General features: G+C 36.2%; 5 protein-coding genes across 8 annotated transcripts in view; 1 reads left to right on the plus strand and 4 right to left on the minus strand.

Moving 5' to 3' along the window:
* Positions 1 to 2,160: 2,160 nt before the first annotated feature.
* On the minus strand, positions 2,161 to 29,662 carry LOC306866050 (protein FAM163B-like). Of its 2 annotated transcripts, none has more exons than XM_079411017.1 (3): positions 29,071 to 29,662; positions 4,987 to 5,102; positions 2,161 to 3,999 (listed from the first exon to the last, which is right to left on the minus strand). In XM_079411017.1, the coding sequence occupies exons 2-3, from the start codon at positions 5,077 to 5,079 to the stop codon at positions 3,547 to 3,549; spliced, it is 546 nt and encodes a 181-aa protein (XP_079267143.1). In that variant the 5' UTR covers positions 5,080 to 5,102; positions 29,071 to 29,662; the 3' UTR covers positions 2,161 to 3,546. The 2 variants fall into 2 exon arrangements, with proteins under 2 accessions (XP_079267143.1, XP_079267144.1); XM_079411018.1 differs by lacking the exon at positions 29,071 to 29,662 and adding an exon at positions 22,358 to 22,498 and having other exon boundaries at positions 3,038 to 3,999.
* A 7,538-nt stretch (positions 29,663 to 37,200) lies between these two features.
* Positions 37,201 to 51,239, plus strand: dbh (dopamine beta-hydroxylase (dopamine beta-monooxygenase); the record flags this gene model as incomplete). The annotated part of the gene is made up of 12 exons (XM_079410651.1): positions 37,201 to 37,527; positions 39,243 to 39,389; positions 39,760 to 40,017; positions 41,342 to 41,518; positions 42,753 to 42,855; positions 43,882 to 44,048; positions 44,432 to 44,575; positions 47,038 to 47,076; positions 47,359 to 47,418; positions 49,031 to 49,158; positions 49,673 to 49,832; positions 51,105 to 51,239. 12 exons carry the CDS (start codon positions 37,201 to 37,203, stop codon positions 51,237 to 51,239), a joined length of 1,845 nt encoding a protein of 614 aa, XP_079266777.1.
* A 1,065-nt stretch (positions 51,240 to 52,304) lies between these two features.
* Positions 52,305 to 103,385, minus strand: LOC306865500 (sarcosine dehydrogenase, mitochondrial-like). Of its 3 annotated transcripts, XM_079410131.1 has the most exons (22): positions 103,268 to 103,385; positions 102,543 to 102,588; positions 101,513 to 101,839; positions 100,988 to 101,166; positions 100,626 to 100,805; positions 100,359 to 100,482; positions 99,133 to 99,233; positions 96,752 to 96,856; positions 89,736 to 89,865; positions 86,555 to 86,641; positions 81,332 to 81,422; positions 80,427 to 80,568; positions 76,402 to 76,485; positions 76,091 to 76,204; positions 75,350 to 75,488; positions 75,042 to 75,155; positions 74,739 to 74,886; positions 66,235 to 66,328; positions 62,358 to 62,520; positions 59,066 to 59,234; positions 57,657 to 57,792; positions 52,305 to 53,226 (listed from the first exon to the last, which is right to left on the minus strand). In XM_079410131.1, exons 3-22 carry the CDS (start codon positions 101,832 to 101,834, stop codon positions 53,098 to 53,100), a joined length of 2,751 nt encoding a protein of 916 aa, XP_079266257.1. In that variant the 5' UTR covers positions 101,835 to 101,839; positions 102,543 to 102,588; positions 103,268 to 103,385; the 3' UTR covers positions 52,305 to 53,097. The 3 variants fall into 3 exon arrangements, with proteins under 3 accessions (XP_079266257.1, XP_079266256.1, XP_079266258.1); XM_079410130.1 differs by lacking the exon at positions 103,268 to 103,385 and having other exon boundaries at positions 102,543 to 102,689; XM_079410132.1 differs by lacking the exons at positions 52,305 to 53,226; positions 57,657 to 57,792; positions 103,268 to 103,385 and adding an exon at positions 58,016 to 58,769 and having other exon boundaries at positions 102,543 to 102,689.
* Positions 103,386 to 109,052: 5,667 nt separating this feature from the next.
* On the minus strand, positions 109,053 to 120,087 carry cercam (cerebral endothelial cell adhesion molecule). Its single transcript, XM_079410128.1, has 12 exons — positions 119,488 to 120,087; positions 118,046 to 118,156; positions 117,785 to 117,902; positions 117,354 to 117,488; positions 115,948 to 116,152; positions 115,624 to 115,743; positions 114,764 to 114,840; positions 114,581 to 114,687; positions 114,347 to 114,479; positions 112,969 to 113,096; positions 112,569 to 112,772; positions 109,053 to 110,733 (listed from the first exon to the last, which is right to left on the minus strand). The coding sequence occupies exons 1-12, from the start codon at positions 119,688 to 119,690 to the stop codon at positions 110,499 to 110,501; spliced, it is 1,776 nt and encodes a 591-aa protein (XP_079266254.1). The 5' UTR covers positions 119,691 to 120,087; the 3' UTR covers positions 109,053 to 110,498.
* Positions 120,088 to 134,808: 14,721 nt separating this feature from the next.
* LOC306865417 (ubiquitin-related modifier 1-like) overlaps positions 134,809 to 144,179 on the minus strand; it is a 10,648-nt gene continuing 1,277 nt past the window's right edge. The window contains exons 2-5 of the mRNA XM_079410001.1: positions 142,439 to 142,509; positions 136,720 to 136,801; positions 135,719 to 135,767; positions 134,809 to 135,335 (exon numbers count right to left, since the gene is read on the minus strand). Coding sequence (XP_079266127.1) covers positions 135,267 to 135,335; positions 135,719 to 135,767; positions 136,720 to 136,801; positions 142,439 to 142,509 — 271 coding nt within the window. The 3' untranslated portion in view covers positions 134,809 to 135,266. The remainder of the gene's footprint in view (positions 135,336 to 135,718; positions 135,768 to 136,719; positions 136,802 to 142,438; positions 142,510 to 144,179) is intronic.

Raw genomic sequence — 144,179 nt, forward strand, 5'->3', positions numbered from 1 at the left:
CTTTTACAACTGCTTCTAGGCTTTCTCAAGCCAACTTCAAAGTTCGTTTACAAATTTAACTCATCTAGTTAACTACTAATATAATATAATATAATTGTATATTTATAAATATTAATATTTATTTTATTAGTATTTATACATATAAAATATTATCTTTTGAATCTAAACAAATACTCAAATGAATCTGAATACTAACATGAAAATGAATAATGTAATATAAATATTCTAATAATTATATTCTTTTCAGTGTTAATATTCGACTCTTCACTACGACTCAGCAAAGGTTAGCTTCTTAACCTCTCCATTATCACTGAATTGTCTCTAGAATGGGATTAGAGTGTCAAATTTATTTGATTAGACATAATTTATAACTTCATACATCTGTCTAAACTGCGTCCTACAAGACAGATATTGCGGCGGTGACTTTGGCGTATGAAAGTCTTTGTGCTCCAGCCAGATCTGAAGCAAAAGACAGTGGATTGATGTTATCAGATACTCTTAATCCAATCTGACAGAGTGCTCATCCAAAACATACTCAACCACAGTTTCTACACTGGACTGCTATGCCGCAAAATGAAAGCAAACATGCATCACCTAAATAATTGTTGCATGGATATTAAGCAATAAAATAAAGAGAAACTTAAAACAGTCAGAAATAAATGTTCATAGTTTGTTTTGTCCATGTGCTATATGTTCATAGTTTGTTTCCTCGTCAGATTTGGAGAAGTTAAGCATTACATCACAAACTAACACGAGTTAACAATAGACAATACAAACTGATAACTATCATTTTTATATAGTTATAGATTTATAGTCTATAATGGATCCTCTGCAGTGAATGGGTGCCGTCAGAATGAGAATCCAAACATCTGATAAAAACATCACAATAATCCACAAGTAATCCACACCACTCCAGTCCCTCAGTTAATGTCTTGTGAAGTGAAAAGAAGCATGTTTGTAATAAACATTTCATTCATTCAAATGTTTTTAACTTCAAACTGTTGCTTGTGGCTAAAATACATAAAGTCGTCTATTCATAATATTGCTTCCTCCAGTGAAAAAGTCATCTCGTCTGAATCAAGAGAGAAATTTGCACTGATCAAGCACCGTTTACAAGTAAAAATAGTTCTGAAGAAATACGTGAGTGGATTTTGATGTGAGGACAACAAGGGATGGGCTTCACTTGGAAGAGTTATTATGGATTCTGGACTCATATTTTGATCAAAAGTGACAGTTTAAACTTAAAATATCTTAACAATGGATTTGTTTCTTACAAACACACACCTTTTCACTTCACAAGATGTTAACTGATGGACTGGAGTGGTGTGGATTATTGTTATGTTTTTATCAGCTGTTTGGACTCTCATTCTGACGGCACCCATTCACTGCAGAACCGGGTGAACTATTCCTTTAATCTACTTTAGTTTAGTTAACTTTATGTTAATTTTTACATTAACTAATACATTTAACAGTTCAAGTATATATTACATATACTTATATACATTGTAGTATATACATTGTACAAACTAACATGAACAATACAAACTGATAACTATCATTTTTTAGCATTAACCTAGACAAATAAATTATGTAAAACTAGTTCATGATATCCAAATAAATAAATAATACAAATAATATATAATGTTTACAAACTGAACCTTATTGTGAAGTGTTGGCACTAAAATTAATGTCAGATTTGCTAAAGATCAACTCAGTGTAGCATAAAGTTTGTGCTAATTCATGTTAATTAGTGTTCCTGTTGCTTACCTTAAGGTCTTCACGTGTGATGCTGATGGCAAATGTTACAAAAGACCTAGATTTTCAATTGCTCAGCCATCTAAAATGTGACTTATCCCATGATATACAATTTGTCAAGGAAAAACGTTTGAGGCAAGAGTTGAGGAAAGGTCAACCTCCCAACCAAAAATGTAATGGAAAATGTTGACATTCAAATTCACAATTAATCTCATTCTATTCATATAATGTGCTCAATGTTCTGAATGTATCATTAGATACAGACTAAAATCTAGATACAGATCTAAAATACTGAACCTGCTCGATTTGATACTGCGCTATATTACAAGTAGGCTAGACATATCTTGAAAAATTAACCAAAATGTTGATTCGTTGATGCCAAAAAGTTTTCAACCAATTTATTATCCACATTGTATTCTTAGTTTTATTATCAATTACAGGACTATTTCGGCATCATTAGAACATGAAACAATATTATTTATCTATGACTGAAACAAAAATACTGTGATGCAAAAACTATTCAGAAATAATAATAATAATAATAATACAGTTGGTATTAACAGGCACTGAAACGAGTATGAACGCACATGAGAGAGACAGCGTGAGATTTAAACGGGTTTTGATGAGAGAAAGAAGAGCTAGGAGAGAAATCTGAAATCACAACACAACCACATGGTGATCACAGAAGTCAAAATCAACTGCAGGACTAGTGTGCGGCTTCACACCCAGCGAGAGAAGGATATCACTGTCAAACAGGCCAGAAACAGAACAAATATTCTTGATAATCACTGTGTCATTATTAAAAAGAAGAAAGTTGGTGCAACGCCCCACTTGTTTTCACATCAACAACGCAGCAAATAGGCTAACTGACGCCTCTGTAAGCATGAACAGCAGAGAGAAAGAGCGAGATAGAAAAACCCTTCTGGCAGAAGAAGTTCTGTTCATTGTCCAACAAGCAGCGTTTAGAAAGAGCAAATGTAGCCCTTGAAATCAAGAATCCACGGCCTTATATCCATCTCACATCCAGGTTTATAAAATAAGATAATTTTTAATCTTTATGACGTTAATGCAGGTGAAACAAAAACCTGTACCTTTTTAGATAGGAGTACTGTGAATAAAGAAGAACAAATTGTTTAAACATCCAAAACAGAACAGTTCGCAAATTGTGAAAACATCTATTAATATTTAGAATCGCACACAGTAACTCAATAATATTTCAGTAAAAAATAATGCCTCTCATCCCATATCTTACCTCATAATCAAACGCTTACATCATGTTGTTGTCGTCACATTTTGACCAAACAGTTTTACTTAGGGCTTTTCATAAGTTGTACTATATGTGTTGTTTTTTCAAAAACAAAGTCGGTGGTTATATCAGTTATTATTCAGCTAAATGTCTCAAGCTACATGAACAATAGAAAAGTTTAAATTCAGACCGTATTTTGAAAAATTCAAGACGTCAGGGTTTCCGTGTATTGGTGTGTCTTTTGAGAAAAATGTAAGGAAAACATAAAAACTTTAGCTTTATTTTCTGAATCCTCTTTCCAATTACCGAAAACACAAAACAAGGGATTCAGGAGTAAAGTAGATGCGTTGAGGGAGGGAGAGGTTCTCCAAATGTTTGCTCTCACCCCATTTTTGTCTTTACAGTTTTTGACATTGTTGACATTGTTTTTAAGTAGGCAAGCACTACAGCTTGATGCTGAATTATGTCTTTCAGTGAGAACTGAGTCTGTTGCCTGTGTTGATGCAGTTAGCCATTAGCATTTAGCATTATATCATTCTGGCTGGCTACACATCAGTGCTAATGCTGCAGCTTCGCGTGAACATCTCCCTCATGGTGACCGAGCGGCTGAGGTTTAGTTTGTGGTAGTTGGGCAGTGGCGTCGGCAGCTGGGTAAGCAGCGGCGTGGGCAACGGGGCAGGCAGTGGAGCGGACAGCCCCAAATCTTGTTGATGCACGCTGCGGTAGCTAATGCGTTCGCCGCCATTTCGCAGGCCGTCTGGCTGCTGCAGGTAAAACGGCAGGTCGTAATGCGTACAGGACGGACAGTATGTCTGTGAACGCGTCAGTTTTCGTGTCGGTGGGGGCGTGAAGAGGCCAGGCCCATTGGGAGTGGTTGCCGTTGGGACAGTGGCCGCCAGGATGTTGTGGTTTGAATGCACCGGCGGCATACGAGACGTGACGGCGAAGTCAGGCTCCTCCTCCTCTGACTCCGACTCCTCCTTCTTACAGCAATAGTACTAGAGGGGTGTAGAGAGAGGGGTTGTCAGCTTAGCATTTTAAATATACATAATAACTGGACACACTTCAGTTTGAGGACCAGTTCTTACTATTAACTAACTACAACTTTTGCCTCAATAAACTCCTAATTTGCTGCTTATTAATAGTTAGTAAGGTAGTTGTTAAGTTTAGGTGTGGGGGTGGATTAAGGGATCTAAAATATGGTCATGCAGAGGAAGGCATTAACACATGCTTCATAAATACAAATAAACATCCAATATGCTAGAAGTGTGCGTGCTAATAAGCAACTAGTTAATAGTGAGAATTGGTCCTTAAAATAAAGTGTTACCAAGTAACTAAGTAAGGGCCAGATGTACTAACAGCTAGCAGTTATCATTGCACTGGGCAGGTGTTTTTGTTCGACGGTCCAAAAGACGTCAAATAAGATGTGCGCATTCATAATAAAAAGTGGCTCAAATGGCTCCAGGGGTGAATAAAGGCCTCCTGTAGCAAATCCATTCATTTTTGTAAGAAAAATATCCATATTTCAAAGTAATAAACACTTCTCTCTCACTTCATCTAAGCGGAAACGGATGACGTAGGACGTATGCGCACAGAATTCCATCTGAATTTCATTAATACATAAATTTGGTCATTATTTTCCACTATGAGATTATGTCTGAATATGCAACTTGGTCATCCGCTATGGCTATCAATTTTAGTGCCAACCAGCTGTTTCAGTGTCAAATCAAATGTGCAAAAATCAACAAACCATCTGAAAAACATGATGTGCCTTGTCTTTTCGATTCTGACGTGACATGTTCGTGTTTGTGACAAGCAGTCACTTCCTTTACAGAAAACATGAGATCTAACAGCAGCTACAGAAAAAGAAGAGCATGCCACTACTTCCGAAGGGAAGAGAAGGTACTAAAACACAGCATTATACCTGTAAGACAAATATGACAGTACTCCAAGAGAGAAAAAAGCACAGAAACAAAAGAGCTCACCTGCAGCCTACAGTAACACAGTATAGCGATAATGCACAGTAAGATTACTGTAGCTAGAATTCCACCTGTGATTACCACTGTCCCGGCTGTCATTCGAAAGGCTCTCCATCAACACCCTAAAAAACAAAAACAAAGAAAGAAAGGCATTAGGTTAACGAGAAACGTCTATATAATTGTTTATGATCAAACGTAAACCGCCATACGAGCACTGTGTGTGCGACGAAACTCCATTAGCTTCAATCAAATGTGCCGGAGGAATTTTATGGACATTTCAGCGTGATAAATGTTTCCCTGCACCTATGATTCGAATGCCAAAATCATCACCGCACAGGGATGAAAGTGAATGGGCAGAACAAATGGGAGGAAAAGAGAGACTAAACACACCCTAGGAGGGATAATGGTCAGAAGAAGAGGAAATGATGGAGAGATAACCTTGGACCAAGATGACTGATAAAAAAATGACAACAGTCAATATAGAAGGTCAATAAACAAAGATGTGATGATGAAGATGAAAACATTTTAAATAAATCTAGTCATCAGTTGGCACATTGTGAATACATTATGTTGTTGTATTTACAATAAATGGAATTAAATATGTTTAATCAAGACACGACAAGCAAAAACACTATTTTTCATGCACTGGGGTTTTAAGATTTTTGTTGGCAGTTGATACAAATAATTGTAATTAATCATAATTAATTGTAATTATTTATATAAATTTCCCTTTTGAGCTAATTTGGGTTACACTTTATTTCGACAGTCCACTTTAGACATTCTACTAACTATAAGTAACTTTGTAATTACATGTCAACTACATGTCAACTCATTCTCATTAATTTGCAACTAAATACATATAGTCCCCTCCATAAGTATTGGAACAGTAAAGACAAAATTTCTCTGTTGGCTGCTGTCACGAATCCTGGCCATGCTCTTCCGTTAACTCGCCACCAGATGTCACTCACTCACCACATGGACTCGTACAGCACACTGGACCACAGTTCCCACAATACATTGCACTGACGACACGCACAGCTGTTCTCTATCTCGCCCACACCTGATCATCATTTCAATCACCACCACACACCATATAAGCCTGGGACTTGCTTTTGCTCAGGGCCGAGTATTGATCTGCGTTTAGCGCTCACCTAGTGCTAGCTGCTTTACCGTGCCATTCCGTGTTTCTGTTTTGTTTCTGTAATTGTTTAGCATTTATCACTCCCCAAACGATAGCTACTTTACAGAGCCATAGTCTTAGTCTTGTCTTGCCTTGCCTTGTTTATCTTGCCGTGTCTGACCCTGCCCGTGTTTCCTGGATTAACCCTTCGTCTTGCCGTTTGGACTCTGTTTGCTCCCCGTTTGGATTATTGCTTTTGACTCTGGATTATCTCTCTGCCTTGCCCCTTTGGATACTGTTCGCCGATCATCGACCCACGCTTGCTCCACGGATTGCTCTGTCTTGCCCTTGCCATACCTGTTTGCCACTGTCTGACCCTGCCTGTTTCTGACCATGTTTAATAATAAAGCTTCGCAAATGGATCCGCACGTCTCACGTCTCGTCAGCCCCGTAACAGCTGCGGAGTCAAGACATTTGCAAATATGATTAAAAGATGAATATGAGACAAAACTACAGAATGTCACATTTTATTATTAGCCGTTTCAACACATACATGTTTTACCAAATAAAAAGAACAGCACTTTTAGAGTTCATCCCACTCATTGATGTGAGCATAAGTATTGGGACAGTTGAACATAAGACAGATATAAAAGATTAAAAGCTATTATTTAGTTGCAGATCCCTTGAGCACAATCACAGCAGTGAGTCTGTGACCCATAGACATCACCAGACTCTTGCTCTCATCCTTTGAAATACTTTTCCCAGCCTTTAATGCAGCCAATTCCAATTGTTGCCTTTACTCTCCTCTCCAGATGGTGAAATTCATGTTCAATCAGATTTAAATCTGGAGACTGACTTGAGCAATCTAAGACTTTCCATTTCTTTGCCCTTATAAATTCCTTGACTGAACTGGGAGGGTGTTTTGGGTCATTGTCCTGATGCAATATGAAGCACTCCCCAATGAATCTGGTGGCATTTTCTTGAATATTGGTAGGCAAGATGGTTTTGTACCCTTCCAAATTCATTCTGCTACTGTCATCATACATTAAGTCATCAGTAAAGTTGAGAGGGCCTGTTCCAGAGACAGCCATGCATGCCCATGCCATGACACCACCTCCACCATGCTTTACAGATGAGGCTGGATGCTTGGGATCATTGCAGTTCCCTTTTTTTTCTCCACATTTTTGCTTTCCCATCACTTAGATAAAGGTTCATCTTTGTCTCATCGGTCCATAAACACAGTTCCAAAACTCTTCTGGCTCACCTTTGTGCTTTTTTGCAAACTCTAATCTTGCCTTTCTATTTTTGGTGCTGGTCAGAGGTTTGCATCTTGCTGTGTAGCATCTGTAATTCTGTGTCAAAGTCTCCTGAGGACAGTAGATTGTCAGAGCATCACCCCAGCTTTCTGGAAGTTGTTGGTGATTTTACAGACACGTCTTTTAGGGTTAATTGTCACAGCTTTTATGATTTGTCTGTCATCAACTACTGTTGTTTTCTCAGTCGATCAGGTGGTTGTTGGTTGCTGGTGGTTTCCAAACTCTTGATTTCTCCATGCCCTTTGTTTTTGCTAGAGCTCTGATTGACTTCCTCTTTTCTTTTAGCATCAAAATTGCTTGCTTTTCTCTCAAAGTCAGCTCCCTCATCTTCATCCTGATTTGTGTGTGTCATCGTCGAATGCAAGATTCAGAATGCAGAAGTAATGGATATAACTGATACAACACATTCCCTGCTTTTAATATCTGAAGAATTAATGCAACAGGAGACAGCTGACCACTTAGAAAGACCCGTGAGGCAACTGTCCCAATACTTATGCTCACATCAGATAGAGGGATGAAACTCTAAAAGTGCTGAACTTCTTAGCTGGTACCAATACTTTTGGAGGGCACTGTATACTTGCAAAGATTCTAATAATCAGTATTGTTATGAAAGCAAGAGAAGGATTCCATAGCAGATACAACAGTTTATTTGAGAGACAAACAGAGTCACAAATTGGAATGGAGCTCGTGCACAGCGTGGATAGAAGACGGACGCAGGGACGCAATGGGCAGCCAGGTCAACTGTCGAATCCTCCGAAGTCAGGGCTGAGACTGGAGCACACCAGGAAACAGAACGAGAGGCAGAGCAGGAACACATAGAATCTCTAAGGATCTGACAATGAGAGTAACGTTAGCTGATCTTAAATAGCCCCAGTAATGAGTCACAGCTGGGGCAGATCAGCCGTAATCACGAGCTGGACACACCCACTCACGCCACACACCACAACAGACGAGCAAGGATGAGACAGTGATTCTATGAACCGTGACAAGTATGTTGTATGTTGTGGACCCATCAAAATAAAGTGTTAGCAGATATTATGCATACGGTCTACTAATACTATAATGACTGCTATTTGATATGTAGTTGCAAAGTTACTTACTGTTAGACTAAAGTGGACTATCGAATATAAAGTTTATACATATCGAATATAACACTATAAAGTGTTACTCTAATTTGCAACAAAGGGATGGGTCAACAGTGTAAATATATATGTAATTACATTCAGGTATTTGTATGTGCACAATAAGTGCATTGTATTACATAATTAATTTAAATAGTAGTTAAAGGCTACCTAATATAAAGTGTGTTTTTTTTCGGGCTGTTGACAGTATTTTCCGATTTATGAATGATATACAAAATTCCTTCTATAAAAACAATATTGAGATTTATATTATGGAAATGTATGCAAATTGCTGCATATTTAATTAGATAAAGCAAACTTTGCATATTTAAACATGACATTTCAGAAAGTCTTAATGTGCTGTAACTAATCAGCTGGGGAAGTATTGTTATATCTATTAGTTACAATTTCTACCATATTCACCTGGATCTTGACTTAATGGCACATTTACTCAATTTTACATAGCAATATTTTTATTCTATCCACAGTGTGATTTCTAAAGTGAAATCAGACTCACTATAACAGCAAACACATCAAACTCACATAAATCAGTTTGCCCATTCTACCGTAGGGTGAGAAAATCCTTCAGGAGAAACTCTTATTTAACATCTTGTTCAAAGAAATAGTGATGCAAGAGCAGCATTGTGATCACAATGACACTCATGCTACTTCAGATTCAATCTGTAATATCTGTTCTAGCAGCCTAGATCCCTAAATATTACTCTACCACCAACAATTAGAGACAGATCAGAGCACAAAGAGGCCGACATCCTCATTCAGAGCAAGCATGAGCACCATGAGTCTGTAGAGCCCCAGACCAGCAGGGGGCACATGTACTACAACTCTAGCTTCCTATACAATGATTGGTAACACTTTAATATGAGGTACCATTAATGAATATGAAACAGGCTTCTTGGCATCAAAGTTGACCCCATGCCATTTTGGAGATGCTCTGACCCATCACTATTTGATTCTTGCCAAAGTCACACAGATCTTTTTGCTCGCCCACTTTTCCTGCTTCCAACACATGAAATTCAAGAACTGACTGTTGACTTACTGCCTAATATATCCAACCCTTTGAAAGCCGCTGTTGTAACGATGCAATCAATACTATTCACTTCACATATTAGTGGGTTTAATGTTGGGGCTAATCAGTATATGGGACATTTAGCTCTACTTGACCTCAGGTCAACCACCCAGTTTGTTTAGACATGAAAGAGAATGAAAGGCAGCCTTTAGGAGAGATTGCTCAATGAATGACTGGAAACGGGCAAGGTTAGATGAGTATTAATAGGTAATGCCCTTTCAGTGGAGCTAGGCAAGGTCAACTGACCCAAAAGCCTTAGTCAAATGTCACTGAAATGATGCTTACTGAAGCATGCAAAACAACATGTGTGCATGTAACATGTGACTAATATAGTCTAACATAGTCTAATTGTGACTAATATTTAGACTAATATAGTCTAACAGACTATAATGAAATGTAAATGTTATCGTTGCATTAACTGAAACTGCACTGGCTGCTTTGTAGTTGTTAGCATGAATGAATCGGAAGAGTAAATGTTAAAATTAAGTGTCTTTTTAAAAATTACTTACTATTTTATTTATTATTTTTGAGTAAAGCCAAAAAAACACACTATTAAGATATCATGTAGTGTTTTATATATAGAATTGTAATACCGTTAATACCTTTTTAAAATACTATTTCAGTCTTCCTATGTTCAAATTTCATATTTAACTCTTGTGTTGCTTGCAGTTTCTTTGTAATTGTTTGTGAAATTTGCTTGCAATTTTTAAGACAAAATGGTTTCTACACAACTGTTTTTTGTTTAATCACTCAATGAATCAACAACAATGGTAACCGCAAAAACTTCAACATTTTAAAAGTCCCAAGTAACAGAATATTAAACATTAATAGGTTTTAATCACTTAAAACAAAAATCATGTTTTAGAGTGTAACTGGGCTAATTGTCTTGAACAATTGAGTAAAATTCTTAGCTAAATAAAAAACAAATTGAGTAAAAAAAAGTATGTACTTATTAAATAACATACGTGGATTTTACTTAATTCTATGCGTGAATAACTGAGTGTAACAACTTCCAAAAGTAGTTTTTTTTTTTTTCTTTGATTCAGACTGAAGGTTTTTAAAAATGATGCATAAGAAAACTCCTCTAACGCTTAAATAAGATTATCTGTAATGGCGTGTAATTCAGGTGTGAAGCGACAAAAGCAAAGCAATCTTGTGTAATGCCAATAAACTGTAATGAGCTGCATCTATCTTCTTTCCTCCACTGGGTACTCTTTAGACATGGACCTCCATCAAGCTCCTAGTTGAATTTAGCTTTAGGACCATTAAGAAAAGAACAGAACGGAAATATAACGTCCCTAATACTGAGGGGAGGAAATAAAACGTGGGTTCCTGCACTATTCTCTAATAATAGGGCCTTGTCGAGATGAGAAACACACACACACCGGTCTCATTTCCTCTTCAACTACCTTGATTTAAAGAATATGTGACTGTCTGTGGGATTCTAGTCTTTTTGTGTTTTATTTTGACAGGCATCTGTCTCAGCCAATCAGCTGAGCTGTCCTCGAGTAGTTCGTACCTGCTCTCAAAAATCAAATTAGGCCTTTGTAATCTGATTCGTCTAGTAGCCGAATGCAATCAATCGATCTGGGTTGGAAATGAAACAGGGCTGTTGGTTTTCATTTGATTGTGAAAAAGGCAGCTAGAAGAGAACGTCAATAATACGTCAGAGCTCATTGTTGAAATTAGGCTGAGGAGAAGCTAGAAATCAGTCTGCTGACCCCTGGGTCAATGACATGACGCTTGTTTTTTTTGTTTTTTCGTCAGCATACAGAATCAATATATTAAAAATGGAGTTCATACATACAATGACTTGAATATGCGTCCTTTGTTTCTGAATTAAAATGTATTTTGATATTTTATGGGGGCATAAATTAAATATTTCAGGGTATGCAACTATCCTGATATCAAAATAAAGAATATATCCATATAGAGAAGGAATTTCTTAAAAAAAAAAAAAATAAGTAGTTTGGCACACTCTTTAATTATTATGATTTTTAAAAAGTGCTTAATCACATAATATTTACATTTTTATAAATCATTGGTCATGTGGTGCAACCAACATGCAGAAAATAACAGGAAATGACCCTCATTACTGTATGTCAAGGACAATAAGTCCTTTAAATATTTTACTAATATATACTAAAAAAACAATAGAAAAAGTTATTTGAAATTGTATTAATATTTCATAATATTAGTGTTTTTCAAATAAATGCAAACTTTGAGACCAAATGAGACTTAAAACACTTAAAACACAAATCTTACCAGCCCCAATCAAACGCTTGAACTGTAGTATACCTAAAAATAATAAATACATAAATATAATTATAAGTATTTATAAATAATTATAAATATCAAATAATAATTAAGATTTGTACTCTCACATGTATTCAAGATGTTCAAAATGTTTTTTTTAATTGTGTAAAAGTAAAAAAAAAAAAATCAAGTTTTAAAATCAACTAGATGCTTATATATATATATATGCTCTAGATGCTTAATATATGATTAGTTAATATATATTATATTATAATATATATATTGTCAGGATTGTGGACTGTCTTGTGTGTGTTTTGCTCCCCTGTGACCCAGTTTTTCCCTCATGTTGATTGTGTTACTTTAATTCCAGGTGTGTCTCGTCGTCTTCCCCTATTATCCTATGTTTAAAAGCCCCAGTCCTTCTGTGAATGTTTGTCGGTTCTAAACGTCTATCCATGTGTTCCTGTGTCTCCTACGTTCCCTGTGTAACCTGTTGGACATTAAAGACTCTCGTTTTTGTGAATTGCTCGTCTCCTCGTTCCGTGTACACAATATATTATGTGTGTACTGTGTATATTTATCATGTACATATAAATACACATGCATGTATATATTTAAGAAAAATGTTGTTTATATATTAAATATATTTATAAATTATATTAATATAAATATATACATGTAAATATTTAAAAAATATATACTGTATGTGTGTGTCTTTATATATATACATAATAAACATACACAGTACACACACAAACAAAAACTTTTATTTTGGATGAGATTAATCGTGATATGATATACATGTATATATATATATTTCATATCACGATTAATCTCATTAAATATATATATATATATATATATTGTGACGAGTCGGCTGCCTCCCCCCTGTCCATCATCACCACCCCGTCCCGTATTCGCCGCCCTTCACCAGGCTCCCGACGGGAGTAGGTGTGTGAGAGAGGAGGGGCGCTGAACACCTAGGGCTGGCGGCGTGTGATGAGGTGCACCTGATGTGAATAGAGCCTCATCACCGCCGCTGTTTAAACGCCGAGCGCGCCTCTCCTCGGGAGACCGGTCTCTTCCCCGTGCACGCACGCTGGTGTCCTCGTGGGTCCAGGAAGGGAGCGTCGAGGAGGACTGCCGCACCCGTTAGGCGGCTGTCGGGCCAGGATGCCGGGCCGCCGAATCCCCCAGAAGCGCCGGGAACCCAGGAGATGGACGAAGCCGCGCAAGAGACGCCGCCGCCACTCGCTCCCGGCCCCCGGACTCCGCCCCTTCCCTGGACCCTTCCCTGACGAACACTACCCTCCTTCACTAGCCCCGCGGCACAGCGAGGACACCAGGTTCCCCATTCCTTTGGACACTTTATTTTCCCTGGACACTTTATTTTTCCCCTTTATTTGTTTAATAAAAACCTCTCCGAGGCTTGACGTCACACCCACTGTGTCTGTCGGTTGCTCCTCCCGCCACTATATATATATATATATATATATATATATATAAACCATCTAGCATTAAGTATCTAGACACTCTGTTTTGTCATTGGCCCTGCTACTGACTGCCATGTTCATGACATTTAACCTAAAATTATTAGTAATACTGGGACCCAGTGATTCGAAAGGTCAATTGAATAGTTAGTTTTGTACATGCGCAGAGACTCAAGCATGTAACCTATGCAAAAACCCAGCATTTACGCACAGCGCTCATGTGCACACATAGCTGTAATTCAATGAAGTCAAACATCCATTAGCGTGCTGCAGTCTACCTCACAAACCTCCCATGGGGATCACTAAATTAGATCACAGTATGAAGAATATGTTGCCATATCACAACATATTCATCACATGAAGCTTTAATTACAGGATGTGTGCAAACACACGCTCAGAACACAGATACACAAGTCACTCTGCCACTGCAGCATATCCTTGTAATGCAGTGGTCATAGTTTAAGCAGGTATAACTTAAAATACAAGTTTGAGATTTTTAATAAAAGACAGAGAAGCAGGTCAAAAAATATTGACTGCAGCCGCAGCTTTTTAGAAACCCTGACATGAAGAAGTGTGCACGTAAACATGCAGGTTTCATCATATTTAATGTCCTGTAAACACATCCGCTCTGGTATGATGAGATGCATCAATCTTGCAGAAGAATTTGCTAAATAAATCGCCTTCAAAAAAATTAAGTATGATTGCAAAATCAATGACACAATTCAGTGTGTGACAAATCATATGCTTAAAAATGTATTGCATATTTGCATGTGGTTTATCTTTGCTGATAATTTCTTGAACTTATCACAAACATACACCTGTCTGTCAGTGTTTGGTATATTGAGTTGGTTTTGTTCTGTTTCCTGCATATGTGACCCTGGACCACAAAACCAGTCTTAAGTGTCAATTTTTCGAATTTGACATGTATAAATCAGCTGAAAGCTGAATGAATAAGCTTTCCATTGATGTATGGTTTGTTAGGACAATATTTGGCTGAGATACAACTATTTGAAAATCTGGAATCTGAGGGTGCAAAAAAATCTAAATATTGATAAAATCACCTTTAAAGTTGTCCAAATGAAGTTCTTAGCAATGCATGCATTAACCTTTAGACCTATTTCAAAGACAAAAGACATATGGAAATATATGAAGTCTTATTTAAGTGAGTCAGAAAAAAGCACACTTAAATTGAAATAACTGCATTTAATATAAATTTAAACGATTATACATTTTCATTTCAGTGCAAATAGCATGCAGTTAGTCTCTGAAAACATGGCATTCAGTTCAGTCTTGATTATATTCTTTTAAAGTGCACTATTTTACATAATATGTACTCTTTTTAAAAGTATGCTGCAAGTGTACTGCTTTTCACAAGGATGCCCTTTTATTTCATTTATTTTCTTATAATTACCTTTTCATTTTATACTACTTGGAGGTGGAAACAGGCTTCTATGATAGTTATTCCAAAGATGTTTAAATAATTTTTTTTGGTTTTGACTCATTGGGTGCAAAACGTTAGGTTTCTGCTAATAATTTTCATTTTAATGTATTATTTACTAGATCTGGCACCATGCCATGACTGTCTGGTTGTATCTGTAGGTCTGCACATTGTCACAGGTGTGCACATGTAAATACATATGCATTTTACAATGACTTCAAACATGTCCAGACATATTCATAATGTATCACTCTTTCATGTATTACAGACTCTTTCATTTTAACTCTAGGGTTACATAACGTGAAGATGGTTTTGTACTGATGCCAGACTAATCATTCCCTTGTTATGAATAACCATATCTCTTGGTTTTCATCCAAAAAAAATATAAAATCCAAAGAAATGAAGTCCCATTTTTTTAGTCAGTAGATTACTGAAAAAACAGACACAAGATTGTGTTAACAGTTTGAGGTAGAATTTCCACCAAAAGGCATATTATGACATTCAATATTTTATTTTCACTGTATCAAAACAGTTTTTTCATGTTTTGTTCTGTTATAATCTAAAGATCATTTTACCTCTTTCATTTCCTTCTGAAAAAGAAGTACACTTCAGCTTACTTTTAAAAAGACTACTTTTTGCAAGAATAATATACTTTAATAGAATATTATGTAATTGTATGTTAATTAAAAATATAGTTTAAATTGATATTAAATGAAGTTATCTATTTTAAGTAGGACATATTTAATCGCAATTTCAATGTTATTACTTATATTGTCTTTGAAATATGGTTAAAGTTTATTACTGAATGTACTGAGGCATTTACGGTAAACTAAAATATACTTTAAAATCATGTCTATTGAAATGTATGTCATGCATTTACATAAGTTTGCAATTGCACATATGTAATGAAGTTGCAATTTAGTATACTTAAATATATGAACTTTAAATGCATTATCAAATAACACACTACAGTTAGACTTATAATCAAGTACTTCAAATGTGCTTTAGCATGTTCAACACATCAAAATAAGTGTACTTCAAAGGATTTTTAAAGCAAACGCAAAACTTTTAATTGACATTTTTACAGTGTACTTTTTCAAAGTGCACTAAAACAGTCATGGACACTCTTAAAAATAAAGGTGCTTCAAATGCCACAGAAGAACCATTTTTGGTTCCACAAAGAACATTTCAGTCAAAGGTTCTTTAAAGAACCATCTCTTTCTTACCCTTATATAATCTGAAGAACCTTCTTTCACCACAAAGAACCTTTTGTGAAACAGAAAGGTTCTTCAGATTTTAAAGGTTCTTTAGGAACCATTTAGACAAAAAGGTTCTTCTGTGGCATCGTGAAGCACCTTTATATTTACAGTTTTTCTCGACTGCTAAAACACTATAACCACACACCCTTTCAAAAATCACACCCATTTTGCTGAACTATAAACACTATTCCCTGCTTTAACACGTGAGTCAGATTTGGTGAACTGTTACTGCAAAACTCTACACACAAATCCCTACATTTCTCAGTGCTTACACCATGTGATCATTTACAAAGCACTAGCATTCAATATTGTTCACTCAAGTCTGCACAGTTTGAGCTCAATTAGCACACAATTACCCAAGTGGAAACACTAGGAGTCTAAATTTATCACACACCAATCAGAACCTTCGATGGATAAATAAAAGGGCCAAAGTCAGCTTACAGTTTTTCTCAGTGGCTTTGGTGCATTTCTCAGATCAGAAATGAAATTCTCAAAACTACTTGTTCAACCTCCACATCATCTAGTCACTTGTATACACCATAAAAAGTTTCTCATTCTTTTGAACAAGTTGGGATTGCATTGGTACATTCATGCAACTGATTATTTACATTTCTCTGTGGTTTCCTACATTATCAGTAGCTATTGTCATGTTGTTCAAGATGTATTATATAGTTCTCTGTGCTATAGTCTTACCCCTAAAACCTCAAGTCATTAGTTCATCGTATAAGTCATTAAATGCAAAATGGTTGATCTAGTTGTCATAAACCGTCAAACATATTTTCTACACATTTCTATTAGACTTTTTGTAAATTTGCCATGAATTGTGCAAGTGAATCTTGACTTTCACTAATGAAGAGAATATAGATCAACCAATTATACGTAAACCAGTTCTCTGAAATAGCTCAAAGGTGCATCTCATGATGCAGACAGAGGACAACACAAGAGTTACAAATTCTGACAGTGGATGAACATCCAGAAAACGATCAGGGTCAACAGCCGAGAGGAATGCATGGTGGAAGGGTCCATTCTGTACACTGAGAAATAAAACATTTGGGAAGTACCGCACTTATAACCGGTTTTTGTAGTATTGTTTTGAATTGATCTCATCGGTGTGTAAAACTGTTCTGCAGTGTGTGTGTGTTTTTGACTGTTTGCGTGTCATGTCTGAGAGCAAAGTTTGGTTTTTCAGCAAGATCGAGTTGTTTTGAGTGGAGAGCTTCATTTTGACCTGAATATAGGAAGTTTGGGGAATTGAGTTATAAGTTATGGATTCGTGTTTACTGTTTTGAGAATACGAGACATAATTTCAAGAAATGTGTTTAAGCAATCGAGAAAAACTGTAAGAGTGAAAGCAGTTTCTTTTCAAGTACATTTAAGTGGCATTTTAATTTGATTAAAATATTATCTGCAAATACAGAATTTTTGGTAACACTGGATAAGGTTTCATTTGTTAACATTAACTACATTAACATGAACTAACAATGAATTTTTTTTATTTGTTAACATTAGTTATGTACTAATATGAATATGCCATTTTTTATTAAGTATTTTATAGATTTGATTTGATTTGAAGTGCACTACAAATGCATGTTCAATACAATTAAGCACACTTATTTTTCACAAGGGTTTGCTTTAGTATTTTCCTTGCTTATTATCCTACTTTACTGCTAGCAACTTCATCAAATCACTCTTCAGTGACACTGTCTGCAATATTTTCGAGTGGAGGTCAAAGGTGCATTCAAGCCCTGGTGTGAAATGTGTGAAAGGGACTTAACAACTCCTGACACAGAAGTTTGCACATTTCTCTGTGGTGTGCCATGGGAAATAATAAGAAAGCATTTTCTTCTGAAGCATGGCAGAGCCCAAGTCCATTCATGTGACAGCATAATAACACAGCCTGACAGGGGACATGAATGTGGAAACATAAACCTGCAACAAAGGTCGTTCATTTCTGCACACGCGATAAGATTATGACTCCATCCATTGTGACTCGACGTGGCATCAAGTACACTTCCAGAAGAATACATCTGGACCGCATGCATAAAGAGCTTTGAATATGGATGTGCCACCCTGCTGACAAGACACCTTAGACCTGCATACATTTCCATGCTGGCTCAGGCTGGTTTATGCTAGTTAGTGCCTGTCTCATGCTGTGAAACAGTGAAAACGTAGCTGGTGAAGCTTGTCAAGCAGAATGATCGGTCTGACAAAGCTGGTTGGTAGTCTTGATGGTTAGGCTAGTTAAGAGGTGTGATGTGACACCAGCACCAGCATCCAAAATAAAAACAATCTGTAGGCCACATTATATGCTATAATACAACAACAAAATTGAGTAATGCAGGCAGACGATCACTTGATTCTACTTCAGATGTCCTTATACACATTGTTCAAATGAGAAATTGCTGCTTATTTGTGGACCACCATAACTTTAGTCGACTACAGCTCCTACTATTCAACACTGAAAACAATAGTCGATTACACGAGAGAAAAAACATGATCCTATCATTCAGTTTACCATCAATTTAATGTTACTTTTTAAATAGATTAAAATAAAATGTTTGAAAAATAATACATTATTTTTCAAAGTGTATCTGAGCGAAAACTACATTTTTACCTCAGACCTCGTATGCTTTTTCTTCGTGTCAGTTGCGGCGAGCTCAAAAGTGACCATGCGAAAGACGAGCAAGGTGTGGGATTATTTTGAATTAGAAATAAACAGAAAAGTTTTGTGTAAACTGTGTAATGTCAAATTGGCTTACAATAACTCTGGAGCGATGCGTAACCACTTAGGCGTTAGCTTAGAGGCTAGCCACAGCCAGCAAATGTCAATCACGTCATTCACTACAACCCGCTGCGATCCCATCCACACGGTCTATTCCTCTAAACGAAGACCCACTTCGGTGGTGGTGCGGGATGTCCAAGCACTTTTTGAAACTCTATCGGCTTGTTTGTCGTAATCTCTGCGGGCCAGTGACTTCAGTTCCTGCTGAGCGTGTTTTTTCAAGTGCAGGAATATAATTGTTAATCAGGTACTCAGGTCCCGTCTTTCACCAGACCACGCTGACATGTTAATTTCACTGAACTAAAACGCATGAGTAAGTCTGAGTAAGTCAAATGGGCATTGTTGCATTTTTTAGTTTTTAGACGATATTGTATGTTTTTAAAAGCCGTTTTAATGCTATTCCTTGATCAACTTTCCTATTGTTTTTGACTTGTGTTTAAATATGCTGACTAACGTTATATGACGATGAAGAATTCTGTAGTCTATTGATTGATTTTTCCATTGTTCTGCATTGCCCCAGCTGATTTGTATAAATAAGCCATGCATTGGCTACCATTGAGTGTATGCTCTTTTTTTTGTTTTTTTAACGACCACTTAAAATTAAATGATGATAACGTGAGGCAAGTGTACGGCATAATCGTGACCTATTTTTAGTGGAAGTCATTGAGGGATTTGACAGTGTGATTCATAGATTAAATATTTGAAATCTAGGGTATTAGAGTAGAGTACAGTAGAGTTTTTTTTTTCATCTCGGGGGTTTCTAGTCAAATAATCGGATACAAAACATCCGTTTAAACGACAGTCAAATTAGTCGTAGCGCACATCCCTAAACTTTGATATGACTTCGATAACCTTGTGTCAGATGTTTTCTAAAAACCTTGTTGTTGTATGTGATTTATAACCCAGTGGTTCCCAAACCTGTCCTGGAGGCCCCCCTGCCCTGCACATTTTTTATGTCTCCCTAATCAGACACACCCAATTTAGTTATTGCAGTCTCTACTAACGAGCTGATGAGTGGAATCAGGTGTGTTAGATGAGGGAGACATACAAAATGTGCAGGACAGGGGGCCTCCAGGACAGGTTTGAAAATAACCTACTGTATATTATTTGGATGTATACCATTATTAATTGTCTGTTGCTGTTAACGTTTGTTGCGTTGTATCCCATTTGTTATCTTTCTAACTCAGTGGCGGGCCGTGCATTTCATTAATCCACCTCTTAATACCATCATAATGATGCCACGGCTATAGAAACCATAATTAGTACACAGAAATGCAGTGTAACAGGGCATTGCATCACAGACAGGTATCTTATGCAGCGAGAATGAATGATATTACTAAAGCTAATTAACACAATTCATCAAGTTTCCACACCTGCGCAACGCATCATCTCTAGCTGAAGCATTAACCTGACAAAATGACACAAATATAATCAACCTGAAACTCAAACGTATTTATACCTTACAGAGAACATTGGTATAAAACAAATAAGGTGATTACATGTGTTTTAAAGTTGACCTAACAATTTAATGAACTCTAACTGCTTTTCGTCTTCATGAGTCTCCCCGCCGGTCTGCCCGCGCGCTGCGGGAGGAAAATACTAGTTAGCACAGGCTTACCGGGAAAGTGAGCAAGTAATTAAAATGATAAAACTCATACAAGACGATGAAGAAAAGCGTAATGTACCCTATGAATCTCATCTTCACGCCTCATACAGCTTTAGGTTCATAAAGCTGGACTCGGAAACTGAGATATTCTTACGGAAACTTAAACATGGCTTTATATTTTGCAAATAACATCGGAATACAACGCATAAAGCAATAAAAGTCAAAAATGAAACTTAACCTACCATACTCTAGTAGTTTTTCATCTTCACGAGTCTTTTACAGCACTCTTGCCGATAGGTGTCTGGTTGTTTTTCGCCGCGGTCATTTAGTACTTTAGTATTAAGATTTACAGAGGGCGAATATTTTACAGAATGCACTGTACACAGCATATACGGTGAGAAACAGTAATAACACTGTGAAAACACAAATATTTAAAGTGATGCTGTTTGCTAGCTTTGACTAGTGCGCTCTGAGCATCCAATCAAAGGACGAGAAAATGCTGATGTTATCGTAAGCCTGCTAGATGGCCCTGGAGCTGCCAACTCGAAATCTGATTGGTTAAAGCAACGATTTCTTTCTGATGTTAAGCTACAGACGCCTGCACTGCTGATTATGAAGGCCTTAGGTCTTAGGCCTAAGCTATGAAATGAAGAGAATAGACTATTGTAAATAATTTAATACACATTCAATGAAAAATATATTAAAACTAAGTCAGTGATTCTGATAGTGTTTAGGTCAGCAGAGAAGGCTTTGCTGGCCCTGACGGCCCACCACCCCCTATAACTGTGAATTGCATTGTATATGTTAACATATAAATTTTGTGCATTTTAGCATTATGCATGTCATCATGTTGTTACAGTATGTGTATGTTAGCATCATGTATGTTAGCATGTTGTTAGAGTATGTCAGCAGCACAGATGTTAAAAAAACAGTATATTAGCAGAATGCTAACCTAAATATTGTAACAACATGCCCAAGTGCAATAACAGTGTAACCTAGCTAAAAGTTTCACACACCCTGCAGTCAAAACTACATTTCTTTCATTTCAAAGAGATAAAAGGATGAAGAAACATTATAGGGTGATTTAATCATGTTCAGACAAGCACAACAGTAAAAAATAAATAGAGCCTGAAGGTCAATTTTATATGGGCCAAAAGAACGAAATAGCCTATAATGACTTAAAAGTAATAAGTCGTCTCATGTTACAGTGCTAATAGAGTCTTGAAACCGTCATACATCAACAAACAAACCAAAAAAAAAAAAAAACCGAATGCTGACAGTAAACAAACGCACTATGAAGGTTACCAGGCATATCAATATCACTTCCCGTTGAGGGACGTTTGGTTTAGTGACTAAATGTGGCAGATCATTTGTTCATACCACATTAATTCCATGACTAAGTCTTCATACACGACTATGAAGAATAAAAAGCCTATTCTTATTCTCAAGTCACACATCAAACTCAGTAAAAGCACTTCAAGATATGAAACATGGCAGTGCCATATGCACCCTGCATAATCTCTCTATTTGTGGTTCGTGACAAATAAAGCGTTACCCCTGGCAACCCCACGGCTACTGCACAGGCCTATTTGAGTGATCCATAGTGTGTGTGTGTTGAGGGATGAAGCATGCAGGTACGCCATTAGATAATGCATTCCCACACTAATGAAGGCCATGAACACATGCTACTTCCTCATGAGTTTATACAGGACTGACGTTAAACCCACATTGATCCAAATATATGACGGCAGGGAAATGTATTCCCTTACCAAAGTACACAAACACTGCTTTTTCCTAATGTGCAGAATATCTCTGGTATCACAAACACATGCATACAGGAAGTAAACTGATTGCAGTGGACAGCTTGGATTTGAATTCCATTGAATATGCAGAAATACATACCTCATATAAACAAACCCAAAGCGGGTGCGCTCGAATGCCAGTCTGGACTGATTTAATGCTTCATATGAGCCTGCTGGTTCGCTCGATCTGTCTGATACATTAGGATTATCTTTCATGATGCAAAGTTTGCAAAGGGAGAGTGTAAAATGTAAACAGGAAGTGCCAGAGGACAAAGAGCTGATTTTTTTTCTCCATTGCCTGTCCATAGGGATGTTTGAGATTGCATTTCATGATGTAAAATTAATTTTAATATATATCTATATATATTTTTTAAAATTTGTAAAAAAAAAAAACTTTTTTTATAACAATGTAATTAACTGGTAAATAATTCATTATTATTGTCTATGCGGTAACACTTTATTTTAAGGTGTCATAATACAGAGTAATTACTTAGTTAAGTACTTAGTAGTTGTACTTAAATGAAACTAAATGCACTTAGCATGTAACTAAGTTATGGAACAGCCTGTACTTACAATTTGTAATTATGTAAATGTAATAGGCAGCTACTGTTACACATATGTAACAGGCTGAATCTGTTACACAGCTACTTATGTATAAAGATTGTTACATATGTGTTGCAGACTTTAAACAACGTAATTATAAATGTCAGTACACAGGCATAAGTGTATCAAGATTGTACTTAAGTGTACTTCATGTACTGTACACCTTATCCAGCTGCACCTTAGTTCGATTTAACCCACCAGTACACATCTTAAAAACATGTAATAGCTTTCTAATTACATTCAAATTACAGCATATTACACAGGCATAAGCTACTTAAAATAAAGTCTATCAAGATTGTACTTAACTGTACAAATAGCTGTGTAACAGACTCGGTCTGTTACATATGTGTATCAGTAGCTGCCTATTGCATGTACATAATTACAAACTGTAAGTACAGGTTGATCTATAACTTAGTTACATGGTAAGTACATTTTGTTTCATGTAAGTACAACAGCTACTACTAAGTACTTAATTAGGTAACTACTCTGTATTATGACACCTTAAAATCAAGTGTTACCGCTATGGTACATACTATAGCATGCTTCGTGGTACTCTTGTGAACGGAAAGAGATGAGAAGAAATAGTTGAATAAAGTTGATATTTTAGTTTTCTTTGCACACAAAAAGTATTCTTGTAGCTTCATAATATTACAGTTGAAGCACTGATGTCATATGGATTATTTTAATGATGTCCTTCCTACGTTTCTGGGCCTTGAAAATGTTAGTGTCTATGCAGGGTCAGAAAGCGCTCAGATTTCATCGAAAATATCTTAATTTGTATTCTGAAGATGAACGAAGGTCTTACAGGTTTGGAACGACAAGAGGGTGTGTAATTAATGACAGAATTTTAATTTTTGGGTGAACTACCCCTTTAACCAGTTTGGTGTTTGCTATTTTTGAATCAAAATAATATTAGTAACCAAAGTTGCATTATTTCTCCTGCATAATAAAGCGCAGTATGGACCCGTTAAGATGTGTAATCTACATAAAGAATCTGACATGCAGAATTTTCTATTCATCACAAGGGATTTAATCGAAAATTATGTTTTTTGTCATAATCGTGCAGCTCTAATTCATGGTAGGTCTACATAGCATCACTTCGGCACAAATAACAGGTACCCTAATCTGTCCATCCAGGTTATTATGCCCTATACCATCTAAAGAGATGAAATCCTTCAAGGGCACTCAAAGTGGCATCTTGTCACCATGGAAACGGCAAACAGGTATGCTGCTTGAGCATGTCTCACCCACTCATACAGTGATTCATGCTCGTACAAATGAATGGTTAAAATTGCTCCTGTTGTAAACTGCAGGTGTTCTGCATTGGGGTTCATCCATTTGTGACCCATGTTCTTCAGGCATAATTGCTGTCTATATCATCAACTCAAGCTTTAAGTTACATTAATTAGATACTGTAAAGTATAAATTCCCTACGTAGCATAAAAATACATTTTTGCATTAGCTTTACTCATGGAACAGTGAATATCACAATGTCACGTCATATCATGCAGACACTGAGAGTTGTGCTGATTTACATGTGACTTTTTATGGATCTTTTTCTCTCTCTCTAAATCAAATCCTTTGTCTTTCAAAATGACAAAAAGATGTCATTCAGATTTCATTCAGGTCTGTGCAATCCAATCAAACTGATATTCTGAATATTATAGTGTTCTCATTGGGGGTAGTTCTTGACCAGAGTAAGTCAATATAATGGCAATTATAAGAAAATTATGCCAACAGATATCAAAATGTAATATAAACTGGCAAAAAAATATAAATACTATCAAATAATTAATTCCCATGCACAATACTTTACCAAATTTTAAATGACCCCACTCAGAATTGTGAGATATAAGCTGTCAGAAAAATGTCAGAATTGTAAGATAAGAAGTTGCAATGACCTTTTTTCTTTTTATTCGATGACGGAAATTAAACATGAACTCAGAATTTGGTGAAAAAAATTCAAAACTATGAAATGCAAACTCAGAATGTCCGATGACTGAACTGTAGGTTTTTTCTGTTACATTTTAACCGAAGCAGGGATCATATCAAAGGAACACAATATTATTTTAGACATGGAGCTGTGCTTTTAAAAAAGAACTTGTGCTAATAAGCAATTACAGAGCAACTACTTCAAACATCCACCCAGAACACTTTAGCATACATTTATCAGGCTTTTCATTGGTAATCAGCACTTCCTGAAGAAAATGTCAATATCCAGTTCATTTCAAACCATCAAATTCTATTTTGTAAGAGCTAAATGTGCAACAGACGATTCATTTGCACCTCAGGGTGTCTGAGTCATCTTCTAGCTGAGGAGCACTTCCCATCCCAATGTACTCATTGAAATCTCTATTTATAACTATATTACTTAATAGTTCAGGTGTTTGACTATAAATGATTCTCATATAATGTACACCAGTGATGATAAATGATTTCAAATGATGCACATGCAAATTTAATTCATTGTTGTTTTATGTAAAAAAGCAGATGAATGTCTTTGGCTTTTGCAGCACATCTTGCTGATTTTCTGCCTCTAACACCAGGTACACTTTTAAAGAGATAAAATACACTAATAACTTAAAATTCTGTCATTAATTTCTCACCCTCATGTCGTTCCAAACCCGTAAGACCTTTGTTCATCTTCGGAACACAAATTAAGATATTTTTGATGCATTCCGAGAGCTCTCTGATCCTGCATAGAGAGCAAGCATCCTAACACGATCAAGGCTCAGAAACGTAGCAAGGAGATCGTTAAAATAATCCATATGACATCAACCGTAATTTTACGAAGCTTCGAGAATACTTTTTGTGCTCAAAGAAAACAAAAATAACGACTTTAACAATTTGTCTCCTCTGCGTAACCCTAGAGTGCCATCTTGGAGAGTATCACATACATAAAATGGCGCTATGGGGTGATGCAGAGGAGACGAATAGTTGAATAAAGTCGTTGTTTTAGTTGTCTTTGTACACAAAAGTATTCTCGTAGCTTCGTAAAATTACAGTTAAACCACTGATGTCATATGGATTATTTTACCGATCTTGGTCTCAGCTTTTTGTTCAAGCTTTTTTTAATGAAACACATTCAAGTGTTGATAAAAAAAGAATGCATGATGTCAGAATAAAATGAGTTTTTGTTCTTTGTTTTGACATATTACATGTTCATGTATTCATACAACAAAGTATTCTATAGGGGCCATTAAATGTTTGTGGAAATGATCAAAAATGTTGACGGTGACCGGCAACTTTAAAAAAAAAATACTGGTTGGCAAAGAATTGAATTAAATTAAATTAAAAAAATATATAATAATAATGATATTTAAAAAAGTCATTTATTAAGTCATATTTAACTAACAGTCCTCTTTATTTCTAAAGGACTTGTCCTCAGTTTAACTGGAACAACAGGCGGTTCAACTCTCTCGGGCCTCAGGGGCCACTGACTGTGTCTGCATTAGAGGGCCGGAGTGAGCATATGACTGAGTCATTGTTTTGTAGCCGCTATGTACACAACCTCCAGCCTTCTTCCATCACCACGAAGAGGATAAAAGTTTTTACAGGACTTATATAAAAACACTCTTTTGTGAGATAACATAATGTGTGTGTTTAGAGTTATTTCTGCAGGGCGGCTGAGTACATCTCCAGCCTCTTTTCCACTTTGCTTCCTGCCCTAATCGTTTTATATCTTTGCCTGTCCAGTTGGCAAGAGGCCACTCCGTATCCAGAATCATTCCACCATTATGTGCTTCAAAAGTCATTCTGCTGCTGTCTCACACTGAACATCCCTATATGTTCATGGCCCCTCTTTGGAGAAGATCCTCCTGAGAAACCTCCTCCATACCAAACTATGTGAGAAATAATCCATTTTGTTATTGCTTTGGGACTTTTCCAATTCAGCTTAAGCAGGTTTGGGGGGATGTGAGAGCAAGCTTCCATCTTCTATTAAAAACAGTCTTTGTAACATGTTTATATTCTGCAAGGCATCTGCCGGCATGTTCTCCCTTGGGGCGGCAGGAGTGTTGTAAGCCCATGCTGGTGTCTGCGGTCGCAAGAAGTGACATGGCCTTGTGGCAGGAGACATAGCAACCGGCGTGGGGGGAGGGGATGAGGGAGGAGAGCAGGAACAATGAAGGACATAAATGAAAGAGTAGCGAGGAGATGTGGTGTGAAAGGCAGCCTGGAGGTTGTGGCAGAAAAGAGTTTCAAGAATGATGCTCCAAATATCCAAATCATTAAACGTCTCCGCTCACAGGCCGTATGGTCAGAATAAAATCTAGCCTGTTTAAATGCACTTTACAACTGGGTGCTTCATGAATTTAAAATATTGTGATACTTTTTAAGGTGATGCAATTTAAAGTCATTGTTACATTCTGTAATTATTCCTAAACCTTGCTGCATGCAGAATACAAATCATTTTAGTCTCTGAGAAGCGCGTTCATTATATTATGAAAACATTATTGAGAGGATAAATGAAAAATATATATTTTTTTCATCATTTAATCACCCTTATGTCTTTCCTAACCTGTACTGTATGACTCCTTTCATCTATGCAACATGAAGAAGATATTCAGAGGAATGTTTCAACTTCATACAATGGAAGTCAATGGGGTCCAAAAATACAAGCAACAACAACAGCAAAATTAAAATATATATATTTTTTGTTTCAGAGAAGAATGCCATATATGTATGTAAGTATAAGTATAAATAACAAAAAAAATAAATACTAAGCTTAAATTCTTCTTTTTTTTTTTTTTTTTTAAGTTATTAGCGTATGTTTTACAAGGATGGAAGTCAATGGGGTCCAAAAATCCAACAAATTTTTCTAAATATTTTCTTTTGTGTTCCATAGAAGAATATCATACACACTGTAAACATAAATAAATAAATAATTAAATACGTATTTAAATTTTTAAATAAAGTTTTAAATAAAACAGATTATTAATAATTATAATAAACTATAACAAGTCAGACTTTCTACTCTAAAATGCAATTTTAATTCAGTGTGTTCCTTGCTGTTTCTTTGTAATGATTTATGAAATTTAAACCTTACACCAATTTCACAATATTTGTTCAACAGGTTTATGATTTATGAGTTTTATGAGAAAATATAATTTTCTATGACGTAATGAACGTGACTACTGAAACGTGTTTTTACATGTCAGAGCAGGCTAAAATAATTCTTTGAGGTAACAACTCCACATGTCCACTGTTACAGCACAGAAACACTGTTCTGAAGATGATTTGGTTAAAATAAGGTCTGGATATGTGACACAGGCTTATTCCTCCTTTGAAGATGCCACTTTGGAATAGACATGCTATGTCTCTATGATTCACTGGAATGGGGGCATCTTGCAATTAATATGTGTTTGACAGAGAAACAGAGGGTCAAGGATGGAGGAACGGTCATGGCTGGGGGTGGAGAGAATACTTTAACATTATTATGCTGGAAAAGCCCATCCCCCTTTATGTCCCATCTCGTAAATGTCGTAGGGGAAAAAATCTCTTTGCACCTTTCAAGGGGTCATGGGAAATCACATCCACCAATCAGGAGGAGTGTAGATTGCCACATCAGCTTGACTGCACGTGACATGAAGGGTTCAATGGCTCTTAATATTTGAGTTATCATTAAAAGAGCACAGGTTGAGAAATATGGTCTTAGGTCACATGATTAAAACCATGATGCAGTTACAACTCATTGTAGATTGAACAACTAAGGGCTATCTCTTTGGGTGCATCTAAGTGGGAAAATCTAGCCTTCTTTTCAATGGTTTTTCCCTGGAGTTCAACCTCCTATAAATAGGCCTATACGTTGTATAGAGTTGATTTGGTTAAAAACATTAACTCAGACATGAATTAAACTTCTATAATGATGCAGTAGTGAGAAGGATATATGTAGGATATACTGAATGCATGCAACATCAACATATTTGAATTAAATCGGTCAACTTTCTATAACTTCAGCACCATGGACAGAGAACAACTTCCTATAAATGCCAGTTGAAGCTACATGAAGAAAAACAGGCCTATTTTAATTTAATTAAAAGTGCTAATAATGAAAATGCCAACTGGAGAATGTCTCCGAGCATAAACGCGGATTAGGAATGATTACTGTTCACACAAACCAATAGAGAAACCGGATTACATTTCTTCACAACCAAATCAATTCTGTGGACAAATGAAGGGAACTAAATCACAGCTGTGTTGTAATCTTACCTACACGATGGTTAGAATTGAACCAGAGCACATCTGCAGAACTGTTACGGACTTTCGGCGTCCTAAAACAGATTAAACATGAAGCGAATGGGCTGGGGAAACAATAATAACAGTCTCACACGATTAAGATGAAGCGATATCTTGGTAATAATCAAAGCGTTCCTTATTTCATATCCGTTTATGTGGAGTTGCCAACATCCTGAGAGACTTTTCATAGAATGTGAGGAAAAAGAGAAGCTCCGAGAGCACAATGTAGTAATTTGGAAGAGGAAAAACTTGAGGAAACCAAAAGTCCTTTTCGATAGGTAGCCCTAATCAAATCCGCCGTCGGTCGAGGAAATCGGCGTAAACTAGTTCTTCAAACGTCGGAACATGAAACCTTCACAATGCGCCTAAGCTTCAGATGGCAGTGTCTTCTCTCTTTGCGCGAGAAATTACTACGGACTATGAAATCTCAGCTTGTTTGTTCTCCGATGCTTTCCAGCCAGATAATTGCTGCTGTTCGTCTCGTGCAGCTGAAGTGCACTGTAAATCTGCCCGCGCGCGCGGAGTGGGATGAGACGGGTTTACAGTTCCGGTCGCTGCGCTGACTGACGATATGCGGCTATCACTGTGATGCGGGCTCAAAGAATCCAGAAGCATCATAAATTCATCAGAGCCCCAGGAAGGCGTTAAGAGACCGCCTCACTGATTAATTAAGTCGTTAAATGTACAGTATGTTAAACTTTCTGGGGCCACACTTTACAGTAGTGTTAATGCTGTTGCTTGTTTAATCAACATGAGTATTGTTGCCTAATTTAAATATTATGTGGCGAACCTTGTATTTATAATATTGATTATTAACGATTTATAAACGATTAGTTCGGACTAGAAATTCTGATTGGATGAGCCGCGTTCTAAATTGATGATAAATGCTGATAAATAGGTTAGAAGCAATACAGCTGCAGCTACTGGGCATGCGCACATCAACAGGCTATAGATAATTTTTTGTCACGCTGAACTGTATTTGTATTTGCATTATTGTAAGGGGTAGATTTAGGGTTGGGGTATGTGTAAACATTAATAAAACACAATCAAATAGGTCGAAAATTTAATTTATTGTTGGTTTCCAGCTGTAGCTGTATCCCTTCTAGCCACAACTGATAAATAGCCCTATGAGCATGGGAACCGTAAACAGTTAGGTCACATGAAGTGTTTATTTTGATTATTATTACTAATTTTAGATATTTGTTGAATCCTGTTGGCTTTTATTGCCGTTCCACCTTATTTTTACTTTAAGATCGGACCATTTGTAAATTGAATGTGGAATTTCGGTAATTGCAAATTCTTATCTCACAATTCTGAATTTATTTCTCAGAATTGCATGATATAAACTCACATTTCTGACTTTTTCTTTGTTGTGAAGTCAGAATTGTGATTTAAACTCACAATTCATAATTTTTTCTTGCAATTCCGACTTTTTTCTTGCGTTTATATCTCACATTTCTGATGTTATAACAAGCAATTGCGTTATAAGTTATAGGCTAAGTCTTTTTCCCCAGAATTGGACTTTATAAGTAGCAATTGTGAGTTTATACAGTATCTCACAATTCAGAGAAGTCAAATTTGCCAGACGTAAACACAATTGTGCGAAAAAAAGTCAGAATTGTGAGTTATAAAGTCGCAATTATTTTTACATTTTTTTATTCAGTGGCAGAAACAGGCTTTCATATTATGCTGCTTGATATTGCAAAGTGTATTTGTTATTATTTTAATGTATTATAGTCATAAACACCGGTTAAAGCGCAAATAGTTTTACCATTTACTGCACTTTTTAACTCTAGTTAATTACCAAGAGCTGATGTCTCGCACATTCACAGGAAATATTGCTTACTTCTGTGTTGCAAAATAAGGTGGATAAAAGCCTTGGTAAAATGCAGTGATAAGTACATCAGAAAAGCCAAGGCTTCACATGAATTATTTGTTTATTTTACTCCACAATTTTAATCAAAACTGGGAAAAATTGAAGGCCAAGTTATTTAAAATGTTATTGTAAGTTTAAAGTTGTGTTCCTGCACCACTAAGCTTTCTGAACACTTCCCCACCCCTTCTGTATTGGCTGACCAAATGCATAGTCCCATCCCAAACACACGCCATTGGTCGAGTCGGATGCCACACTTTTCAGGGAAATAAGCTTTGTATTTACTTATACTGTAGTTGTCTTCATATCAAACAGGGATAGCTTTAAAAATCTCACATCCAAAAGCTACACGCTTCACATTTAAAGCTGTATTTATAGTCATGAACATTTTAAACTGTACATCTGATTACTCTATAAGCGTTTACTGGATTGGCAGCTACATTTACAAATACAGCGTTTCACATTTTCACTTTTGTACGACACCTCAATGAGGTCCAAGACAGCTGTTGTGAAGTGCGATAAAACGGTGTGTAAGTCATATTTTCATTTCTCATTGATTGCTCTTTCCTGATTTGCAATTTGATGGAACCAGTGGCTGTTTACAGTCAACAGCGCATATAATTCTTGGTTGGAGCGATGAGTGTTGAGAATTACACCCACCCTCACAGTCTTCCTTTCTCTCACACGAAATGTTGACATAAGATCTACTGTAGATGATCATGTCATGTCAGCCGCTGATTTCCTTCAACTCCTTATCTGCTAAAAATCTGGCTGTAAGGTTGTTCTGAAGACAAAGCAAAAGAGCCGCCCAGTGGAGCTGGATGTAGGCCAAGATAAGCAGTAGCCCATCTGTAAGGCCTGCTCATTGATTTTGGCCAACATGATAATGACTTGTAGGATACACACTCAGCAAGGACTCAGCTGTAATGTGGCCGGTTCTCCAGCTAAAGGCATAGAACACTCTGTTGATTAAAGGCGGCAATGCATTTTGTTTATACAGTCAAGAATACCAACCAAAAATTAATCAGCTATCAGGTACAGTCAGATCATGAGATTCTCCATCTATGTTGTCTGTTATGGCAATAAGCTTTCCAGTTCTTTCTGCTGAAAGCTACAGCTTCAGAGGGTAATGTTGTTGCTATCACTGCTGTATGATGTTTGGGTTGGGTTGTGAACTTTAGAGTGCTCTTATAAAGGTTCAAAGGCCAGCCTTTTCTCCAACTTTTTTCGTCATAACTTCATCTTGAGGTTCGTCTTGAGTTAAGTGGTTGTCAGGACAACAGGAGTCATCTGCTCTACTGATTTAACCAATATCAATAATATAACTATTTTACAATTTGTCGAATTAGTGGCTAATTGATGTGATTTTGTATGATTGCATTTGCACATTTTCATACAATCTGCTTAAACCCCACTGACGCTTAGGTTTAGTGTGGAGCTTCATGCTTTTTTCTAAAAATCATATGTTTTTTTATGAATCACAAATTCATACCACCTCATAAAATAGTTACGTTGTTTTTCATGAGTTTCAACTATGAGACCTCATTTATTTATTGCATTTATTTATAACATGGTAATAATAAATAATATGCATTTATTTATTGGATATTTGTATATTTGTGGATTTAACATCTTTAGTGTGTTATTTTTTTTGCTATTTTTTATTTTTCAAATTTGTCCAGCTAGCGCAGTTAGAGTAAATAACAAGGCCTCTGGCTCTTTTAACTAATGTAGTTTACACTACCATTCAAAAGTTTAAGGGTCAGTAAGATTCAAGAAAAATCAATATTTCTATTCTGCAAGGATGCTTCTAATTATAATTTATAATGTTACAGAAGGTTTATTTTACAAATAAATGCTGCTCTTTTGAACTTTCTATTAATCAAAGAATCCTGAAAAAAAAACAGTTTTCAACATTGATAATAATCCAAAAAGTTTCTTGAGCAGCAAATCAGTATATTATTATGATTTCTGAAGGATCATGTGACACTGAAGACTGGCGTAATGATGCTGAAAATACAGCTTTGATCACAGGAATACATTGCATTTAAAAATAATTTAAAATGCAAAACAGTTATTTGAAATTGCAATAATATTTCACAGTATAACTGTTTTTACTGTATTTTTGTGAACATAAGATACTTCTTTCATACACATTAAATCATTCTGACCCCCAAGTTTTCAGCAGTAGCATATAGCAGAGGAGTTTTCACTTCAACACTAAAACTGTCCTCACTTCTTCTAAAAAAGAGACAGTTTTACAAATTAAAAGTACTTTTTATTGCATTAATTATTCAGTTCTCACATATTAAGCTTTATTATAGTTTAAGGCTGTGCATTATGCATGACCAGAAGGAAAGTGACTGGACCAGAGCTGTTTCCTGCCCTTCACCCCTCCTTACACCCTGAGTCTGATACGTCTCTCCTGACACACGACCAAACAACTCTCTCTCTGTGTTTAGTGTGTTTGAGGTAATACTGTCTGACTGACTGTTCTAAGCTGGATAATGTCAGTTTGAGCCTCAGGCCATCTGACTCCTCAGTGGTGTGTGTCTGCATGCGTTCAGCCCCCTTTGTTACATTCATGTGTGTGCGACATACAAAATATACACTAAAACTGATGGGGCACGACCTAAAATGGGCTGCAGGTCTGTCCTGATCGTAACAGCAGGGAAAAGGGAAATAACAAAGCAGAATGGGATTAGTATATGCAACTAACCATATGCATAGAATAGCTTTTAAAGCTATTCTTAACTTGAATTATTAACTTTTTAAAAAGATGGAAAATGCTACCCTTATCTTTTATTGTTGTCATAAGTGGATGTGCAATTAAACAGCATTTTGGAGCAAATTCATCTTTTGCTAGACGCCAGTCAAATTAGGCACGAATCAACATGGCCAGGTTATAATAAATCAATAAAAAACAAATAAAAGACGTATGCACATTACATACACGTTCACTTGCTGCATGGATAAATATGGGTTTTGTGAAATGAAAACTGAGTGCGGAGAACATGACACCAAAATTCATAATATTTCTAATAATTCATTTATTTTATTATACATTAATAATATACATTTTATAGAATTTTTATAAATAATAATATAATAAATGTAATAATATAATATTTTTATTTTATATTTAGGGTTGCAAGGGGGTGTAAAATTTCCAGAAACTTTACAAAATTTTCCAACAATTCCTGAAATTTTCCATAAATTTCTAAACTTTCTAGAAATTTTGGAAATTTCCCGCCTTTTATTTATAATGTTGTGCAGGTCAAAATATATATATATTTTTTAGTATTTGATCCTCCTTATTGTCTCCCTTGCAAAACAAAGCAAAACAAAAGCACAACATTTTATTTTTACTTTTTAGTATTTGATCCTCCTTATCTGTAAAACAAAGCGAAACTAAAACACAAACAAAGCAAAACAAAAATAAAACAAAACAAAACAAACAAAAAAAACATTTTCCATTTCAGGGACAACAAATTTAGGTCCTTCAAGTATTTGTTTTCTATTTTCCTTTCCTTCTGCACTTTCCCTGTCTTAATTTCTCTTTCTCATTTGTTTGTTTTTCTTTCTCTCTTTTGATTTAAGCTAAGCCTGGAAATCTCCAATAACACCCTAGCAATCACATAGCAATGCAACATTGCAACAAAAACAAAACAAACAAAACGCTCAGAACACCTTGGTAACCATGAAACCCTATCCTGACAACCACTCACAATACTCACAATTGTTGCACGAGCAAACACAACTCACACTTCCTTCAGAAAATCTACAAATCCAGAATCCATTTCCACCTGTTTTTTTTTCTTCTTTGGGTCCAGATCATGCCGGGTTTAGCGTGTCATAGGACCCATGATCTGTTGCTCCAGCTCGAGGAACAGTCATGTCTCCGGGGCACTGAACGCCCCTCTGGCCCGTAACTTCATTTCATTAGCGGATCAGACCGGCATCTGTTCCTGTCTCGCCCCTCCCACATTCACACTGCCTCCCGCCACTGCCACAGGGACCTAAATAACCTTTATTCCTCAAACCAGCTCTCCATGTTTCTTGATTGAGACGACACAATTGGCAGCAGCTGCACCGTGTCCCTTTAGCTCCAAGGCATTTGAGCATGTGCGTTAAGGAGGTTGCTACTGCAAGTGTTTCATCTCAATATCTTTTAATTTCTAAAAGGATGAAGACACAGGTGGCCCCTTCCAGAAACACGGCCATTAGAAATAATCTTTCTCCAAGCAAACAGCAGAGCACACGTCTGTTACACATGCTGTTAAATAATACTGTGCACATACAAATCTTACACTATTAATGTACACTAATATATACTGCAATATAAAATACACTCTTGTTTAAAAATAATAAACAAATACAACAATAATGCATATTATTTAAATGTGCATGTATGTGTGTGTGTGTGTGTGTGTGTGTATATATACAGTCATAAAATGGTAATAAAATATGACAAGTACTCATTCATCATGATAATGTCAGAAACTTTGATAGAAAGGTATGTAATGGATTACAATCAACCAAAAATATTCAGCTGTTAAATTTAAGTACACAATTAGATAATATCAATTTAGCTAAACCAGTTACCAAGCAATGCTTCATTCAAAAAGGTTGCATTAGCAATTAAAGAAAAAGCACTCAAGTAAAACATGGTCAGGTCAAAGTGTCTGAATAATTTTTGATCCCAAATTTTACTGGTAGTCCACATGAAGAATCTTTGGGTATAATACACAGATCACTTTATTTGGCTATCCTCACTTACATTTATGGACTATAGTGTCCTGCACTCACTAGTAAAAAGATATCAAAAATTATATCTGGTGTCTGGATAATTTTTGATTTGACTGTATATTTATACTTACAAAATACTGTTTGAAAAAAATAATAATATATATATACTATAGAATAATCAATTTAAAGTCTTTACATTACAGCCATTGAATGTTTAATGGTCTGACCAAATCTCTCTTCCTCACACTATTTGAAACCACTGAAAGAGACGAAGGCAGCAAACAGCACATTCATTTAGAGCTCAATGAATGTTTTTGTTTCCATTAACCGTAATAACTCGACATTTATGCTCTCTAATGTGCAGCCTTTTATTTTACACTAAAGAAAAAAATCCTTCCCAGGCACCCAACAGACATCTCTGATATGACCTCAATATTAATGAATCATATATGTTGTTATGCACTATAAAGCCTAATTTTGGCATTCCCAGAGACACCAATGCTATACTGTAGAAATAATAATTAAAATAAAAATAATTATGAAAAGTAAATGACAGTTCCACATCAGTTTGCAATATATATATATATATTTGCATTTGAAAATTCATTTTATTTATCTATTTTTTCATACTCCAAACAGTAATGTACCAATTTTCATAAATGATCTTTGACGTGTTATCAAGTTGAGATTTAGAAGTTTTCATAGAATTAATAAAAACATTAAGTATTAACCTGATACATCAAAACTTTTTTGGTTACACTTTATTTTAAGGCATCCCTGTTAAGGCACTGTAATTGCATATTAATCAACAACATGTACTTGCTACAAGTTTAAGGTTAGGATTTGGCTAGTTGCTTGTATTCTTTAATTGTTAAAGTATGCATAATTATACTATTATGTCTATAGTAAGTACATGTAACAAGCAACAGGAAAATGCAAAACAATTAAATGCATTTTTTCACATGCATCTATCCTAATGCAATCTAACATCACAAACCACCTTACGTCAATAATTTTACAAAATACTTCACATCTACATAATTCAAAAAAGTATGCGTTACAGAAATTCGCCCTGCTTGCTCACAACAAGCAGATGTTGGAAAAAAGTTTGACCAGAGGGCAAAATAAACAATTGAATTTTCGTTAACCCAGCTAATAGAATTAAGGCAGGATAAAGTAGAGGCTGTCACAGGGTCGTGCTCTTAAAAGCCAGAGAGAGTCCACAGCCAGCAGAACTGGACCAAGACGAGGACGAGTGGACATCTACCAACCGAGACATCAAACAAAAACCGCATCTAAGAAGTCAAGATAAGAAAAACTGACAGATATGCCAAAGAACAACAGTAGCGAAAAGGAGTGAATGCTACCACAGTAAAAAAAAAAAAGAAAAAAAATTTTTTTTTACAACTTGAGGTGAGAGAATATAATCAGGAAAGCCCAAAGACATCAAAAGGGCCTTCAGGCAGAAAACAACCCAGGCAATGCGTCTTCTGAACAAAGATCTTCGTTTGCAAGACGTCACCCTCATGTACCTCACCGTTTTGGCCACTGTGGTGGTGCTGTTAGTGGCGTCCTACCAGGCTCCTGCGGTCCACTCCAGACCCACCCTGGCCTACCACATCCCCTTAGACCCCGCGGGTCAGCTGGAGCTGTCCTGGAACATCAGCTATCCCACCCAGGAGGTCTATCTAGAGCTGAAAGTCAAAGAGCTCCACCATGGCATTTTGCTGGGCATGTCCGATCGGGGAGAGCCCACAAATGCCGACCTGGTCCTTCTGTGGGACGATGGACACAAATCCTATTTTGGGGTAAGAATAGTTTATACGATTTGATTTTATGATGGTTTTTGCTTTACGGTGTTACAAATCTGCTCCAGGGATGGTGTAGGATTATGTGCTTTTGCAAAATATGTATTTAGAAAAATGATGCAACATAATGTAGAATCTTGTCAATATGAGGGTTTTTGTTTTGGTAAAGAGATAATTTTATGATAATTTTGTTATCGTTTACACACCTTTCAATTGGAGCACAAAAAAGATATTTTGAGGAATGAGTCAACTGCTTTTGGCCATATGTCCATACAGTGAAAGATAATGGGGTCCAATTTTGTTAATTTGGACCCCACTGACTTACACTTTACAGACAAAAAAATAAAATAAAATATATATTTGGGTGGACATTTTAAAAGGCCGCACTCAACTTGTGATTTTTTTTGTTGCTGAATAATGAACGACTGATGACAAATGTCTAAACCTAGTGTCAGAGTAACTTCTCTCTGTTACTGGAGTCTTGCTTTCTGGATCTTGTGATAATTGCCTGGCTACAGTAGACACCCACACACGCTGGTAGAGCTCATGTTCAGTCGTATAGTGCAATACTGCTTCCTAACATCGAGCTGAACAGCTCACGTCTGGGTTTTGCCTGCCGCACCCAAAATAAAGTGCTTGAAAGTAGAAGGTCATGCGTGTGTCAAGGCCCCCCTTCATTCATTATTCATGGTTTATTTCATTATTTTGCCTTTGGACTGCACAGTTCGGTCCGTTTGAATAAATGTTGTATGGCCAGCCGCTCACCCTTCCTCCCACAGCGTATGTCAAGGAGAAGAGTTACAGACAGTGAGTCAAAACATTGCAGTGCTGAAAAATGGCTGCCAGTAAAATATTTCAAATTCAGCATATTAGAATGATTTCTGAAGGATCTTATATTAAAACATAGCTATAAAATAGTTGTAATAATATTTTGTAATATTACTATTTTTACTGTATTTTTTGGTTAAATAAATGCTGCCTTGGTGAACATAAATATTTTTATCTCACAATTCTGACTTTTTTTTTTTCCAGAATTCTAATTAACTTAGAATTTATTAATATTATAGAACTTATTTCAGAATTTTCAGTTTACATCTCGCAAATCATTTTTTTTGTGCGTGTTTGTGTGTGTTTATGCAATGCAATAAATAATTAAAAAATGTAATTACCACTTCTTATTTTACAATTCTGACCTTTTCTTGCAATTGCAAGTATGTCTGACAATTCTGAGATTCTCATAATTGCAAGTGTATATAACAGAGTTTATATCTCACAATTCTGACTTTTTTCTCATAATTCGGAGATTGTGATATATAAACTCAAAATAGCGAGATATGAACTCACATTATGAGAAAAGGGTCAGAACTGCAAAATATAAACTTTTTTTGAGATATATACGATTATATATACGATTGTGAGAAAAAGTCAGAATTGTGAGATATAAACTCAGAATTGCATGAAATGAAGTTGCAATTCTGAGAAAAAAGACAGAATTGCAAAATATAAACTTAAAATTCCGAGTTTATACCTCTCAATTCTAACTTTTTCTTGTAATTCTGCCATTTTTTATATAAGAATTGTGAGGGGAAAATTACATTATTTATTCCATGGTGGAAACGGTCTTCCATACATAAAAGACTTACTGACCTCAAACATTTGAATGGTAGAGACATAGTCATAAAGGATGTTTTCATGATAGCATTTCATTTCCTTAGGATGCTTGGAGTGATAATGAAGGCAGAGTGATGTTGGACACTCAGCAGGACTATGAGCTGCTGGAGACTCATCAGTCGACTGAAGGCTTCTTCCTGCTCTTCAAAAGACCATTCAGCACCTGCGACCCACACGACTACATCATAGAGGTTCGTTAGTAAACAAATGAAAGCAGAATAGAAGATAGAGAGGGTAGAGGTAGTACAAAGAGACATATGAACGATAATACTGGGTCAGAGAATAACGTTTGTGCTCAATTTACAGTAGTATTGTTTCCTTAAATGTTTGGAAGTGTTAGGAAAGAGTCTAAATTAAATCTATATAAACCTTGTCTTTATTTACTCACCCTCCTGTCGTTCCAAACCAGTATGATTTTCTTTTTTCTTCCTTGAAATACAAAACAAGATGTTTTGAAGAATGTTCAGGCTGCTCTTTTCCATAGAATGAACATGAGTCTGGAAAAACATCAAAGTGAATCTAAATAATGACAAACATAACAACAGGACTCCTTATTTCCAGGAAGGTACTGTCCACATCATCTACGCCATGCTGGATCGGCCCATCCTATCTTTGCATGAGCTCAACATATCCCGTCTCCAGCCAGGCGTCCAGCGAGTGCTGCTCCTGCGTCCAGACGCTCCGACCCTTGCTCTCCCGGGAGATATCCGCACGCTGGAGGTCCTGGCCCCTGAAGTCATCATCCCCACACAGGAAACCACTTACTGGTGCCACATCTATCAGCTCCCGCCTAATATGCCCAAGAACCACATTGTCATGGTAACCTGAAAATCTTGGCGCCAACTGCACATTACATTTAACCTTTCAACGTGAACCTTCAGAGACATGATACCTATATAATTGGTGTATATGAGGTACTTTGACCAATTATAATGCTCTTTAGTAAAACACTTTTGGGGCGATGTAAACTGGATCTGAATATAATTAATGGAGTTTCTACTATTCAATTCAATTCAACTTTATTTGTATAGAGCTTTTCACGATACAAATCGCTGCAAAGCAGCTTTACAGAAAATTGAAAGTTTCTACATTATAATTAGGAGTGGGTTATTAGTGGTGACTATGGCAGAAATGTACAGTAAAAATCATGCAGTTAGTTATAAATGACATGTAATCAAACAGACGGTGAACACTATTAACTACAATGATTATATGTTGCGATTAAACTTTGCAATTGCGATTAAATGTTGCGATTAAGCAAAATTTGGAAGTTTTTTGGTAGTTGTTCAAGGGTTAGCATCATCTGAGGTCTTCTGGGGGTCGGCATCATCTCTTCTCAGGTGTTCTGTTATCTCAGATCTTTGTAAGGGATGGATCCAGACTGAAGCTTGTTAAATTCCTAGTTGCCTCCGGATGCAAGTTCTGTGGCAGAAACAGAGAAGCAAGTAGAGACGAAACTATTGATCACACTATACTTGGAGTTTGGGACATGAACAACCCCCTACAGGACCGTTCACAACTCGTTCTAATTTAAAAACTCAAGATGTGATACTGAAAAATGGGAAAAATGACCAAATATCCCTACTATACTGTATGCGAAAAACAGTATGGCCACATTCACAGTATTTGAAGAGCAGTAGGTGAAAAGTACCAGGATGATCTAATACTTCCACTGAAATTCTATAGGGTGCGTTCAATGGACTAGACTTTATTATCCCATGAGGCACTCTTAAAAATAAAGGTTCTTTATTAGTATTGCTGGTTTCATGAAGAACCTTTAACATTCATGGAAGCTTTTCATTCAACAAAAGATTCTTTAAAATGAATAAAGATTATTCAAATGTTCTTTACACTAAGAAAAAAATGGTTCTTTTAAGTTTCCAACGAATCGAGCATGAGCACTTTGAGTGCTTTTAAGTCAGAAATTGCATAATGCTTTGAGATCCTGAGATTAAAAATAGTACGTGAAATTGTGGACATTATCTAATGATTTAAATCAGTAGAACGCTACGTTGTTATCTCAAGACCGCATTATGTACGAAACATTAGTTTTTAACTTGTTTTCCCCTCCTCAATCAATTTATACAGTACGTTTTAATCTTGGTTATTAATGGTGAAAACAAATGACTCTTATTTTTTGCAGTATGAGTCTGTGATCACTCCTGGTAATGAAGCCATTGTTCATCACATCGAAGTGTTCGAATGCTCTCCTCAGATGGACACCGTGCCTCAATTCAGTGGCTCCTGTGATTCAAAGATGAAGCCCCGCAAACTCAATTACTGCCGACACGTTCTGGCTGCCTGGGCCATGGGAGCGGAGGTACGTGAACTACTGCATACTGCATACTGCATTTACAGTACATAGTACAGAATTAAAGTGACAACTCATTCAAAAATGAAAATCCTGTTACAAGTACTTTACTATGTCATTCAAAACCTGTATGGCTTGCTTACTTCTGAAGAACACAAAAAGAGATATTTTGAAGAATGTTCATGCTGCTCCTTTCCTATAAACGTATAGAATAACCAGGGTGTCTCAAGCTCCAAAATAGACACAAAAGTTCTGTAAAATGACCATGAAAGTGGTCCAAATGACACATTTGCTATATATCAAGTTTCCTGAAGCTTTATGTGAGGAAATGAGCAAAATGAAGGTCTTCCCCTAATAGCACTTTTTTTAATGGCTGTCCTTTCTGATTTTATGCATTAGATGTTTCATCATGAATCACATCGATAGAGGTCACTTTCTACATCAGTTTCTCCCTCTTTAGCGCTAAGTTTGCAAGCTAAAAACAGAACATATGATTATGAGCATCTTTAGGAGTCTATTTTAGGAGGCAAACATAGATGGGCTTTATCTGTGCCAATTTGCCCACTCTAGGTAGGTGCCAGTCATGGTTTGAGCAGAGCTGTGAGCCAATCTGAAAGCAGAGGCGTCCTGATAAATCAGTTATTGAGCCAAGGACCGATGTCGAGCTCGGAGAGAGAGATAGAGAAAGAGACAGGCCTCCAATAAGATTACATGGGAGTAAAACAAACACAAATCATGTGTTCTGCTAGCTGCCAATGTCAAGCTGGAGAGATGAGATTATGTAGCAAAAATTAGATGTTTTTCTCCAGTAGATTGCAGTTTGTCTTTTATTTTTTTCATCATTTGGTTTTTAAAGGTTTTTTAATGCCTTGTGAGAGAAGGAGGGGGAGTGGGTGAGAGCCAGGAGAGTGTGATGGAGAGAGAAACGGGAATGGGGCGAGAAACTGGAGGTGGAAGTAGGACGGTTACGTAAAAAGGTCTTTCACACACAAGTTTTAAAAGTAGACTGATAAGGGTTTAGGTTTCCATTTTGCTCTTCTTTGTAAGTCTAAACCGCTGGTCGTGAACCGTCATGGATCTATGAGATTATTCTGGCTCTGACTGAGTCAGAGTTGGCATAAGCTTCTTGTGCATTGGCTCCAATATCTTTTAGCCTACAAAGCATAAATCAGAAGCTACACTGCACCACAATCAATCTTATTAAAGTTCATATAAAGTTCTGTATGTGTGTCTGTACACGCAGCCGTTCTACTACCCTGCTGATGCTGGTTTGCCTCTGGGAGGAGAAGGTTCTTCTAGGTTCCTTCGGCTTGAAGTTCATTACCACAACCCTCTCCTTATATCAGGTATGCAGCACACAAAGTGTGTCAAAGATATACATATTTATATAATAGGATCCAGATTTTCTACACTACGATTATTTTTTTCAACTTCAGAACTTTTACTGTTGTCTCCCAGGAGTTGATTTTTATTAAAACTAACAGATTTCAGTTTTTAATTTTTTATCTATTTATTTTTTGGTTATGGCATGGTCAGATTAAAACATTTTTTTTCATGCCTTCATTATTTACTTCTGCTACGTTTTAAATGCATCATATATATTGTTTTACCCTTATCCCAGAGCCTTTAAATCTTAAAATATGAACATCATAAAAATATGAATTGGTGCATGAAAACATAAAATAGTTTAAAACAATGATAATCTAAATAGAGGGTAAAATAAACATTTACCAAATAGCTTTGCTTTTTTTTCCGTAATATTTTTCTTCAAATGTGGTATTTGTTTTTCAAGGAGAAAAAAATGTAAATCACCTGTAATTTGATCAAATTATACAAATTAGGAAGTGTAATTGTGTGTATTAAAAATGTTAATTGTAAAATTAGTCTAAACAATACAGAAGGCCATTTTATTCAAAAAATGTAAGCATGAATCTGTGTATAATTTATTTTTTTTATAAACAAAATCATTATTCATTTTGGTACAGACATATATTTAAAAAAATAAAGACAAACTCAAAAAGGTAGCATTAAATGTACCTATATGGACAAAGTTTGGATGCATTTTATGCAAATGACCTCACGCACATGTGTGCATACACATCTTGTAAAATAAGCTAAAAATGTATGTGAAAATTTCTCGTCTTCACATAAATATGCACTTATTAGTGAATAAGCCAATTGTTTTCAGTTTTTTAAGCGCTTATAGTTGATGAAGCACCCAATGTGCTCAAATTAGATACTGTGTGCAGCAATGCCCTAATGTTTTTGCCAATCTCTGTTCTGAACTTCTCATCAGACTGATTTCTCCAGACTACTTCCTTTAATTTCTGAGTGCACATCTCCTCTTGACTCATTCTGTGTGCTTGTCACAGGACGGAGGGACTCCTCAGGCATTCGTTTGTGGTACACTCCATCTCTGAGGAGGTTTGACGCAGGCATTATGGAGCTGGGGCTAGTCTACACTCCTGTCATGGCCATTCCTCCCCGCCAGCGCTCTTTCCAGCTGACTGGCTACTGCACCGCCAAATGCACACAGACGGTCCGCGCGCCTCACAAACACTCCTAAACACTGCACTTCACTCAAGCCAGCCGAAGAAATTCAAGATGCAGCCAAAGCTGCTACATTCTGACTCTAAGATAAATCAAGTACATACAGTTCTAACTGCATTCAGGCTTTGAATTCAATTAAAACACATTCAGTGGATTCCTGAAAACAGATCAAGGCCAATCCTCTAGTCTAGAGAAATAATGTTAAAAATTTTTATATAAATAACTGAATGATAGTTCAAATCATGTGGCTTGTTGAGGCAAATATGCAAAAAAAGCGATCACTCAGAACACCCTGGCATTAAAATGACATTTTCTTCATCAAATATAAAAATATAGTTCACATATTAATAATTGAAGCTGTGTTTTCTGTAGGCTCTTCCTGTAGGTGGTATACACATCTTTGCGTCCCAGCTGCACACTCATCTGGCTGGACTCGAGGTGAGGACCGTCCTGGTACGAGGAGGCAGAGAGGTGGAAGTGGTACAAGAGGACAAACATTTCAGCACTCATTACCAGGTATTTCCAAGTTTGGTCACACTTTATGATCCAATTCTCGCTATTAACAAACCATTAACTATGACTTTTGCCTCAATAAACTGCTAATTTGCTGCTTATTAATAGTTAATGAGGTAGTTGTTAAATTTAGGTATTGGGTAGGTTTAGGGATGTAGAAAATGGTCATGCAGAATAAGTGCTTTATAAGTACTAATAAACGCCAGTATGTTAATAATAAGCATGCTAATAAGCAAATAGTTAATAGTGAGAATTGGTCCCTATACTAAAGTGTTACCCCAAGTTTAGACTATTAAAGGGATAGTTCACCCAAAAATAAAAATTCTGTCATTAATTACTCACCCTCATGTTGTTTCAAACCCGTAAGACCTTCGTTCATCTTCTGAACACAATTTAAGATATTTTTGATGAAATCCGAGAGCTTTCTGACCCTCCACAGACAGCAATGAAACTGAAATATTCCCAGGTCCAGAAAGGTAGTAAGGACATCTGTAAAATAGTCCATGTGACCTTAGTGGTTCAACCTTAATTTTGCAAAGCTACAAGAATACTGTGTGCAAAGAAAACAAAAATAACGACTTTATTCAACAAATCTTCTCCTCAAAATATTCCACCATTATGGAGAGTATCACGGCGCATAGATGTGCGTTCCTCTGCACATAAACAAGGCTCAGCGCATGCGTGTTACGTCAGCAGCATCACACGCATGCATGGTTTACGTGCAGAGGTACTCTCCATAATGGCAGAATACGTGATTTGGAGGAGTAGCATTTGTTGAATAAAGTCATTATTTTAGTTTTTTGTGCACAAAGTATTCTTGCAGCTCTGTAAAATTACGGTTGAACCACTGATGTTACATGGACTATATTACTGAAATTCCTACTACATTTCTGAGTTTGGGAACCCGGTTGCATTGCTGTCTATGCAGGGTCAGAAAGCTCTTGGATTTCATCAAAAATATCAATTAATGACAGAAATTTCATTTTTGGGCAAAAAATAAGCCTTTTCACTTCAAATTTAAAATGCATATTCCTGCATGATTCATAATAACCCTATACCTCTGAAACAACTTTTCTTTTCTACTGACATCATCAAGCCCATTTTTCAGCCAATCCCCTTTAACCACTTACACAGAGACCACACCCACCAACTACATCATTTTGGAATGGAACACCCACTTTCACAATCCAATCAATTCCCAATCTATTAAATCAATAGTTGCTTGCTACATTATGTATGGAAGTCCATTTTCACCACTGAATAAAAAAAAAGGTAATTGCGAGTTTACATCTAGCAATTCTGACCTTTTTCTCAGAATTGTGAGATATAAACTCGCAATTGTGACTTTTTTCTCAGAAGTTCTCAGTTTATATCTTGCAATTCTGACTTTATAACACAGAATTGTGAGTTTAGTCAGAATAGTGAGATATAAACTTGCAATTCTGAGAAAATATCAGTCTTTCCGTCCTCATAATTGGACTTTATAACTCGCAATTGCGAGTTTATATCACAATTCTGAGAAAAAAGTCATATAAACTTCCAAATTGCAAGGAAAAAAAAGTCTTAATTGTAAGATAATAAAAAAATTCAGTGGGAAGAAATGGGCTTCCATAATTTCATGAATAAGTCACATGGCGGAAGTTAAATGGCTGTTTCATGTTGACTTTAAAATATACATATACGCTACGCTACTTTTTTATTAGATAGTACTGTTTAGAAGTAAAAAACAGTAATTTGGGGAAATATTATTACAGTTTAAAATAGCTGTTTTCTATTGTAATATATTGTAAAATGTAATTTGCTCCGGTGATCAAAGCTGAATTTTCTGCATCATTACTCCAGTCTTCAGTGTCACATGATCCTTCAGAAATCATAATAATATGCTGATTTGTGAATATTTAAGATGCTGTAACTGTTCACCTTTTTATTTTCAGCTCTTTTGCGGCAGGCTTAAATACTTTAAGTAAAGGTGTCCCTTTCAGTCTCTCAGTCGATATGAACGCAGTCTAGAACGGTTTCAGATGAAGTACAGCATGTCACACTGCGACACACTGCTCACGGCTTGAGACATGTCAACGACCCACGATTCCCTGCGGTGTACCTGAGCACTTGATGCTTTTGTCACTCCCACACCATTTTTTAAGCTTACAATCACACACACTCTTGTAATAAAAACATCCCTAAATGAAGTGCACGTAAACATGAAATGGTTTATTTTTGGGCTGCCTTTTGAATATTACCATGTTATTTTTTTACATGTACCATGGATTTAAAATACCAGGACTATCATGTAAATTATCATCTGCTGTAAACTGTACCATAGTACCTCAGTACCACAAAAACATTGACCTGACACAATCCTATAGGATGCCGTGAACGGATATTTCTGGTTTTGGTTCAAATACTACATTAAAAAGCAAACTCAATCAAATACTAACATTTGTAACCTCTCCCTTTTTGTGCAGATTATCCGTGTTTTAAGGAAGATGGTGACTGTTTTGCCAGTAAGTTTCTCGTCACATGTAAAAGCTGAAGCGTATTTAGTTGAGAGAAAGAGAGACGCTGCAGACATTACAGGAAACGCCTGGAGCCAGCAAGCCACCAACAAAAGCGCAGATCTTCTGCATTTAGCCTGTCAATACAGCACCCACACACACGGCCGAGCCTGCCAATTTAATGCTAACCTGCCAAGAGACATTCATTCTAGCATGTTCTACAAATAGCTGAGTGCTAAACCCCATCTGATCATGTGCGATCGCTGCTTTGTGCTTTTGTCTACCCCACAGGGCGACGCTCTCGTCACTAAGTGCTCGTATAACACTGAAGACAGGAACCAAGTTACTGTGGTAAGTCTGCCTCAGCCCAACACTGCTCAAGACTGAAAAAACACTCAAATACATTCTCTCATGAGAATTTAGTACGGTACAGACAACATGTTTGGATCTAGATGTTACAGATTGATTGGATAGAAATCAAACAGGACAAAACTCTCAATATGTTTACAATACAAACTTTATTTAAGAGATGCTTAAAGTAAATTAAACCCACGTTTTTTTTTTAAATCAACAATAAACTGTCAAATTGAATAATTATTTGTCATATTGAACAGTTTGTATTCGCCCAGGAAAAATGTAAATATGCAAAATAGACATCATCTTATTAAATATGCAAATGTGAAAATCTGGAATCTGAGGGTGCAAAAAAATCAAAATATTGAAAAAACTGCCTTTAAAGTTGTCCAAATGTAGTTCTTAGCAATGCATATTACTAATCAAAAATTAAGTTTTGATATATTTACAGTAGGACATTTACAAAATATCTTCATGGAATATTATCTTTATTTAATATCCTAATGATTTTTGGCATAAAAGAAAAATGGATAATTTTGACCCATACAATGTATTTTTGGCTATTGCTACAAATATACCCGTGCTACTTAAGACTGGTTTTGTGCTCCAGGGTCACATATGATATTATAAGAACCCAAAAAACTTTTTTTTTTAATGTGATCAGCATATCATTGGTTGGTAAATCTCAGACCCTTTGTCAGTTGCTCATTTAACACACAATTCAATAAATCATTTTTTTTCCATATTGAAACTTTTTTGTATTTTCTGTATTGCTTCCCCTAGGTAAACATTTAAAATATACTTATTATGCATCACCTTATTACATATGCAAATTTTAGTACATTAAAAAATGTTTTAATTTAGGTTTTATGTAATGTATGTTTCTATTTATTTTATGTGATCAGCATATCAGTGGTTGGTAAATCCCATACCCTTTTGTCAGTTTCTCTTGTTATTAATAATTTAATAAAACACATTTATGTGCTTTTAAGTCCCCTTAAAGGAACACTCCACTTTTTTTGAAAATAGTCTGATTTTACATGGGTGCAGCAGGTGCAATGATATTACGCAGCGCCTGAAAGTAGTCCCCAGCAAGGTAACTAGTTATGATATAGCTGGGGACTACTTTCAGGCGCTGCGTAATATCATTGCGCCTGCTGCACACATGGTATGGCAGCAAAGACCCTTGATTATTACGCCGGAACGAGAGTATAGTTCCTAGCCATATCGGCCTTTTCATTTTCCATCAGTCTTAGTACACAACTTAGTACTCAACTGTTTAACTCTTGGGGAGTTGCAAAAAGAGCCTATTTTCAAAAAAAGTGGAGTGTTCCTTTAAAAAGCAAAATGCCAAGGAAGATAAGTTTTTCCAAAAAAAAAAAAAAAAACCTCAGCAATATCAAATAATAAGCAATATCTCACATTAGGAGTGTTACCTATTGTGAAACATGAATTATTACGTTTACATTATGAACCAAAAGCTGGCACAAATATACCAGGAGACATTCATTTGAGCTATTTTATGCCAAGAAATTGCGCAGGGTCGAAAACAGACATTTTAGTCACTATTCACTTCAAATCCAGTGGTTTTGTTTTATCTATTCTACAGGGTGGTTTTGGGATCATGGAAGAAATGTGTGTCAATTACGTCCATTATTACCCCCGCACACAGCTGGAGCTGTGCAAGAGCCACGTGGACACAGATTACCTGCAGAAATACTTCAGTCTCATCAACAGGTGCATCACGTGTCCATAAGACTCAACTAAACCACTAAAAACAGCAAACATGACCTTCCTGTCTAACTCATCCCACACAGTCATTACCTCTCAATGAGAAGAAAACCTTGAAACGGCAACAGCACAGTCACTGCATCACACCGCTCTGACCCAGTCAGCCCACAACAACAAATACCAGCGCATATGAAACTAATATTTGGCTTCAAGACTAACTGCCTGAGGACAAGAGGAATGCTTTCATTTCCTCTATGAAATCAGACGGAAAAAACAGAAATAGGTTTTCTATTTCTAATAGCAATGAATAAAACAAAGAAAGGCAGATCACATTTGTATTCATCCATTTTGCACTGGCAAATTGCATTTTTCCAGCTTGAAAAAAGGCAATTTCTCAACGCTATAGTGGAATCAGACGAATTATGAACGTGGTTTTATGGCCGTGGAATCAACTTACCACTTTAATAGGTGGATATTTAAAACAAAAATTAAAAGTCTCATTTTATTGTCCTGTCTGTAGGTTTCAAGGACGTGAGAGTTGCAGTTGTCCTGGGACTACGGTGGAAGAGCAGTTCTCCTCGCTGTCCTGGGACAGCTTCAGCGGGGAGGTGCTGAACTCCCTCTACCTCACCTCCCCAATCTCAATGCACTGCAACCAATCCACCGCTGAGCTCTTTCCAGTAAGCACAACATTAAACCACCTTTTCACCATCTCTGATCAATGACAGACCAGAAGTCTTTTATTTCCGGAGTAGTTCAGATGCACTGAATTATTTGATTTTGCAGCTAGACTCTAACCGCCCAAACAGACGTGACATATTCTAATAAACTTTGAGTGCATGGTGAGAATGACCAATATTTTTTGCACTAAAATGTTATTTTTGGATGCAAAATTAAATTTTACGTGGTGTTTGCATATAAATGTGTCTTGGCAGTGTGTGGACACAACCACCCTACAATTAGTTTTGCTTTTGATGGTAACGCACAGTGTTGCCAGATTGGAAATGTTGATGTTTTGCACCAGAAGCTCAAAATGATCATATTTGGAAGAAAATTATCGTACACGAGTCAAACATACAGAATACAGCTATTTATCTACTGACAACCTTTTGACACGACCTGCAAATTACCACAATAGATAAATAATGTAGCCATCGGGAGCCTGAGGTGTGTGCGATCAATGAGTAATTATTACAACGACCATCATTTGAAGTGTCACAAAATTCTGAAATTATCGTACTATTGTTTATTGATCATACATGGGTCCAAATTATCGTACAAATACAATAATTATCGTACGTCTGGCAACACTGGTAATGCACCACAGAGTACACAAAAAATGGAAGAGAGGGGCGGGGTGAGCAGTAGCTCATTATCATTTAAAGAGACATGCACCGAAACAGCTTGCTGTGAACAGAGCTGTTTCAGAGCAGGCTAAAAATGTGACATTCTGTAGTTTTGTCTCATATTTTAATCATATTTGCAATTGTCTTGACTCCACAGCTAACAGAGCAATTTGGTCTTTACTGTTCCAATACTTATGGAGGGGACTGTATATAGTTTGATCTTGCTGAAAAAGTTCAATTATTTGAATACATATAATGTGCCTAGGTTTATTTACATCGTATTTTTATCATCTTGAACTGATCAGTGGTTAATATTTGCTAAAAAGCTTTTCTGATGTGTGTTTTTTTTTAGATCTCACCAAAGCAAAAACAGTCATTGGGCTGGTTTTCTTAGTTTTTTTGTTTTCTCAAAAATGAATGTGAATCAGATTACAAAGTTTAGAGTTAACAGAACTTTCACAATCTAAATTTGGATTGTATTCATTCAGATTGACAAAATTAGTGCATGTAAACATATCTAAAGCACCGTCACGTCAGGTTGAACAGTGTTAAAATGAAGACGTTTCTTTGTATTAATGCTTAATGGTAGGTTATCTTTTCTTTTAGGGTGAATGGGAGAAGCAGGAGATACCGGCGGTGACGGCGAAGCTCCAGAGAGCCCTGTACCCGTGTGAATTAAGCCGTCGAGTATCCTCTCAGAATGACAATCCTACAGAGGTCATGCCTAACAGCAGCGCCTGATGCCCACACGTGCATCTGACTCCTGCTGAGCTCAACCTTTACCGTTCTCAACAACACATCCATGCAGCAGCCTGGAGTGATCACAAAGTAAATGATCCAAGTACTGTTTTGTTCTTAGATTGTTACATTACTTTCATGTGGGAAGGTGCAGTATATAATGTCAGCAGTGGAAATAGAAACAGCATTTTTATAGATAAAGTTGCACTAACATAATTGTGCAGTACACAATGAAAACCATCTACTTTTTTAAAATATAGTAAGCAATTATGCAATGATAAACAGTTCAAATAGTAGCATGCTAAATTGTCATATGACCTCATTTAATTCTTGCTTCCACGAGTGTCATCCAGTTGCAGCTTAGAAATAAAAATTACCATTTTAAATACCTATTTTGTTTTGTTTGTGGCATTATTTACTGTTCTTCCTCCACTCTGGAAATTTGAGTGCAATGCATTGTGGGATATTTTTCCAATACATTACGCTGTACACTTGAGCTACTAAATAAGATTTTTATTTTTTAACACTATAACATTATTATTATTATTATTATTAATCATTATTAAAGTCTCTTCTGCTCAACAAGGGTGCATCCATTTAATCAAAAATGCTGTAAAATTGTGAAGCATAATTACAATTTAAAATAACAGTTTTCTATTGTAATATATTTTAAAATGTAATTTATTCCTGTGACGCAAATCTTAATTTCAGCATCATTACTCCAGTCTTCAGGGTCACATGATCCTTCAGAAATCATTCTAATATGCTGATTTGCTGCTCATGAAATATGTTCTCATATTTGCTCATATTTTTGTGTAAACCGTGATACTATTTTTTTTGGATAAACGGTAAAAAAAAAAAAAAAAAAAAAAAAGGACAGCATTTATCTGTAATGGAAATCTTTTGTATTGTCATAAACAGCTTCACTATAATTTTGGTCAATTTAATACATTCTTGCTAATTAAAAATGTATTTCTATCAAAAAATAAAATCTTAACCCAAACTTTAGAATTCCAGTTTATGTCCTCCTATAATGAATCATAAAAACAATATGCCAGCTGCAGAGTTCACAATATGACAAAACTGGGTTTCAATCTTCATACATTTTTGCAAATTCAAACTTTCCATTTAAACAACAAATGAAGTTAAACAGCAGACAGCTTAAAGGCCAGACTTTAGAAAGAACTGCTATTTCTAGCAATGAGGAAATTACAGTTTTTTTTTTTTTTTTTTCAGTATCCAGTAAAATATTATTTAACAGTTACAGTAAATGTGGATGAACTGACGGCCCAACATGCAGAAATCATGCAAAATACAGCATACATGATGATTTGTACCCAGTACACAAAACACTCTCACATCATGTGTTGAATAAAAAACACTACAGGCATCTTATTTCATTCCACAGATTTATATTTGACAAAAAGTTACAGTAATTAAACCATTATATTATTTTTTTAAATAAATTTTGTGTTACATTTAACCAAGACTAACATCTTCAATGCACAGCTATTCCATGAAAGCACTCACAAATATTCAAACTAGTACAAAAAAGTAAGAAATGGGCTCATGATTGCTCACTGAAATGTTATTTTCGGAAAAACATGAATGATTTCTTTCTGAAACGTAAGGCACAGGAAGATGTTGAACATTGTTACACTGTATAACTGGGTTAAATTCACATTAGTTTTTTGTTCTTCTATGCTCCTTTATGAATCATCCCTGTTAAGACAGTGACTATAAATACAGAAGAGTATTTAGTTCTGTCTGGAATGCTGATGCTGATGTGTTGGATAAAGGCCTGTAAACATTTACCTCAGTTACACTCAATCAGTCTGGATCAGTTACATTCTGGCTTTGTTCAGCCGTAGATGCCCTTGACGCGCTTGTTCTCGGGGTCAAAGGGAGATTTCAGGTGAGCCGCAGCCTTGTATGTGACGCCCATCCTCTCCAGAGTGAATTCACCGCTGCGGACGAAATCTGGGCTCACCTGGGGGAGAATTGAAGACAGACAAATTCAAGTTAAGTTTAAGATGGATTTATGATAATAATTAAAAGGCTTTTAATCTACGACTATTTATTTTTTCATTCATATCACAGTGTCAAACCATGCGATTGAAATGAGCTCTGCTCTCACTTCCCTCTCTTTCCCTCTGTGCCCCTGCTGCTCTCTCTGTCAGGGGTTGCATCTCTTTTTAATTACATCTGAGCGAGCTGCAGGCATTACCCTGTGGAGTCCAGATCAAGACGCAGTGGCTGGAAAACTAGCCTGACCTCTTTAAGTGGGCGCATTGCAGTCTTAAATGGACACATTGGTAGATATCCACTGATTGTTACTAAGAATTAATGCAGTAAGCAGCGGCTGTGGCGCACTAACTAAAGCGAAAACTGCTGTGCAATTGGGCTATGTACAGATGAAATATATTATTTGCTCATGCAATTAATACAGGATCTCTATATGACAAATGTCTTGAGCTCCACATACTCTAGTCTAGTCTAGATGTATGTGAAGAGGTATCAAAATATTAATATGTTGCTATCAATCTCTATTACTCAGGTTCTTTAGTGAGGAACTTCTGTCTGCTATACAATGAAAAGTGAAACAGTTGGGGAAGTACCATTTATTTTTGCCATAGGGGAACTGATTTTAACAATAGTAGCTGTAGTTGTTTATTTTTTATTAAAACTCCCTATTCACTATTAATGCATGGAACGGGACGACCGTTTTTCACACAGTAGAAGGAAAGTCATATGGGTATGGAAACTTTTAAAATGAAGAAACGATGAGAAGTCTTATGCAGGAAGTCTGGAGCTCTCTCGGCCGTGCATAACAGTTCTCTGACATTACATCCAGTAATGTGTCTGTGGTGTGTAATGCAGTGAGCAGAGAGAGTAAAGGTCTGATCAGATCAGCGCTCGACCCTGTTCAACAGCACTGCTGTCCGTGCGTGGAATGAAGACGTCTCGGTTCTACCTCCACATCTGTCCCTCCTCATCTAGCTCTCTGTCAGTTAGCATCAAGTACACATCCCCCTGTATCATGTCATACTCACAGTACAGGGACTACAGAGCCACCACTGTGTGCAATAACATACACACACACACACACACACACTGCTTCCCTTCCCTCCAAACCAACACACAAAAGCGCTAATTTACATGAAAACCTCTAAACCCTTTTAATATATAATAATTATTAGTGCTGTCAATCGATTTAAAAAAATTAACTAATTAATCACAATTTTTTCCTGAAATTAATCGCGATTAATCCCACCTAACATTAAACTTTTTAAATCTACTTTTATATTGCAATAATTTCACATTTAATCTTCAAATTAAATGTAGAAACAACATAAAGACGGTATATTTTTAATATTTGATTAATGGCATCTTTTTAATGAATGAAGGCACCAATCACTGAATCACTGACACCAATATTGATGTCTCTATAAAATAATATTTTTTTTCCCTGATATTTAACCATTGACTATTGCCATTCAACATTACAGTATAATTGAAAGCCATCAATTTTAATATTTATTAGACTAATAAAAATAACTTCTTATTTAAGTGAACTTTAAACTATTTTCTCATAAACACAGTATAACCAATGTCATATTTAGCTACCTATGCCCTTCAGCAAGTAGGAAATATACAGAAATTGAATAAAGTTATCAAACACTAAATTCTAAATTAAATACAGATGAGTCCTTAAAGCTATAAAGTTATTGATTTCCTTTTTTGTTTGTTTTTTGTTCTTTGATGAACAGACATCACAGCAGCTGGGTTAATAGGTTATTTTGGCTGCTTTTTCTTTAAGAGCTGCCGAGGCGGATCTGACACGCATCGTGTTTTCTCTCAACTCACTTTACATTTTCTGACCCACTTCAGGTCTTAAAGTCTCTATTAATGATCTGACGAGTGTGTTAGATGAGTGAGAAAGTGCAGGACAGTTTTGAAAACCATTTCAGAGACATGTTCTTAAATGTGACTCATATTTCACGCAAGCACAGTTTTAAGGCAGTTTTAATCACCTTCATGACTTAACTGACCACGACATTGCATGCACATAGTTTCTTTCGCGCTTTGATATGAAATGATAAAGGCTACAGCGTGAGGCAGCGCCTTTGTCAGTACAGTACAGTTTCCGCGCTCCTTTGACTCACGCCTGACGCTGAAGTGAAGTTGAAGCACGCGTCTGAAACATCTCCTATTTGAAATGCTGGTAAAGACGTTCTGTGACTAAATTAGCAAGAAAAAAGAGACAGAGGCAGCAGTTGTGAGTGGGGTGGCCAACACTAGCCCCGCCCCTGTGTTAACGCCGTTAAATATTTTTAACGCGTTAAACTGAAAAAATTAATCACCTGCGTTAACGCGCTAATTTTGACAGCACTAATAATTATATATTATAAATTTTATACCAAATAATTAACTACACACACACACACACACATATAAATATACATATATACATACATATATATATATTAGTGCTGTCCTGGAACCGGGAACACTCCTCATAACACACAATGTACTCATTACATCGTAAGAAGAATGGCATCTATGCTAATATTTGTCTGTTTCTTTCTTATTCTGTTTCTCAGTCCGTGTCCGGATCAGATGGTGGATTGGTGCCGAGAGATGATGTCTCCCTGATCGTCAGCGGAGGCCGGACACCTGGATTAGCCCCGGGAACATTTCTCCAATAAAGAACTAGACTAAATAAAACAAAATAACTAAAAATATAATAAAATACCTAACTACATAATACTATTATTGTTAGAAATTGCAACAATATAAAAATAGAAATAATACATTTAAAATTTTAATTTAATCAATAAATAAACAATAATCTCCTGGCCAGAGGAGAACTGGCCCCCCGACTGAGCCTGGTTTCTCCCAAGGTTTTTTTCTCCATTCTGTCACAGAGGGAGTTTTGGTTCCTTGTCGCTGTCGCCTCTGGCTTGTCAGTTGGCAAACTGAGCTAGACAATGACATCACTGAATTCAATAATGAAATGCCTTTAACTGAAAATTGAGTGTTTAATCTTATTTTTATACATTACTGACACCCTATCCTCCAATTTGATACTGTTAAGTGCTTTGACACGATCTGTATTGTTAAAAGCGCTATATACATAAAGGTGACTGTCAAACGCGATTAATCGTATACAAAAAAGGTTTTGTTTGCGTAACGTGTGTGTTCTGTGTATATTATGCTTATATAAATACACACATACAGTATATATTTTGAAAATATTTACATGTATTTACATGTCTATATTTATATTCATATAATTTATATTATAAATAAATGTATAAACATTTTTCAGAAATATATAGATTCATGTATATATCTCCCTCCTAACCATATAGTAAGTACATGTAGTTAATTAATATTACTTAAATGTATAATTACAAGGTAATTATAATTAACAAGGTCACCTTAAAATAAAGTGTAACCGTTTCATAAATTCATTTATTTAAAAAAAATGTTTGCATTTCCGCCAAATAATAAAAATAATTCAAAAATGCTATAATTATTAAAATAATAATAAGTATCATTATAAAATATATAGAAAGTATACATTACCTGTAAATATTTTTTTCCATTGAATTTCCACCAAAGAATACATAACATTTTATACATGGACAAGAGACCTTGACACTTGACCTTGACAAACCTGTGAGACAAATTATTATTTACTACTTATGTTTCATGGTTATTTATGTTAAAGGCTGCTCATTATATAAACTTTTTCATTGAAATTCCTCCAAAAACTAACAACGTGTTATTCACACTGATCATAAGGTTTAGCAGTACTCAACCCCACCTTTCATTTCAGGACAGTAAGTATTAAACTGAAGAAATGCAAATGAGCACTTCACAATAACAGCAGTATGTGCTCAGCAGAGATGACGGCACACAGTATCCTTCATCTAATCATCGCTCTTTACAGGCCTGTTAAATTAGCCTATATGAGGAACAACTCGCATGACTCACCCTCAATCATGACAGCAGAGAAGAAAACCAGTGCATATGTAACAAAGACACAAATCAGAGGAGAAGAGGGCTTCTTAATACTTATCTGTTAAAAGTACTTGCCAAAGTGCAATTATACTGAAAATATCATGATAAGAAGTGACCCATTCTCATATTCTGATCTCTGATCTGACCTTGTGAGTAAAACAGAAAACAGTTGTTAAACCCAATCACAATTACTGAATATCTGCCTTACTCTCTACTGCCTACAAAGGAAGCTGATTTTAAGGCCAAAATGGATGCTCATAATAGTCTGATTTGGACTAAACATGAGCAGTAATACATAAGTCCGTTTTGGCAGAGCACCTTGCAGCTTTAAATGCTGTCTAGATAAACAGCTGACTAGTTTTAAGCAGACAGCTGTTGTACGGTACTCACCACTCCACCGTCTGGGTTGCGAATATAACCATAGCCAATGGTCTTGTCAATGGCAAATCCAAATTCTGAGCGCCGCAGGTGGCCCACAGGAACGCCGTTGCGGAAAATAGCTTCCAGACCAAACATTGGCACTTTCCTGCAGGAAGGACAAACAACACATTAGCGCTGCTCAAATGAGAACCTAAATAACACCAACACTGGTCCAGAAAAACTGCATGGCATTCATGACAGATCCTTGAGGCCACATCCAGATCTGGCTGTTTGCTTCTGAAACGTCTGAAACTTCTGAAAAGTTTTAAGATGACTGAATCCAAGTTTTATGAAGTTGTTTAGGCATTGGACTGCTGTAATAGTACTAAGGTTAATGGCAGGACAGAATGGAGCTCTAAGTGGACATGAAGAGTGAAAAGTGTTGGTCAAGCTCAGATGTCTCCTTGAAAAATCTCATCAGTCAGAATTACAGCAATTATTCAATTTTAAGTCAGATGGTTTGTAAATAAATGTCAAAAAACTTGCCAAATACCCGAGGCTACAAACCAGTGATGACTAGCATATTAGTCTGCTGCTGTGCTTTGAATTTTAAAGGAGTGGTTCACCCCAAAAAAGAAATTTTGCTGAAAATATACTCCCCCTCAGGCCATCCAGGATGTGGACGAGTTTGTTTCTTCACAGTAATCCACACCACTCCAGTCCATCAATTAACATCTTTTGAAGTGAAAAGCTGCGTTTTTGTACAAAACAAATCCATCAAGGCGTTTTTAACATCAAACTATTGCTTTTGGCTAGAATATGATTTCATAATCATGCATTTTCCAGTGAAAAAGTTCTTCCTCCAAAATGAGGATGCATGCCTATTTTTCACCAGATTCAGATGAGATGACTTTTCCGCTGTAGAAAGCACTATTGTGAATGACTCTATTTTAGCCAGAATCAAGTTGCTTACAAACACAAGTTTTTAACTTAAGTCATTAATTGATTGGCCAGAGTTGTATGGATTACTTGTGGATTATTGTGATGTTTTTATCAGCTGTTTGGACTCCCATTCTGACGGCACCCATTCACTGCAGAGGATCCATTGGAGAACAAGTGATGTAATGCTAAATTTCTCCAAATCTGATGAAGAAACAAACTCATTACAAACCTGAAGGGGAGTACATTTTCAGCAGAACTATCACTTTAACCCCTAAGATCACATTCAGGAGTAAATCTGCAGAACTGCTTACTTTTCACTCATGTTGTGATTTTTTTTTTAAAGCAAACAGAGTGATAACCACTAAAATTAATTTGAAATTTAGTCAAAAGCCCATTAAATCTTCCTGTTAATCACCTTAATATTCCTGCCTTTTATTATGTCTACATTCATAACTGTAATTTTGTTGAAATCTCTTCTTTGGTCTGCTGGGACTCACTCATCAACTGTGAAGCAGACGATCCGTCTGCGCAGGCCCTCAGTCTTTTGGGCCTCCAGCGCCTGCTGCCCCAGGAAGGGAATGGAGGTCTTCATCTTACAGGTGAAGGCAAGTCCCGCCTCTAGTGGAGTGTCATCAGGACGCAGATCTGCATGCCAATGCCTGTAACCTGAGTGAGTGAGTGAGTGAGAGAGTGAGAGAGAGACGTTTCATTCTTCATTAATTATCACACCAAGAAACAGCTATGATAGTTTAGTCAACACCAATGGAAAACAAGTGTTAAAACTTTGTAAAGGTCTAGGGCAGGGTTGGGGAACGTTGATCCTGGAGGGCCGGTGTCCCTGCAGAGTTTAGCTCCAACCCTAATCAAACACACCTGAACCAGCTAATCAAGGTCTTCAGGATGCAATTAGGTTTTTTTTTTTTCCCAGGATTTTTCAGGGTTGGAGCTAAACTCTGCAGGAGAGTGGCCCTCCAGGATCAATGTTCCCCACCCCTGGTCTAGGGCTACATACACATCATTAATGGCAGAACCAAAGGAGATAGTTTAGGTAGATTCACCTATTGCTCCAGATTAGGAGCCAGTGTAGTCGATTACTCAATTACAGATATTGATCCAAACTTTATTTATGCTTTCACAGTCAGACCTCAACTCCCTATTTCTGACCACTGCCAAACAGTCCTTTACCTGAAACAGTCATGTGACCGGGTCAGTACTCCTCCCCTCAAATATGAAAAACTGTTCCCTGTAAAACCAAAACTCAGTTGGAACCAATCTCATGCTGAAAAATTCAAAGAAAACATGAGCAGCTCTGTTATACTAAAACTTTATGTCCACAGATTTCACTCCAGATTCCAATGGAAAAAACTCAGCAACATCCAATATTTCAAACTTTGGCCACTATATCTAACATTAAACAAACAAAAAATAAAAAAGAATATGTGGTTTGATAATGAATGCAACTGACTCAGAAAAGACACTGACGACTTTCTAACAAAAAGCATAAAGAACCAGCCAATCAGACGCTACGGCTCACCTACTCCAAAAATTATAAAAAGCTCATTTGCAACAAAAGAGATCAATATTATGAAGCTAAAATTTATGAAATCGATGAATCAATAGACCAAAACAATTTCTGGAATCTCTTTAAAAATGGCATCAAACACATTACTCCAGTGCGGCACAATCTGGAGATCTTACTTTAAAACTCTTTACCAAAAACTTGAACCAGACCTCAATCAGCCCCAAACAAAAACAAAGAGAAAACTAGAAGATTTACAGAAAACAATAAAAAAAATGAGCAAAACCCACTGGACATGATTATAACAACATCAGAAATAACAGAGCACATTAAAAATCTCAAATTAAAGAAGGCATGTGGACAAGACAACATCAGTAATAAAATGCTCAAACTCAGCAGCCCTTACATAATTCAAGCTCTGGCAAAATTATTCAATCTGATCTGATCCTCTGGTGACTTCCCTGAGACCTGGTTCAAAGGACTGATCTCTCCTATATATAAAATAGGAGATGGATTCGATCCCAGTAATTACTGTTGTATTTGTGTGGGCAGTAACCTAGCAAAGCTCTTCTGCAATATAATAAACAACTGCATAGTGACATTCCTTAAAAGATGCAAAATCCTAAATAAATCACAAATTGGCTTTTTACCAAAACAACGTACATCTGACCACATCTATTCTCTCCACACTCTAATTAACAAAAATCTAAAGGGCAAACAAAGAAAAATATTTACATGTTCCACTCTATTTGGCATGATGGTTTACTATACAAATTATTACAAATTGGCATTGGTGGAAAAATATTTGATGTTATACAATTCATGTATAAAAACAGTAAATCAGGGGGCTTCAGTCTGGCTGTGAAGGCCTTGAATGAGAAGGCCCGGAGGGCATTTTATGCCATCAAATCATGGTTTGGCCAATTAAAACATGGATTAAATTATATCACACAATCATTAAACAAATTCTACTGTAAATTCAACTGAAAGAAACTTCCTCTGACTGATCTTAAAATACATCAATGCCTTTATTTTGTCTCAAAATGCACACCTGTAATGTTTTTTCTAAGGCACATTTATAAACATTACTTAATTGTCCTAATTGAACTATGGCCTAATCCTGGTTTAGTCTAAGCCCTGTCTGTGAAACCAGGGCAATATGTAATATTGTTTTTACTGTATAAGCTTTATTTCAAAGGAAATTGTAATTTTGTAAAGACACAAACAAAAATCAATTCTAATAATAATAATAATTCAACAGTTTCAGCTTTTAATGACTTTTTTCTTTGTTACAATCTCTCATAATCTTAACATTTTAAACTTGATCCCACAAAAGGTATCAAAATAAATTAATTCATAATTAATTTAATCGTTCATCATAAAAAGTGCATTCATGTCACTGTCTATATAAATTGCATTTTTAAATAATTAATCGATCCAATGAGCATCAAGTCATTGAACCAAATGCAGAAAAACACTAAACACGAAATCACACATCCATAGCATGTTGATGCATTCACATAAACAGAGACGGACTTATTTCTTTGTCTTGCACTCAGGTAGAGTATTTCAACCAGGAGCACACAGTCTAGCAAATATGACCTACATAGTGAACAAACAGTGAAGCTGAGTTGAGTCTCAGGAGTGCAGTGGAAGTGCTGAAGTGTTCAGCTGCAGTAATGAGTTTTTATTGTGCCCTACTGTCTACTTCTTTAGCTTCCAGAGCTCAATGCATTAGGGACGCCTACCAACCTACAGTACATCTGAACTATTATCTCCACCTGTGTGCACTGACCGTATGTTTGACAGAAAAACTGCAGCTGAAAGCAGCATTAAGAATGAATTATATATGTGACTCTATTGGAGAGCGATACAGTGATGTTTTATGCTTGTAGTGTGAATAGAAAATGTATCTCAGATCAATCAAGATCTGTTGAGTGAAACTCTAGTGGCCCAAACACTGTTCATCAACACAATCCCACAGTAAAGCAACTGATCTTGACACACTAAAAGCACGCTTTTACTACAGCACCTCAAGAAACAGATCGCCAACATGATAATAATGTATGAGGAGATGTGGAAATATCATCTTTTACTACTGAACTACATTTTTATGCTTTCAGAAGAAAATGTAAGTGATCCTGCACAAAATGTCGCACAATCTTGGGTGATTGCCAAGGCGTTGCAGAGAGTGTTTGAAAGAGGGGTTAGGCCCAAGAAAAATAATACTGATAGTGAATTACAGTGATAGTAATAACATTAACCCATACCTTTCTCAATGCTCAAGGAGTCAATGGCCCTGTAGCCGGCATTACTGATGCCATATTTGGCCCCTGTGGCCATGACGGCATGGTAGACGGGCAGACAGGACTCTTTAGGGATGTGAAGCTCCCAGCCCATCTCACCCACGAATGACAGACGCATGGCCCTCACCTATAAACACACACAATAAATAAATAAATAAAGAGAAAGGATAATTTTATGATTTTATGAAGAACAGAAACTGCATCCATTTGCTATGAATAAGAAAGTGTGTCTGTACACGAGTGTACTGTAGTTTGTTTCATTACACGGCTCTCTGGAATACTTGATAGTTTTTTTGTTTTCTATGTTGTAATGGACTTTTCTTAGTGGAAACTTTGAGCAAATCTATAAGAAAGACAATCAAACAATTTCAATTTAAACATTTAACATCCTTACATCTTTATTTTATGAGTCATCATGTAATAAGTGGGAAAATTTACGGTCAGCCGTTTATTATTGCAAAAACAATACCAAAATTTAGCTGCAAACAGCAATTAAGGGGCCAAGCACAACAGAGGTAAAATCAAGAGCTAAGGAGCTACCTTTAGTTACTCAATAACGACAAGAGTTCTCCAACCCTGCTCCTAGAGAGCTACCTTCCTGCAGACTTCAGTTTCAACCCTGCTTCAACACACCTGCTCAGAAATTATAAACAAAAATGCATGTACCAAGTTTGGTCAGAATCTGCTAAAGTGTTGCGAAGATATCATTGTCCATTGTCCCTCCTCATGTCCATTTTTGTGCACATTTCATAAAATTAGTCAAAGCACTTTTCGAGAACCGTTTGGGTTATCATACAACTTTTGCCAGCAAAGATAATCTGAGCTGATTTTGGTGAAAATTGGACAAACCGTCTAGGATCGGTTTGAAAAAGTAGATTTTTCACCAACTTCAAAATTGCGAAAAATCTTGACCTGTAGAAATGTAAATTTTTGTATGCATTTGACTTAGCATGAGCCAAGGAATCAGAGGAAAAATGTAGGTTTTAGACCTTACGGTTCAAATGTTATTAGCAGAAACGGTGCAAATTTGGCCTATTGGTCACACTAAAGAGTTCAAGTTAGAGACTCTATCAATGTACCAAATTTTATAACTTTCCAGCAAGCGGTTCTACAAGATTCATACGTTTCATAACAATATGCTTTTCATAGCAATAAGCACAAAAATGGTTCACGCTCAAAATGGCTGACATAGAAAAATTGTTTGTTGTTTGATTCAGTATGCCGCTCCAAATCTAACAAGATCAATCTTATGCTTTTTGGTAAACTGTTCAGAAATTGTAAACGAAAAGTTCATTTGACCACTAGATGGCGCTGTGCTGAAACTACTCAGGTCATGCTTGGTAAAACACGTACCAAGTTTGGACAGAATCACTTAAAACATTGTGAAGATATAGCCTCGTGTCCGTTTTTGTGCAAATTTTGTCAAATTCGTTAACGCTTTGCGAGAACGGTTTGGATTATAGAAAGTCTTTTGACAACTTTTTGCCAGCATTGTCTGAAGATGATTTGAGCCAATTTTGGGGAAAAAATTTGTAATTCCGCTACAAGAGTCACATGATGAACACGGAGTACTTTCCATAAAGAGAGTCAGAGAAACATTGTGATAAATGAGGTGAGCGGTTTCAGTAGACGTTCGTCCTGGAATCCATCTGTCCGGCATCCACTAACTTCAGCTCAACTGTTCATTAAACTGAGCTGAAGAACCTGCCTCTCGCTCTTACTGAACACACATTAACACCCAACCAGGGATCAAGATACAGCAGTGGGCCAAAGAAGAATCAACAGCTCTAAACAGCACAGCACACAACTTAGATAATAGGCTGGCCGCTCTCCAGAACAGACGCAGCCGAGTGTGTGTATTACTGCGTGTTTGCAGTGAGCAGAGAGAAGGGGCCTGAGGGGCTGAAATCAATCTGGCAGGGCTGAGATCATGTGAAGGACACCATTATCAGCCAGCAACAAGCACTGCGTTCTCCACTGTAACCTGCAGGGAGATACAGTAAGCCTCTCTAGCCATCAGTAGTTGTTGTCTAATTCAAGACACTGTTTCAACAGCTTGAGACCCTGTTACCCATAATCCACTAGTCTTCGCCTCAGATAACCCATCTGCAGACCGTTCACAGGCCGCTTGAAGCATATTCAACCAAAAGCTGGCAAAAATCGCCGGATCCAATCTGATTGGCTGGCTTTATGCAGTATCTGGGAGTCAGAGTGCACAGGTCTTTATCAGCTCGGCAGGGGTGAAGCTGGTGTGTTACCAGCAGCTCTTACAGGAAGAGCCACTGGATTTGTTGTTTCAGGATATAAAAAGTTTGAAAGATACTCAAGTTTAGATTAAAACAAACAGAAGTAGGACGATGCATGTGCATATGCCTGATTTCAGATTTACCCACTTCTAAATGTCACCAAAAATGCATTTAAGTTATGGTCATTTAAGCAAGGATGCATTGGATTGATCAAAAGTGTCTGTAATATTACTAATTATTTCCATTTTAATAAATTATGTTCTTTTGAACTTTCTATTCATCAAAGAATCCTGAAAAATCTCACAGTTTCACACAACTGTTTTCAACATTGATAATAATTATCATAAATGTTTCTTGAGCAGCAAAGCAGTATATTAGAATGATTTCTGAAGGATCATGTGACACTGAAGACTGGAGTAATGATGCTGAAAATACAGCTTTGCATCACAGCAATTACATTTTACAATATATTCGAAAGAAAAACAGTCATTTTAAATGTTATCAACAGTTCACGATATTCCTATTTTACTGTATTTTTGAAGGAATAAATGCAGCCTGGATGGAATAACATTTTTAAAAATCTGATGTCCTTAAACTTTTGTAAAGTACTGCACTTTTTAAAGATACATTGTTTTTTTAGATAATCATAAAAATAATTTACAAATAATCAAAAAATTTATATTTATCTGTCATTATGAAATTATTGAAAAATCATGTACTATATGCTGATTTAGAGGTGTTTTTAGTGGTGTGGATATGAAAAAGAAAAACATCTTTCTTTTTCAAATCCATGCACTGACTGACCACAAGCTCAATGTCCATATTCCTTGATGGAGTTTTTATTATGTTGTTTAAATTCACCACCTGGCTAGTCGGGTGTAAGTCTTTGGTTATGAAGCATCTACAAAGAAAATGAATCTACTGCAATGTAATGTCTAATGTATGCATAAATACATAAACCACTGCATAAACCACAAACTTTTTAAACATTTTTTTTCTTTGCTTTTCTTGATATACACCGTTATAAATGACCACCTTCCAAGGTGTGAGAGAGAAAGAAAGAGATGGAGTGAGCGGGGATAAAAGAGGATGACATCAGGCATCAGCCAATAGAGATGTGTGTCTAGGTTTGTCACAAGAGTGGAAGTAGACCATCTGTCTGATGCACGCACACACACAAACACACACACACACACAGTACATGCAGAAAGTGTAAATTAGACTGACAGACATTTTGAGCAGTGGAAAAATTAAGAAAAAAAATACATGAATGAATGAAAATAACAGTTGCAATTATAGTTGTAAATATCAACTATAATTCAGCAAGGTTGCAATATACAGTATCACTGCACATATGCATAAATCAGCACACATCTCCTCAGTAAGAGGCATGATTTGAACTGTCTGTCATGTCTATGACATGGTGTGGGGTGAGTTATGAGCTGAATTTTTGGCTTGAAAAATAGCAAAACTTGATGAATAATAATAGTGATGCTTTGCTGAAGCGAGCACCACTAATTAGAGCATAAGCAAATGAGTCTGAGAGAGCTGGAACTGCACAAAGATAGAGGACAGGGAGAAATAGAGAGCGTTACCTTGTGTCCAGCGGCGTTCACTATCTTGTGTGTGGAGAAGGGAAACGCATCGTTGCTGAGGTCGGAGTCCAGCACTTCCTGCAGCAGCTCACGGCTGTCAACACACAAATCACACACTTTACTGTCAGCTCACTGAAAACTAGCCCTGTAGAGTCAGCATAGAACCACACCAACAAAATCAATACCTCATAAATCAGCATCAGCTTTATGAGTTTTAAAAGTTAGTAAACGTCTTACTTTCCTAATTGAATCATTTAATTAAAAAATGTATTTTAAATTGCATTCATGTATTTAAATGGTATTTGTGTTATAAATAATATAAAATTAGTGAAATTAGAATAAATACAATGGCCCCAAAAGTATAGGGGCATATAGTGTAAAGTGTCACAGGTAAGATGCTTCTGACATTGTTTCTGTTTCAGAAGTGGCTTTGTAGCCCTTTTCCTGAAGACGTCTGAGCGTGGTGACTCTTGATGCACTGACTCCAGCTTCAGTCCAGTCCTTGTGAAGCAGTATTCAGTATTGTATATGATGACAGTATTCTCAAGCTAGCGGTCATCCCTGTTGCTTGTGCAGCTTTTCCTACCCAATTTCTTCCTTGCATTCAACTTTGCATTTAATATGCACTCAGTGAACAGCCACCTCTTTCAGAAATGACCTTCTATGACTTACCCTCTTTGTGGTTTCAAAGAACAAGTGTTACCTGGAATTTATACTGTATGGATGGTCATTTAATGAAACTCAAATGTAAATATTCTAATATTTTGAGATACTGATTTTTGACTTTCATGAGCTCTAAGCTCTAATCATCAAAATTAAAAAAAAAAAATGTATATGTACATGTACACCTGTACATATACATATACACATACATATACACACACACACACAAAGTATTTGGACACTTAAGCCACACTTAAAACGTATTAAATGTCATTGCATGATATATAAAAAAAAAAAAATCAAACCAAGTGGCCTTACTGTAGAGAAAAGCACACTTTAAGCAACAAATTAATATAAGAGCCTTGGTTATTATTATATATTCTTTATGGAATGCAGGAAAATGGCTTTGTGTCACCATTAAACTCTTTCCATTTCCTCAGGTCATCCATCAGTCTCTCCTTCCTATTCTCTCCCTCCACCACTGCTCCTCTCCATAAGATCGTTCTATTTTGGACTTGCAGCCCTCGTCTGACCTGCGCTTTCCCGGCGTCTGTGTGCGTATATGTGTGTGTGTGTGTGTGTGGGTGCGATGGACTTGTTCTAGCTGCATCATTTGGGGTGACAGGAACAGCTTGGCCTGTTTTGCATTAGCGTGCGTGTTAACAAAAGCAGAAGGAGGCCTCAAGAACAAGAGTGAGTGTTGGGCTTCATGCTACATGTATCTAACAGTACGGTTATCCTGCAGCAACAGCCACAGAGAGGAACACTACATCTGTGTGGGCAGAGAGAAGAGAGGAAGAAACAGTTTAGAAAGGGGATGGATGATGTGATGTATGAGGATATAAATGATGAAGGTGGAATGCCACGTTTTTGAAGGAGGGCATCATTTGTGTGTGTAGACATGCATGTGTGTGTGTGGACAGCCTTGACGTGATTAAGGGAAGACTCCTCCCCTCCACCCACTCAAACATCACTCTGTTCACTGAAGCACAGAGGCCAACAACCACTCTAATTATACAGTGTGTGTGTGTGTGTGTGTGTGTGTGAGAGAATCTAATTAGGCGCTCTGCTTCTCCTTTAGCGGTGTCAGTTAAGCAAGGATCAGATATAGTCTTAATGAAATCACTTTTCACCACAGGGCACAAATGATGAGAAATAGAGTGAGAGTGAGGCGCTCAACCAAAACGCTCTGAAAATCATGATGTGCATAGCATTTACTAATGTCTCCTGAAAGAAATATATTTGTGTGTAAGGTTACATTCAAATGAAGAAATTAATATTCAACTACAGAATATCACAGGTTTAAATATATTCCTTTTAAACACATACACAGTTTTGGGGTAATGCATTACCTTTAAATTAAATTAAAATATTTGAGTTACTTTTTTCAAATAAGTAAATGCAAGTTACTTTGCTTTCCTATTATTCACTGACATCTCTCCTGTCCCCGTGTTGAGAGAAATTGGGAGTTAGTGCAGAGGCAGAGGCTTTTTCTTCAGCCTGACGTTTATTAATTTCACTCTTGGTGTGAAAGGGCCTTTATAGTCGCCAAAAATATAACTCTTGGGTTTTTTTTATTAAAAAATAAATAAGCAAGCCCAGGTGACAAAAAGTAACGCAAAAGTATGGTGGCCGAGAGAGCTCAACAAAAAAAACATATTTGACAACACACTCTGCAAATACTCACAACACAAACAAACGAAGCGCTGCAAAAAACAGAAATGCGCTGCAAAGACCACCTCGGAAATGTTTAAGGGAACCGCAGTGACGAACATCGCTGGGACATATTTATCAATACTTGCTCTGAAAGGTGAGATTTTTGTTTATTTTAACAACCTGCTCATACGATTCCTTATAGCCTTTTTAATATATATATATATATATATATATATATATATATATATATATATATATATATATATATATATATATATATATATATATATATATAAAAAATTAAATAAGCCTAAATAAGCTGACGAAATACAATTACTGTAACTGTGAAAGATTATGTAAGCTGGCTAACTTTTACAACATCCCTTACAAAAATTAACCATAGCCTATGGTTTTACTAAATTAATTAATCAATACATTTATTATATAAAATATAAATAGAAAAAAAATTTAAAAATAGTAAAAAAACTATAGTACTATAGTAAACAATGGTTACTATAGTTGGCATGCAGCAACCATGGTATGCACATATTAACCATTGATTTACTACAATAATCATAGTTTAACTTTTATGGTATTTGTGCAAGTATTTGTGGTTTGTGCTACTTGCGCATATTTATCTGTTTGTGTTGCGAGTATTTGCAGCACATGTGCTGTCAAACTGATGATGATGTTTTCTTAATTTGCATGTGTTTTCTGAAGTTGCAGAGTTGAGCCACCGTACAAAAGTAATGTAATGCATTACTTTCCATAAAAAGAAACTAAGTAATGCAATTAGTTACTTTATGAAGTAACACAATATTGTGATCCATTACTTTTAAAAGTAACCTTTAAAGTAACCTGTTATAATTACTATTATTATTAAAATGACAATTATTAAATTTGCAAATGCCTGGTGTCAATTTAACAATCCCAGTTTTGCCAGTGAGAAGGAGAGTCCAGAAATAGATGAAACCACTGCACCAGCCACATCACTATTAGCCTTATTTACCCGAGCGAAAGCATTCAGTAATGAGGAGATGTGATGCACAAAACAAGCTCATAGCAATGTCATAGCAAGCCTCAATTAAATGGGTAGTTCACAAAACACTTCATGTCGTTCCAAACCTATGACTGTCTTACTTTCGTAGAACACAAAGAGACATTCAGTAGAATGTTCAAGCTGCTCTCTTCCATACAATGAAAGTGGACGGAAGCTATAACACAAAAAAAGACAAAAATAAAAGTAATCCATGTGGCTTGTGCACTATATTCTAAGTGTTCTGAAGACATACAGAAGTTTTGCATGAGGAATAGACTAAAATTAATGCCTTGAAATTCTTTATTGAATTTCACGGTTTGTAAAATGTAAGGGCTTGGACATTCTGCTATAAATAACTCCTTTTGTGTTCCAGAGTAGTCCGACAGACAGACACAAGTACATACATAATTACATGAAATTTAATTCAAAATCTGACTGCTTTGACTGATAAAACATCCTGATATAATATTCATCTGCTGATTCCATCTCATGAGTTCACTGCTAATCACCACCCTTCAGTCAAGCACACTGTGGCTTCAGTACGTTACAGAAACGCAACTGTGGAAGCACGTCTCAAGATGACGGCAAAACATATATTCACACTCCAGGAGTCAACATAAGCACACGCTTGCTCTGAAAACGCTGCATAAATCTCACTCCTGTATGACACCGGGATCATTTCAATACGCAGTCCTTCAGACACAATGTGGCTCATAATATCTCTACCTGAATACACTGCATCTTATGAGCTGGTGGGCTACCGTCACCACTAAATAACATCTAGACATCACAAACCGCCTGATTTATGCTAGGAGAACAAATTCCTTAAATCAACATCCTTCCAGAATTACTGTACTTCAGTAAATCACATTTTGAGGGAGGAAAGCATAGTTTTCAGCATACAGGACAGCATTACTCAGACAGACTCATGTTCTAGCATTTTATCAGCTGTATCTACACATGGGATGCGTCTCATTCCACTCTGTAGTTCCCCATGACATCAACCTGTATACCGTGAACACAAATTCAACCATTACCAAGAGAATTGATCTACACCATTTCAGAAAATACACAACTTGTATTAAACCAGAGATCTTTTTTGTTCATTTAAGCACAATCGACAGGCAGCAGTTCATTTGAATTTAAAATAAATAAAACTAAAATAAAATCAAATATTTTAGTTTGTCAAGCTAAAATAGTTTTTTTTAAATAACTCAAACTAATAATTACTGAAAACTATATAGGGGTCAAAGACCTCTAATCAAAACAAAAAACATTTAAATTAAATTATTTTTCCCCCTGTACATTAAAATGTGTCCCGTTTAATTTTATTTTTTCTGAGCAACCATGATTTTTAACATGATTTACAGAAGACACAAAATATCATTCAGTCTACCAAAAATTAAATCTTGTCAGGCATATAGAATTCTGCTTAAGTCCCCAAAATACTAATTAATTGTAATTTTAAATCTTTACCGTACTTAATCGTACTAGGTTTTACCCATTTGCCAGTAGGCGTTATTAATCATTTTAAATATAATAAAACTTTGCATGATCAATTATTCATTTATAATTTAATAAGCACGTCATGTATGTTGTTTCATTTTTACATAAATATTTCAGTTTTTTCAAAAGTTTTTTGAAACTTTAAAGTAGACATGCATGGATTGTGTGTATATAAAATCAATTTCAGAAATTTAAATTGATGGAGACACCAAAATAGGACGTCTTGTCTTTGACCCATAGACATTAAAGAAAAAAAAAAAAAGAAAAAAAAAAATGCAAAAAATATATTAACATGAAAACAGGAAATATAAAATAAAAAATAATTCAAAATAACAGAAAACTATTACTATTATATCTCAGTGAAAATAAAATAACTCAGCTTTGAAGTCTGCTTATAATGTTAATCAAGTGTTTTTGCATCACAAATAATAGGTGATTTATGGTCTTGCAATGTTTTTTGATTCCATACATTCCATTTTAATATTCAAAGCTATATTAAAAAAAATTCAGGACAAAACACCTATAAAATTAATTAGAAAAATAATGAGCACAATTAAAGTTTTATCAGAATTAAAGGGAGTGCTTTAAAATCAGCATCACATTTCTGCATTTAAATATTACAAAAATTGTCCCCATTCACTTTCTCACCATCCATGACTCACCATAACCCTGCACTGAACCCAGAACATTCCAAGACGACATTTAAGGTAAGTGAACAAAGCAAGCAGCTGACATTTTTTGTTATGCTTGTTGAAAGTCTTTTCACATCTCGATAGCAATCACTAACTTAAGTCATCTAAATCTATTTATATGTATTTATTAGGGATATCACAATTCTCAATATAATAAGTGGTTTTTCGTTGAAATAATTTCTGTGGGTTTTATTGATCTGTTTGTGTGCCCCTGAGTCTATTTGCTGTGATGAGAAAATGCTTCCCTGCTTATAACGTGCATTTGAAAAAGCAACATACAACAAACACTCCTGAAATGACTTGTAATGAGAAGCGTTTCTAAACCTGTTGTCCAACAAAAGAGAGGTTTATAACTTGTTTTTACTTCACAATGTCAGTCCAGTGTTTGAAATAACTTCCTTTTGTAATCTGATGTGGCTTCTTATCAGATTGATGCAGAAAATAAATTCTATACTGTAGTAAAGGCTACGTCGATTAGCAATGGCTTACAATTATACTTAATCAATAGCCCCTTTCACACAGTAATACCAGTAAATTGCTGTAAAATTACCGGAACGACTTTACCGGTAAATTCAAAAATGCGCCGTTCACACAGGCAACGACATTCCGTCTTTTTTCTGGAAAAGCACCATTTACACATCCATTCGAAAATACTGGTAAATTATGTGACATAATTAACCTCCAATGGCTGCGCTTGTATTTGTAAACATGGAGGGGTATACGCGGTCAGTCTTTTTGTTGATGGTTTCATTTTTGTTTCAAACTTTTGCATTCATGCAGCTGCTTTTGTCCCAGAGACATCGTAATAGACGACTACAAACCAGTGCTTAATTTGAAAATTTCGAGGTCCCGGAACAAAGCGGGGTGACGGATACAGCATGTGGTTAGATGAGGGAGAGGTAACGGAGCATTCAGCCGATTACATTGGTGAGCAGCTTAAGTGATTAACCGCGTGCATCAGTTGCTTTTATTACATTTTGAAAACAGCAATTTCCAGGCCTGGGGGAAAAAAATACTAAAAAATAATGAAATTGTATTTCACAAATCTCTGTTATAGAGTTATAATTAATCATGTCCAGAATTTCGTGGGGGATTGTGTGTATATTACATAGTTTTACTCATCCCCGCAGCTTTCAAGTTTATAACGAGGGAAATTCCTGCAAACATTTATTCAAGACAGCAAGTAGGTTATATGAGTAAATAAATCCACACAAACTAGCAGATTAAATCAGTCATTTGAAAACAGCCTGAGTGATTCAGCTGGACCGCGTCTTCTCTCCTTCACTCTCTCAAAGCGGCTTCACATCAGCAACGAGCTGCTGCACACCAATCCAAGACTTTCGCTCGCATTTTGGGACAGTTAACAAAATTGTAACTTGCTTAATTGTTGCATCGTCACAAAAATGTATACTTTGCATGTCTTTTTAAGCCAATCGGTACTCGCGCGCTCCAGAGGCTGTTTAAAGCCTGAGCGCTCACAGTCACATCCAAAGCCGGCTAGCGAGTATCATATGGAGTTATTTTACATAGTTTGTTGTTGAGCTTAAGTGGCCAAATACACACAATGGCCGCCCTGGCAAATATCCAGGTTTTTTCTTAAGTAAATGTGAACAGTTGAAAAATAAAAAAAAGTTATGTTTACAGAAATGCAGAGGTCTGTGTGACAGACATGGGCGGATTATACATGGGAAAGTGTGGAGTGAATGTTATGATTGGCCCGGAGTAGACGTTTTACGTCAGCGCTTTCTGAACTCGTACGTGCTCATACCGGTCATTTTCCTTCTGCATTCACACACAGAACTGTAGTACTGGTAATGTTACAACTTCTCATACCGGTAAATTGACAATGAATTTACCGGTATTTTTGAAAAGGTTCTGTTCACACATGATCTCTTTATGGCAGTTTACCGGTAATTTTCCGGAAAAGTCTGTATGTGTGAAAGGGCTTATTATGAAAATACCCGATATGGCTTGAAGAACACAGATAAACTATTTATTGCCGCAGGCAAGTGTTTAATGTCCTTATGTTTCATCATTCAAAAAGTTTCTCTTCTTTTTATTCAATTACAGCGATAGCGATGCCTTTGCCCATATTAGGGATTTCCTGGAGCGTCATCAGTTCTATTACTTCCATGATGCATATTATAGTGCTCCATAATGGCCAATCCACCCTATTTTGGGTAAAAATAGGAAAGATAATACCGCTCTCAAAAGAAATTCTAAGTAAACGTATAATAAGTTTAAAAGGAGATTTTTTGCTGTTAATTTGTTTGATAATTTACATAAAACATGTCCTAAGCCATCAGAACCAAAGCCAAACCAAGGTATTTACTGAACCTTGGGCTAACTGTATTGTTGCATCTCTAGTATTTATATAGTTTATAGAAAGCTGTAGGACCATAAAATGTTCGACCAATCAGATTATTTGGTCTGAGGGCTATGATAGGCTGTCCTACCTGCCTGTCAGCGTATGTACTTACATACCTCCATGCACCGTGTTCACGCAGATATGATACGTCATCACCAGGTTCAGTTACGCTATTGCAGACTAAGCGAGAATGCATGCCGTTATTATTGTAATATGCACTTTGTACTGTAATTCTCACCGGTGAACGAGACATGAGGTAATCTGACAGTGTTGCGTTCAATCCTCCACCAATGCCGTCTCTCAGCGTGTCGCTGGTTAGCCTCTGGTCTGTCTGTGCGCGATCACGTGTTTTGGAGGAAGCGTGGCTTTGGAGTGTGATTTGGGGGAGGATGGGATCTTATGCTTTCAAAGCTAGCTTGCTATTGCTAGCCTCTTTGAAATTGTCAATCCTACTTTTAATGTTCTTGGTCAACAAGCCAGAATTTGGCCCAAAGATGATGTATATATATACACAATCCAGGGGCTCACTACGTTTTGAACAGAGCTTATTTACACACTGTGTGTGTGTACTTGTGCTAACCTCTTGGGTCCCTGTATGCTGATCATGCCCATGTCCTCAGTGTGGTCTATTAGTGTGCAGCGGAAACCCTGGTCCTGCAGCACTGCCTGAATGTGGCTCCAGTTATGCTGCGCCACACCACCTCCGATGGCCAGGTAATACGCCTCACCTTGAGGACATACAAACATCGAGAGTGAGATGAATATAAACTCCACACATCCTCATCACATGCTGATGAGACGCACAGGACTTCCTCTAACTTCCTGTTTCTATGCCTCACATCAATTCTGTGACCCTGAATGAAATAAATCACGTGTCGTTTACCATTAGATTCGGGTGTCAGTGGGAGGTGGGCGGGGCTTGGCTCCAGACGACTGACAGTGAGGTCAGACTCGACCCCGCCCCTCTTGTTTAACATGCAGGTGTAGACCGTGGACCCTGAAAAACACAAACGGTCAAGATGACTACACTTCAGTTGGGTTTACCACTGAAACAGAATGTGGTCAGACAAGGCAAAGAATGTCAATGAATACTGGATATATGTGAAGAATCGAAAAAAGGAAGTGAAAATGCATGCACTCAGTGTGCTGGATGGGGGATTGAATTGACAGACACGTCACAGAGATCCTCACCTGGAGCTTTGCTGACATCAGCTGTGAACAGCCAATCAGCTGCCTTCTTTGCATCTGGACCAGTCAGGTAAAACTTACCAAAGTAGGACATATCAAACACAGCTACAGCATTCCTGCAGGTCAGACACTCATCCCGAATCTGGAATGAAACAAAAATGTTACAATTTTTAAAAACCGTTTAAAAGCAAAACGACAAACAAAAACAAAAAAACACCACAAAACTAAACGAAAAACAAAACAAAAAACGAAAACAAAAACTAAAAACTAAACTAAACAAAAAATCAAACACCGCTACAGCATTCCAACAGGTCAGACTGAATCTAGAATTAAATAAAAATATAAAAATACTTCATTTTTAAAAGCAAAATAAAAAAACCAATACAAACACACACACACACACACACACACACAAAACAAATCCAAAAACTAACTAAAAAAAACTAACAAAAACACACAGCTACATCATTCCAACAAGTCAGACTAATTTTAAAACGCATTTTAAAAGCAAACAAAACAAACAAAAACATTCTGGAAAAAAAAAATCAAAACACAGATAAAGTATTCCAACAGGCCAATAATTAAACATATATAAACAATAGTTTTAAAAAAAATTAAAAGCACAAAAAACTATAAACAAACAAAAGCAATCAATGAAATGCTGAAAACAAACCTGTTTAGTCATTCAGACAAGAAATTCTTATGGACAATTGATGCTAGAAACACTCAAACACACATGCTCACCACATCATGATGTGGAGGGAAGTCAAACGTATACTCTTCGCCTAGTATCTCACTGTATTTGTAATCAGTGTTCTCGGGAACATCATAGGCACCATAGTAATCATAATCCAGAACCTGAGAAAAGGACAATTGCAAACAATTTAGCAGAAAAAAATCAATCAATAATCATCTGATACAGACCTCAGAGGTTTGAAGGGGTTATACAGTATATGTCAATGAACACAGAACAATTTCTGCCCTATAGAATGGTGCATTTGTGTGTGTGTGTGTGTGTGTGTGTGTGTGTGTGTGTGTGTGTGTTGAAATCTCACTGGAGCAGGTCCACCTCGGTTGAACCATCCGGGTCTCTCCCATCCGTGTCTCTCCTGAAACACACAGCCCTGTTCCTGTAGCACCTGTTAAACACCACAACCATCAAAAATCAAGCCAAAAATAAACCTCAATCACTGTAGTGCTATATTCAGTGCTACATCACCACTGAAAATCTTATCTTCATTGATCTGTGTTTTTCTTTGATGTATTGTACATTGTTGTCGCAACTTCTGCTGACTCATCACAAAGATTTGTTATCTAGCTGACTAGCATAGATGAATTTGCGAAAATGATTTGCAATAGTCTTGAATGCGTCAGTAAGAATCTGCAAAAAATTATAGATGAATCATTTCCATATATAAAAACATTTTACATACAGTATAAATAACATTATGAATACCACCGGTTTTAATGAACAATAAAATGTTTTAATTAAAACTTAACATGTAAGGATATAAACAGGTAAAAATATAAAAATACTAGGGCTGTTGATCAACAAAATGTATTACTGCAACATTAAAATATATAATACATTTTATAATATATATGTATAATATATTTTCACACTGATTTTCAAATTAATGTGGAAACAAAGTCAGTATTTAAAATATCTGATATTTTAAAAAAAAAATGTTTACTGTTAGTACTTTTTATTAAGTACTATAAAAGCAAATATCGACGACACCAATACGGATATTGATGCTTAAAATGGATTAATATTATATCCATAAAAAATTTTTTTTTTTGAGAATAAAATGAGTAATTACACGCATGCAACATTACAGTATACGTGAAATGACAAATGATCAGATTTTTATTTATTTATTTTATTTACCATTTATTAACAAGTACTAACAACTCTGCATTTATTATTTTTTAACAAATTAAATGGCAAATCTTCCCTAAAAAAATACATAGTTTTCCACTTTACTAGAAACCCACTGACATTAAAACTACAATCAAGTTGAAATATCAAAAACTAGATCAGCTGGCACTCATATATGCCTTGCAAACCATCATCAAAATCATATTTTTAGTGCATTTTTAAATGCTTCCTCTGGAATTTTTTATTTTTTTTGAAGAAACTCATTGCCATGCTCAGCCAACTTTCTCAGTATTTTCTAGGCAGCTGGTAAGTTGTGTGAGCAACGGTTTTCTTTACAATTTATGGTGTCTGTATAGATTCATGTCTGTATACAAATATTCTGAGGTTAGGGTTCTGTAATCACGTAGGTAAAAGTATGATGCCCAAATCAATCCTGATTTTGAGCAGAAATGCAGTTTAGGCAGTACAAACTTGTGCACATAAGAGTTTTGGATGTGCCATCCTTCCCTCACGCTTTTGTTTAGCACCGCTCCAAATAGCCCGTCACGATTTCTCCAGCTATTCTTGAGCTCTAAAACAAAAAGAAGGAACTGGTCCACGCTGCATCCCAGCCCCCCACACAGCACCAGATTCTCTCTTTCTATCCCCCTGGCCAAAGAAACACCGGTTGCTAGGCAATTTGCCCTCCTTCTCCAGGGTTTTTGAAGTCCATACATTATTCTCCTGGCGTAAAGTATGAGCTGACGAGCTTTCCATGAGTCACGCACAGCAGCTCGTTGACTTATCCAGCATGAAACGCTATTATTTATTGTTTTTGATAATGATAAGGCTAGCGTTTCTTTAACAGGCTCAGGCTAAAAATATTATTTGCAGGAATTAATTTGGCCGCTGTTGCCATGCCAATGAGCCACTAGGGTACATGCTGTCCATGCCGTTACTTAACAGAGGAATTTATAGAAGTGTGTGTCAAAATAAACAGTCTTAGGTGGGGATAGGAGAAATGGAAAGCAGAAGTTTCTAGAGGTGAAAACAAACCTGACAAGGATCCTCATGCTGTCAAGGTTTGCAGGATTGCTTTTCCTGAGCATATCATGTGGTGTCAGAAATAGAAAGCTTGGGAGTTTAAGGAATAGTTCACACAAAAATTTTAATCTGTCATCATTTATTCACCCTCATGTTGGTCAAAATCTTCAGTGGGAGACAAAAGGAGACGGTTTACCTCCAAAGATGACAAAAAGTCTTTCTTTAACAAATGGATAAAAACTAGGGCTATTGGAAAAAAAGTGATATTGCGATATCTATTTTTTCTGCGATTTATATTGCGATATGAAATTTAATTTTTTTAGGAATTCTCACAAAAATACTTGAATAGCTATTTTTGGGGAAAACAATTATAATTCCAGAATACTTGTACTTTTTTTTTATTCAAATGCAAACCTTTTCAAACTTCTCAACAGAATGATAAAAAAATAATAAAAAAAACAAATCCTGGGTTTTCAATCCACAGTTTTTAACCCATTTAATAGACTATAAAATAATAATATTTTTGATTTACTCAAACACAAACACAATTTACTCAAACACAAAACGCTGCTCAACATTTCTATATATTAATATGAATGAAGGGTGAAAAGTTAACTTTGGAGATTAGATGAAAGGCAGGCATCTTTTTAACCAAGTTATATCGGAATCACGTCCCTTTGCTAGCACTTATCTGGATTAGCTCAGGAAGATTTCCAAGCTAGAAACAGATGAAATATTCAGGAGGAATGTCTAATTTATAGTCATCTTAGTGAGGCTCAGTGGTCTAAATGAACGCAGAGTGTTATTATTGCTAGCTATCTATATTTCAGCAGGCTATTATTCACAAGGATGAAGCCTTCTTGTGCGGCTTCACGCCTGGAGCCTAGCCAGAACAAAGCGGTATTTTTGGAAACACTTAAGCATCATCTTTTTAGCAGTAGCTTAGCAACAAGTCCTTCGAGCCCCACAGATGCTGGCAGCGAAACACTGGCTAATAGATTCACACAGAAGACTTTTGGCTAGCTAAGTGTAAGCCAAGTTGCCAAGTTGTGAGATTTCTCAACTTAAATAATGATTTACACTTACAGGGATGACGTTTTGATGTGATTAACACAATTTGTTCTTGGGACAGGCTTGTGGAAAGTTTGTAGTCTCAATACGAGCGATTACAAACTGACAGGAAGACGGGTGAGAAAGCAGGAAACTGAGACAGAGAGAAAGAGAAAATGAGGAAGACGCATTTGTTTCCCATTAGCACTTAGCTACATCATTCTCTTGACGAAGCTAATTAAGCTCACTGCTAAAGGCACGCTAACAGCAAAACGTACCATATACCTGATATGTTCTGGTCATATTTCACTACAAAATCAATAGAAAATGAAGGACCATTTAAGACCATTAAGATTGTTTTTTTTTTACTGACCCATTATTTTTATGACCTTAAATTCAGTTTAACAATTACCACTGTTATGTACTACCATTTACACATTTGTGGTTATTTTATTTTTTATAAAGAAATATAAAAGAAATAGAAAACACTGCATTTTTGTGAAAAAGTGCTATACATTTTTTCAATACGTTTTTTAAAATAATTATTATAAATAAAAAATAAAGGGCATTTATGTAACAATGTTAAAGTCTTTACTGTCACTTTTGATCAATGTAATGCATCCTTGCTACACTTACTTGCAAAAATCCTAATTTTTCCCAAAAAAATAAAAAAATCTATGTTTGTAAAATCATTATTGTAATGACAAGTAGATTGTACTTCATTGTCAGAAATAAGAAAATGGAAATGGACACAATGGAAAAAGCATCTTAAGTAGTTTTTTAAATAAAATGTATTTTAAATGTATTTATTATTATTATTATTATATAATGGCAACATCTGTTGTTTCAGGTGGACCAGCCTGAAAACATTTCTTTGTATGATTTGAGTAGCAGCCTTTATGGTACCATTTATTTTAATGCTGATTTGACACAATATTATCAAAAAGTAGATTCCATTCAAGTAGATACATTTTCCTTCTTTTGATAAAATGGGCTTTTTTCCCTCATATGGGCCATTTTATGTGCATGCACGTATATAAAATTATATTTGATTATTATGGACAGTAAAACAAAGACATCGAGTCAGTGGTTCAAAGATAAAGAGAAGTAAGAGCAGGGCTGAACCTGGTGGAAGGGGTCTTTCCTCATGTTGCGGCTGGCCAAAGGTTCATCAAATGGGAAAACTACCGAATAGTTTTTGGCATACGACTCGTGACTTCGCTCTCGGATCCATCGGTTGTTGTCTGTCAGGGAATGGTGGAACCGCCTACAGACACAGAAAAAGAGAGATGAAATAAGAAACTGAGGCACATACAGAGACGTCACATCATTTTGAAGGCACAGGAGCGAATGCTAGCGTAGGCTGGACAGTGAGTTCCGAGCGTCCTGAATGCAGCTGAACTACGTAATACCTCTCATCTGATGTCCTGAGCTCAGGGTCATAATGCTCCTTTCACAGATGCAATTACGCAGCCACTGAACACTGCATATTAACAAAACCTGTGTGTGGGGTTTCTAATACTCCTTCAGACTCTAGTAGAGCTGCAATCAAGAACAAACTCTTATTTAGTAGAAAGCATGATCTTCGTGTTGTTTGGTGTGGTTAATGGCTCCTAAATGTCTGAATTCTTCCACCAGTTTGGACAAAACACCATTTAAAGTGTCAGTATAGTCTTATTTAGGGCTGCACAATTTGGATAAAAAAAACAAACAACAAAAAAATTCTAATAAAAATCACAATTTAACGTGATTTTAAAAAGCTCTAGGTTTACTGAGCTTATGTGTTGGGCTGCACAATTTTGAGTTTTAATAATTTAATTAATAAATTAATATAAATTAATATTTAATTAATGATAATTAATATTCGATTATGAATATGATTTTGATGGATTTTTAATAATTAACATTTAAATGATTATTTATAATGATTTACTATTTTAAACGCATTTGTTTTAAAACAGATAGTCCCATCTCAAACACAGTACATATAAAGTAGTACACACAGAAACGCTTGTTCACACAAAACGTACCTGATATCATATCCGTACATGTCTTTCTCGGGACGGCCGTGAATGATCCAGTGAGCCAGCTCTTTGCCACATCCTCCTCCTAACATCATACCTGCCAATCAAATCACAGAGCATACGTCAATCACCATCCCGCCACGTTCATAACCGTCAGTCAACTTTATCCTACTTCAGACAATCAAACTTGTGTACAACCCTAAGCAACACGGCACACCATTTACCAACATAAAGTACCTCTCTAGAAACAATGTGACTGACAGCTGCCAATCAATTCATCACAAACGATACCCAGCAGAGTTGTACCGTCAGAGCGAATCAATCTTTGCCAGCTCAGAGTGGACAGGGGAGGAATAATGAACAGAAATGCCAAGGAGGAATGAAGGACATTGTGAAGTGAGAGACAAATCAAACAGAGTGAAATGAATGGGCGACAGGATCTTGGAGTGTAAGAGTCGTGGCGAGTGCCGTGGAAAGTTGGCGGTGTCTCTAAAGGACTTTTGGCTCATTAGCTGTCTGATGACTTCATTAACATTAGCCGGCAACTATAGAGTCGCTGAGTAATGGACTTGAAGTCCATGCCACGTCACTGCTTTATCTCTTCAGCATTTCTAGAGCACTCATGACAAAGCAGAGATGGTGCTTACAGTGATGTCTTAGATGCCATTCACAGAGAATGTGTTTAAAAACGTGACATGCAGAAGAATGAAAAAGGTCTAGAGACACATGTTTTAAAGTTTAACTTCTTCAAACCCTGTCAGGCCTGACATATGAAATAACAGTCAGAAAGTTCTATTTTTTTTTTAAATGGAGCAATTTCGTACATCTTTTATGGCTCGTTTCCACCACTGAATAAAAAAAATTAAAAAAGGTAATTTTGACTCACACAATATTGAGTAATTCTCGACATATCAAATGCAATAATTCTGCTTTTTTCTTGTAATTCAGAGTTTATATCTGGCAATTCAATTATTTATTTTTATTCTGAGAGGAAAAAAATAAGAATTGTCAAAATCATTTTTTTAAACGGGCTTCCACAGAATATGGAGTTCATAGGAGAAAACACATACATTTTAGGAAAAAACACCTAAATTTTGAGAGCAAAAAATTGCAATTTGGTGCAGTTACTGATATTTATATAGCCAAAAAAGTAAGAAAATTCTTGCAGCTAGCAATCAATTTTATAAAGTATAACAGATTACTTGCATAAAATACATATATCATCATCATAAATATCAGTTTGCAAATCTATATCTCGCAATAATGGTTCTTAGTAAGATGATATTTAAATTAGTTGTTTCATGATCAAAGATCTATGGTTCTTATTGTAGGGGCAAAATATACAATGTAATACATTCGAATCCACTGTGATCCCGGGTTCGAATCCACTGTGAGACACCAATGTGTCCCTGAGCAAGACACTTAACCCCTAGTTGCTCCAGAGGCGTGCGACCTCTGACATATATAGCAATTGTAAGTCGCTTTGGATAAAAGCGTCAGCTAAATGAATAAATGTAAATGTGAACAAATAAACATTCCTCAAAAGCCTGATGATCATATTTGATAATTAAATTCAAATAGAATTTTCCTTAAAAGAATGATACATGGATAATCAAGTAAACCTAAGCTTCAGTCCAGTAAATATTCATCTATATCATAAGTATATCAAAGTTATTCTTATTTTTAAGTTTTATTTATGGGATTTCATGCTTTTAATGGACAGGAAAGTAGAGAGCAGACAGGAAAGCATTGGGTGAAGAGAGGGTAGTAGGATCGGCAAAGGATCCTAAGACGGGATTCGAACTCGGGTCGTCGAAAAACACAGTTGTGCTATGTGTTAGCGCACTATTGATCAAAGTTATACTTGTTTACTTTATAACATCAAGGGTGGATGTTTTAACGATTAAAATAAAAGTATAAACTATCAATAAGATTCCAGAAAGATTGTGAACAACAGGTTCTTCAGCAAAGTTTAGATCGTGTTTATAATTTAGAGACTGTATGCATCATGCACGAGACTCGTCTGTTTAGTGCGTTTACATAGAAAAGCCCAAGGAAAAAAAGGAGCACAGTGTGATGCAAAAACATTTTCCGTCTGAACCCGCACACAGTGCTTTTTACATCATCCAGAGCCGTTTCTGTTGAGAACTGCTTGAAAATTGTGAAATTTAGCATTTTTGTACTTCCCACCCAACCCTGAATCTTCCTCAAGGCGTTCGAGTTAAAGATTCAGTTTTCCCAAAAATGGAAATTCTCATCATTTAATCGTGCCCTTCCCAACGTGACTTCCTTTCTTATGTGGAAGATAAAAGATGATATTTTGAAGAATGTTTATGTGTTTTTGTCCCTTCAGTAAAAGTGGGGTCCATTTTTTTCTTTTTTTGACTTATACAGTATTGACAAAACAGAAGAAAGGATGCCATACAGGTTTGTACCAACATAACACAAGGGCGAGTAAATTATTTTTATTTCTGGTTGAAATATCCATTTAATGTGCCTCGTTGCCTCTTCCAAATGACCATTAGAAACATTTACCCCTCTAGAAATGGCCACAACCAACCAGATTTCAGTGACTGACTTCAGCAAGCTCTTGCCATTTTGTGAGCAATGTGCATCAGCCTACAAATGTCCTCGATCAAGAGTGCAGCCCATGAGCCTCCCTGATGACTGCAGAGCCTCAACAGCAGTTAGTGTTTGGTCTGTGTTGAGCTACTGCTGAGCTGTTGGGGCAGGAATGAGAGCTCAACATTGCATGAGTTAATGTTACCATGTGGATAGACTTTCCCGTCTATGTATTCCTCTCAGGACACACACCACACACACATACACACCCGTTCTCTTTCTTCATCAAAGCAGCGACCAAATCACTAGCGGTATTTCTGCAAATGTCAGGGGAGACGAGAAAGAAAACAAGGGGGAATAAAATGAAAGAGAGAAGGAGGTTGAGAGAGAAGGAAGCTTCAGAGCTCTATACAAGTCATCCCGATCACATAAATGTGTGTGTAGGTGCATGGAAATACATGGCTCCATTTCAAAACTAAGAACTGCCTACATAGGTAGCTGCCTTCTAACAGCATCCTAGACAGCATCCTAAAGGCCCTGACATACTTTAAGCGAAATGTGACAATTTCAAACAAAATCTGGCCAAAACAGGTGTTTTGAGGTTTGTTTCCATGATCTGAAACAACTCGCCAGCTGTTTCAGACCATGGAAGCAGCGGGGAAGGACGGCATCTCCATGGTCATGCATACTGATGGACACACACACACATAATGATATCCCACAGCTCTGATGCAATCACACCCAAGGAGAATCCCTGATCAACATCTTAGGCTGCAAGTACCAGGCTAATACCCACTTGAAGCACTTCTCATTACAGTTTTGACATTCATAGGGTGAGTGTCTCTGTATTAGAATGCACCGTTTTTCTCCAAGAGCAAAAGATGTGCAATTAATCCCGGATTTCAATGCTTCTTTCAAGGCTGAATGGTTTATCTCATGGTTTAAGGACTATATAATGGTTTGTCCAAAAATGAATAGTGATCTATAAATGAAAATGATGTCATGATTTATTCATCCTCATGTCATTCCAAATCTGCATGACCTACACTACTGATAAACGTTCGGCTGTATTTATTTAATGAAAAATACAGTAAAAACTGTGATATTGTGAAAAATGATTACAATTTAAAAGTACTGTTTTCTATTTTAATATATTTTAAAATATTATTATTTCTGTGATAAGATGAATTTTTAGCATCATTAATCCAGTCTTCAGTGTCTTGATATTTCAGAAATCATTCTAATATGCTGATTTGATGCTCCATTACTTTCAGTTATTTTTGGTGTATTGGTATTATTGTTATCAACTACATATTTGTGGAAACTGTGATTTTCAGAGTTATTCTATGAATAGAAAGTTCAAAAGAACAGCACTTATTTAAAATACATTTTTGGTAATAACAAAAGCATCTTCACTGTCACTTTTGAGCAATTTAATGCATGCTCACTAAAAAGTATTAATTTCTAATTATTAAAGTAATAAATTAATAAAAGTATTCATCTTACCCCAAATTTGTTTAACAGTTTCTACAAAAATATGATGCAGCACAACAGTTTTCAACATTGATAATAATTATAAGAAATGTTTCTTGATCAGCAAATCAGTATATTAGAATAATTTCTGAAGGATCATGTGAGACTAAAGACTGGAGTAATGATGCTAAAAATTCAGCTTGGATCACAGGGATAAATTGCATTTTAATATATTACAATAGAAAATAGTTATTTTAAATTGTAATAATATTATTTCACAATATTACTGTTTTATTGTTTTGTTCTTTCAAAAACATAAAAAAATCTTAATTACTCCAAAATTGTCTAGTAATGTATACAAAAAGATAAAAAAATAAGAGTGTCAATGGGGTCCAGACAAAAACAGCTCTACACTGTATAAAGAAAGTCAGGTTTGGAACGAGTCAATGTGTCTGAATTCCGACTGGTACTGTATATCATATAACATAACCAAGCACAGCCTCTTGTACTCCTTTCGTTCCAGGAAATGAGTTTTGCATGCTGAGGTCAGGAATCGATGCGTCATAAAAAAGCAAGCATGCGTCTAATATCTGAATGTGATTCGTATGGCCATGTATTCTGATCCGTTCACACGATCACGGCCTGTTGTCTGTCAGCATGTCTGAGGCCTGCAAGGTGACCCGGCCCCAAGCTGAGCACAATCAGCATTACTCCAGATCCGGACTGAGTTTCATCTGACCTTCAAAATCACGAGCCATCTGCATCCAAAAATACCACCTCAAAATGCTTTCATTTGCATTTTTTTATCTTGCATTTAAAATGTAAATGAGTGATATGGTACAAATACAGTACAAATAAAATACAATGAAAAGTCTAGTTAAAATAGTCACAGGAAGCATCATCACGGTACAGGACAGTCGCTAGTGAAGGACTGTGCACTGCACAGGAAGAGACGGATATTACTACAGCAGACTGGATGCTTAAGTACTGGATACGCAGGGGTCAGAGATCAAGTTGTGTTGATCTTGAGTAGGTGGCGTGTACATGGAGAGTGGGTGGGATTGGATTTTGCATGTAAACTCTGCAGGGTTTCAGGGTTAAATAATTCATTTGGCACTGATCAGCTGTGGGAGAGAAAGGTGTGTGTGTGTGTGTGTGTGTGTGTGTATGTGTGTTTCAGCTCCATGCTCTTACCTGCACTGTTGAAGCCACATCCAAGGAAAAAGCCCCTCACTTCTGGCGCTTCACCCATCAGGGGCTTGTGGTCTGCAGTGAAAGATTCTGGAGAAAAACAAACCAACAAAGAGAGTAAAAATACACTTCCATTTCAAAATACATTTCCATTCACTGCATTTTTAACCAAAACTACAGGAAGAACCCTTATTTTTTTAAATAAAAGAGATCAGTTTATTACGTTGACATACTTTAACGTTCTCAACACAAAACCCTGCAGCATCTCAGATCATTCATGGAAACTAAGCTGGAAACAAGGACACATTAAACTGATCAGAAGTGACCATAGAGACATTATATATATAATGTGTGTGTGTGTATATATATATAAGTGACGTCTTTCAAAAACATTTAACAAACCAAAACAACTTACAGACCACAAACTTTTGAAAATGTACTGTTTTTTCAAATCAAGATTTTAACAAAATTTAACATGATAAATCATGGTGAAATATAACAATAAAACAATTTTGAAAATCTGATCTGCTGATATAGTTACTGTTTCATGAATCCTTAATGTTATTCACTATGATTCATATTCATTTAGCCTACATAGGATATTACATTGAGCAACAAACATTGTTACATTTACATGTACAATGTCAGTTAGATGTATTCTGGATTAGCATGTAGTGAAATTACGACTGTTTATAGTGCAAGAAAACACTTTAACGCTTTAAAAGCACGTCAGAAAAAAAAAATAGCTTTGAGAGTTTATAATGTGGTGCTTTTAAAACACAAAAGGTAAGAAAATAAGGGTGAGAGGTGGGAAACTGTGGCACATGGTGCTGCCGGAGGCTCAGATCAGATCTTTCTGAAAGGCTCTTTAAAAATGTATCGCTGCTGAGCGCTCACTTAATGGTCTATTCGTAACGGTCAAAGCTTTCAGTAGTAAGATATTGTGGGATGACCCTCAAAAGCATCGGAGACGGAGAGAAATGCAAAACCGAACGAGTGCAAGGAGAAACAAAGGCCGCGAGTGCAAAGAGAGATTGAGAGGTGAGACAGAAAAAGAGAGTTGAAGAGTAGAGACACCTTTTCCATTACTCCACATGAGAAAGTGTTTTCCACAGCATCATTTGCTCTCTGAGAGCAAAAGGAGAGGGTGAGGCTGCAGCTATATTTTATTTATCCATCTTCCTCTCCTCCATCGCTCTTATTCATACATCCACACACACACACACACACACACACACACACAGCTATGGCCTCAGAGAAATGACCGAAGCGCTCTGACTACCGTCCTCAGAGGTCACCTTGTGGTGTCAAACACGGCTTCAACAACAGCAAACCAAAGGCTTTAGAGCACAAGAAAGTGACTAAACATGATCCAACTGAGAATGTGTGTGATCAAACCCACCGAACTCAAATTACAACACTTTTGAGTTGAGTAGAATGTATATAGGAAGTCCAAATGTGAGATCATTAGTGAAAAATGCTGTAAATTTATCATTTTTAAAATTGCTTGCAAATTCTATAAATATATTAACATTACAATTTGAGCAACTTCTGCTTCAATGAACGAACGATCTGTCACATTATTGTATTATAAAATCTTGTTTCTTAGTTAAAAATGGTTAATATTAGATGAATCATGAATTTCTATTTCAATAAAAATTCTTCATTACAAATTAAATTATCATTAGGAGTAAAAAACTGTTTCCTTTTCATTTTTATAAAATACATTTAGAGTTGCAAAAGACATCCATTTCAAATAAATACTCTTTATATAAAAAAAAACTATGTAAATGTTCATTTTAAAAGAAAAATGTATCACTGGAGTAATGATGCTAAAATTTCAGCTTTATATCACAGGAATAAATTACATTTTACAATGTATTCAAATAGAAAACAGTTAATTAAAGTTGGTATTAATATTTCACAATATTACTGTTTTTACTGTATTTTTTAATTCAATTAAAATAAATTCATGTATATATTTTAATTATATGTACATTTAAAGAATTTAGATCATTTTAATTGTTTAAAAGTTCAAGTTTAGTATTATAAGTATATATTGTAAGTATGTATTATATTATATAGTATTTAGTATTCTAAAAATTCCCACAATGCACCATAAAATGAAAGAAACAGCCGAAATAAAAAACATTTTGCATATTTCATGATACTGTAATATTTAACAAAAATCATGATAAACAAAATATCCAGACCAGATCTCAAAGGATATCAGTAATCATATTATACAGCATAATATTTCATGTGAAACCACATAATGGTGTCATAGTTAATTGAGTCATCAATGTTTAGTGAATCAAGACCTCTGACCAATGTTCATGATATACTGACTCGCATCACGGCAGGCCAATGAGAGACAGCATGAGTGCGAGCAGCAAACACACTTCTACATTTAATCTGAAATCATGTGAATCACCACCGCACACAGGTGGCCTTCAATCAAGTAACAGTGATTTCCAAGTGCAGTTCTTGACTAAAGTGGATGCAGTCAATGGCCAGTGGGAGACCGCGGTCACACCAAAATGTATAATTAAGTGTTAAATGGGATTCATGCAAAGTCCAATGATAGCAGAGCTGAATTATACATATGCTCAACATCTCGTTTTTAATAGCTGACGAGTGAGTGAATGAGTCTTTGCTAGCACTCTCTTAAAGTGATTTGAGGAGCGCTCATCTACTGACCCGACACCCGTCTGCAAGTGACCGACAGCCACTACAGTGTGTTAGCGGCATTTCATACCTGTCATCTTTTATTACAGCCAGTACTGGTTGACTGAATCTCTGGAGAGAGCTGGAATGGTGACAAATCAGCCAATCAGAGTGCAGAGTCATTTGACTGGCAGCCTATTTAGCGAATCACCTGGTGAGATGGACTGGCAGAGCACAGCGAGCTCAAACTTACTGTCATAAAGTCTGTGTAATGCTCCGATAAGGATACTACAACTACACTGCAATATAAATATCTGTATGTAAAAATGTAGTTTGATTCCTGAACAAATGACTCATGTGAGCCGATTCTTTTTAGTGATTCAAAAACATACAGCATGAAAAATGTAGATTGATTCCCAAACAGACAACCCTTATGAGCCAGTTATTTTAAATGTATCAGAAACAGATGTTGTCAAATGAGCATTTGATGCATTTGTCTGTGTGTGCGTTTATGTACCTGGACCACAGACAGTGGATTTGATTCCAGTTTGTTCCAGAGCAGGTACTCTGTTCACGGCACCGTCAATGTGCTGCATAAACACATCCCAGTCCAGATCAAACAAGCTGAAGGCAAACCTATCAGACACCTGCAGGATCACAGAACAAATACACAATTTAATAATCACAATAATGGAGTGACCTGGTCAGAAGTGATGAGCTCACTGAATCTCATATAAAGCTCATAAATCCAGCACTGAATCTATGATTCAGGAGGAACGTCTTACTGCAGGGCTTGACATTAAGCATTCTCATGTGGTTGTCCTTCAGACAAGTACATTTCTCATTTGCTTGTCCGAGTATAAAAGTTACTTGCCTAGAGAGAAAAAAAAATTGAGTTATAAATATAATTATTTATTGTGGTTATACAAAACAAAATTTAGTTAGATTTTTCTTTTTAAATAAAAAAATAAAGTGTGATTATACTGTTATATTTTAACGTAAAAAGGGAGTATTAATTACAAATACAATTATTTTATATTAAACTTAAAAATAAAATGCTAATATTTACTTTTTTATATGTGAATTTTCATACTTAAATTTGTAATTTTTTAATTAGAGTTCAATTTAAGCAGACAATTAGTATAATAAGACATTTGGGCTGTTACCAAACAAATTAAATCAGTATCAACTAAATCCATCGTTGCAATGCAAAGGAAACACAGAAACTGCATCTGAAATAAAATGTTGAAAACTGATATAAAAATTTTAAAATACTGTAAATGTGAAATTAAAACCACCAGTAGGTGGCATCATTAAGGAACGAAACACTGTCATGTTGCTCAGAGACGCAGAACAGTGATGTGGATGTGTTTGGAATTATTTTTGTTGTTGAAATAGCGCAAAAACAGGCAATAGGGCGTCTAAAACGTAAGTCTCTTAATGTTAACTTATTTATTGAACTGTTATAAATTCACATTTGTAATCATGATGGTTTTTGGAGCAAAAAACGGTGCTCGATGTTCGTGTGAAACTATATGAAATTATATAAATACACATTTTCTGCTCCTATCTTGAATTTTCTGATCATTCTTCATGCATTGTAATCCTGAATCATGCAGCGAAAGAACGCTCGTGCACGTGATCTAGTCTAACCTAGACGACTTTACGCGTGCACTCTGTATGTGTGTTTTGTTTGATTCTTGCAATACACTCGTTAAAACAACAATTACGAAATTATCGCAAACGATATTACTTTTACTTTAAGTCATTTAGCAGACGCTTTTATCTAAAGCGACTTACAAATAAGAAAAACTAATTAATATATATATATATATATATATATATATATATATATATATATATATATATATATATATATATATATATATATATATAGCACACCCCTATAACAAAGGCTAAATCATAAATAAAGGCAGATATTATTGTTTTTGGTATTGACTAAGTTACTTGTCCGATTGGGCAAGTAAATTTCTTTCACTTGCCCGTCCAAAACATTCACTTGTCCCGGACAAGCGTTAATGTAGAGCCCTGTACTGGATGATTACATATGTAGCACCAATCATCTTAAACTGCTGGTGTCCAAATGACCCTTTGCTAAACCCTATGGAGGATCTGTGTGTTTGTGGTTTTAAAAGAAGCCTGTTTCTGCCACAGGATAAAAAAAAAAAAAAAAAAAAAAAAAGGTAATTACAATTTTTTTAAATCACAAAAAAGTCCCACAAAAGACAGAAATGCGAGATATAAACTCAGAATTATGACTTTTTTTCCATGCAACTCAGACTTTAAATTCAGACTTTACTTCTCGCAATTCTATTTTTTGTTTCCGCCACAGAAAAAACTAAAAATGTAATTACAACTTTTTATCTCACAATGGACCCTTTTTTCACAAGACTGTGATGACACATTTAACGGTCATCAGCATCATAAAGTTTTTTAGATTTAGATTTTTTTTTAAATGCATACATTTATAACACTATACTTTGTATTATATCCCCTTTGCATCAAATTTCTAAATAACTAGTTATCACTAATGCGAGGGTTTTTCTAATGCAGAGTCTATGGAAGGGACGGTAAATTTGACATCGTTCTCTCTTCTGACTCTCAATTTTTTTTTATTTAGCTATTTGAGCAAATGGGAATGCAAAAAACATATTTGTGGTACTCTCCCATTCACTGCTGTTGAAGTTAACCCAACTATGACGACTTCCGCTGCTGAGAAACCCAGAGATGTGAAAAAGGTCCATTCACATTTTTCTCCTTTGAATTACGAGTTTATCCCCCGGTTTCACAGACAAGGCTTAAGCCTAGTCCCTAGACTAAAATGTTAGTCAGAGCTGTTTCAACTAAAATAAACTTGCACTGATTGATCTTAAAATATATCAGTGCCTTTGTTTCATCTCAAGATGCACCCCAGTAATGTTTTTTTCTAAGCATGTTTATAAACATTACTTAAATGTCCTAATTGAACTATGGCCTAATCCTGGCTTAGTCTAAGCCCTGTCTGTGAAACTGGACCTATATCTCACAATCCGGCCATTATATCTTGCAATTCAGACGTTTTCTCTCACAATTTAGATGTTTTATCTTGTAATTTAGATGTTATATATCGCAATTCAGACTTTACATTTCTCAGTTCTGAGTTTCACAATTCGGACTTTACCTCTCGCAATTCAGACGTTATATTTCGCAATTCAGACTTTACACTTTGAATTTGGAGTATTTCACAATTTGAAGTTTATATCTCACAATTTTGACTTGCTATTTCAAATCGGTTATATATCTATTACAGCTTCATCTATTATAGTGAAGTCAGTTTTATTCTTTACAGCATAATAAGACATCTATTAAGAACATTTATAGAGTCAGTTTTGATTTAATGTTAATTTTAACAGACTGAACCTCGTCCCACTATCTGCACAGCTCCAACTTCACTTTCTTGGCACAGCAAGCATGCTTCCACCATGAACACTTCTCAATTTGTAGTTTTATTTAAGCAAAGTCCTCTGCTTGTCACTGTCTTCTCTCGCTGCCACAGGGGACTGTCAATGAACTCGAAAGCATGGGAAAGACGGTGTGAGCAATCTGACAGCTGATGAAATGCTGATCGCAGAAATGGAGAGAATATGTGGCCGGTGTAGAGCAGACTGAAGTGTAAAAATAAAACTGTAGAGGCTGCATGTGCTGAGAACCCAGCCAGGCTTCACAGAGTCTCATTCAGAGACCGCCACCGTTTCTACAAACACATTTCTCAAATTCTTCGCACTTCCCTAAGATATCGAGCCGCTGTCATAGCATAGACTGTTGCTTTCTCTAGTGAAAGCGTGAACTGACAAAAGGCGAATCTAATGAGAAAGTTGTATTACACAGCACACTACTAGAGATCATTTAAAGGCAATGCAGTGTAAATGTGGTCAAATGGGAGGCGACGGTAAAAAACTTGATCTCCAGACTGCGTTACACTGGAACATCTGTAGACAGAAGCACTCACAATCACACACTACATATGGAATATCACACTACTGTACAGTAATACTTTAACATTTCTGCAGTATGTTGTGCACAGTATGCAGTTTTCTTGACAAGTAAATTTGATATTAGTGCCATGAGCCCCATATCAGTTACATTAAATCTCCTTTTCGACTTCTTATTTGACTGGACTGTATGTTACATACCGTTTCAGACGCTTAAAAATCTATCAAAACATAAAAAGAAAAGATTAAGTATGTTTGACAAAAAATTTCAGAATTTCTATTTCAACATTTCATGTTTAATTAAATGTGTTTCTTTGCTGTTTCTTTATAATTATTTGTGACATTTATTAGCAATTTCTGAGTAAAAATTGTTTCACCACCAGTTTTATTTTAGAGTGTTTTTAGAGTGTTTATTATTGATAACTAAAATTAAACCATAAAAAACATCCATTACTTGAAATAAAATGAACATTAACTGAAATAAAATATAATATTTAAAAATACTTAATTTATTTTGTTTAATTTGAAGTACTAAAGTATAACAAAAACGAAAACTCAATAAATAAACTATATAGACAAATTATAGAAATAACAAAATGGCAAAAACTTTAAAATTAAAATGAAACTAAAATAATAGTATATAATGATACTAAATAATAAAAATAAGTCTATAAATTATACTAAATAAACGCTAAAGTTAAAGCAGTTAAAGCCTAAACTCAGAAACAACGTGAAGAGATTTAAAAGGAGACATATGATGCGATTTCAAGTGTTCAGGCATGTGATCAGCTAGAGACAAAAAAAGAAGGAAAATCTGGCCACGCCCCAAGTCACACCCACAAGCCACGCCCCCAACACTTATTAAAAATATATATATATTAGCACAAGAATACATACTACTGTCCTGTAAAAATTAAAAGCAGCACTTAATAATCATGATAAAAATATATTATAATAAAGTACTATAATATATTATCATAAAGTATATAGTATTGTTATTATTATTAAAGTACCTGCATTACAATGAATAATTCTGAAATAAATATCTTCTGCTCAATGCTGAATTTATTTGATTAAAGTAAAAAAAAGTTTCCAATTTTAATATATTATAAAACGTAATGTTATTCCTGTGATGCAAAGCAGAATTTTCTTCATCATTACTCCAGTTTTCAGTGTCTCATGATCTTAAAGAAATCATTACAATTTATTTGACTCAAGAAACATTTCTGATTATTATCAATGTTTAAAACCATTTTGCTGCTTCATATTTTGTGTGGAAATGGTGGTACACTTCATTACTTCCCGGGTTTGTGATGTCACAAAGGGGGCGAAGCCATGTTACGCTGTTTTAGAGAAGAGGAAGAGAAAACTAGGGGTGCACGTAAAAATCTATTCATATATAAATCACGATTCTGTCTTCTAAAGATCGTAATGGATTCACAAGTTTCTAAAGCAGCGGTTCTCAATCCTGTTCCTTGCATTCCCATTAAGCGTATATTAAAAGCTAACATAGTAGCATTTACAAATAACAGCATATCTAAAAGTATGAGACAACAACAAACAAAAAACATACCATTAAGAGCCATGCTTGCACAGGTTCTGCGTGACCCTCTTCACTAATATCCTCTGCGTCTCAATCGGGCTCAAATTGATAAGCGATGTTGACGACGTCATTGTTTACAATACAACCAGAGCACATGCCGCTGAGATGAGGGGCGGGACGTTTAGACACGCACTGGCGGTTTAGCGAATCACAACACACTGAGCCAGCTAACCAATCTGAGCCCATCGCGTCTTTCTGAGAGAGGGGCTTCATAAAAACAACAAATCATCAGAGCTTTTATAGGAGAAGGAACAGAGCAGTGTTGAATAAAGGTACATAATGTGAAAAATAATGGTTTTTAAAAAAACAACAAAAAAAAGTAGTATTAACATGTTAGACTGCACCCCATAAACACAATCAAGCCTAGAAAAAAAGTCAACCACCCCTTTAAGACTCGTCCACGCCTAAAACGCCTCATTTAAACACGCCCCCACAAATCTACGTCACTGTTGGAAGATTTGCATAACACCTCCCAAATGTTTATGCAAAGAAAGAAGAAAACTTTTATTCTCTTTAGTATTGTTGCCGCCACCACCATATCATGGAGACGCTGTGTGTTTGCAAATATGATAAAAGGCATTACATTTCCGTTTTCAACGAATTTGGCCAATCACAACACCATGGATAGCTGGCCAATCAAAGCATGCCGTGCTTTTCAGAACGGTAAGCTTTGTAAAAATAGACGCGTTTCAGTAAGGCGGGGCAGACAGGAGCAACAATAATGTAAGGTATGTGGAAAATAATGTGTTTTTGAACCTTAAACCACATAAACGCATTGCATTACACCAAATAATGTTATTTTTAGCAATGTCATATGACCCCTTTTAAATATTTGTATGCCTTTATCTTTTGCCATATTAGAATTAGAGATAATACATACTCAAACCTTTACAATCAAACTTTAGTGGAGAGCCTCAAATAATGCTGTACTGACAGAAACACTACACATGCACATGGAGCACAGGAGTTCATTAAGAGACTTCTGAAAGTGATACTGCAGGTGTACTAAAAGATACACATCAAGAGCGGACTCAAACACACACACAGAGTACATAAACCTCCAATTCTTCAGACTTACACAAATGCATCAGGATTTTTCTGCCATTAGGTCATTTCAGAATGATCCCATTTATGAGAAGAGCAGCACCAGCCTTAGTTACCAGTGAGAGAATATCCTATGAGCTGGTATTGAATAATAATCAAATAAAAGCTCACTAAATATACAATTAGAACTGTAGTACAAAAGATGGACATGCATCTTCAGTTGGTAGAAGTGAAATAAAGCTGATAAAAGTATAGCCTAAATATTAGATGAAAACCTTAAAAGTAGAAATCTTGCCTTTGCAACTAAATGGAATTAAATAAGTCTAAGTTACAATTACTCAAATTACATAAATTAAAGCCGAATAGAAATATTATAAAAAAAACTAAATGACAAAAGCACATAACAGAATTACTAAAACTGAAATGAAAACGTGATATAAAAGCTAATTCAAAACAGTAATAAATATTATACATGTAAATAATACTAAAATAAGACTGAAATGTTTCTAAAATGATTGTAAAAATTAACTTAACAGAAAGTAGCATGCACAATTATCCAATATCGATCAATGCTCATTTAAAATCATTAATATCAGCCGATGACCAATAAGGTACATTATGAATCACTAACAAGAAACATGCTTTGAGATATTTTGATGAAACATCAGTTACACACCTAATGCGCACATGAAATCCACATCATATCAAATTGTAAGTGGAAACTACCCATAAGCAGTGTGTGATCACGTATATGTGAACTAAAATATAGGTTGTGGAACTCAAACCAAAAACAGAAAATATATCACATAAACAAGAATAAACAAAGAATAGCAACTTATGTCTCGGTTAAATTATTTTACTGTCCGATTTGGAAACATAGTTATTACAACTTACATTGTTCCAGAATATGGGGTTCTGTTCGTAGCCTCCCACAGAGAGAGCATCACCCTGCAGACGGAGGTAGACTGATGCATCATGGTCCCTGACATTAGGCATATTCTAGTGAAAAAACAAGTTCATATCATATTTCAAAAGCAAACTCATTATGTTCATGTATGACAAGGCTTTTTGCAGCAGCCATATGGTGCTTTACTAAACAACAACATGACTCCTTCTCACCACATGCTGATACGAGCAGTGTGTTCAGTCACACACTACCATTCAAACGCTCGGAAGAATTCAGGTTTTCGAAAGAAGTCTCTTCTTTTCACCAAGGTTGCATTTATTTCATCAAAATGCAGTAAAAACAATAATAATATTACAATTTAAATGAACTATTTTCTATATTAATGTATTTTAAAGTGTAATTTATACAAAGCTGAATTTTCAGCATCATTACTCCAGTCTTCAGTGTCACGTGATCCTTCAGAAATCATTCTAATATACTGATTTGCTGCTCAAGAAACATTATTATCAGCAACGCTAAAAACTATTTATTTTCTCAGTTTCACAGTCCCTTCAGAAACAAAAAGGTCAATCAGCTTCACTAGCACATCACGTGAATGACAAACATTTAATCTCTTCCTTCTCAATGATGACTTGCTGGCCTCTGTGAGGAGTAACACATCAAACTACAAGCTCACACAAACACACACACAGTGTTGCATAATCCACAGTATGCCACGGCCACTGTTGTGTTTTATCTGCACTGCAGTTTAACATGAATCGAGCAAGACAACAGTTCACTAAAGGAATTACAGACTTACTACAGAATTATCAGGAAAAGGTGCGAAAGCGGTGACAAAATCAGTGCTGAACTAAATTTTTGTTGGTTTTGAGTGCTAAGTTGAGGGGCATAATGCAGAAAAATACAATCTTGCAGTGTACAGCTTCACGGTGATTCATGACCAATTAAAACAGCATGTGAACTTCATTTAATAAATATCAGTTGCCATGATGTCTAGAAAATTCCTTTTTAATTAATCTGCCATTTTTATTGGCCCCACTACAAACAGGATCAATTTTAGTAACAAATTTTTGTCTTCAATATTATTTGGAACATGCACTTTACTTTTTTTTTTTTTATTTTGTTTTATAAAGATTCTTTGATGAATAGAAAAAAAAAAAAAAAAAAAGAACAGCATTTTTTTCACAATAGAAATATTTTGTAACAATATATACACTACTGTTCAAAAGTTTGGGATCTGTACTTTTTTTTTGAAAAATTATTTTTTTCAGCAAGGATGTTACACATTGATAAAGTGATTTTGAATAAATGCTGTTCTTTTTAACTTTTTATTCCAACATTGATAATAAATCAGCATATTAGAATGATTTCTGAAGGATCATGTAACACTGAAGACTAGAGTTATGGCTGATGAAAATTTGGCTTTACTTCACAGAAATAAATAATATATTAAAGCATATTAAATAGAAAACTTATTTTAAACTGCAATGATATTTCACAATATCACTGTTATTTCTGTATTTTGGATCAAATAAATGCAGCCTTAATGAGTGCAAGAATCTATTTGAACAGCAGTGTATATATTTAAAATTTGTTCATAATATATAATGATACTTTAATATTGCAAGTAAATACATATAAATGTAACTCCATGGCTGCTGGGAAACAGTAATCTAGTGTGAAACATTACTGATCTATTGATGATTTTCACACCAACTGATGCTTGTCTGTCACATGTCATTTTCTTTGGTTTCCTTGGTAGCACATTTAATTTAGTACAATTCCTTGGTTTCCTTGGTAACATTTTTTAATTTAGCACAAGTCTTCTATAGACACTGTAAAGACAAAAAAGCACTTATACAAGATGTAAAATGCAGCATCAATGCAGCATCAATGCAGCACTAGTTGGAAGGGACAAGTGGAATAACTCAATTTGGAATAACTTGAATAAAAATGCTTAATGACTAAATGTAAAAACGTTTGCATTAAATAAAAAAATAGGATGTATATTTGCACTAAAAACATAGCTAATTACATTTAAATATGAAGCAGTGCTATTGCAGCACATGGTTAAACTGGACTGCAGGTGTTTAGAAACAAAATATCGCATAATAAAGTGATGGAACTCTTCTGTAATTTTTTTTCTTGTATAATCATTAATATCAATCAATAATGGATGCTGGACTCTGTTTCCCTGCATGCACCGTGGTATGAATAAATCATGCAAATTACCGCTTCACTGTTCTGTAATATGTGCATTTCTCCTCTTAATGATGTGAATGTGAGTGTGTCTGCTGTGTTCTGTACATTAAATTCTAAAGATCTATGCTGTGCTGAACTGGACAGTGAGACTCATTTAAAATCTCACCTGAATTCCCTCGATTCTTTCTGTGACGACGTAAGCATGGTGCATGGCAATCAAAGGAACATTGACACCTGCCATTTCCCCCAACTTAGTGGCCCAGACACCTGAAAAAACACAGGATTTTGCTGTATTATATAGTATTTGAGCAGATACTTGATGAGATTTGATAATGAAATACATTTGAAAAATATACTTAAAATATTTAAACATTTACATTAAATAATCATTAAGTAAACACTAATTCAAATAAAAGCATATTAAGTTTTTTTAAATTTCAAAAATCATATGTTATCATGTTTTTATTGTGTTAGTTAGCTGTATTTTTTTAACCTAATCAGAATAACCCAACTGCAGTTTGATTGAGATTAATTGGAACGCACAATGAAAAAATATGATTTCTTTTTTTTTTAATTGTTAAAAACTGAGTTCTGTTTTTGCAAATGAACTCGTCAATAAGAAAATTACCCACTACCTGGCTATACTTTTACAGAATGCATAAATGACGTTTTATATCATTCTTATGAATATTTCTGAATGATTTAAAGGGTAATTTCATGTCAAATACTAATCAACTATTCTATTTTAAAACTCTAATTTGACAACTTAGATGAATAATTGAGTAACTGATAACAGGCAAAGCAGAAACCCAGTAAATGAGATTCATCTGAAAGGTAAATTCTTTATATAATTAATTTGATTATACAGGTATATGCATATTAACATATTTCATTGCCCATATTTTAATTGAAAATATGTGAATAGCAACACTATGAATGCAAAGCAAATGATTTCACTCAGTTAGCCTATAGGTTTTAATAAAAGCAAAGAGGTCTGAAATGTACATCTAATTCAAAGAAATATTAAATAATAACCCCATTAATTACAATAAATATTACATTTAAAAATAACAACACTAGTAACGTGCCATGAACACTATTTTCAAGACACACAAAATTAGATCAATTAACCTCAAAACTCTTTGATATTCAGATGAAATTACAAAATAATAGTAGTATAACCTTTCCAAAGTGTTTAGATGTTTTTTTTTCCAGCTATGGTCAAGAATGTTGTTACATTTTAAGGTAATTTAGACAAATATAATTAAAAAATCAGCTTTCGTAATGGATCATTTAATGAAATAAGTGACTGACATTTTGAAAAAACTTGTGTTAAATGTCATTTCGCTATCACAGACTGCCCTCTGCTGGTGAAGTCTGCACCATTCTGACCTGCACAATTCACCACACATGGGGTTTGGATGGTCCCATGAGCAGTTTCCACCGCTTTCACTCTCTTAACGCCCAAATCATCAACCTTAACCTGGATACCCGTCACTGGACAGTTCTCAATCACCTGTAATCAATGGTAAACATATCAATATTGTTCATACATTCAGTTCACTGGCTTACAATACAGTAATTCCCCCTGTGCTCCATTAGCTTACATATAGAATAACTCAAGAATCACTTAAAAAAGTAAAGGGTATGGAGACGTACAGTGGCACCGCGTGCGGTGGCTGCTCTGGAGAGGGTGGTACAGGTGCCCGCTGGGTCCATGGTGCCATCTTTAGGCACATAGAGCGTGCCATAAAGATCTTTCACATTCATCAGAGGATACAGGTCCTTGGTCTCAGCAGGTGACAGGACGTATGACTCAATATCGTACGCTTTACCCAGCTGAAATGCAAAATCTATGAGTATTTTACTTATCAGATTATCTCACATTTCATTCATTAGGTTTAATAAACTAAAGATTTTCTAGGCAAGGCTAGAATTAATTTATTCAAATCATTTGTTTTTGCAATTTTACTGCACAGCCCCGTCTTGGCAAGATGTGAGGTTTAGAATTTGTGCCATACCGACATGAGGCGCTTGTATTCGTCCAGTCGCTGCTTGTTGGAAGCAATGAACAGGCCTCCATTTTGGATCCAACCTGTCTCGAGGCCAGTCTCCTCCTCCAACTCTGAGCTGATCACGTTGCGAGTGTGAGCCAACAGCTCCACCTCGGTATCACTAGGTCTTAACTGCCACAAAAGTCCTGTGAGAAGGTAGTAAGATTGTATTATACAAACAGAAACAAAATTCAAAAGACCAGCTGGAGCTCATTTGTATTTGACAGACTGCTACGCCCAAGGATTTGGCTTTAACTATTATAAAACCAACTCCGTAAGCCTATTCATGGAGGAAACTCTTCAACTACACTGTACAAGTGAGGAATTAAATCAGCTTTGCAACAAACGAAATTTTCTACATTGTGTACATGCAATCTAACCTAGATTGTTTTTAAACTGATGAATACTGATGAATACTCTGATGAATACTCTTTATTTTATTTTTTGGAGCACAGAAAGAAACTCTTTAATCACAAAGTAAAAGTGCAATACCTGCCGTGTGCCAGGTGGTGCCTGCAGTCAATCTGTCCCTCTCCAGCAGAACTACATTGGTCATGCCCAGTTTACAAAGGTGGTAGAGGGTCTGGCAACCCAGGCTTCCTCCTCCAATCACCACAACATCTGCAGACTTCAGCAGCGGTTTGGTGGGCCCACTGAGGCCGTCCTCCTGTTTGAGTGTCTTCTCATAGGGGACGCACTTCTCTGTGATGTGTGTCGACTGGGAGCTATAGCAGCGTGTGGTGGCACGGCAGAGGGGCGTGAGGGGCTGCCGGCATGCCATCACCCTCTGTGCTGCTGTTCCCAAGAAGGCCATGGCCCCTGCAACGGAACAACACCATAAACACATACTTTTATTACAAAATGTTAATAGACTGTAAAGGAATCCCTCACAGTTCAGTGCTGGGCCTATTTTTATGTCACATTGTTTGTTTATTTATTTATTCATTCAATATCATTATCTGACAGAGAATAAATGTCAACCCATTTTTAAAAAGATTTTCCCCTTCAAATAATACATTATATTAAATAGTTGCGATTTTACTTGTCTATTAAAAATTTAAATGTATTTAATTAATTTATCTAAATCTAAAAGTATCATTTCTCTATTTTTATTATATTCTTAACACAGTTGTGAGTCAGCTTACATTAAGTCTTAGTGCAGCTTTGTCATGTGAAATGTTTTGAATACAGAAATGTTTTAAATATAGAAAATTCAGCCTTACTCTCCACATTGTTCAACAAAACCAATCACCTAGAAATAAGAACATGATGCAAAATGCTGAAGCATTTTTGCAACTCCCAACGTATGCAATGCAAACACGATGAAATTGTCAACTACTTGACAACTAAATAAAGAATAACGTAGAAAACAGTCAACAATTCAAACACAATTCACACGTTTTGTAAAACAGATATAGCATGTACTGAAAAAAAAACATAAGACCATAAAGCAGGCAGCGTCTGAAGTAGGTCATTAGTTGAGTACTCAGTAGTAACTCCACTACACGTTTGTGTCACTCACCTAAAGCTTCCTGAAAGAGCGTAAGTCCTCTGTTTGTTAACTGCTCCTGTAAGAGTGTGAGACTGCTGTTAGATATGTTCATAATCAGAGAAACTGGTGCTCAAATATGGCTGTTTGCTGACTGAGCATGTGAACGAACACAGCTGTGCAGTGGCGAACGTCAGAACTGCAGATGAGTGAATGAGCCAAACAAACGGAGAGCCGACAAACACGTTTGATCTGTTACAGATTTCACATTTCAATCAGGATTAGAGGGGGCTCCGCTGTAGTAGTCACTAGTCAGGCGATTATTAATATCATCGACGGGTGTCAGACTGACAGAGCACGCGAGACGCGACCTTTTGCAATAAATGCTTGACTGTCAGTTTATGAAAGTTTCATAGACTTTAAAATCCTGGACTTTTATGAGCGGACATAACTTTTTGACGTTACCTCAGACACTAAAAGTGTTTTGGGCGAATGTGCACGAATATTTAATAAAGTAATGAGGGATTTATGATTGGTTGTCTGTTCTTTCATTAATTTGTACAATTTGGAGATTCAAAAATTTTAAGTATGAAACGTTAAATTTGGGTTAAAAGTGGCCTTACTTTACGTTTTCAATCTGTTAACTTGACGTTTCAAAACATCAGAAAAGAGGGAGTCTAAATGCTGTATAGGCAACTGGTTTTGAGGCAGCCTGAGGGTTTTTCAGAGAGTTCCAGAACAATTCATGCATTGCTTACCTGTCAGATGAATAAATCCACGAGGAAAAAACAAAAAACACAAGAAATGGTTTTGCTGTTGCAGAGGTTTAGTGCACACTGCAGTTTAAACGTCCTGTTGCCTGCAGCTCAGATCCATGCGAGCTGCCAACTAGACATGTTAACCCTAGTGTAAACTCTCCACCCACCAACTGCAAATTTGTAGTAGATTCAGTCTGACTGCAGAAACAATGGTAAGAAAGAAATGTTATTTACTACGTTGTATGCATATATATATATATATATATATATATATATATTACACAGGTGCATCTCAAAATTTTAGAATATCGTGAAAAAGTTCAATTTTGTTTGGTAACTTTTTTCAAAAAGTGAAACATTCATATATTCTACATTCATTACATGTAAAGACAACATTTCAAAAGTTTGTTTTAATTTTGATGATTAGAGCTTACAGCTCATGAAACTCAAAAATCCAGTATCTCAAAATATTAGAATATTTCCTAAGATCAATCAAAAAAAGGATTTGCAAAACAGAAAAGTTCTTTAAAGTATGTTCATTTCTGCACTCAATACTTGGTCGTGGCTCCTTTAGCACAAACTCCAGCATCAGTGAGGTGTGGTATGGTAGCGATCATCTTGTGGCTCTGCTGAGGCACTATTGATTCTTCAGCTCGTCTGTATTGTTGGATCGACTGTTTCTCATCTTTCTCTTGAAAGTATCCCATAGTTACCATATGGGGTTCAGGTCAGGCATGTTGGCTGGCCAATCAAGCACAGTAATATCATGGTCAGCAAACCACTTGGAAGTGCTTTTGGCACTGTGTGCAGGTGCTAAAGTCTTGCTGGAAAAGGAAATCAGCATCTCCATAAAGCTTGTCAGCAGATGGAAGCTTAACATGGTAGACGGCTGCATTGACTTTGGACTTGATAAAACACAATGGACCAACACCAGTAGACGTCACGGCACCCCAAATCATCACTGACTTCAGAAACTTCACACTGGACTTCAAGCAGCTTGGATTTTGTGCCTCTCTAGTCCTCCTCCAGACCTTGATTTCCAAATGAAATGCAAAATTTACTTTTATCTGAAAAGAGGACTTTGGACCACTGAGCAACAGTCCAGTTCTTTTTCTCTTTAGCCCAGGTAAGATGCTTCTGACGATGTTTCTGATTCAGAAGTAGCTTGGTAGCCCTTTTGCTGAAGATGTCTGAGCGTGGTGACTCTTGATGCACTGACTCCAGCTTCAGTCCACTCCTTGTGAACCTCTCCCAAGTGTTTGAATCGTCTTTGCTTGACAGTTTTCTCAAGCTTGCGGTCATCCCTGTTGCTTGTGCACCTTTTCCAACCCAATTGCTTCCTTCCAGTCAACTTTGCATTTAATATGCTTTGATACAGCACTCTGTGAACAGCCACCTCTTTCAGTAATGACCCTCTGTGACTTACCCTCTTTGTGGAGGGTGTCAGTGATCGTATTCTGGACCATTGCCAAGTCAGCAGTCTTCCCCATTATTGTGGTTTCAAAGAACAAGAGATACCCAGGATTTATACTGAAGGGATGATCATTTAATGAAACTCAAATGTAAATAGTCTAATATTTTGAGACACTAGATTTTTGACTTTCATGACTTTCATGAGCTGTAAGCTTTAATCATCAAAACCAAAAAACTTTTGAAATGTTTTACTTTGCATGTAATGAATCTAGAATATATGAAACTTTAACTTTTTGAAATAAGTTACCAAAACAACGAACTTTCACGATATTCAAATTTTTTGAGATGCACCTGTGTGTGTGTGTGTGTATGTATGTATATACAGTATATGCATATATATATATATATATATATATATATATATATGTATGTATGTATGTGTGTATATATATATATATATATATTTATATATATATTTATACTACGGGGCCGTTGAATGCTTGAATCTGATTGGCTGACGAACGTTCTGAGGTGTGCAATTATTTTCAGGGAAACGCACGGCGAACGTAGTTCCAAGCAGCTCTCTTGACCGCATTACAGTTCCATATCACTTCGCATCGTTGTCAGCGCTGCCCTGACGATTTTATCAGTTAGCCTAGTGTAGCAACTTAAAGGCTACACATGACATTTCTCACTAGCGAGGTAATAACAGCGCTGCATCTTAAAGCAGACTTACAGTTTAGAGACGGTGCTTCAGAACACTGTTGAGGGACACACAGAGGTAGCCTAATTCATACAAGCTCTCTCTCTCTCTCTCTCTCTCTCTCTCTGTTTCTCTTTCTCTGTGTCTCTGTCTCTCTCGCTCTCTTTCTAATAACTTCATTATTAACTGCATTAGTCTGCTATCAACGGCTCAAGCCTCCATTGCCAGCTTTAAAATGACGTTTTGGAACTAGCAAAAGAGTCGTTGGATGAGATGCGGAAGAAATAATCCTACTCACAATAGCGATTTAAGTAGAAAAACCGGACGAATCCCTTGAAATATATCATCTGATCGATGTCTTGAGGTGTGGCAACCGTAGTATAAGCGGAATAATTGACTCCGGACCGTTGAATTATTAGAAAAATAATGCACACCCGAGGTGTAACGGCCACTCCGCGTGCATTATTTTTCTAATAATTCAACGGCCCGTCGTCAATTATTCCTTACATATATACTGTATATATATATATATATATATATATATATATATATATATATATATATATATATACTGTATATATATATATATATATATATATATATATATATATATATATTAGTGCTGTCAAACGATTAATCGTGATTAATCACATCCAAAATAAAAGTTTTTGTTTACATAATATATGTGTGTGTACTGTGTATATTTATTATATACATGGATATTTAAGAAAAATATGTTGTTTATATGTTAAATATATTTAGATATAAATTATATGAATATGAATATATACATGTAAATATTTTCTATATATATTTTCTATCTATCTATCTATCTATCTATCTATCTATCTATCTATCTATCTATCTATCTATCTATCTATCTATCTATCTATCTATCTATCTATCTATCTATATAAAAGCATTTTATAGACCAGAAAGATGTTATCTTTGTTCTGATTTATACACTTATATTTGGCATGTGAAGACTCAGCTGTTAGTTTTCCCTCAGAGCAGATAACAATTAGAGCAGAAAGGTTGATCTCAGACATCTGCTCTACTGTTAGGTTTCTGAATTATAGGAGACTTTGTTGCTCCTAGAAAATATTGAGAACATAATTGAGCATTACAGGAGGAATATAATATGATATAACTCTTAAAACTATGTGGAGAAAGATCTAGACTTCGAACATACATTGTAAAACACAAATATGAATATACTGTATAAAATTGGTGTCGGTATCCATGCAAATAAGCATGCAATTTTGATTATTAATTTCACAAAAAATTGTTATTTTGAGTGTTTTTAATGTAATGTCTTACAATTTCATAGACAGAAACTGAGTCACTGATCACCCAAAAAACCATCCTGGAGAGCTTGTAAACTCTGTTTCAGACACTGTGCATATCCGAGACAACCAATCAGAGGAGTCTTACGAAACAGGGTTCACTTGGGTCATAAGGGGAAATGCCTTCAGCTGAGATAGTCACTCTTACAGACGCTGAACCCTTATACTTACACGTGACGTGACCCCTGCACTGATCTAAATGAAATATTCATGAGTCTGCACATTCAACAATTCAACACCGAATATTTGTGAAAGAAACAGTTATATAATAAAAGAGTAACTCAGGTTTACTGTAATGTGTGACTCAGGACTCTGTATCATTAACAAGAGTTTCTATATCTGCAATTGTTGTTATATTTTTAAAACTAATTTATTTACCTTTATTGTTTTATTGATTGTTTCCTGTCTGGTATTTAATGTCTAAAGAAACTGCCGTGGTGTTTGTCGATGTACAATTTATGTGGAACTGAAAACACTCAGAAGTGTATTTACTCATCGATCTCATCAAATGTGAATGGCCTCTTATATATAATGTCAGGATGGTCACTCGGATTGAGAACAACTATTTCAAACTTCTTCAAACATTTGTAAACTTTGCATACAAGCTACTGTATGTGCTGTAAATTCACCCGCATCAGTGTTATTTTAGTATCATTGATATATAATTTTCTTTGGTTATTTTGTCATTTCTATTATTCTTTTTTAAACATCTATATTTTTAATTAGGTTTTAGTTTTTAGTTTGAGTTTATTTAGTTTTAGATATTTTAGTACTTCCAACTTAAATTAAAATGACAAATGTTGCCTTTAGGAACTTTCTGAAATATTTATTTTATGTACTTTATTTCAGTTAATGTTTATTTTTAAGAGTAGTTTAATGTACTTATAAACAATCTTTTTGTGAATAAAAATAACTGGTAACACTTTATTCTAAGGTGTCCTTGTTACACATATTACACATACAACCTGATTTCCGGAAATGTTGTGATGTTTTTTAAAATTTGAATAAAATGGAAACTAAAAGACTTTCAAATCACATGAGCTAATATTTTATTCACAATAGAACATAGATAACATAACAAATGTTTAAACTGAGAAATTGTTACAATTTTAATGCACAAAATGAGCTCATTTCAAATTTGATGCCTGCTACATGTCTCAAAAAAGTTGGCACGGGGGCGACAAAGGTCTGACATTTTTTGAAAAGATTCAGCTGGGAGAACATCTAGCAACTAATTAAGTTAATTGACATCAGGTCTGTAACATGATTAGCTATAAAAGGGATGTCTTAGAGAGGCAGAGTCTCTCAGAAGTAAAGATGGGCAGAGGCTCTCCAATCTGTGAAAGAGTGCAAAAAAGATTGTGGAATACTTTAAAAACAATGTTCCTCAACGCCAAATTGCAAAGGCTTGCAAATCTCATCATCTACAGTGCATAACATCATCAAAAGTTTCAGAGAAACTGGAAAAATCTCTGTGCGTAAGGGACAAGGCTTTGTCCCGTGGTGTTCAGGCCCTCAGACGACACTGCATCACGCATCGGCATGATTCTGTCATTGACTACTAAATGGGCTCAGGAATACTTCCAGAAACCACTGTCGGTAAACACAATTTGCCGTGCCATCTGAAGATGCCAAATAAAGCTCTATCATGCAAAAAGGAAGCCATATGTGAACATGGTCCAGAAGCGCCGACGTGTCCTGTGGGCCAAGGCTCATTTAAAATGGACTTTTTTAAAGTGGAAAAGTGTTCGGTCAGACGAGTCCAAATTTGACATTCTTGTTGGAAATCACGGATGCCATGTCCTCCGGGCTAAAGAGGAGGGAGACCTTCCACCTTCCTGAAAGGTATATAAAGGTTTTAGAGCAACATATGCTCCCCTCCAGATGACGTGTATTTCAGCAGGACAATGCAAAACCACATACTGCAGCTATTACAACAGCATGGCTTCGTAGTAGAAGAGTCCGGGTGCTGAATTGGCCTGCCTGCAGTCCAGATCTTTCACCTATAGAGAACATTTGGTGCATCATTAAACAAAAAATACGTCAAAGACGACCAAGAACTCTTCAGCAGCTGGAAACCTATATCAGGCAAGAATGGGACCAAATTCCAACACCAAAACTCCGGAAACTCAAAACCTCGATGCCCAGACGTCTTCAAAGTGTTTTGAAAAGAAGAGATGCTACACCAAACATGCCCTCGTCCCAACTATTTTGAGACCTGTAACAGGCATCAACAATTTCTCACTTTAAACATTTGCTATGTTCATTCATTCATTCATTCATCTATGTTCTATTGTGAATAAAACATTGGCTCATGCGATTTGAAATTCTTTTAGTTTTCATTTTATTCAAATTTAAAAAAATGTCACAACATTTCCGGAATTCAGGTTGAACATACTATTATAATAACAATAAATTATGCATAATTACATGAAAGTAACCCTAAGCCAAATCCTAACTCTAACCATATAGCAAGTACATGTAATTAATTAATATTACTCAGTACTTAAATGTATAATTTCATTGTATCAAGGACACCATAAAATAAAGTGCAACCAAATAATTTGAAAAAAGTCCTAGTTAATGACACACTTAAAATATAGGCACTCTAGAAAACCAAAATTTTGTACTTTAACCAATAGATGGCAATAGAACTGCAGCAGAGCTAGCAGCTGGACATAAAGAAGTCTTTATTGCCCCTGCTGGAACTGAAGTGAAATTACTTCCCAGAATGTGTAGATAAATCAACTTAGTCGAATTATATAACACCTTATGATTATATTCTAGCCCTAACTAGTAATGGCTTTACTGCCTCTGTATTTATTCTCTGTCTGAGAGACAAAAGAAGAAAATGTCTGTGAGGATCAAATACATGTGACTGACATCCAACATTGTAATTTTTTAAAAAAAATCTTTTTTATTTCAAAACAACCAAATTTGACAAAACTGCCATGCATACTCTTATCATGTCATTTCATTTGGTCCTGCTGTTGAGTTTGGAGAGACACAGATGGGAATAAGACAGGGAAGATAAATAAATAAGAACAAATGATTATGATGGGAACAGAGAAATTCCACATGAACAGCAAAAATGCACCAGAAAAGAAAAAATCTTCTTCCACACACACCATTTCTAATATACACTAAGCTCTGTTTGTTCGATTGTCTGAGCATGATAGTCCTTATGACAGCTGTTTAAACTCCAGTAATAAAATTTATCATGCACTACTTCCATAAAAGCTATCAAATGTCCTTTTTTATATAGTTAATAAAGAAAGATAACCTAACAGAAATGCAAAATTTGCTTAATCCGTACCAAAAGACGGACAAAAACCTTCTCCTCAAAAATATAATACAACATTTTTCCTCTTGAATCATGGTCAAATATAAGAGTCATCAAATGTATTACAGCCTATTGCCTTTTCAGTTCTTGTTTTCCAATAAAAATGTTTTCTATTTTTAACATTGATTTTTCAAATTTTCTCGTTGTTGGACTTGTGCTGGCATGAAAACATGTCTTAATATATTTTATTTTACAAAGTAAGTAAATGTATCTTGTTAAAGATATTTAGATTTTTTTTTTCTACTGGAAAACAAGAAAAATACTGATTAAAAAAATTATTTTTGTTGCTGTAGAGTGAAAATCTCTTCCTAAGGATTGGTCCCAGGTCTCCCTTGTCTCTTCCACAGTTTTGAGGTCTCTTTGAGGAGCTGCTCACTCCTCCTAATCCCTCTGCTCTTAGAAAATGCCCATTCATGCGGCTGCACTTCACAACTCGTCCTTGTAGGTGGCGCTCTGCAGGCCGGTCGGTGGCTGAGAACCCTTGAGAGTTTTATGCGAGCCTCTCCAGTCCGTGGGCACATTGTCGTCATCCCACAGTGTAGACGTTTCTGTGTCGCTCACCCACTCCGGGTCCCCAGCGTAATGGCAGGGCTGCACCAGAAGGGGGTGTGTGGAATACGCCATCAAATTCCGATTGGGAAAATGGGATTTGTAGTCCTCACTATTGAGAGAAAACACCAAAATAAATCTCTTTAGTAACTTGAGCTCTTATGATTATAGGCTTTAGAAAATAGGGTATAGATATTTTCATGTGACGTCACCATGTACATAAAATAAAATAAATTTAAATATAATGTTAATTATACTATATAATATTTTTTTTAAATCCCTAACCATGAGTATAAGCAATAACATAATATAATATATTGCCATATTTTATTCCCAAGTACAAGCAATATAAATATACATACGTGCAATACCATAAAATAAAAGAAGCAAATAAATTAGAAATTAAAAATAAATTATACTATAATATACATGTATATGTGTGTGCATCTATAAAATATTTTATCCTGTTTTATTAATATAAATCCACATTTTAACCATAAGTGTAAGCAATAATATAATATAATATATTAATTACCAGGCAATGAGTGCTATGATAATACTAATAATATAATATTTATATTACATGTATTTACATATCCATATTTTATCCTAATGTTAAAAATCTCCTACCCCTGAGTATGAGCAATTCTATGAATTCTATAAATTCTCATTTTATCCCAATTTTAAAAAGCACTAGAGATGCTTGCATTACAAAAAGAGGAAAGAGGTCACCATTTATCTATTTAATGTCTCTTTTGGATCCAGAATCAGGTGGCGAATCACTTTAAGGCTTGTGCTGCTCGACTTTACCCCAATAAATGAATAAAATATCAATAACTTTCAGTAGAAGCCTGAAGAAGGTACTTCATGTACTGAGGGTAAACGTGTGTACTGGGCCAGCTGGCAGAGGGCCCTTGGCTTTGTCAGACCTGGAAGGAGAGCAAAGAGGCAAACAGCAGCTAAAGTAGCTACTAATTTAGCTGGAATGCGTAACGGGGAAGGCAGGGCAGGGTGTTTAAATGGTTAGCCGTCAACAGGGCAGCAGCAGCATGCCGGATCGCTGGAAAGATTGAATAACGCTGCTCTGATCTGTCTCTGAGGGGATGAGGAGCTTCAGGCGGGACGTGCCAAGCAAAATAACTAAGAGCCAGAGATTGAGAGGAAACGGACAGGGGAAAATGGATGGCATCATGCCAATCCACAGCGCACACACAACCACTCGCACTAAGGAATCAAAGCTAATACCATCTCAAGATCTGGCTTCTTTCTTGGCTCGAGTCTTGACTCTCTGTCTATACAAATCAAATGACTTGTACAATTACATAGTTAAGAAACTATGGAGAGAGTTTAAAAAACAAAAAAAAACAAAGCACACATTTGTGGTGAGCTATTACAGTCAGTCCTACTTTGCAAAAATATGAAGTGCTCTTCCAGGAGAATCCAGTAGAAATTGACAGTATGCATACGTCTTTATGGTGAGAACGCATACTTTCTCAACTAAAATTAGCAACATCACCCTTCAAACACTACAAATCATTTTAACATTTAAAGAATCAGTTCTCCCAAAAATGAAAATTTGCTGAAAATGTATTCACCCTCAGGCCATCCAAGATGTAGATGAGTTAGTTTCTTCATGGGAACAGATTTGGAGAAATGTAACATTACATCACTTGTTCACCACTGGATCCTCTGCAGTGAATGGGTGCCGTCAGAATGGTGATGTTGCTGGAGTGGTGTGGATCATTGTGATGTTTTTATCAGCTGTTTGGACTCTCATTCTGACGGCACCTATTCACTGCAAGAGGATCCATTGGTGAGCAAGTGATGTAATGCTACACTTCTCCAAATCTGATGAAGAAACAAACTCATCTACATCTTGGTACATTTTAATTTTGGGGTGAACTATTCCTTTAAAATTTGTTTAGGCCTGAATACTGTCTTACTCACTTGGGGTGCTTGTCATACATGATGGGTAGAAACTCATCCACAGGAAGCATCTTGGATATCGGTTCGGCGTTGAGGAGCTTCTGAGCTCCCTGAAGAGAGATGGCGTAAGACAGCGTCCAGTAGGAGTAATCAGCGTACACCAGGTTCCTCACATTCTCCACTGCAACTTCCTCTTCAAGGTTCACCTTCTTCCTGCCCAGGTATCTGCAACAGATCACCACAACAGTTAAAGACACCTGATGGGGGTGTTATATCTGTGATGAGTTTTACGGTTGGATTACACATGCATATTTTAAATAAGAATTTTAAAGTCTTCCTTATAACTGCATCTAAAGCAATTTTCTGATTCTGGTTTCGTCTAGTTACCACGGTAACCGTGTGACAGACAGGTGTCACTCACATGATGTCCCAGTCCAGCTCCACCTGCTCCACCTCCTCCATCAGCCGCATCATGCGACGTTTAAAGTTGGCTTGGAAACGTACATCATCCTCAAAGATCAGTGCCTTATCTAGCTGCATATCTACCATCTATGAGCAACAGATGGAAAATCATTTTGATATACTAAAAACATAGCATATTTCATATTGAATTATTTTAATATAGACTACCATTCAAAAGTTTGGAGTCAGTAATATTTAAAAATATATATATAATAAAATAATAATAATTTTATTAAGCAAGATGCATCGAATTGATCAAAAGTAACAACGAAAACATTCATAATATTACAAAAAATAATATTTTAAATAAATGTTATTCTTTTGAACTTCATATTTATCAAAGAACCCTGAAAAAATATGATCACGGTTTCCACAAAAATATGAAGCAGCACAACTGTTTTCAACACCGATAATAATAAATGCTTCTTGAGCAGCAAATCAGCATATTATTATGATTTCTGAAGAATCATGTGATACTCATGTCTGGAGTAATGATGCTGAAAATTCAAATTCAAAAAAAGTTATTTTAAATTGTAATAATATTTCACAATATTACCGCTTTTGGCAGTATTTTTGATCAAATAAATTCAGCCTTGATAAGCATAAGACACTATAAGAGACATTAAAAAATCCTTGCAACTCCAACCTTTTGAATGGTAGTGTATAATAATACATTTTAAAATAAAAAATAATAATTGAAATAATAATAAAATTGTAGTGCCTTTATTTAAAGTGCCCCTATTATGGATTATGAAAGGTTCATATTTTGGTTTTGGGAGTCCCCAACAACAGGCTGACATGCATGCAAGGTCAAAAAACACTTTCGTTTTCTTATAGTATGCATTTATTTTTACCGTATTTGCTCAACGACTCCCAAACGATTCGCTCAACGATTCATTTTTCCAAACCCCTCCTTTGCGTGACTCTAATCTGCGGTGATTGGTCCGATTGGTTGATTTCATTTAAAGCAGTGTTTGTGAGCACAGTGCTGCTTTGTGTACAGCATTATCGGGGAAGCCGCTATATTTAACGCTCCAAAAGCGGCACCTAGTGGCAAAGAATGAATTTGTATTTTCATTCAGACCAACGCGAAAATTACGTTTTCCCAGTTCTGCGTGTGCAACAAGTGGGCGGGCAATATGCTAATGAAACGGCTTGGAATTCGTTTTAAAAATGACTCGTTTCAGTGATTCAGAGTCGACTCTTTCTTTTGAGAGACAATAACTTTATACACAGTGCACTTTCAGATTTCAAACTTTGCAGGATGTTTTCATTCACTTATTTTTTTTTTTGAAAAAATCCATAATAGGGGCACAATAGTTTTAGGGGCCACTGACCTCTTTCCAGATGTAGTAGTGGCTGAGGAAGCAGCCCACCTCTCCCTTGGTCAGCGTGCGGCCGGAGAAAGGGTCATAGTAACCAGGTAAGAGGTCGACACCTAGAATCTTAATATCACTGCTGTTCAGAGCTCTGCATGCACACACCAGTGAAAAAACTAAATTATTGCTCTTATCATGATATAAAGATAGAATGAATAAAGATTCCTTTGAGGAGTACATGTCTGTACTTACGCTCCATCTACCGCATCCACAACTTTGGCATCAATCTCTAGCTCATACAGCGACCATAAGATCCTGTCCCTGCGGTCTTGACGTCTGCGCAGGTTTATCAAGTAGATCTGAGGTGAACAAACACACGTGATAAATGTTTCACTCAAAGCAATGGTAAAATACAGAGTATGCACTCAACTTTACCTCATCAAAGCCCATGAGATCAGACTGTTTGGGAGGCACGTGGACATAGCGAGACAAGTACATTGGCGGCCCATGGACTGTAGGAGAAATTACTTCAGTTAGGACACAAATCCTTGACAATGATTCTGTTCGATTAAGGAGCTAATCGCTAATTAGCACCAGATTAGTTCAATCTTCACATACAGTGGGGTTCAAAAGACTGAGACTGAATCACACAAGACGCTCTTTAGGGCATTTTATGCTACATTATCATTAGATTTTGTGAAGTTCATAGCTATGGAAGCAGGTTCCTATCTTTAAATGATAAGGTTATTGTTACTTTTTCTCATGATTGACTTTGACTTCTTATCACATAAAGTGACTTTATATATTACAACTGCAACTTTTATCTCATAATCTGACTTAATATCTCACATTTGTGACTTCAATTTCATATTATAATGTTCATCTCATAATTTCCCTCATATTTTTTAAATACTTAATAAATAAATTAGGCACTTAAATATCCTAATTGAACAATGGCCTAATCCTGGCTCAGTCTAAGCCCTGTCTGTGGAACCGGGCCAAAGTGTTGTAAAATAAATCCATTCAAATCTAGTGGTTTGAAGTCTTTTAAGGATATATAATCACTTTAAGTGGCCTTTTATTTCACTATTATTATATAATCTGTAAATACTTTTTTACTCTACTTTAAAGAAGTACTATAGTTTAATACAAGTGCATTTGTATTTTTCACAAAGTTCATGCTAGCTAGCTTAAGTGCTGTTATTAAAGTGACATCCATTTTTCAAGTTATCGCAAAAGTTTTATTCAAATAATATAATTTAATTTTAAAAAATCTAAATGTCAGTGTTACTCACTCAAAGATTCCAGGTAAAGGTGGACAAAATTGATTCGATCATCCTCCACGGTCTGATGAGGCTTTGCAGGTACGTTCAGATAGCCATAACGCTCCTTGTTGCACAGATACATCTGAACCTCTGTGAATTATATCAGATAAATAATGTCAGAAATTTTACTCAGTCCATCTCTTTCCAAAGCTATTTGACTGTCAATCCTAAAAAATGTTACAGTCAGTTGGACACAGGGAAGAATTTTGCCCTCAATCCCTCCAAATGTTAAACTCATCATATTGCGCAAGATAAATGAGATACGCTGGGGTCATCCAGAAGGGGGCGCCATACCTGATTTTCGGCAGGAGAAGGCAAAAACGATGATGTCATCAAAGGGCCAGGAGTAGTCTTTGTGAGGGGGGTGAAACGACACTTTCTTGGTGCCTTCTTTGCGCAGGTCCAACAGAATAGTGGAGTGGACCATTGGCATGGGATAGCAGCCCAGCCTTTGACGCTGCTTTGTGGGGAAGTACTCAGCAGTACGACGATAGTAACCCTGAGACAGACACAAAAAAAACTGAACAACACAGCCAAAGGTGTTTGAGCAAACAGACCCTAAACTAAACAGAACTATAATTAACTATTATCCTCAAATGTGGTGTTGTATTTCTTAGGAGATATTCACTTAAACTGAATTGAGAAATTGTTTTGTCACACTGTTTATGCACAGAGCTTTAGTGTGCTTTGTGAAATGTGAATGAATCAGTTTGCTTGGACAATCCCTATAAATTAACCCATTTAAAAATGAATCACAGATTCAATTTTCCATGCAGAAGTTCCAATGCAACATTTCATGTCTTTTTGTAGCAAAATATTTAGTTACATATTTGCTGAATGCTGTAATGTAGGTAAATATTTATGTAAATTATTTAAATTACTGCAAATAAATAATACATCTTTACTTTTATGCTGTATATATAAACTACTATTGAAATGTTTGGAGTTGTATAAGAAGTGTCTGATGCTCCCCAAATACTGCATTAATCTGACGAAAAATACAGTAATATTGTGAAATATTATTACAATTTAAAATAACTGATATCTGTTTGAATATATTTAAAAATGTCATGTATTTCTGTGATGCAAATCTGAATTTTAAGCATCATTACTCCAGTCTTCAGTGTCACATTATCCTTCAGAAATCACTCTAATATGATGATCTGATGCTCAAAAAATTATTATTATCAATGTTTTAAATTATATATTTTTTCTTGTCCTTTGATGAACAGAGGGTTCAAAAGAACAACATTTATTTGAAATACAAATCTTTTCTTAGACTAGAAATGGCTTGACTATTAATGGCTGACATTTCTGATAAATGAATGCATCTTTAATAAATAAAAGTATACATTTCTTTAAAAAAACAAACAGAATGTGACCTCAAACTTTTGAACAGTAGCATCACACACACACACACACACAATGAAGTTAGTTACTATCGTCACAACTCATTAAACTACAGTCATTAGCTTGACTAAAGTGTATCTTCTCCATTTATAGACTACTGGTGATTTAAATTAAAGTAGTTTCTCTAGTGCTGTTAATATTATACAGCAACAGTGAAAGCAGATATGGCCACTTTATTAATGTGGCGTATTGCAAGATGAAACGTTAACTATCACTCATTGTGTTGTTAGAACATACACATGTACACACACTCATACACACTTCCAAACTGGAAATTCATTGCACTGTACCTGTGGAGTGATGCCACACCAGTAGTTGGAGTACGCTGACTGAGAGTCCAGCATGGGGGCAATGACTGACTTGTTCTCCGCCATCAGTAAATGCAGTGTGTCGGGGTTAGTCAAAATGTTGTCTGTGTCTGAATACTGCAGATGAGGAATTAAACACAAAGAATGACACCTGACAACACAATTATAATTGAATAGTCATGATATTAACAAATATAAAGCACACTGATATGACATGAGCAAAAATAATTCCAGTGCATTCCAGCACAATTCACATTTATGAACCCAGAAAGATCTGAACCTCCATTAACTTTGAAGAATTTTGACCTGGTTTAATTTTTTTTAATACTCCTGGTATATATATATATATATATATATATATATTAGCATGTGTGATCCAAAATTGGAGTGTATATGCTCTAACTGGGTCATACCAGAATATAGTCAGCCCAGCGTTTCTTGGCAAAGTTCAGCGCTGCCTGTTTGAGCTTCATAACATAGTCATAGCGGCCGTTAGTCCAGTGCTTGGGCCCCAGCTCACCTACATAGGACCTGTGCAGATGAAATAAACCAATTCAAACTTCAGTGGTAGCACCTAAATTTCAAAAACTTGAAAAACATTATTTTTTTTAAAGTACAGATTTAACAGGACAAATATCTGCATATTTGTTCATGTTGTGTGATGATCATCTCACGTGGGTTTATCTGAAGGTCTCCACTCAATATAGTGATATTGTGTTTGCATGACAGTGAGCCATTCTCGCAGGATTGCTGTCGTGTTGTCAGTGTTGTGGTCTGTCGCTGCCCTAAAGGAAACAATAAACAGAGAGACAGGAATTAGATACAGTAGTGATATTAGTGTCACTAAACTGCATCCACCTGAACACATACGAAGCCACTCAATAGATTGCACGTCTTTGGCCATGCTTTATGATACAGTGCATATAAGTATATATGTAAGTATGTGAGCATTTACATGCATTTATAAGTCATGTGGTGCAACCACCATTCATTAACATACAGGAAAAAACAACTGGAACTGATCTCATAGAGTGGAGCTGTGAAGATCCTCATTACAGTGACCTTTTTAAGTTATTCCAGGTCATAAAATGTCAAGTGGTGCAACTCCCCAAAAATGTAATGATATTTATTAATTTATAATTCATGATGTTTGTAAAAAAAATGCATTGTATGTCTAAAAAATATCTAAAAACCTTTTTGGAAAAATAATGATTATGATGTGAGAGCTGATTTATTTAAGGTATAAGGAAAATATTAGTGCTGTCAAATGATTAAATTGAGATTAAAAATAAAAGTTTTTGTTTACATAATGTATGTGTGTGTACTGTGTTTATTTATTATGTATATATAAATACACACACATGCATGTATATGTTTAATAAAAATATGTAATGTATATATTTTAAATATATTTATATATGAATTATATGAATATAAATATATACACGTAAATACATGTAAATATTTTCAAAATGTATGCTGTATGTGAGTGTGTTTATATATACATGATAAATAAACACAACACACACACACACACACACACACATTATGTAAACAAAAACTTTTACTTTGGATTCGATTAATCGCGATTAATCGTTTGACAGCACTAGAAAATATGGCAATTTCTTGATAGTTACACCACATTTTAAGTCAAATTTAAACTTAAAAAAAAATCCTTTTTTTTTTTTTTTTACTTGTATGCTCTTATTTGTCAGTGACCTAAATACTGAGTAATACAAATTAACTACAAGAATGAACATAACTATTTTTTTCTGTTTGCAATGTATCATTAGACTCATCATGTCCATTTTAATCAGAAAAAAAAAACATTATTTAACACTACTTAATCATGCACTGCATTCTTTTTAGCCAGTTTATTTTCTAAATAGTACGCTGTAGAAATAAAAATAAATGCATTTAAGTGCATAAATAAAATTAAAAAAAAACATACATCCCGAACTTTATTAGTTGGGGGAAGGGGTCTGCTTTTGAGGGGAAAGTCTGAAAAAGTAAAGGGGAGGAGGTGATTGAATGCGAATAAGATTGACCTTATGACATTACAAATAATAAGAAAGATCATCAACAAGCTTAAACGGCAGAGAAGGAAGTCACCTACCAGATAGAGATGCGCTCTTTGGGATAGTTTAATCTCTCGAGAGCTCCGAGGTAGTAGGGTAAAGAATGAGCGGCGTTCCGAGCGATTATAGCTATAACTACCGTGGGCGGCTGCATCTTTGACTCTTCGGTGTAATTTTCCTCTGTAAAGTAACACTGTGCAACCGCAAGAATGGTACAAACACTTATAATCCAAGATAACATGGCTGGATTTCGGTGGTCCGCTGCGTCGTTGCACAAACAGTCCCATCCGCGTCAGCAGCTGTAGGAAAGAGGGCTCTTCCCTAAACTTCACACTCCCCCTCAAAATCTCCGTTCTCCCCGGAGGAGCCAACGTGTTCTGTTAGCTGGGTTTGGGTTACAACTTCCGTGTGAGGATTTGTTCTTCGAACTGTTACATTTTATGTTCGCTGTAACGTTTACCTTGGCTATGATTTAGAATGTTTCACCGGAACACATCGACGTTCTTTTCTGAAGCCCAACTGTTACATTTTAGAATGATAAATGTTGCTTTAATGTTTCGCTACATTGTTTCACTAGCCAAAATGTTCCAGGCCAGTAGTATGCCGACGTTCGTTTGGGGTTTTTCGTCACACAGAGCAACACTGACTTTCTTCTTTCTCGTTTTTGTGGCAAGAAAGAGTCCTGAACCACTGCCATTTTAGCGATTTTTCCGTCGACCTAAATCACTGACAATAACATAGATTGTTGAGCCTTTACGATGGAATTTTGTTATGTTTAGACCGAATTACCAGAGTGCATTTCTAATTCCTTAAAGTTTTTTTTGTATTATTTACATTTTCTATGGAAGAACAAAATTAAGAAATATCCGTTTGATAAAGTGGTAAACTACAACCACATCATCAGTGTGTCAACATGAACATGCTATCGTACATTAACAAACAAAACATATGTTTTAACTTATTAGAATAACTGATTAGATGAAAAACGTTCATATTTTACAAAACAGTTCTAGCTGCTTCTTTCATTAAACTTTTGCCTACAGTGAACAACCACAAGAGGGACTTGTTGAGCTTGTTTCACAAATGAACCAGCTGGCATTTTAATATGACCTGTCTCCATTGGTTTGACATTAGAAGAGATATTTTTACTTATTATGTGAAGATAGATAGATAGATAGATAGATAGATAGATAGATAGATAGATAGATAGATAGATAGATAGATAGATAGATAGATAGATAGATAGATAGATAGATAGATAGATAGATAGATAGATAGATAGATAGAAAGAAAAACTTTTGGACAACCTACAGATGCCATGACATAAAGCTTTAACAAATGTTTCACAGGTTTGTAAAATAAAAGATGCTGCTGTGGTTTAACTCAACCAAAGCACTTAAACTCCATATTGATTCCATCTTTTATGTAAAATTGATCAGTGGCCATCCACACTAGTGAGTTCTTGTCTTTATGAATGCTGAGACGCTCCTCACAGAGAGAGCCAGTGAAAGTGAGAAGCTCAGTGAGGAGATGCTGCTGAAGAGAAAAACCTTGGAGGGCGTAATCAGAAAAGAAAACAGCCTACAAAGAACAAAGAGATAAAGGCGCTGAGAGAGTAAATGGAATACGGCTGACATTCAGCTAAACTGATTTCAGAGGCTTTCAAGTGCCCCTGCTATCATTGGCCAGTAGCATTGCCTGTAACAATTAAATTAGCGCTGTGTTCAGACATGGTCCGGAGACTTGGGTCAAAGGGAGTGTCGTTTCGTGGTACCCACGCCTACCCCTCCAACCCCTGGCCCTCAGAGGGCACTTTCCCAGCGCCTTCAGCACAGCCAACCCTGAGAGAGTTCACCAACATCCCAACTAACTTTTCACTGCTGGGTCAAAGGTCTGAGGAGCAGGGCAGCAGGGTGTGGCGGGGGGTTGAGGGCACACAAGACAACTAGTTCGGGCCCAAACATTTATTCAGAAAAGGTGGGGCCATTTTCCCCCCTGGACAACTTTGATTAAGCCACTTCATCCCATGCCTAGTGGGGGGTCTGCCATGAGCCTATGGATATACGAAGCATGTGGCATACAAAGTGAAAGGGGTTGGGGGGTCCGTTGGTCCTAGCACCTCCGCAGACTCTTTCTTTACCGGGTCAGTCAAAATCCCCAAAAGGGCAGCTGGGACACTATGGGAAAGCCTCAAACTTCGTCCAGCGTTGTGATAATCAATAACATGTTCCCATACAGATGTCTCACGGCTCATCGGCTCGATAACTGTCACTCAAGGTCCCACGCTCAGCTCAATCGTGCAGACTTACTCAGCAGTCTTGAAGTGACAGGCCAACATTGAATGAATGTCAGTTTGTGAAATTAGTTTGAATCTTCACTGAAGCATTTTGGGAGGTTCAGTTTGTAAAAAGACATCGGCTGTGTTTTGAATGGAATACAAGCATACTGCATCAATAACATGTTTAATGCAACATAGGCCCATTTGAAAAACTCAAAAACATACTTATACACACAATTTACTCTTAACATTAAAACGCCAACAACTTTTATTGCTGTTCACACAAATTATGATCAGAGGGGTAGATGAATAAAGGTTCCTTTTTGTACTGTGTTATTACATAGTATGTTAATATGTTATTACTACAAAACACTTTTACCCTAGTGCATGATTTGTAAATGAATACATTTTGATATTTACGTCATACAACCAGATCCATATGCATGGCATTTCTGACACAGTAAACTTGCTTGGTAGCTCACCTGGTGTTGCACTTCAGATGGGTACAAATTTTGTTAAATGATGTTTTATTAACAAAGTTTGGGAGGAGCACGTTCAGATAATAAACTTAATTAGCACAATAGTATAAAACTTAATTCAAACTGCATTCAAAATTGCATATTTTCCTTCTACATTAAAGAAGTGTCCAAATTCACAGTATTCAAAAAAACAGTAGGAGTGAAAAGTACCTGAAGGACCCGTTACTTATTCTGGCTAGATTCTGAAGTGTGCATCTGGTGGCCATTTTATTGTCCCATCATGAAGCCACGGGAGAGAGTTGTGAATGGCAGTGAAGCGACTGGTAGGTCACATGACATGCATTCATATTGTATTCATACACATTCATACATACATTAATATATAGAATGCAATATAATTTTTAGCTTTTGCAAAGTAATTACCTATTCAAAAGAAGTAGCTACTCAGAGAGCATGCGATTTCATACGCAGCCCAAAAGTTCTAGTTTGATCTAGCTGATCAAAATCTAGTTGAGCACATTGCATCATGAGATACAGTGTTCTTCTCTTTTTGTATACTGCACATTTTAGGGAATTCAGTACAAAATTTTGTAAGAAAATATATTGAATTTCGCATTGCACAATGTTTTACGGTTGAAGGAAATTTCTGTCATTTTAACAGAAAATGTAGTGGTAATTTTCTGCCAGGACATAACTGTCACGGTGCACACACGAGGAGGATACAGGAACACGCAGACGAGGAGGTAAACTCAAATAACAGTCTTTAATCAAATCCAAACAAGGCAGGGCAAGACAAGGCAAGGCTGACACAGACAGGAACACCGGGGGAGTAACGAGTAGACCAGACGACAAGAAACTGAACAGGCAGGAACATAAATACACAGGATAATGACTAAAACACAGCTGAACAGAATAAACTAATAATCACATTAAACAAGGACAGGAAACAAACCAAATATGGACACAAGAGGCGGGAACACATGACAGAGGACTGTCAATAACCTGTTTTCCTATGGATTTTTTTTCTTACATTGTAAGACATCGGTGTATTTCATGTAGGCTACATAGTAAATATACATGCTATTTACGCAAAAAAAAAAAGTTTGTGTAATTAAAAAAATAAATAAATAATTCTAATAAAGACTGTTGGAGCATGTTTTACAAGAAAATACTATTTCTGTTTTTCAAAATGTCGCATTTAATTTAATGTGTTACCAATACTTACTATTGTTTATGAATTTGGCTAGCAATTTCAGAGTGAAACGTTTTTAAAAAATGTCCAGTTCATGGTAGTATACCATTTCATACATACTCACCACTTTCTGAAGCTCAAAAAAGTTAGTCTGACTAATAATACACCAGCACTACAGTGAAAGTGAAATGCATTTCAATTATTTACTGTCTTTGTGGCTGATAATGCAAAAAGATACATCTTAAGGAAGGAGAGCTACTGGGGATGTGTTGATAGTATAGATAAATTGACTGGTAATCAGACCATTGGGCAGCTCATATGTTCCCATTTGGCCAATACTGCAGGATGACCAAAGCACTTAGACAAAATTGCCTCTGTAAATCTATAGCAGTTGCAGTGATTTTGTTCCATCAGTAAAGTGGGATTCAGTGACACTTTTTTAAGCACACACTTTGCTTAACACACTTATGCAAACCATTGCTTTTTCATATTGAAGTAATAGTGCTGAATAGAGACCCACCAAACAAGGTTCCCATTTTACACTTGATGGACACAGCTTTTCTGCCTCCAGGCGCCATATTTTATAAGAGGCATTGACCCATTTATTTAGTTGTTCTATATTATCCATATTTTTTAAATGATGTTAAGGCATAATTCTACTGGTATAGTGACACATCAATTGTAGTTCACCCAAAAATTACAATTCTTTACTCATCCTCATGTCATTTCTAACCCCACATGCAACTGATTTTTACCCAGTTTCAATAACAAAAATTTGCCAAAAGCACAATAAATTTTCTATAAATGTGTTCCATACAACCCATGTGCTATATTCAAAGTCTTCTGAACTCATTCGTCATTCATTCGTATATGCATGTATATGCTTTGTGTGCATTTGTTTTTTTTTGTTTTTTTTTATGTTTTGACCTCATAATGTTTAATCAGATAATCATATTTGACCATCCGCTGGGAGTTTGATTGACAGGCGATCTGACCAATTATAACGCTGAATCCACAAACCAGACAGGAGAGTAGATTAACATCGGTGGATTGAACTTGAAAAATTGTGTGCATTGACATCTTTCTGCAGTTAAACAAGATACCTTTTGATGTCCATTCATGTTTATTTTGTGCTATAACTAGTAAAGAGGAAGAGGTGATCAGTTCACATGCCGCTTGAACTGAGGCACCACAGCAATATGTCACGACACATTAAAGAGCCACAAAGCTGTATTTATTTTTTTAATTTCTTAAAAATGACAAAATATGACAGCTGAGACTTTGTTTTATGCCTAAAGTAACCTGCACTGTCTTGTCTGTCGGCATGTTGTCAGTTTCCTCTTTGCTCCGCACTGTATTTTTTCACTGCTTGAGAACATGATGTGTGGCGTGAGAGCAGCATGGCTTGTCAGACATAGCAACAGTAACTAAGCTGGGGGGGGGGTTTGCGAAGGGTCAATTGGACCTTTTTTTGCTAATCTGTTACACTCAGATGTACGTCACAATGTGGAAGAAAATCTGTCGCTGTACTTCCATTTCATTGTGACTTTAAGATCTAAAACAAAGAGACAAATGTTTAATGAATAACACATAAAGGGATAATCACTCAAAAATTATAATTCTCTCATGTTGCTCAAAAATCAATCATTTTTATTAAATTAGATTTTAAATGTCTGTTTTATTGATGATTTATGGTGTTGTCACTTATGAAGTGCGACAGCTCTTTAGAGTCACTTTCAGGAACAGAGCAGCTTGAACATTCTTCAAAACGTCTTGACTTGTAACAGTAACTACAGACAGGTTTTCTTGGCTTCTGTGAACAACATAAGCACAGACTGTAGTGCAATTTGCCTAACGGTGAGAGCAAGTGCACCTGAGGACTCCAAATAGAGCCATAGTCTCTATTGCTTTATTACTTTCTCTATGATTTAACAGCTGGCAAATGGTATTATGGCCTAATTAAGTCCTTTCAGTAGTTGCAGCCAGCTCACTTAAATTAACTGTCCAGCGGCGTTCATTTCAAAATAAAAGCACTTCACTGACGGTTCCTTTGAAGTTTTATTTGCACTGCGATTTTTGATTTCTGTGAATGAACTGTTAACTCTTGTGAACTGATTAAGACAGAATTGAAATCATTTTGAAAAGCCAGTATCTCTTGTTGTGGTGTTTTGTGGTCGTGGCTTTGTTGAGAGTGGATGTGTGTACTTAAAGCACCGTGGCTCTGTGAAACCTACAACAAGGAATGAATTTCCCAGTAGTCTCTTTAACCTAAGTCACCGCTGCTTCACTTACTGTCCATGTTGCCTGGCAACCAGCCAACCACAGTGAAAGAATTTGTGTGCTTTTTTTCCTCTTAGTGAAGGGGGGAACAAGAGAAAGTGTGAGAGAGAGTGAGAGACTGTATACAGACCCCCTCCACAGTTTGCCAACTAAGCAAGGGGTGCCGGAAGTTAACAAGAGGCGTCCGGAATGCTGGAAACGAGAGGAGTGCCAGAAATCCAGTGCCACACTTTCTTTGCTGCAACACACTTCATGTTATTATCTTTAATGATGTCATCAAATATTTAACACTCTAATATTTCGGCATGTATGCAATATCCCACATAGGGATTGTGCAATATCTTCAAAATTTACAAGTAAAATAATATTGTCTAATATTGTGTTTTAAATTTGAATCTTACAACCACATCTTAAAGTTTGTGATATTTCATAATGTTTCAAAAATAATGCATATAAATGACTATAAAATGTAATATATTTATATGTTTAGACGCACATTGGTACAAAAAAAATTATATTTAAAATAAATGCTTTTGAACTTACTGTTATGAAAATAAAAATATATCCCTGTTTTCAGACAAATATTAAGTAGCACAACTGTTTTTAAAATGAATAATCATCAGAAATGTTTCTTGAGCGGCAAATCAGAATGATTTCTGATGGATCATGTGACACTGAAGACTGGAGTAATGATGCTGAAAATTCAGCTTTGATCACAGGAATAAATTACATAATACAATATATTCAAATAAAAGACAGTTATTTTAAACTGCAATAATATTTCACAATATTATTACAAAAACATATTTTTAAAATCTCTTACCTACCCCAAATTATGAAAAGTAATGTGCACTGTATACAGTTTTAATATCTATAGTATTATAGTCTATAGTATTGCATATGTCTAATAACTTTTAAAAGTAATATCAACATCTTCTCAAGAAGCTGCACGATTTGATTTAAAATGATGCAGGACTAAAGTTTAGTACTGAAGGCGGGTGTTTTTTTTTTTTTTTTAAAGAGCAATGATAATGACTCTTCTGAAGAATAGGAGAACAGCAAACTAAATGAATATTATTCATCTAACCAGTGAAAACATCACTTAGTCTCTCAAATCTGCTATAATAAAAATGAAGCTTTTCACTAACAAAACCTACTGCGACTCCAGTGAGGAATTGATGTTTCTTCTGAAATCACAGATGTCATAAAGATGGTCAATGTAGAAGATATCCCGAGGCTGTTGTATGCATCGTTTTGTTCTATAATATATCCCGTCCAGGCAGATACTCTATACTATTTATAGATTGCACTTATGTGAAGAAAATCTATAACGCAGTTGTGATGGAATAAAGCCAATGGCGAGCAATGAAATATAAACTGTGATAATAATGGCTCAAAGAATATTGTTTTATTGGAAACAACACTGAGACTTTTTAGACACACATAACTTAAATGTGACAACTTCAATTTCAGTCACCCAGATAAAACACACACAAATACCAAATCTGAAATCTGCAGCAATCGTCATCATTTCCAGCAACATTTCACCATCAGACACAGTCACATTAGGTATGATTTACAGTTCAAAATGTACAAGTGAAAAATGTCAATAATGAATGAAAGCGAACAAATGGTCCTTTATGGTAATATATAGCCAGTCGTAATACATAAGCAAAACTATTAAAGTTTCTTTAGCTCATAATCCTCTATAAGCATCTTCTCGCAGATGGTCGGAGGTGTATATTGATCCAGACTATCTTGTTTAGCGTATATAGCACGCTTGAGATGCCTTCATCTGGGGAGGCTTATTTTAGAAATCTCCCTGGCCCATTGTTCCCCTCCTCCTCTTTTCCTCAGAGGGCCAGTTTCATTGCCTACCCCGTGGATCTGGACTCCTCTCCCCCACTGCTCCTTTCAGCTTCTGGGTTAAACATTTATCTGTGAATAGGGAAAGCACAGTGCCAAAACAAATCAATGTTTCCCACTGTCCTGATGTGCACGACTTGACAATATCCTGCCCAGCTGGCCCACTGGGCAACTTGAGTTTTGTGTATTTTTCTCCCTGCTAGAGGTTTGTTGCATCTGAGTTTCAGATTTGTTGAGTATAACAATGCGATCAAATCCAGAAACTTACTGGTGTAAAACAGTTGGTTTCAAAATGTCTTCATATTTCTGTCTAAAATGTAAACGTCATCATACGTATGCCATAGAATAATGCCATAGAAGAACCATTTTGGGTTCCATAAAGAACCTTTCAGTGAACAGAACCATTTGTGTGAAGAACATATGAATATTCTGAAGAACTTTTTCCCACTATAAATAAGATTTTGTGCAATAGAAATATTCTTTGAATGTTAAAGGTTCTTCATGGAATCAAATATACCAATAAAGAACATTTAAGAGTGTACATCCTTAATATTAATAATGTAATTAGATTGATTTTCTTCTTGATATTAACAAATTTATTTATTGCAGTTTATTTACTAGAATTTATACAACTACATTTCTGCTGTTTTATATATTCATAGGAAAAAAATTGGAGTATGATTAGCACAGAAAAAAAACTATTTCAGCCAAAATGTCATGTTTAATTCAGTGTTAGCTTGCTGTTTCTCTACTATAAAGAAACTTGTGTGTAATGGAACGATTCATGAAACCATATACCAATAAAGAACCTTTATTTTAGGAGTGTACATCCTATTAATTAGTATTATTATTATCATTACTACTACCACTATTATTTATTCATTTATTGTTGCAGTTTATTAACTAGAATTTATACAATTACATTTCTACTGTTTCATATATTCACTGTAAAAAATTTGGAGTAGCCTATGATTAGCAAATAAATAAATAAATGACTATTTAAGTCTTTCTACTTCAAAATTCCATGTTTAATTCAGTTTTGGCTCTTTCTCCACTATTAAGAAACTTTTGTGCAATGTAAAGATGCTTTGGATATTAAAGGTTCTTCATGGAACCAAAGATACAAATAAAGAAACATTATTTTAAAGAGTGTACATCATTTTTCGCTATTTTATTATTAGGCTATATTTATTTATTTATTGTATATAGAATTTTACAATTACATGTCTGCTGTTTCATATATTCGCTGTAAAAAATATATTTTTTCAAGTATGATTTAGAACAAAATACTATTTCAGTCTTCAAAATTCCATGTTTAATTCAGTGTTAGCTTGCTGTTTCTTTGTAATTAGTTGTACATTCAAGCTATTTCTGAGTGAAACCCTTTTTTAAATGCTGTTTTCACATATTGAATGTCATCACACAAAGTTATGCAGTGAACTGGACAATAATGTTGTATAAGTTAAACAGCTTTTATTTTGTGTCTATATATAAACTGCCTTTCAAAAATAACCCTACCCTACATTTGCTCATAGTGTGTCAGCTAGCACAGACTTTCTCTTTAAAACGCAATGCAAAGCACAAACATCTTCCATTAAACTATGCAAAAGCCATCAATTAAGTGTAAACGTCAAAGGGGTTCCGGTAATACTGTATTAAATGAGTATTATTACTCTGGATAGCGGTTAACCCTCTGAAGTGGATTGAGGCTGAAGCTGTGAAAAGGCGGCGGCGGGAAAGACGCTTTTAGCGCCAAATGAGCAATGGATTGCACGCGGGAACTGAAGAGGAGGTTAACTCGCTTACTTCACACAGACAGATGAAAGGATAAAATAGTTTCACTTTAAGAGGGAGGAGCAGTGCCCAGGAGGCGGGAGCTAGGCCATGATTTATTAGGAGAAAAAGGACAGCGAGGGGATCTTTCGGGATGAGCGCTCGATGTTACCTCAGTACTTTGCTTAGATTTTAAGCCTTATTCTTGTAAGTCGGGCTGTAGAAGTAATAAATAATCTTTAACTGTTTTTCTTTCGAGTATCTCACCAGAAACACCTGCTAATCGAATCAATCCTAGAAAAACATCGAGTATTTTCGCGCTTTCTGAGGTGAAGCCTAGGCTACTAAAATATGTTTATATCTGATAGGTTTTGGATTTAAAGTCAAACATATACACAATGTAAACTAACATTAAAAAAAAAACTTTAGAGAAATAGTTATGCATTTAGACTAACTGACGGATGCTTTATTCACAAATATACAAAACTTGGATTGAAAAATACAGTTTATTTTTTTATTTTCACCCAAAATATGCAGTGATGTCACTGCAGGCAGCCAAAATATTTTATGTATTTATATATAGGCTAGCCTATATATTTAGTAGGCTAGAGATATTTATAAGTCTTCACAAGTAAAATTGTGTTTTTGCTAAATTAGCTATTAAAACAGACGATAACATTAGTAAAATCATATATTTTTCAGTGGGATAGATTAGCCTATTAGTTCTCTTTTAGTTTAACAAAGTCTTGCAGAAAAAAAAGTTTAAACTTGTATAGTATTGTTTATTACCTAATAATAATAAGACATAATAATAACAATAAATTGTTGTTGCTATTATTAATATCAGCCTATATTCTCGTTTTTGTTTTTTTTCTGACAGAGGACATTTCGTTTGTTTTAAAATGATCAAATGGTCATGTATTTTACGTAAGTGCCTGGTTACAGCGTTGTACCAGCTTTCCTCACCCAAAGGTGTCCAGAAAACAAACGTCATGCAGTGTGTGTTGACAGAATAAACAGTGAACGGATTGTGATCACTTTTGAGGAGAAAATGGGGCTGTTGTGTCTTTAAGAGGCTGCTGGTCCCTCGCTCGCAGCTGCTGGCTTGTGTGCAATAGAAGACAGTGGAGATTCATTACTTCTACAGCACAATGGACATTTATCACCCCATGGTGTTATTCAAATTCAGTACCAAGCGAAGATCATCCCCACTCCCTCTCGCCGTTCGTCGTGGCAACACCGGTATTGTTGCGGGAGCCTGAGAAAAGCCTTCATAGGAGCGTGATAGTCCGTGCCATTCCATAAGAACCGTCCCATCAAGGCATTACTGAGGGCGTGAGGGATCTTCGAGCGACCCAACGCATCCCTCCTTCTTGCGTTTGACCATTTTCTCCGCTCGCGTTAGTGAGGATACACTGGACAGAGGCTTCCGCGCATTTTCATCACAGTTGCGTTGAGAGAAGAGGCTTTGCTGTGTCACATCACACTACGGGCGACTAAAGTATCGAAATGGGTCGACTGGAAATGGTTTTTGGTAGTTTACCGGTATCAGAAGATGATATTCCTTGCCTGACGTCGAGAGGTGGAACTACAAGGATGTGCGCCGCGTTACAGGTGCAGACATGGCGAAGAGCTGCTTCTGTAACAAGCAGGACTTTACGAAACTGCTCCTTTATTTGATTTCTCTTTCTTTTTTTCCAATAGTGTTTCTTTTTATGTGGTGAGCTGAGGTTTGGCATTTTCTTGTGTGGTTTATTCAGTCTGAACGCGCGTCAAACTTTTAACCCTCTTCTAAAAGGAAAATATGTTTAACATTTTTACTGTGGATTCGATTAAAATGAAGTTTGCGTTTTATAAGTTAAACCCCGTTTAGGAATACGTGACTTTTTATTTTTTATTTTTTGAAAGACCGGTTGCAACTTTTTGTTTAAAAGTAAGAAATCTTATTCGTTGATCCTGAGGTAAAATGTACGTGCCAGGGCTATAAACTAACATCGGGTCGTGTGTTTATTTCATTATGTTGTATATCATCATATACTTTTGCATTTTAAGGGTAAAACGCATGCATTAAAAGAATGAGAAATGCGGAACGTAAGTGTTTAAACAGGCTTATAAAAAATAATAAAATTTTGTGTGGAAATCTACTAATAGGCCCAACAGCCACAGGGACGCAATGTGACATTTCAGTTTGTATTTAGGTTTACGCATAGAATATATTTCCATGGAGTTGAAAAATAAGCTTTTCAAAGGGTCCCAGAGATTGATTGTCCAAACGCAATTCTTGTAAAATATAATTTAAATCCAAGAATTGTGCCTGGACATCTGTTGCTGGAGATTCAACATCTTCGTTCTGGAGGACTATAGGCCCTGCTTTCTGCTGTAGCTGCACTAAATATTCATTTTCGCACATTACATTTGACCAGTTATTCACATTTACTTTTCAATAACGTTCCCTAGATAAACGCACTGAAATAAAATAATTATCTTAACACTTTTGCTATATTCGTCTGGGAAATTTAATATGGTTTATTTTCACTGAAAAGAACAGTGTATGAACAATTGCATCGGTTGCTTACTAAAGTTATATTTCCCAAACGAAATTCGTTGACTGCAAGACTTTTCATATGTTTTGTTCATAATAGTATTTATCCTTTTCTCATTGTGTATGGCAGATGAATAAAAAGTCACGCTGATTATAAAAGCATGGTGGGAAAATGCTTTGAGCATGCTTGAGTTTCTCATTCACCGAGACTGCCATCTTTTGCCCAAAGCTGCATGGTGAAGGACTTTTCAATGAAACGACATTTTCTGTCTCATTTATTAAACTACTCGTATCACTGCAGAGATTCTTTATGGTTACTGCCTTTATTTAATTTTGCATTTTACTGTATGTGTGTTTAAACGCACACTGCAGGCCTGTTTATGCAGGGTCAGGCAAAAAGTGTGTGTGATTGACAAACACTTTAGGACAAACACTAAAAATTAATTTAAGGTGATTCTGAATTTTCTTCAATCATCAAGCAGTTTAACAGCGGGGCAGCTGTCGCTAAATAGTTGTTTTGCCTTGATTTGATATTCCATTTCAGACAGTCGATTGATTGTATTGGTTACTATTCGTTTCACTTGCTTAATCAATAAACTGCTAATTACATTACAAAGTAGTTTCAATGACGTTTTTGACAACGAAAAACACAACACCAAAACGCCCCAATTGTGTTTGATGTTTGGAAGCATTGACTCGAGTTCGAATGAAACCTTTGCACCTGCACCACGTGTGATTCAGGAATTAAAGGGAATAATTAAAATAATAAATCATTTCAATGTCCTCCTTCGTTTATCTGTGCATTGTAATAAAAGGTAAATGCACAGTGGGGCCCACAAAATCTTTGCATTACAGGCAAGTGTTTGATAATAAAGCAGCAATCTAATCGCATTGTGGATTGCTGGAACACAAGCCAGATAAACATAACGTTTGGCTACAAGCAGGCTATTTTAAACTTAATGAATAAGGCGAACCAAAGGATTCGTGCAAAGGAGGCCTATCTTAAACTGACCACTGCTTGACTCTTTAGATTAACAAAAAAAAAAAAAATGCAATTACACAAAGTAGCGGCCATTTATTCCATCCAGGGCTTCAACATATTATAGATTGCAGTTTGACTGTAGGCTATCTAAACGAAATTCAACAGAATATGTGTTTGCAAGATGTCTAAAAAGAAATGTTGATAATATTTTTTTCTGTCACTGTTGTGTTGATAAGCTTGTAAATGCTATGATCTTGCGTCGAACCGGTGCTTTCCGAAATATAGCTGAATACTAAAAGTAAATGATATAATACAGCCGTATCCTGTCGGACCGGTGGATTCAAAGAGAGGTAGGCTATACTCAAAATCCAGCAGGCTATGTTTACTTTATTTGAAGCCTATTTCAGGCCTGAACTTGAGCGTCAACACATAATTGGTTTATTTGGTATAAAACGAGAAAACAATGTAAAATTATAGACTGAATGAACGAGAAAACCATATTTTGAATGTGTCTGAAAAAAATAAATAAATAAAAAATAAGATAAGTCTATATGGAAAGATTAACAATATTTGAACTATTCCTTAATTCGCACTGCAAAATTACATTGTTTATATTTTCAGATGCCCGAGATAATTTTATTGCTACGATATTCAACACCTGAACGATAAACACTTTGTTGTGTGTTCTCATATTTTTTTTAAAGACGGCCTACCATGCACTATTTTGTAAAGTGTGTATTTAATCTCGTCTTCAAACTGTTGGCCTATTTGTAAACAGGTAGCTGATTTAAGGCCAGCTAAAGCATTCAATTTGTTACCTTGACGTTGTTATAAATGTTTACTATTGTTATAAATTATTAATAAAAACACATTTACATAAACCCTCAAAACTGTCAAGCTTAGTTTGAGAATTAATAGCTGTATTGTATAAAAAATGACTTGTAATAACACAGAATGCTAAATCGAGTAGTATTCATTCTGTCATGAGAAAAAAAAGACGACAGTGAAATTAAAATCTCTTTATAAGTTTTGGTGTACAATTAATAAAGCGAAGTATAAACGGTTACATTTTCCATCTTTATAATGTTGGCTAAATTATATAAAATATTCAGAATAATTGTACGCTTAGACTTTAAACAAACGGAAAAAACATGCCTATTTTTAGCTAATGTCGTTGAATTAATTTAATTAGGACAAAACACATTTTATAACAATATTTAATAACATATTTTATCCGTTTATGCAAAAAAAAAAAAAGCCCCAAAATTAGTTAGATCTATAGACTAATCCTTTAAAATAACGTTTTGAAAATTAGGCGGATTAGGCTACCTAAATAAGCCTAGTTTAAATCTTAATAGGAAGTGTCTTTAATAAAAGAGAAATTGACTCATGGCCTCCCAACAGGTCACACTCCAGGAGAAGCATGTTTACCCCTGTATTCCCCCCTTCACTCTCTCTACACACACACACACACACACACACACACAGAGATCACGCATTTCTTCTTCAACAGCATTAGCATCTGTATTAGTGTTACTATTATCATACGGGTTTCCGTTGCAGATCGAGATTTGTGCTCGACCTCCTATAGTTTATTCTAATGAATATTCTATAGGTGAACCCTAGGACAAGGTGGTCTACGCAAATCAATCTGCAACATAAAAATAATACATTATTTCCCTTTTTTTTCTCTGTATGATGTGATGACGCTTAATGTTTCGTCCCAAAACTACAAAATAATATTTAGAGGTATATTTAGGACTATTTTTAGGTATACTAGCAGATGAGAGGGAATTTAAAAACCTCCTGTCCTCAAATAAATACTTAAGCTTAGCAGGTTGATATTTGATATGACAAATATAAAACATTAATGTATATTGTATTGCAGAGATATCTTTAAATACTAACAAAACTTATTTGGATTTGAATTTTTGCACTACATATAAAATCACAAATAAAACAATATTGTGAGACAATATTTATTAATTCAGATCAAAAATAAAAAAATAGACTTGCATAGTAAACATACAATAGATAGCTCTAAATGTATCGAACAGAAAATGAATGAAAATTACAACGGAGCCATTTGACATGGGGCAACCGGTCCACCATGTCTCAGGAGAATCCATCTGGACACTGGCTAGACAGAGTGACCTTCCTAATAAGCCCTTGCTCCCTATCTTAACCCCACTATGCTCCTGTAAGGTACAGGGGATAGTGAACCGGCCCTCCGCAGCCAGATTCCCGATGACGTTACGTTTTATTAGACTTAAAATCAAAATAAGTCTTTTCACGGGATTGGTCGAGAAGCCCACGGCTGGGATTGAAATCGGCCACCGATGCCATTGTTGATGGATCATCTGATTTTTGACCTTTTGAAGGGTGAAGGGGCTCCTGTATGGGCGTGGTGTTGATTTAGAGGCAGTTAGCCTCCATGAAGTGTAGAGATAAAGACGACATTATCCTGGTCCTGAAGCTGGTACTCCAGTTCACCCTGTAAGGGAAACAGATGCATACATAATCAAAGAATATGACAATAACATCTTTGAAAAATGTCTACACTGAAGATACCAAAAAAATGATATATGTAATGTAAAATGTGGAAAACACTAGAGTCTCTGCTTTAAATCAACACATGATTTGCAGGTTTTGGCCGTCATTGACAGTTGTTGAGACATTGACTTTTTTTCCATTGATTGTGTTTATTTAAATTACATCCTGATGCCAATACATGTTTTCAATAAAGAACAACACAGCACAACCTTTATGTACATTAGATGAATGAAGAGAAGCTGACACTGGACCTAAAATGAGCATGTCATTAAAACAGAGACTGGAAGGAGTGATTGAGGAACTGTACCACACACACACTCTTACCATCAGTTCCCAGTCTGCATCGTTGATCAATACGAGAATCCCGGGTCTACTGTGTGTAAAAAAGAAGAGCTCATGTAAGTGATGTGAGCTACACTGAAAACATGACAGTAAAGCAGCTCTCTGATAATATAATGCAGCCTGTTTATACACAATGAAAATCGCCAGTGCTGCGGTTTTCTAAGACCCATGCATCTGCAGTTCATTAAATGAATGAGCTTCTCTCGTACCAACATACACGTGCAAGATGAAGCACAATAAAGACTGTGCATAGAACATCCTCTCACAATGATTAGCACAAAATTTATAATTACACAATACAGCTTTATATACAATATAACACCATAATATCACTTTGGATTTTCTTTAAGTGTCCATTAATACCTGCCTAATCAGATACTGCAAAAAATGAAATTTTAAATTAAAATGTTTTGTATTGTTTTGTAAGGTGCTAATGTAGGTGATGGGGTGGCCCTTCACGGCTAAACCGTCGACGGTATGGTTTATATGCCATTAAAGATTACACTGTGTACCAGAGGCTTACTGCAGTTATCCACAGCTGATTTCTTTTTTTCAGTAACCAGTCCATGCTAGTTATGTCAGGGCAAGAATAAAAGGTCATTATTTTGGGGATAAAGTGACTGTATCAGAATTATAAAAAATAAAAATCCAACCACTGTTTAATATGAGCTGAGAAAGCAAGACTGGAGAACTATAGTAACCATACTAAATCTGAGCACACCACACACTTATTTAAATAAACATTTCCTATACCTTTACTAATGCAATATAATGCAATAATTATTTTATCACTGGCCAAATATTTACGTGTCGCACCGGGGAGTGTGGTGTGATTCTATCTCCTTGACCTCACAGCGATTCTGCATCGAACGCATAGCGCTGCATTTATTACAAGTGTGTGTCTACAGAGCGTGTGCATGTTTGCCTGAGCATCATCCTGCATCGATAACGTATTTACTGTGCGTCTGCGTGTGTGTACTTACACAGTGTCGCCCTGCATAAAGAGCTCTGGGCGCTCTTTCAGTATGTTCCCTCGAATCCACGCAAGCAGCTGCTTCATGTCCCCTGTAAGAGTACCACAGAGGTCAAAGGTCAGAGTTCAGTGAGCCAGCCCCATGGTCGATGTGACGCGACAGAGCTTCAAATGCAAGGTGGGGGGAGGTTTGAAGGAGGTACATCAAGAATAGGCTCACCCACATAAACATAGCAGTGATGCTGTTTAAATTCAGATTCGTAAATGCCATCGACTGTTACCATATCTGCCCAAAAGCACCGACCAGGTAAACGTGACTGGAATAGGCATGTTATAAGGATAGCGCCGAAAAGCCGTATATCTATGGAGGTGGGGGGGTTGTGGTAATGATTGATGGATATAAACCCAGCGGTCCTATGTGAATTCAAATGAAATATAGGATGTCGGCACACCCCCCATGAAAACAAAATATGCTTAGACAGACAACCATTGTAAGCCTATGATAAAAAAAGTATGTGTGAAATTTCCAAAATTTTTGCTTAGAATGTTTTGATGCTTGATTGTTGCACAACTTACTTTAGCCATGCAAATATTATCCAATCAAAGCTACTGGCTGTTATTCCACTAATTGAAGGACATTAAAGTTTGGCCTTCAAGATGTGTGATAGTTTTACCATGTGATGATGGATAACTGTTTTATATCTGCACATGTGTATAAGCAATGAAGTCCAGCTGTCCAACATGGCGGACAAGTCGGTATGTCCAACATTAACATTGTATCATCAGCGTCCATTTCTGGAACGTACCAGTTTTCTGCTCAGAGGGGTGGTGGAGACAAAGACGTAGAAAGAGTGAGGAAGAGGGGGGAGAAAAAAGAAAAAGCGAGATATGGAGATGTTTTCATTTGATCTGGGGAGGAGTTTGAATTTATTGTTTGCGAGTTTGCTGTGGTTGGAATTGTTAAGGCTGAGCACGCAAATTGTGCACTTAGCATATTTTGTATTCTTGAACATCATCTGTAAGAAAGGCCATTTCACTTATTGGAAATGTGACATCAGAGCTGGCGCTTTGAAAAACATTAAAAATAGCTACCGCACTGCCCACCCTATTCAAAAACATGCATGGACTCACCTGCACAAAAAAATCCACACTGCTGCTGATCCCTGTTCTGCAATATAATCCCGTGCATGCGTTTAATCCTTGTGTGAATAAACATCCACAACAACATTTATAACTTACCTGAATCGTTGAAATAAATAGGATGAAAATATTACCACAAGACTTTAATGCAATTTCATTTTATATAATCCAGGACGTATTTGAAGGGGCATTACAGAATAGCTGGCAATGTCTGTGTAGGTGTTCTTATGCGTGTCAGCATATATCTCAGCTGTAAATCCCATAAGGGAAGTTTTTTTTTCTTTTAAGGAGTTCCATTAACTGAGGCGTTTGGCAACATTTAACACTGAACACCGTCCTCTCGTCCTCTCTGGTGGTAGATTTTACTGACACCTCAATCTCAATTCGAGCAGCAGGGATGGACATTTAGGTCTCAGGTGGGCAATGGTGACTAGAACCAGAGAACCTGTGAAGGGGGGCTGGGAAACCCTTGATGAGTTTGAGGAGACATGATGATCAGTAGACGTAGTCGCTTGCAGAGTTGTGCTACAGCTAACTGGCTATGCAAGCGTGTATAATTAGACCAGGACAAATTAGCAAGAGGACGAAAGAAGAGGGCAAGTGAGTGCAGGAGTGTGGGCCTATACAATACTCTCGACTGGGCAAGTTTCCACCAGAACTGAAGCTTTCAGAATGTCAGCACCATTTCGTGCAAGTGTGTGCGCTTGTAAGCGTGTGGCGTGCTTCTCAGCGAGAGGCAGGGGTCGAGCAACAGAGGCTGTTTCAGGTTAATTGGATCGCTGTCAGCCTCTTCAGTTGTGTAACGATCGTTGTACCTTGCAGCTTGGCTAGCCCACAATCCTGAACCTATAAAGAAGAGTGATGCTTGCCTCAGTGCTACGCTACTGCAATGAATATTGACTAGCACCAAAAGCACGGGTAAAAAAACAGACGTGATCACTTTCTGTCACATCAGTCCTTTGACTGGGGGAAGTTGAAAAAAAATGAAGCGAGAGTCTCCTGCTTCTTTTCTCGTACAAAGGGTGGTTTATGTGAGCCGGGGGTAAAGAGTGAGGGATCAACAAGATGCCCCACGTCTCTTTTACCCTCATTCGAGATAGAATGGAAGACGAAAAGAACTGGATAGGTCGTGGTGAGGTAGGAGGAGACCGAGGGAAAACACGAATGGGAGGGGGGAGTATGCGTCACCGCAGACAGGTGCATGCTGGGATAAGGAATGCGTGGGAGGGTGGCGGCGTCTGCGTAGCATAGTGGCTGGCTAACTCTCTTCGCTTTCTTTCTCTTTGCATGACGATCATCATTATCGCCACTATCTGTGGGTGGGAGGGAATGAAGTCATTCATCTTGCTTGGGATATGAGGGTTGGCGTTTCTGTGACGATCATGTGTGTGTGTGTCCGGCAGCAGGGGGCTCAGGACTACTCATCAATCACTGTGGACCAGTGGACAGAAAATTTAGGCGGGATTAGTGTTGAGCGTCAATGTCAGCCTTAGCAATCATAGCCAGTCATCCGTGACATACTCAAATCATGCCCACAAACATGCGTATGGACTATGGGCTTCAAAAGTGCTCCAAGGTCATCCCCTGAGCCCCTGTGAGGTCTCAGTGGCCACATTCCCTCCTGCCGTCCACTTTTGTGGACAGGTTGTCGTGGATACTCTGGTACCACGGAGCCTGACCCTTCTCTTGTTTGGCAAGGCCACCAAAGTACACACGTATCCAAATGTTCCTAACCTCAGAGCTGGGACAAGGATGCAAAAAATACTAACACACTTGGCCAAAAGTTCTATTCCTGTTCAATACACCTCAGAGCCCAAGTGAAAGACTAAGGCCAATGTACAGGCAGGTAAAGTGACTGGCTATCAATAAAGAATACTACTACTATAGGCTACCACAAAAATCTCAACAAATCCTAGATTCTCCTACTAAATAGCTTGCAAAACTATGTTTAAAGGTATAGTTCACCCAAAAATTTAAATTCTGTCATTAATTACTCCGCATCGTGTCGTCCCAAACCAATAAGACCTTCGCTCATCTTTGGAACACAAATTAAGATATTTTCGATATCTTAAGCCGGGCTCACACTGTGCGATTTTTAATAGTCTTTTGCGATTGTTGCTTGTCACACTGTACGAACATGATCCCCATGTCAGACTGTAGGATCTCAGTTGTCTTAATGTCAGACTGTACGACAGTCAAGACGCGACAAAAACGGACGTACTCAAGAAGACTTGTCCGGAGTTTTACGTCATCAATACGTGACCCGCGTTCTCTCGCTATAATGGTAGCTAGCAAACAACAGCAACGTGTTAAAAAAAAAAAAAAAAAACGAAAAAGACGACGTGTGTGGAGCAAGTCATGGCTGGGCAAAAGAGGACTTTATGGACTTCCAGTTCTACAGAGCGAACTTGAGGTAATTTTGTTATTCGAGTTTAAACATCCTGCCCCTTAATAAATAAACTTTAAGTAAACTTTACGTTGTACATATATTGTTTTTTACAAATAATGAATGGTTTGAAGTTGTCGCGCTAATTGCGTCATCAAGTTCAGTGCTCCTATTGGTTCTTGGTTTGACGGTCGTCGTAGATGTCACACTGCAGGAAACTTGAGGAAAGTGTCTGAAATCTTCTGACACTGCCAGAATTTAATCGGAGGAAAAAATTGATCGCAACGGCCATTAATCGGCTGTCGGTGAACATGTCAAACCAGCGATCTAGACAACCGATTTTAGCCTAGGATTATAGGAATCTTTTAGGATGTTAGGATTTTCAAAATTTGTCTCAGACGAACAAGTCTTACAGGTTTGCTTGGGTTAACTATCCCTTTAAGGAACGGAAAAAAAGTTTCTATAACCTAATAACTAAATATATGTGGAAAATGACCCACATGGAAAGCCCTAAGAAACATTATACCGTATCATAACTATTGATACAGCAATTAATCAGCTGAAATTTGGGAATCTCCTCCTAGCTCTCTAGATATCGCCATCGTCTACTGATCAAAAATGTCATCTACAGTTCTTCCAGGCACTTCTGAGCATGTGCACGGGATATAAGGTCTCGCTTTCCTAATCCATCTTTTGCACTAATGACTCTCAAATGACTTGCCTTCCAATCTAGCGATGGCAGAGAACATGTTACCCACTCTGTGCTTAAATACAGGAGGCAATACAAGTGCTCCCCCACAACCAAAGATCCCACCACTTTCACCCAAATGTCCCACCAGGAAGCTGTAGGAATGCAAGGTGTTTGTAGGAGTGAGGCATTTGTACTGCCAGGCATCCGAAAAAATGACTACACACAAAAAGGACTTAGTGCTTTGTAACAATTGTCACTCCCTCCTTTACTGGCCCTCCATTCTCCATACCTTTCCTGTGACCCCAGCACTAGGCATAAAAGATCCATCAACAGTATCACTGGCTGCATTTACAAGTGAAAGGGGCCCAATAATGGAGCAGTTAGGGGAAGAATGGCTGGGCGCAGGGAGGCTCACAGATGTTGGTGGTTGAGGGGGAGGTGGGATGTATGGAGAAGGGGCTCAGCTCCATTGTTGCTGAGGGAGGGAGGGGTTGGTGGAGGGGGAAAAAACTCGATTTGTGATGGCAAGCCGGCAGTGGTTCGCCATTGGCCCGGCGTCAGGGTGAAAGCAGAGTTGGCTAGAAGAAAAGGTGTCCAGGGAAGCGTGTGAACCAGGGCTCTGAGAGGTCAGGGGAGGAAAGGAGGCGAATGGGAAAAGGGCATCACACAGAGGGAAGGCAGAAAAAAGATAGATGTGGAGAAAGAGCCACATAATTTGGTATGATTTGTGTGACTCTCTTCTATAGGAGTAGCAGAGAAAAAAGACATCCTTTAGTTCCAGCAGGGCATAAGGCCAATAAGTGAATCTTACTTCCGAATCTCTGGTATTGGGGAGAGAAAGGCAGAGGATATTTGGAGCTAATTAAGTCATCGGTGTAGGGAATAGTAAAGCACTGGCTTGGTATAGAAATGACGCTAAACAACTGGCACAACACTACAGTGTAATGATACATTGCTGTGGTTGCTGGGGTGTTCTGGGTGGAATCTAGAGCTAGTTAATCTAGTTGTGGACATACGCGTATGCCTTTAGGTTCACTGTCAAAAATGCCAGTGTGAACGCTAAACGGACTAGGAATAAATGTATTGTTTCGGACCAAACAAATCAAGAGAATGCACCCTAACACAAGCAGTGCACGACACGTTACAGACTTAATGTTAAATGGCCAGTTCACCCAAAAAGGAAATGCCTTCATCATGTAATTTCCAAATATATATGACTTTTGTTTTTCTGTGGAACAAAAATTAAGATTTTTGATTAAAAATTAAAAAAATTCTATTAATTAACAAAAACAGCATTCCACAAAATACACACACAATGAAAAACAGCATTCCACAAAATACACACACACACACACACAAACTTTAAAACATCATTAAAGCATGTAAATGATGACAGAATTGTCATTTTTGGGTGAATTGTGCTTTTAGTAATTAGTTAGGGTTTGTTATAAATAATTATGAGTAACTCCATGAACACAACAGAAGAGGTACACTTTTTAAAAAAATACTCACAGGGATCTGATTGGCCAGGGAGTGTCACATGATGATTCTTGACCCCATCAAAGAGAAGTTCAGCTCCTCCTCTAAAACAGGAAAAAAAATACAGTGTGCATAATATTATTTATGCACGCCTCTTACGGTTATTGCCTCTTATAGGTAGACCTTCAACAACAAAAATGTTCAGTGAATGTTCTCCTGTTTCTAAAATCATTTAGCAGTATCCTCCATGCAGCTTTAATTTACTTAACATCTAGTCTATGACAAAACACCCCCAGAAAACACTGTTTCTTGTCCTTAATATTTTGCCATTTGATGTCAAAGAGATTTAAAAACAAAGCTGATTTTATGATTTTAAGCAAAAAAGAATAACACTCTTAAGAGAGCACCATGTTGTATGGCATCAACTAGGGGTGTGCTCAAAATATCGATTCTTAGATACATACCGATATAATAAAAAAAGATACAGTATCGATATTCTAGCCCTTAGTATCGATACTCCGCCCAGCCATTAGGGGGCGCAGCGGCGCCCGCGAGTTTCAAAAAAACTCATGGAAAATGTTAAAGCAAGATGTAGCATTTAAGCGATTTCATAGTGAAATATGTTATGGCAGTACATGGTGTCACAAAAAAGAATTATAAGAAGATTTAATAAGAAGTTAAGAATAATAAGAAGAAGATTTTGTGCTTGTGTGAGCTCAGACTGTACCCTTGGAAAGTTAAATGTTGACTTGTGGTAATTTCCAGATTAATACAATTTGTGTACAATTAATCAGAGCACTTAAAGTTGCAAATATTTAAGCAAAATGCACTTTGTTATAATGCACTTTTGTCTTCAATAAATTGAAGAAAAATGCAGAGTTCTGTTTGTTGAGTAAATGTGTTCAGCATTAACTAATTGGCTCTGGCCCATGTATTTTTATTGAATCGTATCGAATCGTGTCACATTGTATCAAATCGTATCGAGACAGCTCTGTATCGAGGTACGTATCGAATCGTGACCTGTGTATCGAGGTATGTATCGTATCGCCAGGTTCTCCAAGGTATACAGCCCTAGCATCAACACTGTATTTTTTTCTTCTTATTCAAAACTAAATAAATAAATGATTTTTTTACATAACTTACATAAACACATAAAAGAAGGTGTGAGAACCAACATATTTATCACAAAGACGACAAAATCACAGTATATATTCAAGCAGTCAAGCAGCATTTAATAAACACAAGTTCAACACAGTAAGTGACAGAGATCCGTGTAAGAACCAGAGAAGGTGCACGTCAGTGGAAAAAACAACAACACAAAAAACAGATAGGGACATGAAGTCAGAAGTAGGACTCATGTAGCAGGTGCAGGCCCAATAAAGAGAGCTCACATCTCCTGGAGAATGCCCAGTTGTCCTCCAGATCACCAGGGCTGGCGAGATGCCCATACTCTAGCGGTACAGAGAGAAGCCAGCCTGTGTGCCAGCCTCAGAAAGGCCACTCACAGACACCACCTCTGTCCATAGACAGTCACATAGGACTCTGTTGCGACTTGAAAGCAGTGAGGACTTTGACCAAAAGCCAAATGCAAAATTTTTCTGCACCCAGTGAATTCTGGCCAAGATTTGTTTTGAGAAGCTCTGTCTTTCCGTCACTCTGATGCCATCTATGCCTTATGTTTCTAAATAGCATACCGCCATACTACACTTATTATTTCTGTAATATACAATACGTGTATTGTGCACAGTGTGCAACTTTTCTGTATGCATGGTAT

Source organism: Barbus barbus (genome assembly GCF_936440315.1).
Source record: "Barbus barbus genome assembly, chromosome: 47".
Taxonomy (NCBI): Eukaryota; Metazoa; Chordata; class Actinopteri; order Cypriniformes; family Cyprinidae; genus Barbus; species Barbus barbus.

Bases quoted from the DNA above. Each gene is read 5' to 3' on its own strand.
- LOC306866050 (XM_079411017.1), bottom strand. From the start codon at position 5,079: ATGACAGCCGGGACAGTGGTAATCACAGGTGGAATTCTAGCTACAGTA. The intron at 4,000-4,986 runs GTGAGCTCTTTT...ACACCCCTCTAG, and splicing joins TGTGTTACTGTAGGCTGCAG to TACTATTGCTGTAAGAAGGA.
- LOC306865500 (XM_079410130.1), bottom strand. From the start codon at position 102,624: ATGAACATATCTAACAGCAGTCTCACACTCTTACAGGAGCAGTTAACA. The intron at 86,642-89,735 runs GTACATAAACGC...GTTTTTCTCCAG, and splicing joins ATCCACTGTCTGTGGTCCAG to AATCTTTCACTGCAGACCAC. The intron at 76,486-80,426 runs GTTCAGCCCTGC...GGTGTTTAACAG, and splicing joins GGAAAGACCCCTTCCACCAG to GTGCTACAGGAACAGGGCTG.
- cercam (XM_079410128.1), bottom strand. From the start codon at position 119,690: ATGTTATCTTGGATTATAAGTGTTTGTACCATTCTTGCGGTTGCACAG. The intron at 117,903-118,045 runs GTGAGATGATCA...TCATCTGCACAG, and splicing joins AGACCTTCAGATAAACCCAC to GTCCTATGTAGGTGAGCTGG. The intron at 114,688-114,763 runs GTAAAGTTGAGT...TGTTCACCTCAG, and splicing joins ATCTCATGGGCTTTGATGAG to ATCTACTTGATAAACCTGCG.